The 135976-nt window shown below is 40.7% G+C and overlaps 8 protein-coding genes across 21 annotated transcripts in view; 5 read left to right on the top strand and 3 right to left on the bottom strand.

The window, feature by feature from the left end:
• Nucleotides 1-22116, bottom strand: part of bmp7b (bone morphogenetic protein 7b) — a 23246-nt gene extending 1130 nt beyond the window's left edge. The window contains exons 1-5 of the mRNA XM_040153223.1: nt 21460-22116; nt 6253-6445; nt 4096-4244; nt 1828-2031; nt 610-686 (exon numbers count right to left, since the gene is read on the bottom strand). Coding sequence (XP_040009157.1) covers nt 610-686; nt 1828-2031; nt 4096-4244; nt 6253-6445; nt 21460-21859 — 1023 coding nt within the window. The 5' untranslated portion in view covers nt 21860-22116. The remainder of the gene's footprint in view (nt 1-609; nt 687-1827; nt 2032-4095; nt 4245-6252; nt 6446-21459) is intronic.
• Nucleotides 22117-28815: 6699 nt separating this feature from the next.
• spo11 (SPO11 initiator of meiotic double stranded breaks) lies at nt 28816-35840 on the top strand. Of its 6 annotated transcripts, none has more exons than XM_040153225.1 (13): nt 28816-29180; nt 30268-30378; nt 31185-31273; nt 31674-31740; nt 31836-31944; nt 32300-32386; nt 32931-32967; nt 33157-33266; nt 33406-33505; nt 33900-33937; nt 34317-34393; nt 34805-34916; nt 35524-35840. In XM_040153225.1, the coding sequence occupies exons 1-13, from the start codon at nt 29068-29070 to the stop codon at nt 35641-35643; spliced, it is 1170 nt and encodes a 389-aa protein (XP_040009159.1). In that variant the 5' UTR covers nt 28816-29067; the 3' UTR covers nt 35644-35840. The 6 variants fall into 6 exon arrangements, with proteins under 6 accessions (XP_040009159.1, XP_040009160.1, XP_040009162.1 ...); XM_040153226.1 differs by having other exon boundaries at nt 30265-30378; nt 33163-33266; XM_040153228.1 differs by having other exon boundaries at nt 28816-29214.
• Nucleotides 35841-38145: 2305 nt separating this feature from the next.
• Nucleotides 38146-43517, top strand: LOC120804534 (5-aminolevulinate synthase, nonspecific, mitochondrial-like). Of its 3 annotated transcripts, none has more exons than XM_040154034.1 (11): nt 38146-38302; nt 39623-39828; nt 39980-40156; nt 40334-40465; nt 40566-40785; nt 40896-41080; nt 41199-41378; nt 41750-41914; nt 42010-42278; nt 42666-42828; nt 43259-43517. In XM_040154034.1, the coding sequence occupies exons 2-11, from the start codon at nt 39639-39641 to the stop codon at nt 43417-43419; spliced, it is 1842 nt and encodes a 613-aa protein (XP_040009968.1). In that variant the 5' UTR covers nt 38146-38302; nt 39623-39638; the 3' UTR covers nt 43420-43517. The 3 variants fall into 3 exon arrangements, with proteins under 3 accessions (XP_040009968.1, XP_040009970.1, XP_040009969.1); XM_040154035.1 differs by lacking the exon at nt 38146-38302 and adding an exon at nt 38489-38582; XM_040154036.1 differs by lacking the exons at nt 42666-42828; nt 43259-43517 and adding an exon at nt 42553-42665.
• A 4114-nt stretch (nt 43518-47631) lies between these two features.
• On the top strand, nt 47632-52134 carry LOC120804321 (dual specificity protein phosphatase 7-like). Its single transcript, XM_040153709.1, has 3 exons — nt 47632-48348; nt 49078-49506; nt 50497-52134. Exons 1-3 carry the CDS (start codon nt 47979-47981, stop codon nt 50805-50807), a joined length of 1110 nt encoding a protein of 369 aa, XP_040009643.1. The 5' UTR covers nt 47632-47978; the 3' UTR covers nt 50808-52134.
• A 9726-nt stretch (nt 52135-61860) lies between these two features.
• tnnc1a (troponin C type 1a (slow)) lies at nt 61861-66200 on the bottom strand. Its single transcript, XM_040153868.1, has 6 exons — nt 66090-66200; nt 64668-64698; nt 64274-64420; nt 63462-63576; nt 62792-62928; nt 61861-62580 (listed from the first exon to the last, which is right to left on the bottom strand). The coding sequence occupies exons 1-6, from the start codon at nt 66111-66113 to the stop codon at nt 62549-62551; spliced, it is 486 nt and encodes a 161-aa protein (XP_040009802.1). The 5' UTR covers nt 66114-66200; the 3' UTR covers nt 61861-62548.
• Nucleotides 66201-86472: 20272 nt separating this feature from the next.
• slc6a1a (solute carrier family 6 member 1a) lies at nt 86473-92601 on the top strand. The gene is made up of 14 exons (XM_040152382.1): nt 86473-86704; nt 86956-87087; nt 87302-87402; nt 87605-87714; nt 87870-88002; nt 88710-88844; nt 88943-89046; nt 89689-89813; nt 89991-90103; nt 90779-90910; nt 91162-91264; nt 91587-91687; nt 91851-92018; nt 92152-92601. Exons 1-14 carry the CDS (start codon nt 86473-86475, stop codon nt 92599-92601), a joined length of 2139 nt encoding a protein of 712 aa, XP_040008316.1.
• Nucleotides 92602-111557: 18956 nt separating this feature from the next.
• vgll4a (vestigial-like family member 4a) lies at nt 111558-118857 on the bottom strand. Of its 5 annotated transcripts, none has more exons than XM_040153211.1 (6): nt 118663-118857; nt 118002-118166; nt 116382-116544; nt 115795-116014; nt 113192-113306; nt 111558-112140 (listed from the first exon to the last, which is right to left on the bottom strand). In XM_040153211.1, the coding sequence occupies exons 2-6, from the start codon at nt 118081-118083 to the stop codon at nt 111941-111943; spliced, it is 780 nt and encodes a 259-aa protein (XP_040009145.1). In that variant the 5' UTR covers nt 118084-118166; nt 118663-118857; the 3' UTR covers nt 111558-111940. The 5 variants fall into 5 exon arrangements, with proteins under 5 accessions (XP_040009145.1, XP_040009147.1, XP_040009144.1 ...); XM_040153213.1 differs by having other exon boundaries at nt 118002-118047; XM_040153210.1 differs by having other exon boundaries at nt 118742-118857.
• Nucleotides 118858-121530: 2673 nt separating this feature from the next.
• syn2a (synapsin IIa) lies at nt 121531-130230 on the top strand. 3 transcript variants are annotated; one of them, XM_040153207.1, is made up of 11 exons: nt 121531-121886; nt 127656-127713; nt 127822-127913; nt 128154-128310; nt 128432-128521; nt 128659-128721; nt 128934-129076; nt 129167-129241; nt 129386-129488; nt 129713-129859; nt 130096-130230. In XM_040153207.1, exons 1-11 carry the CDS (start codon nt 121546-121548, stop codon nt 130228-130230), a joined length of 1404 nt encoding a protein of 467 aa, XP_040009141.1. In that variant the 5' UTR covers nt 121531-121545. The 3 variants fall into 3 exon arrangements, with proteins under 3 accessions (XP_040009141.1, XP_040009143.1, XP_040009142.1); XM_040153209.1 differs by having other exon boundaries at nt 121546-121886; nt 130108-130230; XM_040153208.1 differs by having other exon boundaries at nt 121546-121886; nt 129713-129886; nt 130111-130230.
• Nucleotides 130231-135976: the final 5746 nt, after the last annotated feature.

Genomic DNA, 135976 nt, shown 5'->3' with positions numbered 1-135976 from the left:
ACAATGAAGTCAGGGCTTTTTCTATTTGAATACTATTTCCTGCATTTATCTGCAATTATATAAATATTATTTTCATGGGACTTATGGGACTAATGATGTCATGAATTTCACAAGTCCCATTATTTTCTTGATTCATCGATTCATCGTTTGGTCTGTAAAATGTTTAAAAATGCTTAAAATTTAATTGCTCATTCTGCCCATGTATTTTTTTCAGGCCTGTATAGAGTCTGCAGAGCTTCCTCTCAGGCTGCATATGGCCTCATCATTCTATATAATCAGAGGGTTATGGTAGCCTGTCTGTAGCCTGAAAGCCAAAACCGAGGGCAAAAAATATGAAAAGTTGAGCATGTGGTTGCAAATGAAGGTGACCTGATGAATACATTTTAATCATCTAACAAATTTTTTATCTGAATTGTGGCAGCTAAGAGGACAGAGTTTAGAGAGATTTTTAGTGGGTAAATCAAGCTGAAACTGTAAAAGTGCAGTGCAGTGATTCTAGTGCGCCATTCATCAGGATTCCGGGCTAAAACTAGCAACAAGGAGTGTCTGATTTAGGCCTCTGTTCGGCCAAGCAATTTTGGCTACCTGGGAAAGGAATGCTTTCCGTACCTGCCACCCCAAGTCTCTGAAACTGACGTAGAGCTCGTGCTTCTTACACGCCTGTTTCTGATCAGTACTGGTGTTTTCTGAGGAGAAGGACAGACAGAGAAAAAGAGAGAGATTCAATACATGTTCTATTATCCCATTCAGCTGCAAGAGTAACTATTTACTGCAGTCAGGACCCAATTAGGCAGAGATGATAAAGAACAGATCTAAACACACCCAGTGTCCTCATACAAAACATTAACATTTAGACAATAGCTGAAGGAAATCACCTCCAGATACAGCAGCAGTTTGGTTATTGCTTCAAATGAATGGGCCACCCTGCTTAGAGGTTACTCTGCTGGGCTTTGAGTTTCCACTGGCTGAAACAGATGTGCACACAGAGTAGGCCTGCCACATTTTTCATAACGCAAGTCTTTTATTTATTCTCTCTGCTTTCTCCAAACTCATTTCAACATTTCTCTTTATGCCATCCATGTGTTAAAAAAGAATAGTCTGTTTTCTATCTCTCTCTCTCTTCTTCTGGTGACCTCTGGGGGAGCCCATACCTCTGGGGCTCTGTGGTACGTTAGTTCCTGAGAGCAGTTCACATTGGAAATGATCATGAGCGACTGGTTCTCATCATCCAGTTAAAGACCACTGGTATCCAAAGTTCCAAACAGGCCCATTTGGCCCATGTGTTGTGGCCCCAGTTGCCCTACAGCACACCGCAGATGTGCTCTGCCATAAAAGCCTGCACAGCCTTACCTCCATGCAGGGATCTTGGCCCCAACTGCTCTGTAATACTTTTGTAAATAAACAAAGACAGCAGAGGGATATTTGAAGCTAAGGCATTACAGTCTAATGTTTCAGCGCTTCACATAAACACAGCCTTCTCACACCTCCAAAACAAAGGCCCTGAATATGCATTGCATGTTTTGTCGTGCAAGAATCACATCAATTCCAATTTCATATTTTTGTTGGGTTTGGAAGTATTGTACAGTATATTTGTGAATGTGTGTGAATGTTTGGATCTCAGTGAGTACATACTGTATCTTTTGGCCCATGTGCTATGAAAATGTAGGGATCTTTCTCATATGGACCGACAAATATCATTCATCTGTGACCCATTCCACGAATTCCTCACAAAGCCAACAAAATCCAGGTTAAAGCAGGGGTCGACCCGATACAACAATATGAAGGACCGTCGACTCTATGTACAAAACATACAGCTTCAGTGTTTACCTGCAACATTGGCCACTCTGAGTGCCTCCTGGCTCTTTGCCCCTTTAGAGCGGTTGGGGTTACGCTGTTTGGCCCCTGTCGGTGCTGAGCGGATGCTTCGCAGGTGCACCTCAGTGGCTTTGAAGAAGGCCACCATGAAGGGCTGTTTATTCTGAGGCCCACTGCGACCAATCAGCCCTGCCACACGAGGATTGATACTCTCTCCTGTAGGGGGAGGCACAGAGAATAGTGCAAAAGGTGTTATGTAAAAAAAACAACTAGATTTTATTTGTACATGGCAATGTATTGGGTGAAACAAAGTGCTTTTTTGGCGTGCGAGAGTTCTTTTTGAATGTGTTTGATCTCACTGAAACCACTTTTGTCAAGTCTTTAATGCGACATCCAGTTTTACAAATGAGATTTTCCTCTGTGAATTCCTTTCCCTTTTTCTCATCCCTTCTCCACCTCTGAAATGCCAAGAACAAGCGTACACTGAACATCAAAGCCTCTCTACTTGTAGTTGTGTGCGAAATTTGTGTGAGTGTGTTCGTGCACGTATGCGCATGTTTGTCTATCTTGTTCTCACACAGAAGAATGTGTCTCTGATCACCGTTTGGTGGTAAATCAAGGCTTTTGGTCGCCGCTGGCGACGGGACGTCCCATGCGCCTGTCTGTACATGCTCACTAATCACCCTTCATACACGATCCAACACACAAACACACACTCATGAATACAACCTCCATGCACACCCCTCCAACAACATGAAAGCAATACAATGTCTGTTTTTTTCTGCTAACATGTAACATCCTGCCATCCTGTGGGAGATAATATTCTCAAACACGTTCTTGTACTCCGCACTGCTTGTTGATAAAGTTTTCCACTGACTAAAATCCGAGCCTTGTGATGACAAACTCCTGCTGAGATGTTATCCTTATGTTAACGCAGTGCATTTTCTGCATGCCTGCTAATGATGCTGAGGGTGTGACGGATGACTGACGATGAATGATGAGGAGCAGGGTTTGATTTATCTTTACTGTGTGCACACAAAGGATAAATCTTGTGAATCTTTGGCCTTTCAGAGGACAGACACAGTGTAGGCTTATGCATGTTATGTTATAATGCAGACCTTCATGTTTGTTATAAGGCAGACCTTCATGTTTGTTAAACATCCAACAATGTCCAACAACTCCACGTTAAAATGTTCACGCTGTAACTTTCTACAGGCTGAGGAATACACTGATCTGAGTGACACTCACCATTTGTGCTCTCCAAGGCCAACTGTAGCCCCAGGTTCCTGCCAGGGTTCAGGACCCAGTGGTTACTGGTGGCTGTCACGTCAAACACCAACCAGCCCTCCTCTGCTGCCCAGATCACCCGTGAGTCCAGCAGGAACAGATCTGACTCCCTGGAGAGGGATCAAAAAAGACAATAAAAGTTCATACTTAAAGTCAGAGATGAACATAAGTCAACAGGGATTACATTCACAATTACAAGAGATAGGTTGAAACCATGCGACAGAGTGAAAAGCTAAGTGACCGAAGCGCAAAGCAAAGAAATACAGGGGAGAGAGGGAGTCAGAGGAGTGTGACGGAGTGAAACAAAAAGAGAGAGATGGAGCAAGAAATCAAGAGAGGGAGGGAGGTAGGGAGGGAGAGCAGGAGGGCTCCAGATGGTGAGGCCCAGGGGAACACTTCATTTTCTTAATTGACAATAATGGCTTTATAAACGCCTGGTCCTTTCATACACTACACACAGTCCATCACTGGCTGGAATTTTGTGGGCCAGCCAGAAAGCCAATGAAAAGAGAGAGAGAGAGAGAGAGAGAGAGAGAGAGAGAGAAAGAGAGAAAAAACACAGCTGTGAAAGAGGAAAAAACTGTGTGAAAAGTAGCAAGTGAAGTAGTGCATATCCAAGTCAGTCCTATTGTCCGACAGTGAATTCTGGATTTTCTACTCGTTCACCAATGTAGAATAAAATCTCTTGTTCTTCATGTGGCCATTCATGTATCCCGACCTATTTTCTGACTGGGCAGATAGTGTGTCACAGAGCTCTGGTTCATTCGTGTACCCAGGCCCGTCTCTGGCAAAGGAATAAATGACTGTGTTGTTCCCTCTGGACAACAGAAACCTTTAGGAGGGGTCTAAGAGAGAGAGCAGACCTTCATGTTTGTTATAAGGCAGACCTTCATGTTTGTTAAACATCCAACAATGTCCAACAACTCCACGTTAAAATGTTCACGCTGTAACTTTCTACAGGCTGAGGAATACACTGATCTGAGTGACACTCACCATTTGTGCTCTCCAAGGCCAACTGTAGCCCCAGGTTCCTGCCAGGGTTCAGGACCCAGTGGTTACTGGTGGCTGTCACGTCAAACACCAACCAGCCCTCCTCTGCTGCCCAGATCACCCGTGAGTCCAGCAGGAACAGATCTGACTCCCTGGAGAGGGATCAAAAAAGACAATAAAAGTTCATACTTAAAGTCAGAGATGAACATAAGTCAACAGGGATTACATTCACAATTACAAGAGATAGGTTGAAACCATGCGACAGAGTGAAAAGCTAAGTGACCGAAGCGCAAAGCAAAGAAATACAGGGGAGAGAGGGAGTCAGAGGAGTGTGACGGAGTGAAACAAAAAGAGAGAGATGGAGCAAGAAATCAAGAGAGGGAGGGAGGTAGGGAGGGAGAGCAGGAGGGCTCCAGATGGTGAGGCCCAGGGGAACACTTCATTTTCTTAATTGACAATAATGGCTTTATAAACGCCTGGTCCTTTCATACACTACACACAGTCCATCACTGGCTGGAATTTTGTGGGCCAGCCAGAAAGCCAATGAAAAGAGAGAGAGAGAGAGAGAGAGAGAGAGAGAGAGAGAGAGAAAGAGAGAAAAAACACAGCTGTGAAAGAGGAAAAAACTGTGTGAAAAGTAGCAAGTGAAGTAGTGCATATCCAAGTCAGTCCTATTGTCCGACAGTGAATTCTGGATTTTCTACTCGTTCACCATTGTAGAATAAAATCTCTTGTTCTTCATGTGGCCATTCATGTATCCCGACCTATTTTCTGACTGGGCAGATAGTGTGTCACAGAGCTCTGGTTCATTCGTGTACCCAGGCCCGTCTCTGGCAAAGGAATAAATGACTGTGTTGTTCCCTCTGGACAACAGAAACCTTTAGGAGGGGTCTAAGAGAGTAGGACATGGGACATTCCAGAGTTACATACACCTTCCTGATGGCCCAGAGTAACCACATGGAGAAGGTGAGGCAAAATCTTTTTCTGATTAAAGAAGATTCCAGATTAGAACTGTTATTTATGATTTTCACTTTTGATAAATATGTTTGATTTTTAATTAAATAATTGTCCAGTCTAAAAAAAAAAACAGCAAATAAAAAAGGCCTATCACAAATTGCCAGATCCAAAGGTTGAAATATCATGCATTTAACAATAGACATGCCACAGTAGGAAAAGCACAGATGTAAGTAATAAATAAGTGATAAAGTAAAAGTAAGTAAAGTAATCATGGCTGAATTCCATTACACTTTGGTTTCAGGGTCCTGTTACTGTGCATGCTGGGTTACTGTCGCACTGTCATGGCTTAGTGGGACACTTAAATAGAGCGTAGCCAACATTAATCTTGCACTTGTGCTTTTCCTACTATGACAAATCAGCAGTCTGCTGTGAAAAAGGCCTATGATATAAAACCGAGAAATGCAATTTTATGAAAATTGAACCAACTAATGTTTGTAAGGTGTTCTTGATAAATAACAGTTAGTTGCATAGTCAATATCAAGACTGAGAGACTACAGTCACACTAGAAGTTCAGTGATGCTGTACTTAGGCACAAAAATGCTTTCGGCAAAAACGCTAACGTCCGCGTGCTAACGTGCTCAAAATGACAATGCTACTGTATCATGCTGATGTTTAGCAGGTATAATATACATGTTACTTTTGCATGTTAGCGTGCTAAAAGTTGCTAATTACCACTGAACAGAAAATACATGTAGGATTGATGGGAATGTCGTTAGTTTTGCAGGGATTTGGTCATTAAAAAAAAATTACTGGACAAATTAAAATTTTGACATGATGATGGTGCAAGATGAAAAGTTAAGAGATCAGCAAAAGTTATTACAAATAATCCTGAGGGGGGACATGAATGTCTGTATCTAATTCCATGGCACTCCATCGAACAGTTTTCGAGGCATTTAAAAAAAAAACAACAAAAATGTCTACCTCATGGTGGCCCTGGGAAAAAAATGGTGGTTTGACCGACCGAGCGACTGACGTTGGCATCTCTAGAGAAACACCACTACCATGGCCAGAAATGGTTGTTACTTAATTTTATGTTGATTGACCAATTGATCAATCAACTAATCATTTTAGCTAGTCCAGACAGAGTCACTGCTAAGCAATATGAAAAAATTAACATACACATACCCATATACACATACTCACCTATCAGAGTGTTCCTCCAACACCTGGTAGATGCTGATGCGGAAAGTCTCATTATCGTAACGTTCGTGGATGAAGTCTTTATATATACGAAACTCAGCAGCAGTGACGGCCTCACCCTCAGGGATCCGTGATAGGTCGAATCTGAACTCTCTGTGATGCCGGCGCACTGGTAGGAATTCCTTGTCGTGCTCCACTGCAAAAAATTGAACATGAAAATGAAATAAATGTGTATTGTCATACACACTGTATCTCAGTATGCAGAAAACATTGTTTCGGTTTACGTGAGCTATTCTGACTCTGATACAAGTGTTGAGTTGTGACTTCCAGGGAAACAAAACACATGTTTGCACAAGAGGTAGACAACAGACATCTCTTCCTCTCAGATTTTTTACGATTTATTCCTCCCCCACAGTCCATCAACCTCAGTTGTTAGTGAGCAGGTGACATAGCTTGCCAGACTCTGGATCAGTCCCAGATTAAACACGTCTATAGATATGTAGTACACATGTTGGCTAATAATTGAAAAATTCATGAGGACTAGCACTACGAGCAATCCATATGGTGCACACTGGGCCATGATAGAGAGACGCAGGCGGGCTCTGACAGCTTTATGAGCCTCTTTCTTCTCTCTCTCTTCCTCTCATAGCCCCAGAGAGTCATCCAGTCTGCCTTTCATCTGGTTCTCATGAATTGGGTCTCCATATTTGGTGTACCCCATCCAAATGCCCTCCTCTCTCATCCCCACATCCCAGATTTCCAACCCCCACTGTACCCCCAAGACCTGCTCCCCGTGACCCTGCTCCTCTCATGTCCCAGTAGGACATCCCGGGGGTCAGCGCCGTGTCTTTCAACATCTCCTAGCTCCCCTTCCACCACCATCTTTATCAACTACCAGACAGACCCCCCACAACGCACATGCATCCATACATATACAGATACATAAACACACATACAAGTACACTAAATAACTTTTGAGTTTGCAAAAACTATGAAAACAATACATTATCTAGCCAGACCACAGTGAATTTCAAACATTTTTTTGAAAATCTTGTCCCCTTTCTATATAGCTTAGTGCTGATTGCTGAAACAATTAATCAATTCATTCACTAACAGAACCGATTAACAACAATTTTCATAGTTGTTCTTTAAGTCATTAATGAGCAAAAGACAAAGCCATATCTCCTCTGGTTCTCAAATGTAGAGATGCCCTTCCTCCCTTATTACCTCCGCCAGGGAGGTTACGTGGTCAACCGTGTCTGTTTGTTTGTTGGTTCGTCTGTTTATTTGTCATCAGATTACACAAAAACCGCTGGACCAATTTGCTCCGGACTTGGTGGAGGGATGGGGCCCGGGCCACGGAAGAAACCATTACATTTTGGGGCAGCATCGGATCATTTACTGTGAGTTTGAATTTTTTTCCTCTGAAGTCTTGTGTATGTTGTTTGACATTGGCCTTGGCGGAGGTCTGCACACTACAAAACGCATTTTCTAGTTTATATAGAGATTACAAAGTCCTTTACAAAGACATAGTGAGAAAAGGATTTTTCCTTTTAGCTTTGCAAATTATATTATTTAATTTTAATTTGAATATTGTTGGGTTTGGGGCTGACAAAACAAGCAATTTAAATCAATCACACTAGTGGCTCCGGAAGGCCGACAGAACCACACCTAGAGCCATGGCACTTGAATGGCTAAAAATGATTTACAATCAATTAAGCAATAATGAAAAGAATCATTTAGTCTTAATACAGTTTGATATCAATCACATTCCCCTGCAGGGCTGGGTCACTGCTGGGTGAGAGAGGAAAACCTTCTCCAGCCGCCCCTCCGTCTTGCCCTCCTCAGGAGCCATCCGTCGACCATCCATTGTTACTCAACAATTTTTTACCAGAGTCGACTGTTTCCATGCCTCTGAGCTATGACTTTGGCAGGAAAACACCAAGTACCAGGATCTTTGCTAAACTATCATCACACTCACACACATTGCACATCAGCGGACAAATACACACACATGCACAGTCGCATTACAATTTAAATTAATATCTGATGACAACATACTTGTTCTATGCCAGCTGTCAGAATATATAAGTGTGCAATGACGGAAATGTTATGCATGTTTCACTAAACAGCTAGTGTGGTGTTTTTTTTCAGTGCACACCTGACTCTTTGTCTTCCTCATCCCTGTTTCCCCTCTTCTTTCTTATGGAGTTTTCCCTATGGACTCTCTCCCCTACATCCCTGAAGGACTTTATACAAAGGCAGCATTGTGAGATGATTGGCCAGAGCAAGAGTAAAAGAAAGGATCTAATTACTCCTCAATGAGGGAGAGCTCTGCACTCTGTTGGCCATTAGATGGCCTAGCGTTAGGCTCCCATTGTCCTCCATCTGGTATGGGCAGCCACTGGGCTGGTTTGAAAAGCTGTTTGACTCTCTCTGAAAACGGTGGACTTCAAGGTTATGTGGACTCCACTATAGACCTTTATCAATTCAACATCACTTCCTCCAACCAACCCCGCTTATTTATTACTTCTTTTCATCCTATCAGTTCCCCCACTGTCAACACTTGTACTAATCCTGCACTATGGACCACTCCATCAATCAGGGCTTTCATCAAGCCCCCACCCTCCAAGTCACCCTTTATAGCATTATACTGCTGAAAAAGCATAAAGCTCAAGGTAGTCCAGCATGGTTTGTGACTACCCCTGCAGCTCACCTCACACTCTACTACACACTGTATACTAGACCAGTTGTTCCTAACCTTTTTGGCTTGAAACCCATTAAAAAAAAACAATGTCTTCTTTTGACTCGTCCTCACAGTTTACCCCCTTGGTTGTGTGCATAATTTGTGAAGAATTCATATCTTCACAACTTAAGAGTGTTTTCTTTCCTCTCAGACTGCTTAGTCTGAAGGATTCATGGAGGCCTATTTTTCAAAAAAAGCTGAAAAATCATTAGAAAAGCCAGAAAAATAAATAGAATTTGTGTAACAGAAATATGTTTACACTTTCATATTCCTTTAATCAACCTGTGACCATTCTGTGTGATTTAACCTGGGACCCCTTGAGGGGTCCTGATCCACAAGGTTGGGATCAACGGATCTAGCCTTTAAGGCCTGGACAGTAACTCATTATCAGTCTGGTGTAATGCGTAACAGTAGAACACAGTATATTACAAAGTAAGGACTACCATTTTCCTTTTATTATCCTTGCAGGAAACAATTACTTCCTGTTTTTGCTACACTCTCACAGATTTTTCATTTCTCCTTCATACCTCTCTGCTCCAGGGCCTGCTTATTCTTCTACCACACCAGGGACCTCTCCTTCCTCCTGTAGACCTATGCAGGTGCACTCCCTCTAGGGAGAAAGCCAGACCTGTTCTTTAGCCTCCGGAGCAGCTGCCCGCCCCTTCACTGTAAAAGCTCTTTATCTTTGCTTGTGCGAACAGCCGGATGCTTCTGTGAAACTCCCACACTGACTATTTGTATCACATCACTTTCCATTTCCGCTTCTCAATGCATGAAAATCATCTGTACAGTTTGAGAGAAAATCAGCGCAGCCTACAAGAGCGTAGCTTTAGCCTCAGCCATGATTCTGCCATTGTCTCTCTCTTTCTTTCTCTTTCTCTTACAGGCCATTATAGCAGTATGGCAGTCATTAGGTGAGGGGAAGAGGCACAGTTAAAGCCCAGCGGGAGCATTTATGACTTCCTCTGGGAGGAAGTGAGTAGCCATCACCCCACCTGTGTCACACACACATATACACACACCACAAACATGGTGAACACACCCTCTCATGCCATATAAGCCCTTCATTTTGAGTAGCCAGCGTCCGGATTGGTTGCTGCTCCTCATATGGACACACACACACACACACACACACACACACACACACACACACACACACACACACACACACACACACACACACACACACACACACTGCAATGCACACCAACAACTATCACAAAGTATTGCCTGTGTAGTGAAAAGGCTTGTGCGTCACAGCACAGTAACACAATCATTATGGGTTTCTGTAATCCATAATTAGAGATGCAACAACACACACATGCAAAGAGACAAACACACAAGTACACTAACATCACGAACACATGCACATGCACATGCACATGCACAGTGAGCTTCTTTTATCATTTGGTCTGGAGTCTGATTTGCTTTTTATACAAACTGCTGATGATGCACATTTATCCCACATCATTTGACTTGTGCATGTCACACACGTGCACAGCAGCACACATCAGAGATGTTGGGACGATGATGATTTCTCCATCTTCGAAACTACCCTGCACCTGGCAACCAGAGGGTTACTGTATGAACACTGTGTCAGCATTTTTCAAGGTTTATGCTTCCCCATGGGCCATAGAGCTTCCTTATCATGGTTTCCACCACAGAGAATTGTGCCTCCTGGAAGCCAAAAATTCTGATCTTTCTCCAGAAAATAATCGAAACTGATTTGAGCTACTCTACTGCCATGCAGTCATTTTTTCATTTTATTCCATTTGACTTCTTTTAATATAAAATGTTTTTTTTGTAAAAAGCTTGAAATCAATTTCTGTAACTTTTTTTGTCTGTCTTTAAAGTTGAATTCTGGTGATATTTTATTTTTCTAACTGTCAACAAACCCCATGAAAACATCAAATCAACAATGACTTTATCCTACAAAAAGATATTTTCTGTGTAGCCAAAGCCTGATATAGCTTATTCCTCTGTGCCATAGAGTTCTAATGTTGTCCAAAAGCTGGAAAAAAACACATCAGTGAACCACATCATTGCACTGGGTGAGATGTTTCTTAATTATAATGAACATGGGCACTGTAGTTTATTTTGAATCAATCCCACATTCACCTTCTTGCTGGTGTAAATACTCACTAGCGCACCAAATCCACAGCTGAAAAAAAGGCAAAAAATTCTGTTTGATTAAAATTTGTCAAAACTGGGTAAACATTAACGTTAAATGACTTAAATGAAAAAAATATATGAAATGATATATTTGTGAACCATTTTGAAGGAATTACAACAATCACAAAGTAGTGAGAGACAGACTACCACAATATTTGTTTTGGTCTTTTCATGGCATTCGTTGATGGCAAAAACAATACAGAATATCGCCAGCCTTATCATTTAACTCCCTCTTTTCTCTACTTATATGTCCGTCTCTTCCTTTTCTTCTCTTTGCCCTCTCCACTCCCTAATAGCCCTCCCCCTCTGCTGCCAAGCCTGTAGACCTGAGACACTTCTCCGACACCTCAGGCTCCGGAGCAGCAGCGGACAGATCTGACGGCTCGAATTAGCCCAAGTGTCTGTTCAGCACCCTCACACCCCTCAGTCCCGCCTCGCACGCTTCCGCTGCTCGGTGGGGGGGGGTATCTCACCCCTGGCACCGCTCTCACTTCTCTAAACCGATGGCTTAAGCTTCGTCCTCTCCCATACCCCCTTCAGTTCCCTTGAGTTGAGTTAACTATGCCCCCACTATCCGCACCTCACTCGACATCCCTGTAGAGCCCATTAACTCTAACAACCCACCTGATACCCATAACCCAGACACTAGTAAAGTGGTAAGTCAATCAAATCAGGGTCAGATGATTTCATGATGGGATCTGGAGGTCCACGAAGGGGACTGTAGCACTAAATAGCGCCATGCAAATTTGACTTGATACACCGTAATGATCTGTCTTTTTCTGTTGCTCTTACTCCAACAATAATTTAAGTACAGTACTGGGAACAAGTAAGTCATAGTTTCCGTAAGCTAAAAGGAGAGAGGAGAAGAAAAACTGAGTGCAGGGAAGGGGCCGATTGCTCAAGATGTTTATCCCTTTAAGAGTAAAGAGGGTTTGATCTCTTAGGGACGGGATGACTACCCACAGTAGGGTGATTACAACGTTAGGAAACATCTTGCCCACTGGCGACTACTGATGACATCATGCCTGCGTGATGTATTTATACTGCTGTAGGGCCTGACAGCACTGGCTTCCTGGGAAAGGGTCAGTGGCGCTTCATGCTATAACATACTCACAGTTTTTTTTTTCACCACATTGTTGTGTGCGTGTGTGCACAATCACGTACACATGCCTTTGAGCCTGTGTGCAAGCAAAAACAGTAACCACAGGAGGAAGAGTCTTTACATTTAAGACCTGTGGTCAAACCAAGCTTTTCTGAGTTCTCTGGCTTGAAGGCCATCAAGAGATTTAAGATTATACTCAGAGCAGCTTTGTTCACCTCTCTTTCTGAATGCAGCCATCAAACATGCTTGCCCTCTACACCTGTAAACTGTAGTGCTGGGTTCCACCTCGCGCTTCGCTGGGCATCATAGACCACAGATTAATACCGGATATGTAACAGTCTGGAACTTACAGGACTGTATGTGACTGTATAGCCTCTCTTTGGCGCTCTACCTCTGCCCTTTTACAGAGAACCAAGGCAACAGCTGTGTTAAAAGGTCAGTCCATCCAAACTACAAAACCACAGATTTTTACTGTTACCTAACCTTGCTGGTAGTTTTGGTTTAAAGAATTATTTCGTGTTTTGGGAAATACGCTTATTCGCTTTCTGGCAGGGAGTTAGATTAGAAGATCGATGCCATTCTCACATCTGTCCGTTGAAAATGAAACAGCACCCAGCAGCCGGGTAGCTTAGCTTAGCATAAAGACTGAAAACAGGGGGAAGCAGCTAGCTTGGCTCCATCCAAAGGTAACAGAATCCACCTACCAGCACCTTCAAAACTCACTAAATTACATGTTATATCTTGTTCCAACTTTGTCGTTCAACAGCGTCCTCTTCGTTGCTGTGTCCTCACAGAAACATGGATAATGTAATGATCATATAGCATATAGGTAGCACCACAAGTTTCAACAATTTTCAAATTTGTTTCTGAGATATGTTTTATCCATCAATTTGGGTCAGGGTTATGGTGGACGGCTCATAAATACTACAATACCCATGAGCCTCTGGCGCAATTGCTATGGAGGAGAAGTTAGCCAGAGGCGTGAATCAGAGCAGTAGTGAATTCAAAACGCTTCGTTTTTGCATTTGTTAATAAAACCTGCCATTGTAATTGCGGAATTCAAAGTTGACCTCAAAATTAAATGTGAACTGATTTAAGATGCAGATTATAAAATCGGTTTTCTCAACAGCATAATCTTAAACTTCCATCTGCCATCATCTCGGTGACTGGATGTGTCCTGCCGAAATGCACCTTTGGAGTCACATAATATTGTCTACAGGAAAAAAAGAATGGGACGCTTAATCGCATAACCAGGGGCACCCAAAATAGCCCCTCACACCTGGCAACTTAATAGAGGTGAATGGAACCTCACTTGTTTTATATATGCTGTTTTAACTACTGTATATACTAACTCCATATTTATATTCTTATTTCTTTATATTTTTATAATTTGGTGAACCCCTCCTTTACTGTAAGTGAAAGTGGTGAATCTGAAGATCCCAAGCTACACTGAATGAAGGTCCTGCAGGACAAATTGAGTCATCTCGGAAATTGGAACTGAGACATCATCATGTTCCCTTAGAGGTCTGTCAACAGAGACTGTACATTAGTGAAAGGCAACGGTGACAACAAAGAAACCACATCCTAAATCTTCAGTGGTCATTGTTCTGTGGTGTGATATAATGCATTGAGAGACGCGGATGAAGGGTGTGTGGCGGGATCTGTGCCAAGCAGTGAGGGATCTTTCTCTGTGCTAATGCCACTGTGACCATCTGCACTTCCCCTTAGCTGCAGGATAAAACAACTCAGAGACGTGGAACCACAGCCATTCAGTTTCCCCCACTCACTCTTCCCCTCATCCCCTTGTTTTTATGTTCTTTAATTTTGTGGCCACAGGGGCCACACCCTCCTCAACCAGCCAAGCCGCCTCTTATTATAGACCTCAGGAAAATTCACATACAATACGCAAATCGGCACAAAGAGACACACAGATTTTCCAGTGACTACATAAAACTTTTTCCACCTGCTTCTCAGAGTTGCATCTTATGCACACATGATGGGCACATTGGCACCCCGATTTTAACAGCTTGTTGTTTATTTTGTTTAATCACAACCCATTCCTTTTTAAAATAAACAAAATATCTGTGCAGGAAACACAAGGGAAACACAGCTGCGCATTTGCCTAAATAAATAGAAACTTTCCACATGCAATTTCCAAGCTGCACGTACACAGTATTTCATCACGTATAATAAAAACACTTGCGTACAGTTGTTGCTTGGCTTTTACAAGCTTTGATTTGGCTGTTGGAGCCTGGTGAGGAATCTGGTCAGTATTACGAGCTTCCGCTAACGCAATCTTCCGCTAGGAGAACTAACACACATCACAAAGTGCAGCTGGTGACTGGGCAGGGTAGGTGGCTCTAAAATAGTGTTTTACTATTCACAAACACACACATAACTGCTCTAACATGAAGGTTCTACAGGCACATTATGTTCCCACAAGAAAAAAGAATAAAGAGAGAAATGCACAGCAAGCGTTTGTGATCCACCTTTCTGCTCTCTTGCCCTTTCCTTTCCTTTCCTTTCCTTTCCTTTCCTTTCCTTTCCTTTCCTCTCTTTTCCTTCACCTCTCATCTCATTCCTCTTCTCCCCTCTGCCCTGTCAGTGCCCCAGTACCAAGCAAAGAGTACTGTATTTGTTTTTGCAGCAGCGGAGCTGTTGGTCCCAGGATCTCTGGCTGTGCTTTGGCCCACATCTGCTCTCTCAGTTTCACTGCTTGGTACCCGCCGTCATGGAAGTGCAGGGGAGTCTTATGTGCTGCTGGTCACTGATAAGGCAAGGCCAAAGTAACCCAGATGAAAGGGAAGTGGCTAAACGGACGGACACATAATTCATTCTGTTATTCTGCAGTGGTCGCATATTGCCTGAGGGGCCAAAATCAGAGTTTACAACAAAATTGGAGCTACGTTATGAAAGACAGAGAGAAAAAAAGAAAAGTCAGAGCAGGAAAGTGAAATTATTAGATAAACTAAAATGAGCCCAGCATTCCTGGCAATGAAGAAGCTCCGTCCATCATTGAAGCAGAGCTAGAACGCCCGCTGCTTAGTACATCTGGGCCTTTTGACCACTCGCCACATTGTCAAGTCCCACCCGCAGAGTGTTTCATCATCTCTCCCAGAAAATGCCTGAGTCTGGCCAAGAGCACAGAGGCTCTGCCATGTGCATCCAGATGTCATTCTGGACTCCTGGGCTCAACAGGTGAATCTGGGAGATAACAAATGGAAAAAAACATAAATTTCCTAGATCTCGCTGGCTGTGGACTCTGTAAAGTTGCCCGAAGCTTAGGGGAGGAGAGATTCTTTGTCTCCATTTGCGTTATTTATTTACACACTGGACCTCAGCATAATACATCAAATAATAGAAGGCATTAAGAGAAATTACCTGACAGGAAGGCAGGGCTATCTGTACCAACTGTAACATTCCTCTGCTTCTGCTCATTCCCTGTCCAGCAGAAGGCAATAAAACACTCAATAACACTAATTAGCTCCAGAAGCATTCCTTTTGGTGAAAAAAAAAAAAAAAAAAAAAAAAAGTGTATGTGTGCACATTTCTCTCCACACATGTATATATACGTGTACATACAGACTCATGTGCCTTTGGTCCACTGGGAGTTTATACAGAAGCGATTACATAAATCTACAGGAGGGAAAAAGGCATACTGACAGTGTCAAGGACAGGCTGCATGCACAGAGGAAAGACTGGCCTTGAACACATGCTCGTGTTTTAATTCTCTAGCCCTCATGTCAACATTTCGGAAAGCAGCTTGTGGTGTGAGATGGAGAGTCAGAGACAGACAAATCCATTAAATCAACAGCTCAGCAGTGGACAGAAAGTAAAAATGTGCCTGTGTTTGTATGTGTGTTTATAAGAGAGAGAAGGAGTGAGAAATGAAGTAGAGAGACAGGGAAAGCAGTGTTTTGGGTTCAGAGAAAGTGTGTGTATGTATGTGTGTATGTGAGAGAGAGAGGTGGGGAGTGGAAAAACACACAAAAGAACTTGAGAAAGTGTTGAAATGTTTTATGTCTGGGAGCACAGGAGGTTTAAACCTCTGGAGGTGAGGGCCAGAGCAGGAGGTTGGAGACTAAACACCCCACAACACTACTGGGACCATATGATAACTAAGTAATTAAAACTAGGAGGTCAGGGCTGATAATCAATACTGTTAGTTCAGGGAGGGTAAGGAGGGAAATTCGGTATCAGATGGTCCATGATGGTGGAAGTCAAGATGAGGGGACTTGTTGGACTCTGAAAAGATAAAGTTTCACTGCACAGCTGCTTTGGCCTGCAGACAGAGGGAAACATCTGTATTAACCTCAGCACCACAGGCAGCCCACTGTGGAGAGGAATGCAAGGAGCAATAGAAAGAAGGGTGGGGAGAGAGTGAAGAGAAGATAGGAGTATGTTTTTAAAAAGATAGATATTGTAGCTATTCACTTGAAATTACAATCAGCTATAGACCCAGAGCTGCGGGCCTCTAATGTGACTCTAGTGTGATACAACTGCTTCCGAGCATGCAGCCGTGAGTGTGTGAGCTGGTGACACAATGCTGTCTGAAAGCCAAAGCCTCTAATAAATCCAAACTAATTTACCAGTTAGACATTTCTTCCCCTCTCTGCCTCTCCATTACCTTCCTATTAACACATTCCCTAAAGCAGAGAGAGCTGCCAGACAACTGTGTGGCAGCTCCTATGGGAGTAGACAGAGGGCCATGAATGGTGGAGGGCCAGGTGGTGTCCTGTCAGGTCACCAAGGTAACGCAATGGATAATTACCTACTAGTGCACTGACTCACTCAGCACGCCAAGTCTGTATGATACTTATCCCTTCAATGGTCACAGCCTCAACTCACTAGTTAAATACAGGCAGAGCTTTAACATGTCACACAACACTACTATAACTGTTCACCGTGTGCAAGATCATGGCTGGCACTGGGTGAGATAATGACTATCCGAGTGTCACATTTTCATAAAGAAAGCAGTGGAAATTTGTTTGTCTGCCCATTTTCAAATTTGTTTAGTGAAATGCATCACATCTGGTGGTGATTAACATCAGCAGAACACTGGGCAATTAAATGCACTCTGGTAGCACATGTTTTCAATGGCTTGATATTTGTTCACTTTTTGATGCTTTTATTTTTATAGTAGCACCCCTCTGAGTGTCCAGACATAGAGACTGACTTACAACATCACTCACACATGCAGAAAACCATCAGCCAGGGTTTAGTTACTGAAAAAGCTACAGAATGAACAGTGAGCCAGCGCGCACAATACGAGGACTCTGACACTGAGGCAGCTACCATCATGATATTAGTAAGGATATTTGAGTAAATGTATGTAAAATTACTTATGAAATAATCAAATACTATATATGTTCAAAGCAATAAACTGTGTTACTGTTGTGCACTACTTGAGACTAAACTCCTTATACATGTAAAAGTAAAACAAATCCTACTTAAACCTGTTCCTTCATTACCAAAAAAATGCAGTTTACTTTGAGTCATCTCACATTCACCTTGCACTCACTAGAGCGCCAAATGTGTAATAATCCACAACTGAAAATAGTCCCTAACAGATGCAATATTACTCCTGTTTGAGTAACGCATGCTAAAAACTACGGTGCCCAGCTTCTTAAAGACATTACTGCTACCTTTTTCAAAATGACAACAATGTACATACAATGTATTCATAATCTGTTTTTAGAGATTAACACCTTCAGTAGGAACCAATGGGGTCAGGGCTGGGTGCCTGGGTAGGGAAGGCACAAAGTATTGTTGGCCTTGATCTTTTCTTGGGTTTTGGTAAATAAGAATAAAATAAAATAAAAATAGAAGAAAATGAAACACAGAATAAACATAAAAACACAGAATAACAGCAGTCTTATTCCCTGACTCAGACAAATAAAATGTTAAGACCATATCATCACAATATGAATCAGCTGAATACAGATAAACCAGTACATTGATTTATTATTTAGCCCTAAATTATACAAAAACAGTTGGAATGTAGCATTGTCTCTTTTCCTCACACTCACCAAAGGTTACGCTAATCCATGCAGGATCGCATGAGAACAGGGAAAATAAGGAAGCTGTGACTAATGTACCTCATGATAACATTTTACAGTAAAAGACCATAACACCCTCTCCCAAGCGTAGGTGATGATGTTGCCACTGTTTCAGTCATCCAGGATGCAAATAGCAGACGTCCAAGTCACAGCCCTTTCCTGTGGTCTGGGAGGAGTAAATGGGCATTTAAGGTTGGGCATTATGAGTGTTTGTGCGTGTGCCTGGATGGCTGAGTATGACTGGCCTGTGTTGTAGTTTAACATGAACTTAACTGAACTGAACTGTTGCTCAGCACAGGCCAAAGTAGCGGCCGAAAGCCCTGGAAGCTGTGGTTTGTTGAGGAGGAAATGCCTTAATTCACGGTGGCTGAGGACTAATTCTGCCAGAGACCACTGGGATTCGATTAAGCAATTATTACAAAATGGATGTAGTATGTATAGATTACGTTTCTCTTTTTCTTTCTTTCCTTTCTGTATTCTTTTCTGTTACCACCCCGAGAGATAGGGAATGTATGTGTTGCTTTAACTTGCTGGCGTGTTATCATGGCATGTCCAGCACACACCCAGTGCCTGGGTGACCTGTGTTGCGTGTAGCAGTGTAAATTCTGAATGTATGCTGTAAGCCATTTACACAGCTGGACTTTTAAACTAAGGTGACTCAGTGAGAGGACGTCCCTGGCCTGGGGTCTGTCCCAAAGCCCACACCCACCCAAGCTGGCTGCACTGGAGTCTGCAGCACTCACACAAGCTGACAAAAAAGTGTACAAGCTCCCCTGAGTGGCAATTAGGAAGGAAAAGGAAGAGCTATTAACATCTTTTTTGTCATATCAAGGCATTGCCTGAAAATAAGTGGGTGGCTCACTGCACTGAGCTTTGTTCTTTTACACTGCTGTGATAACTAGATGGGCAGTTCAATACTGTAGCTCTATGATGTACCCATAGTGACTTTCAACTTTAAGCAATAGTACAAACCAGTGCATGAAAACAGGCCTCTCAGGAAGCAGTAACCAGTGTACAAAGTCTGACTAATGTACCTTGGCACGGTAGTTATGGAGACATGCAGAGTTTTGAGGGACAGTTTTTAAATAAAAGCCACACTCATTTTGCTCTCGGACAACCTAAATAAGAAAACATACCCACAACGAGCAAATGAGGAGAGGAAGGAATCGTGAGAGGAAATAGTCAATCCTTTTGATAGCCATCACTTACTTCTCTGTGTCCCTTTGCTCTCATGTGAAGGGTAATGAATCAGCATATTATCTGCTGTTTTAAATCAAGCTGCCTGGACGCATATTTTGATGGTATCACATGAGACTCAGGGAGAAAGCTAACAATGAACCCTACTGACAGATGCAATACGTGGCAGATAGCTCACACAATGCAATGAAGAACACCCGCTTTCTATGCAAATGAGTGACATTTATGGGACACTGAAGATGTGCCATGAAGAAGACTCAACCTGGGCAAATGCCATCAGTAATTACATTAGCCACAAGACTCCAGGAAGGCTGTGTGAGAATCATTTCCATGATCCTCTGATATATTAAATAAACCTCTTCTCTCTAGCTGATGTGACCCATCTTTGTTTAGATTTTCTGTCTGCTCTGAGTATCATCCTTGCAAAAGAAATGGACCAAGTCCAAACTATCTCTCGTTCTTCTTTCTCTCTCAAAGGCTCCCTTCTTTCTTGTCAGCCTACTGCAGCCTTGGCCCTTGACTTTGCGAGGCCCTTGACTTTGCAAGTCTCTGCGGTCAAATCCATCTGTGTCACAGCCTCTCAAAAATAGTCACAATGCAGCAGCTCCCACAGTAATTACACGGTGCTGTGGAGGAACCAGTGTCACCTCCCTCTCTCTTGCCAAGATGCTCCAACAATGATCTTTCCAGGATTGAATATAAACTTCCAAGTCCTTGAAAAATTTCGCAAACATTTAACTAATATATGCCTTCATAAACTATATCGTTTTCTTTATGCAAAATGACGTTTAAATATAATGAGCTAAAAATAAGACCCAGCCACTAATTTGGAACATAAGTGGGGCATTTGTTGTGACTGAATAATTTGTTGAGCATTGAATTATAATGGTGTCTTTATATATCCATGAATCTCACACCACCTGCTAAAGTTGTGATTATTTGCACTGAACAACCACTGACTGTTGCTGACAGCAGTAAAATAGTCCAAGACTGTTCGTTTTCGATAAACATGCTGATTAGATAAGCACAGTGGTCCACAGAATGACCTTTAACAACCAACAACTAAAAAATTTAAAAAAAAATTCTATTAGAGCGAAGTGCATCCATCAACATAATGAGTCATTGTGTGACCAAGTGAAACTGGCTGAACTAAGTTCAGATCAGCATTGACTGGCATTATTTTGTGGTCTGAATGTCTGTAGGGATGTCTCCAGATTAGAGTGCAGGGAGGACCCAGTGCACTTTAAACCCATTCAACTGTTGACTTACTCATTCTTTAGATAGCACATGGTTGACATATTAGCTGCTGGCTGGTCCATCATCCCCAGCTCAAGCACCTGAACATTAGCTGGCTGCACAGCTGTTTAACAGAGAGGGACACTGGAATGTGACACTCCTGGGTATTAGCTGGATAACTGCACCCAGTTGTGTAGTAGTTGTATGTAAACATGGTTATTGTGCCGGTCTCCTGTTAGCGCATGCAGGGGTAACATCAGAAAAATACACGTGTTGCTCCTTAAGGTGTAGTAACAAGATAAAATGTGAGTTGCAACCAGTGGAGGCCAATACTTCCAGTAATTAATCCTCCCTGTTAATGAAGCCCCGACAGCGAATTCTAGCATACATATAGGTGTTCACTTGACAAAGGCTTTCGAAACTTCAAAACAAAAATGTGTGAAAACAGACCTCATGTGAGTTTGAAGCTATCAAAATAAGTCATAGCAAATTCCAATCTTTCTGGCCAAAATATTATTGAAAGAACTGAGATTACTGGGCTGACAACTAGTGCACAGTAATAACTTCAGTGGCCTTAATTGTTGCAATCATTGTAACATGTATATTATCCTATTGAGTTTTTGTGACTCTGATCTTAAGCGTTAAATATTTTTGAATAGTTTAAGGTTCCACAAATAGTGAAAGAAGAAGGAGCCTACCTAAATTGACAAAGCTCATGACCATATCTGCATCGTTCAAGAAGTTGTTGTCTTGCAGGCTGGCTATCGGGGGCCCCTGGGTGGTGAAGACGGGCTTGTAGGGGTAGGAGTATCTGTCCTCGTCCCCCTCTGTGGACATGGCGTTGTACAGGTCCAACATAAACATCGGGGCAGCGTTGTGCTTTCCGTGGAGGTGGGGTCGCGGCCGGTGCGGCAGCCCCAGGATCGACAGGATCTCCCGCTGCATCTCTCTGCGCTCCTGGCTCTTCAGCCGACGGTGGATGAAACTTGAGTGGAACTCGTTGTCCAAAGTAAAGTTCGTAAAGGCGGTATCCGCCAGGACGCAGTAGCTCCAAACCAAGAGCAAAGCGGGAGCACGTCTATCCAAAATCGGTGCCATGGTACTTGCCGTGCGTAATTGCGCCCAGTTCTGCTCGCCGAAACTCTTGAAAATGGATATTGAAGTTTTAGCAACAGGCAGCCTGTGTTCAATATCCAAAATCAGTAACGGACCCTCATGTTGAGGGAAATACTCCCAAATGAAACATCAACTTAACTTCAAGTCCTTTTATTGATTGGTTTTTCTGGGCAGATTGTGTTCGCGTGGAACTCTGTCCTCATCCACAACCTGTGGCTCACAGCTACCAACTGTAGTGCAGCCTGCAACTGCGGAGCGGAGGCTGCGAGCAGACGCGTTTCACCGGGAGAGAGACACGAATAAATTTAGAGGAGGCGCTGTGTGCTGGGAGGAGCAGGAGAGAGAGAGAGAGACACACACACAGAGAGAGAGAGAGAGAGAGAGAGAGAGAGAGAGAGTACGTTGTGGTTGTCTAATGGAGAGCTAACTTGGCCTTTGTTACTAGTTGTAGAAAGGCTTGGGGCTACATGTGCAAATACAAAACGGATTAGGACCGGATTTATATTATGATGCTTCAGTTTAGGATGAAGCACATTTCGTCATTCCTTTCCCACAATTCCTACTGCCAGATATGCAGACAGTGACAATAGGCCTTTCAGTGTTAGTGTGCTTATGGAAAATAACAGGCTTCATATCAGAGAGTACGTATTTGCCTCTGTGGGTGAATACTTCAACACTGTGGGAGAGGTTGCAACATGCTGTTGCAATGCTGCCACTATGATAGTTACTCAGTGATCTGCAGGTGCACTGTCTGAATACCTTGGGTCACGTGGTTGTGAGAGTTAAAAGTCAGTTGTCCTTTGAAGTCAAAGAGGCAGTATTACAGCCTCACAACTGCCATTTCATGCCGCATTTTTGAAGATATCCGAGCTTTTCTATCCCCACTGCTTGAGCAGGAAGTTTGTGACAAAGGCAGTGGTGCACGGACAGAGCACAGACTGTGAAGGACGGGTGCAGATGTTTGGCAGCTGCTTCGTCCCTCCATCTGCCCCCCTGGCCCCAGCACCTCTTAAACACCACACTTTAATGAAACGCTCCTGACCCTCTTGAACACTCTGCTCTCACTGACACAGACGGAGGGATTTCAGATGGCCCTTGCACCAGGAATTACTGCTTTATCTAGACAGACTTCCCAAAACCTTTTCGCTACACAGAGAGAGGAGTTTTGAAAGCTCTGTATTGAGATTTCAGGGCTTCAGCTTGCCAGGTGATTTTTATGACAATAAAATTAGACTTCAATGGCACAGCGAGAGAGGCTGCCAGACGGCTTAAGCTATGATTGCAAACAGAGGAATGGAGGAAAGGAGGCAGAGCGTGTCTTGGGGTATTCTACACTTAGCTCACCTTCCTGCCCATTTAATGTGGTTGTTCTTGTCTTCAAAGGCGTTTCACTCCTCATTTTCCAGTGACAGTTCAACATGGCTTAAAGCCTGAAAGCTTACATAGCCCGCCACTACTCATTCTGTATATCTAATCCTCTATTTGCTTTTAAATGGCCTTTCAGTAGTAGCCTGTAACATATAAACATTTCTATCCGGTGCCTCAGATAGAATCAGCTAATGGCCGCAGGTGTTTACATTACAGCAGTTTCCGACAGCGGACTTGAAAGGGTCTTGGTTTAAGTTATAACTATACATCTTCCTCTCTTTCTCTCTCTCTCACTTTCTTTACCCCGTCTCTCATTGTCCTACACTTGATCTCTCGCTCTCTTACCCTTGCTGTAAGGTTGATGAGGTCAAACCCCCTGGTGCTCCTCCAACAACCCCCAGCCCTCGGCTCAGTTTGTGCCCAGAGACGGGCTGACAATCCTGGGCAGGACAATAGGAACAGACCCCCCTTTGTTTTTGCCTCCACGGGCCTGGTGACAGTCACAGAAAACAGTGGGCACAGGCTGAGGCCAGGCTGGGTGAGCTGCTCTGAGGGGCCTTTGACAAGGAGATCTAAAGCAGGATAGCAGAACAAACAATGTTTGAACCTTCCGTCAAAGACACCCACATAGAAAACAAACTGCCAAAAAAAGAGCCACAATTTCTCACAAGTAACTCACACTACACTCAATATTTTGTCTAAGATACTTGCAACTGCTTACATATTTAGACAGCCAGACAACCTCACTGCCAAGTACCTGTACCATTACATTAAAGACAATAAAGTATTAAAATAAAAATAAACTTACTTACAATAATGCCAGCCTGGCCACTGAAGAGAGTGGACACACTTTTGCCAGCAGGGCCAGTATAGCTAAATAAGTAATTCAAGTGCAGAACTGCCCTCACAACCTCTTAAAATATCATATTTATGGTCAACTGCTTCTCTCTGCTCTCAGGCTTTAATCTTACATTTCATTTAGCTCAAACTTAGCATTTGGCCCAGAGCATTTTGAGTGCAAACACATACAGTCTTTCCACAATGACCTAGGACAATCTGCGCAAAAACACACCACTCCAACAGGTTGGAGCATGATACTAAGCTCCAAAGAAGACCACACAGCAGTGCCTTGAAACATCCCTGGAAATTCTTAGACACCCCAACAACACAAGAAACCACTCCACCTTAAAATTGTTCTCTCTTTCTCTTCTTTTTCATCTATGTTAAGTGTTTGTGCTCTTTCTGTCTGCCTGGTTATCTCTATTTAGCAACTCAAAGCATGCGGTCAGAGGTCATATTAATATTTATTTCATGTGTCGCCTCAGAAAGCAGCAGGCAGCAGTCTTTTGAAGGCCTGTGGATGCAGACAGGCAGACGAGGTTCGGTGGAAGGGGGGGTCTGACCGAGAAGACCAACAGACGATATAGTAAAAATTTTTTCAGGGTAAACTGACCCTCGAATGAAGCAGTGTGGGGTCGGGGTGCAAGGACAAGAGAGGGTGGAGGCACATTTTTTCCTCTCCCCCCTCCCTGTCTGCCTGTCCTGTCCGCCCTTGTCTACGCTTTTGGCGTAACCCCACTGTGTGCACGGCACAAACCAGCGGCCTGTTAAAACATCTTAACCAGGTGGAGTTGAGCTATTGCAAATGTTCCCTTTCTGGTGTCTCACACTTCCAGGGGCCTCTCGAACATATGAGACACAGCTGTGAAACAGGCAGAAGAAAGAGAGGGGGTGGGTATATGAAGCAGCTTTGAAATAGTTCACTTTGTATATCCCATTTAGGTTTTGGGTGTGATTGGATTTTTAAAAATCTGCATCCATGTGCTTTCGAATACCCTATCCATTACCATACCAAATCCTTTTAGTTTTATATTTAAAAAAAAAAAGAATTACACATCACTTAGTTTTTAAGAACTAAAACTCAAGAGATTGCTGTTCAAAGAACTAAAGCTAAATTTTGCCAGACAGATTACTTATTGACCTAAAAGACTATTTGTTCATTGCTCAATGCTAATGAAAAAAGGAAGAGATAAAATATTCAATAAGACATGTGAGCTATAACAAATATTTTACCAATTTGGAATACAAGTAGGAACTGGCAATTGCAACACAATTCATATCCTATTCTCCCATACATATTTATCTTATTGGAAATTCTTCACCTTGCAGTACCTACTTTCACCTATATCCAGTATGCCCTGTCACTCCAGTGTCTGTGGCCGGAAATGGCACTCGGGAACACCAGAGTAGCTTGGATCTGATTCATAGCTCTCAGCAGTCCAGCCAGACCCATCAGTTATAGTTGGTGTCACTGACAGTCAGAGATTTCGTTTTAGTTAAGCTTCCCATAATGCCCAGCTTAGTAGGGCTTATCCATTGCAGGATGTTATCACTCAGGCACTCTGTCACCTTTGTCATCGCCACAAAGTCCGGGCTTGACACTGAGCTGGTCTCCTCACCCAGCCACATACTTATCAGCATCCATTACTGAGGTGCGAGGGCCTGATAAAGGTCCATGCGGCTCTAGCCAGAGGTCCCATTTAGATTCTTGTCTGTGCGGCATGAGGCCTTGCCCCTTTGACTCTTGCTCTCATCACTCTGTAATGCTGTGTTGGCCTGTCAATCAGAGAGGACCCTGGGTGATCAGTCAGCTCCTCTTTAGAGGATGCTGGTCTGAGGAGCCTTTAGAGAGGAGGCAGCATTGCCAGACCGGCCCAGGCCAAAAGCTGATGAGAAACAGAGGAGCAGGAGAGCCCGGGGTAGAAAGTCAGGGGGAGAGGGGGTGGGGTGAGGGCAGAGGAACAGGAGGTGGATGTGCTGAACTATGTGGATTGTGAAGGGAGGGCAGCTCTGTTTTCTATTTGTGAGGATTAGGTTGACAGATCTGTATTTAGTTTCTTTGGGCCTCTAGCTGCAGCTAATCCCCCTCACCTGCAGTGGGTGCCCTCCCCCCTCTTTCCTCTGACCCTGCAGCCCCTACTTCCCCCATGTTCCCCCCTACAGCCCAGCACAAACACTCATCCCGAGACAAGCACATGACTCGTTGCACTCTGTCTCCTCAGGTTAGGGCCTCACACTCGACACAAATCTCTCCCGGGCCAAAGGAACAGCAGGGGTCTGGAACAGAGGAAAAAGGACCCCCACAACCTGTGGTCTTCCACATATTAAGATTTTTTTCAGTTTGGGTGAGGGGTTGTCCCTCATCACTTAGAGATAGCAATTACTCAGAAATTAAGAGCCATTACTACGGAAGCAGCTTGTCAAAGCCACTCAGGGGAAAGGGGGACCTTTGGTAAAGCTGCACATTAGGAAATATTCAGGGTCAGGCCAGGGGCACGGACCTCTTCTCTTTAGATCCTTGCTCCCACACACTCTGACCAGGCTTTCACACTGTGAAAGAAAGACTGCAGTGCCTCCACAAACACACACAGCATGCCTGCCAGCAATTCTGAAAGGTGGGGACTCTGGATGACCTAATAGTCATAGAATCTAAGCACATTTCTCTGTTATAACAATAAAGTAACATGACTGGAAGATGATGCAACAACGAAAAAGAAAAAGGTTTTGAACGGTTCTTGGTGAAGTAATATGTGGGATTTCCTCAGGGCATCGTATGGATTTAATATCATTTTAATGCTTGGGGCCTCGAACAGCTGTAATTAGTCAATTACTGTTTGTTTTCGTAAACTGAACTGCTAAAGAAAGAATGAGCAACATTTGCAGCATCTCACAGAGCCCTACAACAGATGTTGCCTAGTATTATCGTTCTGCGCAACCATCATAAAAATTCTATTTAAAAATCATTCACACATGGATGCCAGACACAATATATATTTGGTTTCTCTTGGACTCTAACAATTACTCCCCACCCACCCTACTGAAACCACCACACACAAACAGAAACACACACATACAGTAGACACACCTTTGGACAAGTAGCGGCAAGCTACCATAAAGGGTCCCATTACTGTGTGCCAGAGTGTGCTAATGGGGATTTTTCTGAACCACCAGCGTAGGCCTACTACCCTACACCAATGAGGTGCTAACTGGCCCACACACAGTCCCGGATGTTATTAATGGGCACGGGTTGCAAGTGTGCTCTGACCTTTAGCTCGAAGAAGAAGACTGGTAGCTTCTTGCAGTCATTTCCAGGCTGTTCTGTGCATGTCAGGACATCGTTACTTACTGTAGGTTATGTAGTCTGCTACCTCTGCATTCTCAGTTGTGGCAACCTGATCACATAAATACGGAGAGGAGAAGACTTCACACAAAAAGGCAAAAAGTAAACCACAAGCGGTGGTATCAAGAACTTGTTTTATTATGATGTGGCTTCATATCATGAATGCTGATTGATTGGCTGTACGCAGAATTGGCACATTCTTGATTTATTTTTATTTTATTTGACCTTTATCTACAAAAATACATAAAACATAAAATATCAAAAATATTAATCAGATATTTGTCACAAGTCATCAACATCAGGGCTCAAACAGGGGCAATATGAATCAGACAAAACATCTACAGCCAGATGTGCCCACCCCAAAGTCACTGAAAATTGCTTTAAATGCAACCAATTAGACCATCTCCCTAAGATTTAGGTAATTTTGCAACTGATTCCAAGCAGAGGGAGCAGCATACTTAAACGGCCTTTTTCCCAATTCAGTATGGCCTTTAGGGACAGATAGCAGGACTAAGTCCTGGGAGTGAAGACTGTAACTTCCCATGCTTTTTTGAAGGATGTAGATCCACAGGTAAGAAGGAAGCAGTCCAAGAGAAGCCTTATAAGTAAGAATATGCAAAGGGTTAAGTCTACGGGTGGACGAGGCAGAACATCGAACCTGAGCATACAACGAGCAACCTTAAGAAATTCTGAACCTTAAGACCTTCAGAATTTTATAATAAGACAGTTTCCAGCGTGTATCTAACATCACCATGGTCAATCTTTTTAAGTAAAAGTAAAAAGTCCTGCATTCAAAGTTTACTTACAGCATCAAAACTGAAAGTACTCATTATTCAGAACTCCTGTTTTAGTGTGCTATCACATTTTATTTTAGATTGTATTTTATATACTGTATAGTGTGTGTGTGTGTGTGTGTGTGTATATATATATATATATATACACACACACATATATTTATATATATGTGTGTAGGGAGAGAGAGAGAGAGAGTATATACTGTATGCACGTAGTGCAGAATATATATATATATATATATATATATATATATATATATATATATATACATATACATACAGTATATATATACAGTTACCCTTACCCTTAAGTTGATTAAAAATGTAAAAGGCATTAAAATTGTTACTTGAGTTAATGTAAATATACATTTAAAATGATCTCAGTGTGCATCATTCTATTTATTTACAGTCAGAGATGCACCCATCAATTAGTCTTTCTGATATGTAAGAATTTATAGTTACTGAAGTATGTAACACGTAGTATTAAGTGGCAGAATATGTAAATACTAAAGTAAAAGTACTCAAAATTGTACAAAGCACTGTACTTACTCATAGGAACAAACTGGGGCTAGTCTATAGACTGGCTTTTTCCACCTGAATCCCATTTAGAAATACTGGAGAGGCTACATTTATGCATAATCATAAATGTGAATATTGTGTTAACGTGTAAATATAGTGGAAGTAAACACACTGCTGTTCAGTTTCTACGGTCCCTTCAAGCCCAAAACAACATGGCAAGGTAAATTCTTCCATCCGGACACGCAGCCAATCGGTCAGCCGAGCAACAAAATCCTTAGGCGGGAACGTGGTGTAGGTAAATAACACAGTGGTTAACGATAAATAACGCGATGGGATCCCGAGCAGCAGAACCGTTTTCTGAAATCGATCGACTCCGAGCTCAGCTGCTGAACAATGGCGAAGTCCTGACAGATGGCCGGCGTGTGGAAGAAGAAATCAGCGGGTAAATTCACACTCACCTGCTCCAGCTGCAAGAGGTGATGTTACACTGGGTTGAGGTTAGCTTGTTAGCCGTCCTTATACGGCTCTCCAGCAGCAAAATGGCAATTTAATGCAGTTGGTATTTCCCTTGCCCAACTGCAATGTAGCTAGGTGTAATGATGGATAAGTTTGTCACAGTCTAGTTTAGCCAGTTTTACTATGCACTGTAGCTATGTGCGTTTTTGTTATGTTGTTACCGATTATAGCTAGTTAGCTAGCTAGCTGTACATCCTGCACAAACAAACCTTAATCTAGACCTATGCTAACCTTATGCTGAAAACAAAATCAGATTAGGCTCTTTAGGATACAATATCAATTAGGGTCAGCAAGTAATGAACAAAATACAAACACACTGGGATGGTAAAAGCAAAATAAATTGGAGGAAATCTTAAATCTTTAAATACAACATGTCTTAAATGCATCTTTTTTGTTGGTACATTCAGCTAAAGTAATAGATGAGATTGATTGTTGACATACAGTAGATAATCATCTCAGGAGGTTTGACTTTTAGCTTGCAAATTTTGATGCATAAACATAAAAACTGTTCAAAGTAACAGTTAATCTGGTAAAACAGGGGAGCAATAATTCATGTCATATATAATGACTCTAAAGTGAAGTAAATGAAGGGTAGATATGATCAGCAATTACTTTTTACACTGTACTCCACAGTTGTTTTGTAAACAAGCAAGACTGAAACAATGCACCGGTCATGAGACAAAATACATTTGTCCGTCAAAGATATTTAAAACAGTATGATGGTGTGGGTATGGTGGGTATGGTGGCTATCCCTGTCATATCTCTGGATGTATTAGACCATTGTGGGCAATGTTATAAATCAATGACCAGGACTGCTTTATGGCAATAAATATAGACAAGTACCTTGATTTGTTTGGTGTTTCATTAACTGGATTAGTCAAAAGCAACCCCTGTGTTTTTGGCAGCTACGGTATTTTCACTATCATTTTCGGCATTCACATCGAAAATAACCGTCATGCATTATTCATGTTTTTGATATATTGCCATCATCATTGTATCTTTATTTCCAGCAGGGAAATTTTGACCCGTATTGAGAACATAATCCTAGGAATAGTGACCAGTCTGTCAAAAGATGAGGCTCCTGTCCTGGCACTGCCCAACAGATCCAGCTGGGCCAACGTTAGGTAACTTGATTTAAACACGCCTGTGTGAGCATGAAAAGTTTTCATCCCCACCTTGAACACTGAAGTCATTTTACACACCAACTCTGGGATCTGCGTAAGCTGTCTGACCTTTAAAAGATAAACACAAGCAGTCATGTTGTGTAAAAAAATAAATAAACATTTACCTACATAGGTCTTTTGGTGGGAGGTCAGCCCACACAAGATGATCTAATTGCTGTTTAATTTCCTTAAAGAGGAAATACACACTTGAGCTCTGTCTGAATTTGTGTAAGGGATGTTTTAAGCACACTGCACGGGCAGCCAAAAAAATGAAAACTTGCAACTTTGAAGATGAAATAACTTCCTGAGCTCAAAAGATGACAGCGTGATAAAGAATTGAAAAGCAGTGTTCTACACACACACACACACATACGCACACACAAACACAAATTTGCAAGGGGCTTTAATGTGACTCGGCTGCAGAGACCTTATGCTCTGAACAAAGCAGACTGTCTGGTCTTGTTTGGATCAAACCTTGCCGCAGCTTAAAGCACATTCTGACTTAGCCCTTTCAAATGTGAGAATCCCACAGATTGAGCACCAAAGGTTTCACAGAAGAATCAGGACGGTGAAGTATGGGGGAGGTATTCTCATAGGTAGCCCTCGAGGTGTGGGGAATTTTAGATGGCTCACAGGTGGGAGCTGATTTATAAATGTAGTAAATGTAGCACATACAAGCTGTGCAGATTTCTTGAATGGCCTCTTTTCTTCCCTTCTTTTCCACTTGAACTTCCATTGAAGTTTTCTCTCATTACTTCCCACTTAAGTTTTGACAGTGCCATCGGGCTTCAGATGAGTTCAGGAAGTTCTGTCAGCACCATTAGGAGCGACTGTCCTTCATCTGTCACTAAGTTTGGTGAGAAGATACTCACACCTCAGTTGGTTTATTTTCTCATTTCGCTTCATATATGACTTTGCTGTTCTTGACAACCAACATTCCTTTGAATCAAAAAACCTCTGCAGTTGTACTGTACTTCATGTGGCTTCCATTTATATTCATTGTGAACATATGCATCAACTGCACAAATGGCAATAAAAGTCAGGCTTAGTTTTAGGTGACAAATTGGCAGAGACAGAACATGTTGAAAGAGGTTTTTAAAGATTGGTTTACCACATGGATATCCTAATTAAGAACAGAGTGGTTTGTTTTTTTTCACTCCAGCCCTTTAAAAATGTGATAGAAGACTCAATATAGTGAGTATGATGTTTAATGTTTGTGAGAAAGTTATTTTTTTTATTTGTTTCTCTGTTTAAAGCGCAAATTCTGAAGATTCTCTCAGTCATCTTCAGACTTGTGCAGAGCAACTCATATGCTACGAAAAGGTTGTTGTGAATTCACTACCAATTCACAAGTGACCACTAACGCTAGATTTTTTTTCTTTCATAAGCTCATGATTATTTACATATTGTTTCCACAGAGACATTTATTACAACAATACACAGCTGTTTGGTTCACAGACAACTGTTGACAGTATTGTGGATGATATCTCCTGCATGCTAAAAGTTCCCCGCAGATCACTTCATGTGGTAAGTATGCACGTCCATGTTAATGTGAGAAACAATTTACGTATAATGCGACTGTGGTAGAAAACACGCACATCAGACATTGAAAGCTCGAAGCAAAATTCATTTGGATATGCTTTGTTATTATTAGTTCAGGTTCAACAGATGAAATCTGTTAGTTTAGTGCGGTATTCTAAGCATTTTGCTCTGCTTCATATCCCAGGAAACACCTGTGGAGAAAAAATATGGTTCTTCTGATCAAACAGAAATTGAAAAAAGTTGAACTCAGAGGCAGTGTCAGAAGTATGTGTACATGCTGTATGTATGTGCTAATATGAGAATGCATCAACTTAAGTGTGCGTAATATTTACGTCGCCAGTTTGCCTCGTCCAAGGGATTAATCGCAGGTGATCTGCGTTACATGGAGGAGGATGGTACAAGGATTGACTGCCACTCCAGCTCCGCTGTAAGTCTTGTTAGCAGACACCAGCGGCCCCAATGACTGAAACAGTGTTGATGTTACTATACTGAGAAACATTACATCAACTTTACCTTAAAGATATCCTGATGAGCTTTCATTGTAGAAATAAAACAAAACAGTCCTATTTATATAATGTGATTCACCACAATACATTGCCTTCATCCATAGGGCCCAACAACACACATGAATACATTTCCTATATTTTAAAACATTTTCAAAGCGTTTTTTTTTTAATTTCAAAACTTGTTTAATGCCACATTGTCATGGTTTATTGCACATTACTGGCAACAGCTATAGACTGTGTACAGTCCTCAGAAATGTGTATCTCTGCTGCATGTGCTGGTAGAACATGTGATACAAACAATATGCAAATGTTGCTCTAAAAGGCAGCATGAGGTGTCAAACATCTCTCCTGGGTACCTTACAGTCAACTAAAGCAACAGTAGTAAGCTTGCATTTGATAGGAATGCATTTCAATGACAGACATCTTTTACTGGTTGAACCAATTTTTATGTCTGTTTTGTTTTAGGCTGTTGCAGTTTCGTCAAACATTGGTGGGATTAGAAGTATCCTTTGTAAGGCGTTTGAGAATTGTAGCCATTTCACCTACTATTTGTTTATGGATGTGTCTTCCCTTTTAGACACTCTTGGATCCTTCTGAGAATCTAATTATATTCTATATAGACAGTATCTCTTTCTGTGAGCAGAAACGACCGTATCGTTGCAAGGTCTTTGTTTTCCTTCACCATGTTCCGATATTGTATCATCTGCAAAATTTGTCATGATAGTCGAGAAGGACGCAACTTTCCAGAGACTGCTGGATGATGATTTCTGCACAAAGCTCTGTCCTTGCATCATAATCACAGTGGGTTTCTTTTTTTCCCTACAATTTTGGGGTGATTTTGTAAATGTGACTTGATTCATATTAATTTTAATGTTGTCTCTTGTCAGAGAAGGCAGTGTCGGTGTTCTGTATACATAACAGATGTGTTTGTTTGCATCAGGGTAAAGGCGTGCCAGATGTGAACAGCAGGTTGATGGTGAGGAAGCTTTGGGACACGCTGCACATCCCCATCTTTGCTCTTGTGGATGCTGACCCTCACGGTACACATCATCTGTCTGACTGAAAACCAGCTTTACCCCTCGCACATACCTAACATATTTCCACACAATTTAACAACACTTGAATCTCCTTTCATCTCCGCACACACACATTAGGGTTGCATGTCCCACTAAGCCAGCAGATGTTAGCACCTGTCCGATACGTCATACTGAGTAGTCAGGCTATTATTTCTGTTGGTGTGGTCTTGTCCAGGTGGGATGACTCTATTTCCACCACTCTCCATACCTCTAACCCTTTTCCCAATGAATGGCGAGACACATATGTAATGCTTTGCTTTGTTCCAAGCTCCGTTACACATCTTAGAGGATAATTGCTCTGGTATGTTGGTGATTGCAGCGTGTCGCTCCCTCTCCCTCTTCCTTCTCATTTTCTCAGGCATTGAGATCATGTGCATCTACAAGTACGGATCAGTGGTGAGTCCCGCCAATGCCAGTTATTCCTGTAACGTATATTATCCGATGGGGCCTGTTCGGTCTCTCTCTGTCAGCCATATGCAATTATGCCCCTCTCCAAACATCCATCTCAGAGTATTTAAACTAACATGGTATGGGGTGAAAATGTTGAATCATTGTGTGGCAATGTCTTTGTTGATCGCTGCGATGTTTGTGTAATCATCCTTGTGTTCATTAACTTCATCGTGAACATGTGCTGGGTATAACCAAATTATGCAGGTGTGGTGCTGTTGATCCGTGTGTTTACTTGAGATATACTGTGCGTATAAGCATGACGTGTGTCTGTGTGTGTGACTGGGCGTGTGTGTTTGTGTTTGTGTGTGCATGGGTTTTTCCAAAGGCCATGTCGTTTGAGGCCCGCAGCCTGACCGTCCCCAGCGTTATGTGGCTAGGCCTCCTCCCCTCTGACCTCCAGAGGTTTGGACTCAACATTCGCTACTTCCTACTTCCTCCTCCTGCCTCTATTTGGGATTGTATTCTGGGGACATTTAGATTGTTTGTTTTGGTTTCTGTTGCTGTTGCCCTCACTTTTTTTTTTTCCTTCAAGGAACTGTGTCTGAGAGCATATTGAGTTTTAAGTATATGTCCCCTTGAACAAATTTAGGCCATAAAGGCTTTTTGACATATATGTAATTGTAGTCTGTACAGTTCTTCCTCTTCTGTTTCCCACTAAACATACATATAATAACTCTTCAGTGAAAATCTAGCGAAAATGGGAGGAAATGAACTGTAGGGACGACTGCCATCAACAGAACTGCCTCCTGCCTGCTGTCATTTTCAGGAAATGAATTTGGTCACATGTGGTAAAATCAACATTACATTCTTCAGGTTGCGGGTTCCCGAGGATGCCCTGATCCCCCTCACCAAGAGAGATGAAAGCAAACTCAGTAGCCTCCTTAAAAGGCCGTACTTAACCAGCCAACCAGACTGGCAGAAAGAGGTGAGAGAAAAGAAGGGAAAGAGAGAGAGGAAAGTGCCCATGAGTTGCACAGGAATTTGTGTTTGAGAGCTCGATAAGTCTTTTGAAGGAAAGTAACTGAAACATGTCACTTTGAGTAACATACAGCAGTCATGGGATTGAAAGATTCCGAATTATTGTTTATTCTGTTTCCATCTCAGAGATCTCAAATACTTGACATTTTTTCCTTTGTCATTTGTTTTTTAAATTTTGTCCCATTGAAGCACTAAAAAACATTTGACTTAATTGGATGAACAATGTGACTTTCTAACTATCTCCGTAAAAAGGATAACTTCGCACAACCCAGCCTACCACGGTCACCCTCCGTGGGCCTATTTGATAAAATGTTGGTATAAAGCTCCCTGCTCTTTTCTCAAAAGGAAAAAAAGTGTTCTTCCTCAGAGGTTTAAACAGTTTTAACATTTTGCTCATGTGACACATGGCAGAGGAATGTGTGTGAGAGGACTCTTCGCTCGCTGGTACAGAGGACACAGAGTAGCCACTCTGTTGAGGAGGCTGATGATTTATGCTTGTTTGCAAGGCTTCCTCCTTCATACCCCTTAAAATTGCGTGTCTGCTCTTGTTGTAGATGGAACTGATGCAGCAGACTAGGGTCAAGGCTGAAATACAGTCCTTGGCAGCCATGGCTCCCGATTTCCTCACCAGCATTTACCTGCCCAACAAGCTGCATTATGGAGGCTGGGTATGAGCACAATGCTGCCACCTAGTGAAAGTAAAAATGAACTGCTGAAGCATGTTGCAAAACTAAAGAAAGATCCTCTATGTAAAAATGTCTTATCTAACCTTTTCAGAAAAAAAAATTAAAAATTCATTTGCATTTGTTTAGTTTGTAATGTTTGCATGTTTTTCAATGGGGGTGTGTTTGTCTTCTAACTATATCATTAAAAATCTTGTAATCCCATTGACAAGTCAGAGCATGGTTTTGGCGTTTATGTCTTTGTTGTTCGTAATTTATAGTCCTGAAAAACACAATGTCAGACATTTTCATTACTCTACAATTGTTTCATCATTGTTGTACATGCTTTTCAGCCACTGAACACCACAATGCATGCTTGGCGCAAAGATTACAAGTGAGCAGTTGAGGAGGTTGATTTTAGTGGTTTGGAACTGGTGTATCTGTGAGGCTGTTCATTCATTTATGTAAAACAAATCAAAGGTCATGCTGCTGTCCTTTATATAATCTGTTCTCCAGCAGGTGGAGACAGTGTGCATTAAATGTGGAGAATGGGGCAATGTCATTAGTGAAGAAAGAGGTAAAGAGCCCACACTATCAGATCTGTCTTTTTGATGTTGGTAAATCATCATTACAGACACATTTGGGATAAAAGAAAACAAAACATTGCATAGGTAAAAGGTTTTGTGGTCTTGTGATGAGCAGAGCCGCTTCTAACTATTCCAGGTCTCATTTATTTGCATATATTTACTTGCTTTAGCCAAACTTTAACAGTACAAATATAAGGTTAGGTTAGTGTTAGGTTAGATCACAAAACAATACTTAATGGTACCATAAAAAAAGCTTTATATATATAATGAAATATTAGAACTTAAAGAAACTTTAAATGTTTATAAGATCAAGAAATCAAATTGTTCTGAGTAAATAAAGAGAAAAAAGTGGGTAGAGAACCCTAAAAAAACGAATTATAGGTTTAAAAACTTAATCCATACCAGTTGTTTACTTAAGTAGAAATACCACGTTATCTTTCATTATCTGTCGTAACAAGGATAAAGCCTGCATCAAAATGTACTTAGGGTATTAAAAGTAAAAGTAACCTGGTAATTACAGAGGATTACCCTTGTCAGTGTTATATTATTATGCCATTGAATTATTGATGCATGTAAGAAGTACTTTTATGTTGTGGTTGGTCGAGCTTGAGCAAATGTTAACTGCTTTTTGTACCTTATGGTGATTTAATCTCTAGCAATGTCATGGTCATAATCAAGTCATGGTCAAATCATAATCTCAGAACTAGTTAGTGACAATAACTGTGACATAAATGTAGTGGTGTAAAAAGTTTAATATTCATAGTGGGAATGGAAGTATAAAATAGCAAAAATGGAAATACTCATCTAAAGTAGCTCAAAATTGTACATAACAGTATCTGGGCTTGAGCAAATGTGCTTAATATAGTAGGGAAATTTTCAGTATTTTTGTGCTACTCGGTGGGGGAGGAAGGATTTATATTCTTAAGTGAAAGTAGCAATACCACACTGTAGAATAACTCATTTACAAGTAAAAGTCCTGCATCCAAAATGTAACTTGAATAAAAGTGTGTTAGTGTTATCAACGTATGCTTTGAGTACCAAAAGCAATACAGAAAAATGACCCCTTTGAGTGAAACACTTATATACTGCAGCTAATGCATAGATGTGCAAGTAGCATTTTACTATTGTAGAGGGTTGAGATGTAGCTATTTTAGTAAGACTTTATTTTACAGTTCCCATCGCATAGTAAATAATGAGTAACATGGACAAACTGCTCAATGGGTACACTTCTAGTTAATTAATCACAATGGACTGTTAGTGATACCTAGATAGTCTTCTAGTCATTCAGAAAAGTTTTTAGTGCTTCCTTCCTGGATGTTTCTCTGCAGATCAGTGACTCTTTATAAACCCAACACAACCAATCAAACATACGTTTCTTTTCCAGGAGATTCCTATAAAATTACTAGGAAATAACAGAACCTTTAAAATAAAGCGTCACTCCTAATTTTTACTACTTTGTATGCTGTCGGTCAGTAATCTCTAACAGTGCATTACGCTTAGTAAAAACAATTGGCACTGCTTGGTAAAGTAACGGCTTTCAAATAAATGCAGTGGAGTAAAAAGTACTATATTTTTGTCTGAATTGTTGTGGATTATAAGTGGCATGAAATGGAAAAAAAAGTATAATTTCCTGAAATTTGTACTGAAGTACAGTACTTATTAATTATTCCATTACTTGTGTTACTCATCTCGACATTGTAAATAGCATCTTGAAGGCTAAATGGGGTGGGCAACTTTGGTAACACTAAAGACGTGAGAGTTTAAATCACAGCTAAACTTCGCTGCTCTGTCACTGTGGAAAAACGTGTTCAGAGGCGGTTCATGTGCTGCGTTTTAATAAACGTAGGGTGCTTCCTGTTTGCCTAGACGATCTTTGGCAGTCTTATTACGTAACCGTCGGTGGGGGGCGTGGCTCTGCGCTTGTGCAACATGCTGCCGCTACGTCACCGCAGTGACCGAAAGTGTTGTAATTTCAGCGGCTGGAGTTTTCAACCGGAAAGCGGACGAGTCTACGAAGGGACCGAGGGACGCGAGACCGAGCACCGTTACAATTAAAAAAAAAAGAAAAAGAAAAGATCATCCAGGTGGGTAAAGACAGGCACTGTATGAGAGAGTATAGCATGCGGTCCATTCTCCTCTACAGCTGGTTGGAGATTAGCTACTATACTGTTTTCTCTTTCCTTTTTTTCTGCCATCAATTTTTTTTCCATGGCTTGATGAGCTGATATTGATTCAAACTGATCTTTTTTTTTAAAAAAAAAAAAAAACGAAAAACCTTTTCATTTCCGATGTGAATTTCTTCCTTCATCTTGCAACTTTAAGATGTTGCCGTATCAGTCTCGACTAAAAGCCAGCAGAGAATAAGTGAGTTTAAAAGCAGCTGGATACAGTTGTTTTCGGCTCTATTAAAAATTCTGTCTGTTAATGCCAGTTTTCAAATTAAATCGTGGTTTAATTGATAACATTGTCGATGCTGTGATAATAATTATTGGAATGAGTGAAACACTGTATAGTAAATGAAAGTTGTGTAAAGTTAAGTTCGGCTTCCATCTAGATCTGAGAGCTGCTGTTTTTTTTTCTGTGATCTTATTAGTTAATTCTGGGTCAAGGTCAGTTATTATTCATTCATTGGTAACTTTGACAGTACAGAGGAGAGACCAGAATACATGGCACTAAATTTTGACTTTTTATGATCTTTTTATGATTTCATGACCTGCACCAGAGACCAGGCCCCTGTTTTGTAATATATGGGATGGTGTGGGCTGAGTCTGTTGCAGTCAATGCGTCTTTTTCATCAGTGGCAGCCAGATGGCTCCTTTTCCCCTCCGTCTCAGGCAAGACCATGCAGCCGTAGTAGGAGGACTGGTCCTTGAGAGGCCTTCCCTTTTCCGCTTGTCAACGACAGCTGACCATAGAGCAGAGCGAATGAAAGCAGTCTCTCGGGCTCCGAACATAACATTCTCTCTCACTGGTCATAGATTAGTGTGGAATCAGTCATGTTTCGCAAGGCATTTTTGATCTGTTACACCAAGGTGGACTGGGATGTGTTCAGGTATAAATTTACTGGGTGGCACTAGGTGACATCTGAGAGAAAGGCAGATAAAGGCGACATTTTTATGGGATCAATTTTGGTAGAAGATATTCTTAAATGCTACAAGAACAGCTAAATCTCTTCACATTGAAGTGGTACCTTTTTAATTGGATTATTTATTCAGTTAAGTTTCTTTATCACACTGCCCATGATATCTGTCTTTATTTGTTGTTTAATAATGTTTGTCAAAAGGAGCCGGGAGCAGCTTGTATTCCCATATCTGAACTTTATGGAATATCTGTAGTTGAAGCCTTGAAAATTCACGGGAAAACTATCTTGACACATTTTTAATGCCCTCCCCCTTCCCATTTAGGTCAAGAGTATCTCCTATGGACGCAGTGATCCGTCGGTGCCCTTTCCTTACCGTTGTTCCCAGTGTTTACCTGCAGCTGGCTGGGAAGTCGTCACTGGTGAGCTATGCCCAAAAGTGCCCTGTGATGATGAACCTGGCCTCCAGACCTCTGGCCAGAGCTCTGTCCTCTTCAACTTCTGTGTCCAAAGGCGCATCAACAACCGATGGTCAGTTGTGAGGCGAACATGATAATGCACCCTATTACATATGATTAACTGTTAGCCCAATACAATTAATGGTTCTTTAAATGCACATGATCCTTTTTTTTAAATTTTATAGACTGGTTATAATTTAGAAATTTAATCCTGTGTTCTGTAGGTAAAAAGCATGAGGTCAAGTCGCCTCCAGGACGCACCTTGCCACCTGCTGCCCAGGCTGGAGGCTCTAAATGCCCTTTCCTGGCTGCAGAGATGATGCAGAAAAACAACAGGGTAGTAAGAGAGGCAAGCATGGAGCTACAGGAGGACGTCCGGGAGATGCATTCTTTCTGCACAGGTAAGCAATTGCACAGCCACACCCATAATTGGATAACTGTACAGTAAGTCAGTTATGTAAATTGTGAAAGGTCACTGTTTTAAGCATACACACTCTAATGATATTTAAAGTGCACAGCAAAGGAATGTCATGGATAGAGTTAGAGATTATTAACAGTGTGCCCCTTATTTTGATCAGGGAAAACCGGTGTGGATTTATCGGTTTCGGATCTTATCGAGGCAGACAAAGCCAACACAGGGACACCGCAAAGCCTTTTGATACCAGTATCTTCCACAGTGTCTCACCTGTTAAAGGAACATCTGCCTGAAGGTAAGGAAGCCTTGGATTTATCCCAACGAGCAATAATTCACAAAAGGTATATGAGATTTTTTGAGGCTTATAAAACCCTCCGCTCATTTCCCTCCATCAGTTGGCACCTTCCAGTACGACAAGTTTTTTGAAAAGAAGATTGAAAGCAAGAAGACAGATCATTCGTACAGGGTTTTTAAGACAGTGAACAGGCGGGCCTCCTCGTTCCCAATGGCCGATGACTACTCAGAGTCTTTTCATGCAAAGAGGGACGTGTCTGTGTGGTGCAGCAACGACTACCTTGGCATGAGCCGTCACCCCAGAGTCACCCAGGCCACCATGTAAGTAGGCTCAGAAGTCATCGATCGCTAATAACCCCAGTTAGTGTCGTCAAATACGAAACGAAGCTGGTTTCAACAAAGTAAACTCTTTACCTTTTTCTTCCTTCAAGCGAGACTGTACGAAAGCATGGTACTGGTGCAGGAGGCACACGAAACATTTCAGGGACGAGCAAATTCCACGTGGAACTTGAACAGGAGCTAGCTGACCTGCACAGCAAGGATGCTGCACTGCTGTTCACCTCTTGCTTTGTAGCCAATGACTCCACACTGTTTACTCTGGCAAAAATGCTACCAGGTACATTAGATAGAGGTTGGAAATATTTTAACGCGATGGAATTGAATCTGTCTTAGATTGAAATTTATAGCCGGCATTTTAAGGGTTAACATGTTCTGTCTTTTGTTTACCCCTCTAGGCTGTGAAATCTACTCTGACGCTGGCAACCATGCCTCAATGATTCAGGGTATAAGAAACAGTGGGGTCAAGAAGTTTATTTTCCGTCACAATGACGTCAGCCACTTACAAGAACTGCTTGAGAAGTCTGATCCATCAACTCCAAAGATTGTTGCATTTGAGACAGTGCATTCAATGGACGGTAAGTACACAGCCCTGCCACTGAAGTATCAGCTTATTTAATAGGGTATAGGGTTCTTATTATTTATTTATTCCTAACATATATGTTTTAATACATTGTAGAAGGAAAATGAGGACATCAAGGATTTTATAGCATTCAGTGTTATTGTCTGTTATCTAATTTACTAAAAAGTGTGTAAATGATTGTGTATACACAAAAATTTTAATTAAAAAGGAAGATTTTCCTAAGCTAACAATAAAAATGCATTACAAAGCAAGCATCACAACCCTACATGTAATTATATATAAAGATTTAAAAAAAGATTTGTATTTTAATTTTGATCAGAAGTCATAAAAATGAAGATAATCTAATGAACGCTGTGCTCTCTACAGGGGCTGTATGTCCACTAGAAGAAATGTGTAACGTTGCCCACGAGTTTGGTGCTCTTACCTTTGTGGATGAAGTGCATGCTGTGGGGTTGTATGGGCCCAGAGGAGGAGGGATCGGGGACAGAGACAGAGTCATGCACAAGATGGACATCATCTCTGGTACCCTTGGTAAGTAAAAGTCTCACTCATGATGGGAAACATTTCATAACATTCTTGTCTGTTGCATATGTGCCTCTCTGACTTGTTATAGGCTTGGTTTCCAGGCAAGGCATTCGGCTGCGTGGGCGGTTACATCGCCAGCACCAGCGCTCTGGTGGACACAGTACGCTCCTACGCTGCAGGCTTCATCTTCACCACTTCCCTGCCCCCCATGCTGCTCGCAGGGGCAAAGGAATCCATCAAGATCCTGAAAAGTGAAGAGGGCCAGATGCTCAGGAGGAAACATCAGAGGAGCGTCAAGCTGCTCCGACAGATGCTGATGGACTCGGGCCTTCCGGTTGTCCACTGCCCAAGCCACATTATTCCTGTCCGAGTAAGAAAATAAAAAATTTATCTGTCTGTCAAAATTCCCCGCTGTCCAGGTCGTGGTATTTTATTAGGTACACTTAGCTAAGACTAATACAGTCAAATACAACAGTTCTTCAATAAATCCTCGTGAATGTGTACCTAATAAACTGAGTGTATCTTTGGATCTACAGTAAGCCCGGTTGCCTTTGACTTAGCAGGTCTAGATATAACATGCTCTCCATTACTGATGCTGGTGGAGGGACTGACCACTAACTGGACAGTTTTTCTGTAACCTCCAGGCGACCCCTGCTACCGTGGCTGTCCATTTGGTGCTTGGTGTATTGACCGAAAGATGTCATGTTTACGGACACTTTGAAGCGGGAATCTGACACATGGTCTATCTGTTTGGAAGGTTGCAGATGCAGAGAAGAACACTGAGATCTGTGATATCATGATGTCTCGTTACAACATCTACGTCCAGGCAATCAACTACCCCACTGTGGCTAAAGGAGAGGAGCTCCTGCGCATCGCCCCCACACCGCACCACACTCCGCAGATGATGGAGTACTTTGTTGGTATGTGCACCATAAATGTGCTTATCCCACGTACCCTGCCTTATAAAGTACTTTTTCGCTGGGTGAAGCAATCCTTGGTATATAAAATGCACGGGCAATGTAAAATCTTCATTTGAAGGAATAGGGGACTAAATGTAGTTATAATTAAAATCAACTTCATCATTATTAACAAAGATGATGAAATGCATGAGTTACAGTCTCTTCAGGTTTTTGACCCTGCTTAAGAAAAAATTCTTGGCGGGCTAAAATTGTAACACAGACGTCTGGTAAGTGCAAGGAGAGGTTTTTTTTTCCAAACCCCAGTATACTGTTTATCACTATTATCATATACTGATAAATTTTGACTTGCTTTTAGGCATTTCCAACATCCATAATTTATGGCAATGATGGTTGTATCCTCACCTGTGTGTGTTGGGCTTCATCTCCACAGAACGGCTGGTGAAGACGTGGACAGAGGTGGGTTTAGAGCTGAGGCCGCACTCCTCAGCGGAGTGCAACTTCTGCCAGCAGCCTCTTCACTTCGAGCTGATGAGCGAGAGGGAGAAGTCCTATTTCACAGGCCTCAGTCACATGATATCAGCTGTGGCCTGATATCAAGTCATACACTAAATCTGAGTTCCATTTAAGCTGTTTAATTTATTTATATTAAATATATCACTGCATGTAAAATGTTCTATGTCACCAATAAATGTGTGGTAAAGCGTTCATTTACTCGTCTGTTCTCCTTTTTAAACGTTGACTAGGATTTATAAATGAAATCGTTTCACTCACGTGAAAACGTGGTTTTCACTGAAGCATTAAACCAACACTTCTTGATACACAGAGCAAAAATTAAACATAATTTCCGTCATAAAGGTTATTAATACAGCCATATGTGACACATTCATGTGTCACGTGTGTCATTATTAATGAGTCAACCAACTGGCCAGTCGGCAGTTAGCTAAAAATAATTTCAAAAGGCTAAGCATTTATGACATTTGACCAAGGCTTTTCATACATGACTAGGTTTCAGAGCATCTAAAGGTTAAATTAATGTTTTCTAACTCCCATTGGCTGTTAAACTGTTGTATTTGTAGCAACCATCAGCAGAGAAAAATCATGTATTGTTAAGTTGTGTTTTTATTGTTTTTTTGTGAGTCCTTGCTAAAAAAAAAAAAAAAATTCTCTCTGTAAAAAAAAAAAAAAAAAAAAATTCTCTCACGGAATAGTAAAGCTCTGACCTGAAATGATCTGTACCGAAAGCTATCATAACTGCAGATTTACTTGCATATATCACCTTAAAGAACGTACAGGGGTGAAAGTTTCCTACTTATTTGCTGCATATGTACATATTCTGTGTCGCACAATATGAGGTCTAATCTGAATAACCTATCTGAACATTTAATGCTAGAATAATCTTCAAGTATGAAGTGGCTGAGATAACAGATGGTAGGAAACTTCCCCCACGCTCTCATACCCAGTTATACAGTAATTGCACATTATCGCAGATTACTAATATGGTGCAACGATGACTTTGTGGACTCATACAGTTTTTATCTTGTACATTTATGATGACACCCAGGATATTCGATGCGCATACTTGTATATGCGAACTATTTCATTGCATGCAGTGCTCCTGGTAAAAAAGATTATCTGCCATAACATGTTGTGGAATGTGACACTGCATCTCTGCTTCTCTCTGTAGATATGTCCCGCAAAAGTCAGTTGCAAGGTGAAGGAGCAGCTTGTTGCTTAGGTCGACGGTGCTGTAGGATTCATGTCATGTAATCTTAAAAATTTCGCAAAAAAATAAATAGTGAACTGCAATAAGTAGATTTACCGTTTCAAAAATGTACCATGTTGTTAACTATACACCAATCAGCCACAACATTAAAACCACAACATTAAAACCACTAACCGGTTTTAATGTTTTGGTTGGTTGGTGTATTGTACTGTTTTGATTTCCGTATCGAAAAGCCTTCTGATTTCAGCAAAAAGACAGAGATGTATCAAGTAGTGCTGTCCATGTATAATCAGCTTAAAGGCAGATTTGTTGTCATCTGGTTTTCATTCATGAGATGCATTTGATGGCATTCTTGGTTTCACCACATGGAGGCTTCCACGGTCCCCTATTTGCAGCTGCGAGGCCGTGGCGTCACACACCTCCTCCCTTTGCAGATGAGTCATAGCCGGTGCAGCAGCTCTCGTGATGAACCACTAGATGGTATCAGCAGCGAACAGGATATTGTGTTTCCCAGCGAGATAACACGAGAGATCACTTTGGTTGTAATAAAATGTAGCAAATACACTTCTATCTGCCTCACAGCGTGTGTCAGTGTAGCACACATGCAAAATCAGATGTTATGGAGCATTTTTACGTCAACTGAACTGTCAGATTTATCTGCCATTAATGTGGCAACCTGGTTATGTACCTTTTTCATACAAGATATTGAGAACGCTTTCATTGACTTTATACATCTTCTACCCTGTGGCCTGTGATCACCATGTTTAGATAAAATTAGCTCAATAAAAATCCCTTTCCTCCCACATGCAGAGAAACATCAATGGAGAGGAAGCTTGCCTCCCATCTGTCTCCTCTTTGAATACTTCCCACCGTACATCTGCACATGACAGGAGTGTGTTTGTGTGCCCGCCGGGTACGCGTGAAACCCTCAAAGCAGCACATGACATGCAAAACCTGGGACTCTGTAAACCAAAGACCTTTCTGTCTTTCTTCTGAGAGAATTACCAAGAGCTCACGTTTGGAGCACATTATGTAACGTGTATAGTGTCGGTGGAAGTGGAGCAGTCAGGTGACCACCACTATCATGCAAGTACAGCCAGCTCAGAGTATCATTCTTTGATGTTCTGTATTTTAATGTAATACTCTTGTGGCATTTTCTGTTGATTTAGGTGATTTTGACTTTAAATTTAAATTTTGAGACATACTCATTATACAGAAGGTCTTACACGTAAGCTCCTTGTTGTTCTTAGATTTGATTGACAAACAAGGTAATCCTTTCCCCTAAACCAAGTCTTGCACCATATACAGTAAATTCAGTGAGTCTACAAAAAGCTAGACAGGTGTTGTTGGGACGAAAGACTCCTTTGTCTGTTGTTTGACCCCATAAAAATGTCACACATTATTTTCCTCATCCATCACTGTCTTTTGTAGATGCAGGCTGCTCAGACCCTCATGCAGAATGTCTGAGGGCAGGTCCAACAGCACTACACTTCCTGGAGGAGAGTTCAACTGAAACTGCAATCATGTGGGCATGAGGGGCAACAGGGCGTGTGTGTGTGTGTGTGTGTGTGTGTGTGTGTGTGTGTGTGTGTGTGTGTGTGTGTGTGTGTGTGTTGGTTTTCAAACCCTTGACATCATGTTGTGGTTGGCTGTTTGATGCAGGTACTGAAATGGTGTTGTGCTATAGTGCTATAGATGATATGGTGCTATGGCGTTGTATGTCTGATCTGACTGTGGTTGAGAGCATTCGTATGTGTATGTTAGTGTGTGAGCAGGTTTAGCTATATTCCTCATTCTGTGTTAATCCTGATGCTCTGCACATCTGTGGCTCCCCAACTCACGTGTGCCAACAGATGAGTTGCATGGCTGGATTCCCACTGCACGCATCTCTCTCTCTCTGTCTCTCTCTCTCTCTCTCTTTCTCACTGCCTCTCCCTCTCTTATTCCTCCCCATTCACCATTGTCTTGAATTATTATACACATCAGTAGTGAACCATGGGAATGTTGTGGCTGCATTCTAAGAAAAGACACCAATGCACAGCACCATGCTTGGTAATTTTCCTATTGCAGGCACCATGTTATATAGCTTGGGAAGGAAAAAGGGACTTCCGTGGCACACTTCACCTCAGAAATAAAATGAAAATTGAGGAAGAGAGCAGTTTCAGGGGAGTGTCCAGTCTGATAATGAATATTATCATGATGAAAGATAAAACACACACTTCCGTGATAAAATCTCCCGGTGGTATTCTGCAAAAAAACTGCATCAGCAACTCAGAGTGCAGATTGAAGAAAGGACAGTAGAGTTTCCTCCTCCAGGAAGAAAACTAATGGCTTCAGCCCATTTGTCAGTGTTTGTGTTCTAAATGGAGGGTGTGATTTTATTGTAAATATTGCATTGCATTGGTAATCTTGAGTTAATAGTTGTTGTAATACAACTAGTATTGTTGTACGAAGGTATATACTATATAGGTATATAGTTATGTATGGTAGCCGGTGCCAGCTAGGATTTCTGTTTCAAAAGGGTATCACTAGCACTTAAAAAAAATCCACTTAGGTCAAAGGAATTTTATTGTGAAAAAAATGCATTACTATGTGCAATAATGCAATCTCACCTCATCTGTCACAAGAATTTCCCCCCCCCCCCCGAAAAGTAAGTATCATGCAAGTGACAACAATGCAAATAGTATGCAAGATGACTGTTACTGTTACTAACTCAAGACACACCTTGTACCCGCATAGGAATAATGAAGCGACACATCAGGAAATACATGGCCTCCAACAGACCTAAATTGTAGGAATCACATTTAATTATTGTTAGTGATAACAGTCCCTTAAGAGTCAGTGTAAACCTGCCATTATATCAGAAACACTTGGTAAGAAGAGTGGTGTCAGTGTGACCGACAAAATTGTCATTGACAAAATTATCCCATGGAGACCTACTCATTTACCAAAGTTTTTGATATTTCTGCTATGACTTTAAATCAGAAGGAATAAACTCCACCCTCTTGAGTTGCTCTACTGTCAACTAAAAGAAAAAAAAAAAAAAAAAAAAAGAAAAAAAAAAAAAACCCTCCCATGCATCGGAATGGCCAAACGAGAATATGCATTCAGGACTCTGGTACGATGTGGCATAGTTGAAGTTGATGAAGAGATTATTGGCTCTCAAACATTCACATTTAAACTCGTTATCTCGTCCACTAAAGTGTAAATGGGTCTCCATTAGCCCTGGGGCAGGTCAGACTCGCTGACTGATGGAACCAGAGAAGAGGGGGAAAAAGGGGAAATCTCTTCGCTCAAGCAGAAGCGCCAGGCACTGGCGGGACAACGTCGAACGCGGCTCTCTTTCGGGTGCAATGTAGTTCGTCGTCGTGTGGCGGACCATGTAGTGAGTGTTTGCGCCTGCACGTAGTATGATATTGAGTCCGATATGTCTAATGTGACGCCGAGCAAAAGCGTGGAATGGCTGCAACTCGAGCTAGAGTCCGGAGGCACCTCTCTGCTCCTGCTGGACTGCCGCTCGCATGAGCTCTATGAGTCCTCCCACATAGAGACCGCCATAAACCTGGCCATACCTGGGCTGATGCTCCGGAGGTTCAAAAAGGGCAACATACCGATCCGGACTATCATCCCCAACCACGAGGATAAGGAGAAGTTCATAAGACGGTGCAAGACGGACACGGTCGTTCTCTACGACGAGTGCACCTTGGGCTGGCAGGACGGCGGAGCCCCGACGTCGGTTTTGGGTCTGCTTCTTCAAAAACTGTGGGAAGACGGCTGCAAAGCGTATTACTTGGAAGGTAAAGAGTTTCGCTGTCGAATGAACCCAAGGGAATACGATTTAGCTATGCTTCAAAGTAAGACACAGATAACGCTGGTCAACCGTGGTGTGTCTGCGATGGAGCTTCTAACGTAAGAGACGGTCTAACAGACGCCGCTTCAAACGTTACAATTCCAACGTTAAAATGTTCGTAGTTTGCGGGTATTCAGCCGGTTTGGGCGCAGTGTTAGTAAAGCCTAGCATCTTTACCAACCGAATGAAAAGCTAACAATTTCTTTTTGGAGGAGACGTTGCCAAGTGGAGCAGAAGTTTTAACGGGAAGGGGTTTTTAAACTTCCAAAATGCCGAGGCTTTTCCATTTGAACCGCGAGACTGTTCGCGTTCGTCCCGAAGATTGACGTGTTCTAACGTTACAGACGTCGTCGTTACTTCAGCGCCAACGTTCGCCCCGTGTTGCGGGTTTTGCGGTTTGTTCAGAAAGTTTGTGTGTTGTCAATACTCAATTAAAATTCCAAAATGGCTGCGCCATGTTTTGCTCTAGCAGGAACAGGCGTGCATTTCATGAATGATCTTTTTTTGGGGGGAACTCGGGCTACTTCTTTACAACTCTGTCTCAATCCTCGACAGTCGTTTTTCATTAAAATCATGAAAAAACATTTAAAAAATGATACGAGGTGACCTTTTTATTTAAAAATAATTTAAACGTCTAAACGTGACTTTCTTATGTTGTGTTCTGGCTCTTGTCCAGGTGGATTTGTCAAGTTCCACACAGAGTACCCAGAGCACTGTGAGACCCTCCTTGATAGCTCCTGTCCCAGTTCCTCTCCTCCGCTCTCTGTTCTGGGTTTTGGAAATCTCCGGATCAGCTCAGATTGTTCCGATGGAGAGTCCGATCGAGAACCGAGCAGTGCCACGGAGCCCGAGGAGAGCCCCATCCCCAGCAATCAGCCTGCCTTCCCTGTCCAGATCCTTCCCTACCTTTACCTGGGCTGCGCCAAAGACTCCACTAACCTAGACGTGCTGGGCCAGTACAACATCAAGTACATTCTGAACGTCACACCCAATCTCCCCAACATGTTTGAGCATGATGGCCACTTCAGGTACAAACAGATTCCCATTTCGGACCACTGGAGTCAGAACCTGTCCCAGTTCTTCCCAGAGGCCATATCATTTATAGGTGAGTAGGTCAATAACTGGCTAACAGTCACACTCACACTTTTCAGATAAGAAATTTGGTCGTAGTGCGTTTATGTGTTTAGTTTCTTGTTTAGTTGCTTTCTCAAGGAGTGTCTTGTACAGTAGCCCTATGTGGGCTGGGAACCTTTTGACATTTGAGACTTAAACCAAAGTATTCATTAAGTCACTGTGTCCTAATTACGTTTAATAATAATAATGTAATAATCAATACTTTTGCATAATTTCTTGACAATAATCATTCGCTGAACTGGAGTGTGAATGTGTTTGTGACAGTTTTCATAATATTTTCTTAGCAAATTGTGCATGATGTGAAAAAACCTTTCCTCCCTTACCAGTTGTGTAGGCTTTTATCAGCTGTTGTACAACCGTATCATGGAATTGCTCTTTGAACAGAGCAATAACATATTAATCTTGATTGACTGATTTGTTTTTGTTTTTTAATGGCACCAAAACATTATGTTAATATTTCACTTTTGATTCGCTGTCTCTCAGCACGACTGCACCTGAAACCACATCTTTTGACGTGCTTGTTTGGTGGTAGCAAGGTTGTGTATCATGAATACGTTTCCAAAGAGGTATAGCGGTAGAATGAGGAAGGAAATGCTGTTTCCACTCTTCTTGGGCTGTGTTCAACTGCAGAATCACAAATAAGGTGTAGTGTTGTTAAGTTGACAGTTGTTCGCTGATTTCTGTAACTAACAGGATGTTAGGTACAGTGTTTTCTAGATCAAAATGTAATAACAAGAAGCGAGCCTCTCAGTCAACAGCAGAAACTTGTGCTGCCATCGTTGTGTCAAAGACAGGGTTACTTCTGTCAACTAAGGGCCAGAATCACATTGGTAACCTCAAATATCCCTTAAACATTCTAGTACAGGAAAATATTAATCAATGAAAATATTATTTAGAACAATCTGAAAACTGCAAGGGTATGTTAACTTTCTGCTGACGGTAGTTCTCCTCTCCTCTCCAGATGAGGCTCGATCGAAGCAGTGCGGCATCCTGGTCCACTGCTTGGCCGGCATCAGTCGCTCAGTGACAGTCACTGTTGCCTACCTGATGCAGAGACTCAACCTTTCTCTCAACGACGCTTATGACTTTGTCAAGAGGAAGAAGTCCAACATTTCCCCAAACTTCAACTTCATGGGTCAGCTCCTGGACTTTGAGAGGACGCTGGGGCTGCACAGTCCCTGTGATAACCGTTCTACCAGCGAGGAACAGCTCTTCTTCACCACACCAACCAATCACAACGTCTTCCAGCTGGACACGCTGGAGTCGACATGAAGATCAATTGGACAGCTTTTTCGTTGTTTCCTGTGGTGTCTCTGATGTTTTCTGAGCCTGTCAGATGCCTAACTAGTTGAAACAGGCAGGAAGTCAGTTGCACTATTTCTGCACCAAAAGGAACTACATTGATTTGTGGCAGGAATAACGCTCACATGCAGAGAAAATGCTCGGTTTGATCAAGTCTCAATGCCTTAATATCTAACACAAGGATGAATTTTGCTATCCAACATACATGGCATTAATAAATGGTCATGTACAGCCATAATAGCAGGAGATTTCATAAACTTTCTATTAAATCTAGGACTGTTGTGTGACTGTTACTTGTTATTCACCAGCTGTAAAGTGGATGTTAATGTATTTCTTTGTATTATTCATGATTATTGCCTTGATGGTCTAGAGGAGTCTTTTGCCAATCAGAATGTTTTCTGTGGACCAATCTGAGATGTTTTGATGGTACTCTAGTGGAGGAAAATAAGCTACTACAATGATCCGGCCTTGAATTTTCGTCCAGTTTTCCTTCTGATGACCGTTTGTAGTTCTCTTGCAGCAGAATGGAGTGACCATTGAAAGCAGTTTTTCCCTGTGCTTTTAGTCAGAATACCTTAACTAATATCTGGAAAACACCAGGATGTTAAATAAGTGGCCACTTGTTGTGAAATATCAAAGTCAAGCATACAGTATTACTCTTCAGAAACCCTCCTGTTCATTCCATTGCTTAAAACTGCATTATTTGCATGTGATTATGTTCTACCAAGGGCCTACCATACCTTAGCATGAAATTGAACTAGATGTCTAGGTATAGCGTATAGGAGTGGTTTTTGCCACGTTTGAAAGGAACAAATGTGTAAGTAATCAGTGTATAAAGGAATGGATGTCCACCTTATTTTTTATTCTGACAGTCTTCAGCCTGCAGCTACTCCTTCTGTGGCACAGTAATGTTAAGGGAAACACGATGCGTAATTAGCTGTTCTCTATTGCCAGTCTCGTCTCAGAACAAATGAGTGAGTTTAATGTATGAGAGGGAATGAAAGGAAATTAGTTTGACTAATGTGTTCTTACCTCACAGAGAGACATTTTCAGGGATTTTTATACAAGGCATCTGTAGCTTGTCATGGCCTCTTAAAGTGCATCCAAGGGCTGTTGTGTTTTGTATGTTTGTAAAGATGTACATAAAATGTGGTTGTTATAGGGACATTTTCTCAAAATCATGAAGAATGCAAAAGTGATCCTATTTTGACCCTTATGTATATTATATGTAAAACTAAATGTCCAAGACATTCTGTACAAGTTTATACAACAAATATATTGTATATTTTTACTTGAATATCTTTTGTTTGTAATGCTTCACTGAAAGTTGACAGCCCACTTGCATAAAACAAAACAAAAGTGGATGTGGTTAAGTCAGGACCAAAGAGTGCTCTGAGAAGTCAGAGAGTTGTGGGTAGTTTCTCCATGCTGTCCAGTCCCAAGGCCTTAGGTGTGGTCAGATGTCTGTTTTCTGTCCACTCTGATGCTTGGCTTCCTGTCTCCCACAGGCTTTTTGACACAGCGACGAGTGACAGGGCCAGATCTGTCAATACCACAGTGCGGCCACACCCACTATCAGTCATTCAGACAGTGCTTAAAGGAAGAGGAAGATGACACAGCATGTACTCTAGCACAGATACATTTCTGACAGCTGTGCACTGCAACTTGGGGAGTGATAAAATTTAATAACAGTATAGCGCAATAACCATTTGAAGTGTATTAGTTAATCATCTTTTTTGTTGTTTATTATGACTTCAACATTTATCAGCAAAAGTGCAATATCCTGCAAAGCTATAAATGTATTGTGTTGTTCTAAAAAGAGGAAATGAAATATTGACAAATCCTTGCTCATGATTTACAGAGCGAAATTCACATAATTCATCTACTGGACTTTTACAATTCTCGCGAGAAGCCTTAAGATGTAAGTATCTACACTAAAACTAATATTAATTTAAAGCTAATGTCTAAGTCTCCAGAAACCAAACAGTGAATCTTAAAAAGCAATGAAGAGTATGTTATACAATTCCATGCAAAACTAGTTCCAGGTGGCCACAAGGTGAATCAGAATAGGTAGGTATGTTTGTTATAGCTTGTGGCAGAAATCAGTTATGCTTGCTTTGCTTTCTCAACCAGTGATGAGACTACCAATTAGACTACACATTTCCAAATTTGTTTAAGTTGCTGGAAGAAATATGTGTTCTCTCTCTATGTGCTTTCTGAGCCTCGTGTTTCATTCCATCTCCCTGGATGCTCGATTGGTTCGGTATTGTTTCTACTTTGTCTGTGAGATTTATTTATATGTTCTCCGCCAGATGACAGAATGATGATGCAGTGAATTCCCTTCCCTGAAGAAATTATCTCATGAACTGAAGCCAAGCTTTCCAAGTCAGGAAGAAAATAGGTGGGGAAAATGTTCTGTAGTGGATCTGTGCTGCTGTTCATGGTCCAATATCTGTCACCCGGTGGGATTTACTGACTCCAATACTGCACTAAAACCGTTTTACTTCCACCTTCTGGGCTGAGACGACTGAGAATACTGTGGCGGGCAAGAGCTAAAATCTTCAACTTTCACAGCAGCACATGAAGAGACATGCCCAGAAACACCTCGCAGTTGTGGTAATAAAAGCTGTTGAGTGATGGGCTATCCAGCATGACTGAACCTGGCTAGCCACATACCTACAGGGTAAACCTATGATTAGGTCTGAAAAGACACCCACGATCAGGCAGAGGTAATGGGTGGCAACGGGAGTACAGTGCCTGGGGATGAGGGAAGTGAAGACCATTAACCAGATAGGTCTTATCTGTAACTGGCACTGTACATCTACAGGATATAAAGAGTACTGTACAAGAGTAATAATTAATGAATATACATTTACGCAGCTTCAAATGTCAATTTTTATTGTTGTTGCATAGCAGAGTCTTCAAACACTCATCTTCAGATATATAACGTGACTGTTCATGTGTGGGATTCCCTTGCAGCTGCGCCTCAGTACTTTTTGGCACCAGCTATTCTATGCTGAGTGTCTCACCTGAGAGTTAAGCACAGTCTTTTGGATTCTCTAATTATAAATCATTTTGTGTGCTGCTGCCAACTTGAAAGGCAAAGTGTGGGGTCTTGACAGCTCCCATTTTCCCGTTACTAAGTTACTCCAGAAATTCAGTCGGAAACTCTTGCCTGCTCATGTAAATAGAAATTACAGTTTATTGTGAACTGTGACGGAGAACTTTTAAAGTAAAACCTTTGATGAGAAAAAAATTGAACTTCCATATATAGAAAGAAGGATACGTACATGTGTGTGTGTGATCCAGAAGGGTTTTTTTTTTTTTTGCTGAAACAGTATGCTTTGTGTGATAGATAAATGGAGTATTTCTGTCCTGTTATGATCACTCATGAAGGGAAGCAGAGGTTTAATGCTGTGCTTACTCAGCAGTAGTTGCTGGGGAAGCAGATGTGCATGGGACTGACAGGATTTTAGCTTGGGGTGGGGGCATGTGTCTGTTTGCATGTATGCCTATTGTGTGTCTGTGTGTGTGTGTGTGTGTGTGTGTGTGTGTGTGTGTGTGTGTGTGTGTGTGTGTGTGTGTTGTAAAGACCGAGCAGACGCCAGTCAGAGCTGGTTCACACCTGCTGTGGTTATAAGAACATACTTAGCATACTGCATGACTGACAATTATTTCACAGCTGCTTCTGCTTCTGCTTCTGATGCACTATAACTGGAAGAGTTCATTTATTCAGCGCACCCTTGCTGAATATAGGGACTCAATCATTATTAGACGAGGACAAATTCACCACATTGTCTCAGTAGAATGAATTGGTGTTTTGTATTTCCATAATATAATAGTTCTAGTGGATCTGACATTTCTGAAAGGGTCACTGTTATCCTATTACAGATAAATGTTTGACCACCCTGCTGTCAAGTCAATCTCATCTAAATAACTGCCATCTTTAGCGCGGGGATTTTTACTCTCAGTGGACTCACTCTGCTTGTGCACAGCAGATGTTCAGTGCCGAGGAGAATAATCCTAATCTCGGCGTTTGGCCGAATGCTGTCGGTGACATCATGCCACTGAGGAGGGGGTGACATCATGGATGCTGTGCCACGCTCTGAGCCATGCCGTCTCTATTGTCGAGAAAGGCCACTCCTTTTCATATTTTCAGCATTCAGACGGAGCTGGACGACAGGAACACATTCTGTGCCTGTTTCCAGCAATGATGATGAACAGGAAAATTTTAAATTCTTCTAAGCCAGTATCTGTTAATGGTCGCATTGAAAAAGGGGAAAACCCTTTGGACATGGCTTCATGGAGCTATGTTCAACTGTATTGGGATGGTATGTATTATCATGCCAGTGATTTCATCTACTCTTGTTGGGGATTGCCATTTGAGTCTCAGAATCCTTGAATCACACTGAAAGCATTTGCAATTCTTCCTACTTCCCCATATTTCTGATGGAATGAGCTTAGATCAAAAGTTAGACCACCTTACATAGACCTAGAGAAGAAGGACACATTTACAACCTGAACAAGGTGGTTTGTGCGGTTTGTCACCATATTGTAAAATTTAACAACATAGCCACAACTGCTTATAACAAAATACTTCAAAACATATGCTTTAGTAATCTTATTTGCTACACGGTCAGCAGTGAAGAGTCAGATGTTACTACATCCATTAATACATGCCAGACTTTCGGGAATCTCACAGGAAGTATCTTATCTCTCCAGGAACCTACTACTGATATAGTATCTTTTCAAAACAGCCCTCACGACCTTTCTAACTAACTCTTGCGAAACATAAATCTTTTCTGAGACATGTATGTTCTCTGAGGAGGAAGAAACGTGTGAGTTTTGGCAAAGAGTATACTGGGTCATGTGTATAGCAGAGCCACATGGAATACTAGTGGCAGAGCGAGGCAGCCATCTGTTAATACCAGAAGTCTCTCATTTTCTGGCCAATTTCACCATCCGATGATGTACAGTAGCCCGCGCTCACCAAGCAGCAGAACAAAGTGATATTTGTTTGCAGCTTAATCTGTGGCGAAGTGAATGAAAGGGAACATTACTCGTGTCCTGCTAGACCCAACAGAAAGTAAAGGTCATCTGTCTATCATGTGTTCTTGCTTGGGAACCCTAGAGGAGGCCATGCTGGGAACTGTCTTGCTGTCTGGTATGCCATTCACACAAGGCCATGTGTTGCTTACATTACAGAACTGCTGAGTGAGCCAAAGAGCATGCCTGAGCCTCGGGATGTGCTTCTACAACATCAGTGACCAAAATAATGATGTCATAGCACAGAGGAAAGGAATCTCCAAGTGTCTAAGACCTAAACAACTCAATTAACACTCAATAGGCCTGTAAGAAAAATGTCTAAAACTAAAGATTTATCTTATTTCTTCAGCTAAAAGTACGGACTTATACTGTAGTGGAACATAACTAAATACATTCACTAAAGTACTGTACTTAATGCAGCTATAATCAATATTTTCATAATAACAAATGATCAAATGACTGTATGTAATGTGAAAATGGTCACTCGGACTGATGAACCCACAGAGAATTGTGACCAAAAAATAAATTATTGCAGGTTTAACTGCAATTTTGAGGAGAGTTTACCCTTCCATTTTGTGCTACCTCTATTTCACTACATTTCAAAGGCAAATACATTTTTGACAGTACTTTTACTATTATTTATTTATTACATTTTGAATGCAGAAATAACTTTTTTTGTAATGGAGCATCTTTAGCACGAGGGTACATAGTAGTGTTACTAATGTTTTTAAGTAAATGATCTGAATTGCCTATTTCTTCCACCATTTTATTCACAGTAGTATACAAAGTGGTAAAAATAGATAAACCCTCCAGTGGTACATTAAAACAAAACAATTGCTGTTATTCATTTGAATCAATGAATAGTTATTGTGGAATTTGTGAATTCTGTCGCTTGTAGTCTTGCTGTTCTATGGGCCATTATGGCCGGGCAGTGCAGAAACAGTACTTCAGTGTTCTCAGCACCAGAAGTGGGATGGAGCATCATGATACAATATTCTGTCTGTTCAAATTTGCTCATTGTGTATTTATGGCAACAAAAACAACCTACCAACCTCTCCAAAATCATCTAAATTTCTGTATTTATTCAGAATATGATCATTCCTAATGAATCCATTGTTCTCTTTTGTTTTGGGTGAGGTAGAAGCATAAAATCATCCCTTTAAGAAGTAGAGTATTTATAGAACAAAACATCAAACATAAAAAAACATTATCACAAAAAGAGTAAAAGCTGACAATTTTTCTAGAGATTTTGGGAGCATATATTCATGCCATTGTGAATGGTGAATGAGTAATTTCTAGAGATTTGGCTGTAATATTTGGCACTGGACAACTTCCAAGATCATGTGATGTAGAGAAGCAAGAAAAACAGGAATCCTCTAAACCCAAAAGCCTGCAGGCTTCAAACAAGATCTGCATGTGTGGGCGGCAAAAAGATGGTATGAGCAGTTAATGCCTTCCAAACCCTGAACGGGGTATTCCTCGCTCTTCCAGGGATTTCATGCATCTATAAATCACACTGAGCTAGGAAAAGGTCATGAAAACATCACACTGTTGACGTAGCTTAGTAACACAGTTTTGGGACAATTTCATCGTGGATCATGACTCCTGTGAATCTAAAGGTTATAATGTGTGTGTGTGTGTGTGTGTGTGTGTGTGTGTGTGTGTGTGTGTGTGTGCGTGCGTGCGTGCGTGTGTTTGTGTACTTGCATACCTATTCAACAGTGGACCTCCCAGTCGTTACACACTCACCAACAGTGGACTGGTGAGCCAACAGGGGACGTTATCATGCAATAATTCTGTCTTAAACTCTATTTATTAGCAGTGGAATTTCAGACAAACAGCACAGGGCCAATGCAGGCACAGTCATAGTAAAATTATTCTTTGTGTATATATACAAAATATACCTGTTAATACACACACTTTTCCTCCATGTTCCAGCAAAATGTTAGCCTCTCCTGGTTTTCCATCACATGATTTGCCATCACATAACCCCTAATTCTACTATTGTTATTCCAGTGCCTTTCCACTTGGCCACAATGACCTGCCAAAGGTGGTCCGAACTTTTCCTTTGGACAGCACTCAAAGGAAAGAGTCAAGGCTGTAAGAAAAGAGTGAAACAGCCCATAACTAAATAGCTCAGCTCGTTAGAGGACTGCTTGGAAGTTCTGAGGTTCAGTTTTGAAGAGACTCAGTAAATTTTGAGGTCCAGCGCCCAAAATGAAGACTCAAAAGCTCTGAGCAACACAGCTCATATGAGTCTGACCAAATGACTCAGGGTGTTTGAGGACTGTTTTGAAATTTTGAGGTTGTGGATCCATGTATTTTCCTTAATTTTGATGTCCAACTTCCAAAAGATGGACACAAAAGGTCTAACAAACACTGCTCAAATGGTCCTGACCAACCGGCTCAAGGAGTCAAAGGTCTATTGAGATGTTTTGAGGTCAAGGGCTCAATCATTGTGATGCTCACTAAATTTTGAAGTCCAGTGTCCAATGTAAAGAGTCAAATGCTCCAAGAAATGAAGGAAAAGTGTGTCTGGTTAAATAACTCAAGAGTATTAGAGGACCACCAACTTTTTTTTTTTTTAATTTTGAAGCCCAACGCCTAAAGTAAACACTCAATGGCTCCAAAAAATATTTGTCCAGTATCTTTTTACAACTAGCTCACGGTGTTAGAGAAGTGCTTGGAAGTTTTGAGGTTGTGGGTTCGATCCTTCTTACGCTCAATTTTGAAGTCCAACACTCAAAGACTCAAAAACTTTAAGAAATACATCTCAGATGTGTCTGACCAAATGGCTCAGGGTGCTATAACATTGTTCTAAAGTTTTTAGGTTGTAGATTCAATCCTTGGTGAATTTTGAAGTTCGACACCCATATGAAAGACTTAAGGACTCTAAGAACTGGAGCTCAAGTCTCTCTGATAAAATAATTCAGGGTGTTAGAGGACTGCTTAGAAGACCTGAGGATGGGGGTTTGATCCTTATGAAGCTCAGTGAATTTTGAAGTCAAACACCCAAAAGTAAAAACTGAAAAGCGTTCAGAAGGAGGCTCCCAGTGCAAATAGCATGGTATGTTTGTTTGAGGCTGTAAGGCACCACTGGTGCGGCGTCTGCTTCAAATCCTGCCTGTTTGCAGTACCTGGATGAGCAGTGGGTTATGGGATGGAAAAACCACAAGCAGCTGAGGTGAAACGTGAATTTACGACAAAGATTTTAAAAATGTTTGTAGATTTTCGCAACTATAATAAAATACTAGTACTACTACCGTCACTACTATAGTAGCCTACTACATTAATACCTACAACATTTGTCAAAGCAAGATGTTTAAATGTCAAAAACAACATAGTTAAATGATCCATTTTTGAAAGACAGTAGGAAAGTCTTTGTATGTATTGATGTCCCAGTCTGTGTTCACCACAGACATTTCCACTGCAGGCTGTGGACATCCCCTCACTTATAGTTAGACATCAGCCAGGGCTGCAAGTACCCTCTCGACAATTTATAAAATGAAATTACAAAAGCAGTTTTGCATTCATATTATGAAATAAGGCATTAAATTAAAAAATGATATATTTTATTCATTTTATCAATATGACTAAAAATAGTTGTCCACATTTGGTCGTTGAAGTCCGACAGTACACTGGTGGTAAGGTAGGAATGTATTGTCTCTGTGTGTGTGTGTGTGTGTGTGTGTGTGCGCACTATATACAGCACTATTTCCGCCTGATTCACTTATAGCCAATGAAATACCCCGTTTTACCCTGCAAACACCCACACACACACACACATAAACACACACAGATACATTCACACACATACACACACTCATGCACATGAACGCACAGACACTGGTAGAATAAAACTGAATGAAGTCAGTTACATAATACTGATGGCTTACTATTACCTATGCAAATCCCAACTATCTCAATCACTTTCAAAGGTCAGTGTTACAGGGATATGACTGTTCCGCACGACTTCTTCTTATGTTGGCTTATGTTGTACGTGAACTCCACATCACCAAAGGTGGTTCATAACCGCAATGTGTGTTAATAACAGCAGGCATGAGTCATCAGGCCTATGTTACGTAACTGCGTCACTTCTCCACCCAACGTGCTGCTAGTATGCCACACCCCAGATTCATTCACACACTGCTCTGCTGCTGCCCAGCCTCCCATTGATGGCAGGGAGAGCACTACTCCTCCTGTTCCACGCCGCACATGGTAGTTCAGAGTGTATGAAGAATTTGTCTAATCTGTTCGATAAAAAAACCCACACATCATATTTTAACGTGACATCTTTTCATTTCAGATTATCACTCGGTCTTGATGCAGTATTTTTGGTCAGTACAGCTGGACTGGAGATAGCTGTAGATAGTGCAGCTGATGTAGAGTGATATATATGTTGGACAGTTGAGATTGGTCTGGCAGAGCAGCTGTGCTTCACTGCTGATTGGGGTTTAAAATCCCATAAGTAACACAGACCATGGAGGCTGAATGGAGCTAACAGGACCCTCGGGGAAATGGGGAGAGACGGAGGGAGGTGGGGAGGCCTTTGGACGTTGTCATCAGTCAGGCCACTGACGTCACCTGCTCAAATAAAATACAGTCAATCCCATTTCCCATAAGGAAACTATAGGAAAGATCAGTTTCATGATTTAAAAATGATGGGTGATTTCTGAAAAATGTTATATATTCATTTTAGAAGCAGATGTAAATTAACTCTCATCCCATCATCTAGTCTGTAAATCAGAATGGGATTTGATTTTTTTTCTATGGTCATTGTCAAACAATGATTTAACCACTTGGAACATAAACATACTGTAAATCATCAACCCCTTTACATCCTGATTGGATCTATGTGTTTTAATAGACTGGCAAGTCAGGTGTCATCCGTCTTTGGAGAGAGTGTAGCTGTGCCATGAAATCTCCTCATCCTCTGGTTCCTGTAACTGACCAAAACAGAAAGATAAGATTGTGTTTTCCTACTGACATCAAGTGGCGACAGTGCTAAATTGCATAACTCCTCTGCTACTAAAACTGCAGCCTGTTCAGCCAGGAATGATATTTTACACAACTAACTGAAAAAATTGGGGTGTTATGGATATGTTTTTGTACTGTTTTGCTAAGGAATTCCTCTGAATGTGTCACTAGAATCTAAAATCACTAACAGAAGAAAAAAAAAGCATGTGTTTATTCTAAAATTAAATTAAGAAGAAATAAATATTTCCACTCTCATCATCCAAAAATGTCATTGTACTAACGTGTATGTCACAATTAAACCTGTATTAACAATAGAACTGTTTTTTCCCTTGTAGTTGAACTGCATTCTTTATATGGTCAAAGGCATCTGATTGTCAACTGGTGTCGGTCAATCCAGATCCCCTAACATGGGCACTAACACGATTAGACATAAATAGCTCCTGTCCCAATAGACTTTGTAACTAGATACTTATATGGCAACTATGTGAATAGTTTACATGCCGCAGACAAGAACCACCATAGAAAACAAATCACACAGAAAAATCAAAATTTAGGTTTGCCGGCTCAGTTTAACACAAATGTATTACTGCTTTTATATATAACAACAGTAATATTCCAGGCCTCCTTTGCTTGTTTATTTGTTGTGTGAACAGCCAGGCCGGGCAGAGAGGCAAGCATGTGATCAGCCTGTAAACATTTTGGAGACCAGCAAGGCAAACCTGGAATGAGATAGTAAAATAAGTGTTTGCTTCTCAGTAACAGATGCTGATTTAATCTCACAGTTATGAAGCACGAAACTTTCCGATACACTGGTGTGACTCTGTTTTGCGCAGTGTTTCCAAAAATAATGATAGAAAACCTAGTAAAAAAAAAACATATGCGCTGACCCAAGGACAGAATAACATGTCAGCAGGATACATCAGGCAACTCTTTTCTTGAAGTGAATATGAGAACATTGAAATTACAATATTCCATCAAAATGAAAAACTGACAAACATGATTGCTTTGACAAATGCATCTTGTTTATTACATGAGCGCACATTGCAAGCAGACTTTTCACGTAGAAATATGCAGACACTGTAGACATTTCAGGGACATGAGGGGGGAATAATAAGTCCTGAGGGCATCTTAAACATACAGAATTGTATACAATGTGCACATCATAAAATGTACAGTATACAAACTGGATCCAGTACATTGTTCAAAAAGTAGGATTAGTCTACCAGAGCCTGGTGTAAAACAATGTTGACTCATGGATATGTTCTGCTTTGTGCACAAATACATTTTCTGCACAGCTAAACAATATAACCCTATCAGTTAGAAGATTCGTAAACTGGCTGTGGCACTTCAGAGATAAGATTTAGCCGGAAGCAAACACAAAGTTGATATTTCAAGCGGCCAAACTGGTATACTGTGTTTCCTCCCTAGAAAATATAAGTAATTTAGATACATTTACACAAATTCAGTTTACATGGGCACCGAAAGTGGTTCAAATCTGTATTTACAACAATGCAAGAAAAATCTGTAGAAAAATACAGAAACTCAGATACAGTATTTGACTAAATCTTGCAAAGTCGTTCTAAGGAGCTCTCAATAGCATCCAAAGGCAGCTTCCAGTTTTCCACAGACGACCATAGAGTCACAGAGAAATGCAAAAAATAACACTCTGGATCTTCTCTTGTTCAGGATTACTCCACTCCTTTCATGAACTCCAAGAACTCTGTAAAATTAAGGAAGACACGGTTAGCAAATAGCGGCTGAGCCCAAAACAATCTGCGATGAAACTGCAAGATGCCTTTATCAAGCAAAGGTCACATTTGGTGTGCATTTTTGAGGAGTGAACGATGAATGATAGATTACAGAAAAGGAGTGTTAGAGTATTTGCTGTACACAACCATTTCAACATGTCTCTTTTATCAGTTGAAACTCACCATCATAGTCAATTTTGCCATCATTATTCTTGTCCCCGTCTTTCATCAGCTCCTCGATGTCATCCTCAGTAATTGCCTCTCCTGTAGATTCCAGCATCATTTTCAGCTCCTCCAGGTCAATGTAACCATCTGCGTTCCTGCACAATCAAAGGAGTAAAATATACTATTTGCACATACCAGACCTGAATTAAGCTTCACGGATGGCAGTGGGGGAGGTTGTGTGTTTGTGTGTGAAAAGTGACTGATCATATCCTGAATTTAAGTGTTTGGGAACCATCAGTGTGAGAAAAAAAAAGTATGGCAAGTTTATTCTTTGATGCTCAGATGAGGTGTCTGGCTTACATGGAGTGGGTGTTTGAAATATTTTGTGCTGTCAGAAAGGATTATGGAGCAAACTACATGCAGTACTCTGCAGAGCTGCTTGGCATTTTGTCAGTGCACATAATTGCACGTGGGGAACATACTTTGCTAGAACGACTCTATGAGGAGCAATTTGACTGTGGGGATTTTCAGATACTAGCATTCTCCTGTTGTAGATATTTTGTCAGACCGTCATTGAGTTTACAGTTTCTTTTTTGATATAAGATTGTGTCAGTGAACTGCTTTCAGGGCATTCATTCTTATTATTCAATGGGAAAAACCAGGAACAGCGTTTAAACATGAAACTCACTTGTCGAACATGCGGAAAAGCTCTGCCAGTTCTTCCTCTGATTTCCCTTTGCTGTCGTCCTTCATGCACCTCACCATCATGACCAGGAACTCGTCAAAGTCCACCGTGCCACTCCCTGCAAACATACAAGGTACTTCTTTACATCTCTTCACTCAACACTGGAAAGGATTTTAAATTATTTAACCCCCAGAACCCCACCGCTCTCCCTAAAGGCCCAATCTGTCACCATAATGTATCAATATGAACTGAATTCTAGGCACAGTACTGGAGACTGCAATGACTGGAAAAGTCTTTTAATACAAAGCCACAAGGCAGCACCTAAATCTAAATCATCTCTGATCATTATTTTAATAACAAATATACCTGTAATTTATATGTCCAAAAAATACAGACTGAGCCTTTAAATGTCTCCTTATATGGCTTAATTTAGTTGGTCGGAAAAAAATCCCCATTATTTAATGACATGACATATATACTGAAGCGTTATCAAACAAATCCAAGATGCTAGTTTCTTCATCATCGTGTTTTTTCATCATTATCATGTTTCATCATTACATCACATGGAAAATTCAAGGTGACTTGTGCATCATCAGATATGCATTTCCCTTTAATTCAGTTTGACACATCATGTTATATCTACGAAACTTAACTATCATTTGACATTAAGTTCAGAGGGTTTGAACTACACTTGTCTACACAGGATGATTGTGCAATGATGGACCTGAAAGCTGGCCTGTGGGGACGAAGAGGTCGACAACAATCAACCAATCATTTCATTTCTTGTACTGTAGCGCAGTATTGTTTTGATTTACCATCTTCATCCACCTCGTCAATCATCTCCTGCAGCTCCTCTGGTGTGGGGTTCTGGCCCAGCATCCTCATCACCTTTCCTAGCTCCTTGGTGCTGATGCAGCCATCCTCTGCATCTTGTACGAAGATGTCAAAGGCGGCCTTGAACTCTGCAACACCATAGCAGCAGACCGGAAAACAATCCTGTATTACAGCACATGGTATGGACCTGCGCAGGGGTTGACCCTCACTTTTCCTCGCAACATCATGCATGATGTACAGTCGAATATAATTAATTGACATTTAAACAAAGCATATTTTCTAAGTTGATGGCCTGTCTTAAAGGCATACTTAAAGTAAAGAGTCACATGCGTGCACGCTAAGAGATGGTTGATATGAACTGAACAATGTGCGCACCATTTTTCTGTTCATCTGTCAGCTGCTCAACCTGTAAAAGACAAAAAGTTTACAGAGTTAACACTGTTGCATGCATTACATCAGTAGGAAATGTGCATTTTCTGTACATTCTGAATAAATGTCTGGTCACATTTGTTTATTTTCATCTGAGACACTATGGATTAAGTTACATTTACTGAAGCCCAAAAAGTCAATGTACAAAGTATCTACTGAATTAGTGTTGTTGTTTTGGAATTGGGTTAAGATATCCCAGATTATAAAGTGTGAAACCAGCCTCTGGACTAGATTATCTCTTATCTGTTTTGATAACTTTTCAGTCAACAAAGGGAACATTTTTGGTCCCACAGACTGGGCCATCCCTGACAAAACACAGAACCTATACATCACATGTGAGAGCCTGTAAGGGGGGTGGGGGGTTAAAAATAAACAGACAGGAGGATCAGGAACCACAGATAAAGGACACAATACACATCACTTTAAATTAGCATAGCTGTGGATCTGGCCCAACAATGGAACAGTAATCCTGGAAAAGCTACCACGAATGAGAGAGGGAGACAGGTGCTTATGTAAGAGTTATTGTCTGTCATTTACTATAAATTAAACACACACACATGCAGACACACTCATACACACATACTCCTCTGGTGATGATATATGAAAAAATCTCTCTTAGCAAACACATGTAATGTGCATTCCTGTGGGTTTTTACTGTCTCAGCTGCACTGCTCACTTGGGATATGAGCGGACAGAACAGCCAGCTGACCATCCGGGCGGAGGTGGACAGACAGCCACACAGCTCCCTGGCTCATAGATAATGCTGGAATTCAGCCGTAGGGGGTTGATCTAAACCTGAAGCCCTTCTCTGGCACCAAAGAACCACGGACGCATAACCGTCTCAGCAACTGGCCAAAATTAGCCATGAGAAGTGGGACTGTTCCATTTGAAGACATGAATGAAGCAGCAGAGTGCGGATCAGGGATCTGTCCTGTCAGTGACCTCATGAGTGGCTCCTATCAGCTCCGATAGGGCTGAAGTAGGAGAAAATCTAGAGACAAATATGGTGTCAAGGCTTTTTTATCTTCAGCTGGTGCTAGAGGCGATGTGTTGTGCAAGTCGCATCAACAGGGATTTGTCAACCATTCAAGTAATGTCAGATGTCAGATGAACCAGCTAATGGGGGACTTTTTTATACAATAAATAAATACACAGGTGCCAGAATATTCCATATAACAACCACTTGAATAGGACGGAATACAAATATAGTCTTGCATTGTAAATCGCTAATTATATGTCACTAATAATAAATGTTAGAGATTATGGTTTTTGATCCAAAATATCACTCTCATACCAGATTTAGTTCACACACAGATTTTCGGTGAACATATGCGCACTTTCAATTTTATGAGTTCTGAGAGGACATACCGCTGCCTTGTAGATGTCGTTCATGTTGGAGGCTCGTCTGCTGCCTGTCCTGATGGCGTCCTGGCACAGAGGAAGGAGGTACTGTCCAGATCAAGGCAGGACACTGGCCTCAACCTGGGAGGGTTTTATAGCCAGAGCCTGGTGCTGTCTGGCCCCTCCCTGGGACCAGCTTCCCCTCTGTTTGTGCCCCAACGTGTGTCCACGAATGTGTGTCTTTGTATGTGTGTCATTTGGCCAATCTGTCACAATCACCGGGCTCAGATAAAAATGCAGCAGCTCTTAGGGGGCATACTTTCGGACTGGAATGAAGTGAGGGGGGGCATGGATGGTGAAGCCTAATCTCCAGGGAGGGGGCTGTAGGGACACTCAACATTCCTCTAGACCTGGTCCAGAGACGCAGAGGGCTCGGGAGGTTGTGCGTGTGAGTGTGTGTCTGTAGGGCAGGGGTGGTAGAGGAGGTAACAGGGTGGAGGCCAAGATGTGAGAGACGCAGACTGCACCCAGCAGACCCTGAGGGGAGGAGAGAAAGAGAGAAGGTGTGAGGAATGTTCAGGAAGTCAAAGACCTGATTACATGGACAGATATCTGCATGGATGTACCGATTGTGCAATATAAACTTTTCATGGCAGACGTTTTGATTTATCATAGTAGGAAAAGCACAGGTGTAAGCAATAACATTGATTGATGCCGCTTTCCATTTAAAGCTTCTAGTAAGCCATGCCAGTGCAAAACACCAGGGCCCTGGGCCTAGAACACCTAACTGGAATGTAGCCAATCTTAATGTTATTAGTTCCACCTCTGCTTTACTGCTAAAACGTGTCTAGATGCCTGCTGTGAAAATGGACTATTAGGTAAGGCAAATCACTTTTTCTGCAGCTGACAACCAGAGGCGTTTTCATCTGTAGAGAAGGAGATGAAAAAGAAGCGAAATTGAAGGATCCATTCACCCACATTAACAAAAAAAAAAATTATATTCTCTTACTTACTTCCAAAGGTTTTGAGGTTTCTGCCTCTACTCTAATAAAATGGAAGTGAATGGGATTTTGTTTCCTTGTTTTGTTCGTATAGCACTGAATATGAAATTCTAAAAAATTCATTAGAAACATCTGACATCTCCCCGGATGATCCACAGAAATCGCTAAAAACATTTTCCACTGGAACTAATTTCTATTGAGGAAAATGTCCTGGTGAGTAATGAGCACTGACAACAGTGTCTCCGGAAAAAAGATGTTGACGTTGAATTTTATAAATCTAAAATATTCAGTGATGTGAGTACGAGAAACAAAATTCCTTTTACCTCCGTCATAATTGGTGTGAAGGTAGGAACCTCAGAGACAGCTGTCTCTAAACCGAGGCAAGTAAAACAATTAAAACCCACTAGAGTTAAGTGAAAAAATTAGTCTTTGTAACTTAGTTGAATCAATCCTTTAAACGGAAAATATTATTTTATCTAAATATTTAACCATATAAAGTATACTTGCATTTATTTATATCACATGCACAATGATTCTGAAGTCACACACATTAAATTTAGCCTATGAGGAAAACAACTCAGGCAATTCCCACTCAACATGATTCATGAAGATTCCAACGCTTAGCCTTCAGGTGAGACACATATTAAGTCAGCAGAGGGTGCTGTTCACTACATATCAACTAAATTAAATTGTTGCACAAGGCTGCCTCCGGATATCCAATTTATCAACAGTGGGGTAGGTTAGAAATCTGGGTCAAACAAAAACCAAACACTTGCAGACACATTTAAATTGAATTGTACACACAGCGCAAGACATTGCAGCATTTTTTTTCCCATGTTCTTTTGAAACAAGGCCATCTCAATCACTTGACTGTGTGATTCACGCACACGTTCGCACAAAAAGCTCACACACACATACACAAACACACATGAACACACACACACACACACACACACACACAGAGCATGCTGGTGCAGGCATTCTAAGTGACGAGTGATCATGCTGGTTTATAATGGGATGCTAATGGGGAATGGCACAGCTTACAAGCATCATACAGCCACTGAGAGAGAGAGAGAACGGGGGGGGGCTCACATTCAGCAACATACATGTCCTACTCTTACACAGATAAAGACACAGATCTCCCGACAAAGACCTCACATCTGTGCTCATCAGTCGCACGCACGGGTTTGTACCTCCATGGAAATGGACTGTCGGCAAGGTGGGGAGGGGTTGGGGATTGAGGCAAATTGATTTTATGCCGGTTGCCCTTGTGTGTTTTCTCAGTCATTCGTCAAAATTTCATAATCAAAACACACAGCACTGCATTGTGCCTTGCTGCTGGAATTCAGGACAGAAATGAATCGTCATCGGTGGCCCTGACTCCGTCAGCTGAAGCCCAAAGCATACTGATGAGTCTACATGGTCAGCCAGACAGATTCATTTGGGGAGCTGAGTGCAGTCTGCTGGGTGCCAAGAGTGGTGAGCAGCTCTGCAGGGGGCACTAGATTCTAATGTAAAGCTTTCTTGAGCATGCACACACACGCACACACACACACGCACACACACACACGCTGTTGAACCAAAGACTGGCACACACATGAAAGAAAGCATATGGAGTGCTGTTTGATTGGAACTCTCCACCAATTTCCTCTTACATAGGAAGGCTGACGAAAGAGCCAGCCATCTCCTCCACACAGCGCAATCAGACAGCGCATCTAAAAACCACAATTCACCGCGCACCGCTTTTTGAGGGGTTGCCATAGAAACTCTGCTGGGTAGTAGCGGACAGAAAATGAGAGGAGATGAGCGGGGCTATTTCCCCCTCCACCTCCCTCTCTGCCTCCCTGCCACCACATTTTGTCCTCAGAGTGACTGTCTTATTTTCTATTCTTTGCCTCTTCTACGTGTACATCTACACATTAAAAAATCAATACACATGTGGGGAGGTCACACTTAGGGTTAACAATTGTTATTTGTGCACCAGAGCCATTCATGCAAATGAACTAAATCCACAAGTCCAAATGATTGATGATTTCACACCTCGGTCTGAATACTGAGATACATTCGGCATTGTATCTCAGTATTCAGACCGAGGTGTGAAATCAGTTCTTTTGTAATTGTATCTAACCAGGTTATGTGAACTGTTTTGAAGTTGCACAAGCATTCACATTCACTATTTAACATAGTGATAATTATCTGACTGACTTGCTATTTGAAAGGCTTCATTTCAATCATCAACCAAAATCTTTTCCTGCACAAAACATTATAGACTCTACGTGTGCAATATGTCAAAATGCCCGAGGCGTAACATCCCATGCTGGCTGTAATGAAATAGCTGGACTACCTCTGTGAAGATCTCCTACTCTACAAAGCATACATCGTGTCAATTTAAATGCTCGTGTGATAAAATGATTGAGTTGAGGTGCAGCTGAGCTTGAAGCATAGGTCCTACGCTCTCTCCTCCTCCTCCTCCACTCTGTGTCCTCACCTCCTTGATTGCTGAGGGGAGGGGAGGAGGGGAGCTGAGCCTGTCAGCCCCTGTATTTCTCTCTATTCTTTACTCCCTTCGTCTCTCTATAAATTTCTCTGTCTCCCTCTGCCTTCTTTCATTGATGACCAACCTGTCAGCAGCTCCTGTTGTGGTAGGCTGTGAATGCTCTGCATGTGATTGATTGATACACATTGCTTCTTTCACTGTGAAAGCATCTCAGCCTGTGCAGTAAGTGCTTTGGAAGCCCATTTTCTCATTAGTGAAAATGTCTAACCCAAATTGAGGGATTTGTCTTTGGAGATGAGGGAGAGGGTAGTTTTCCCTTTGCTTCACTGCGTTCAGTGGTTCATTTCGGAAACTCGTCGCACTGAGGCACTTGGCGTTACCCAGTGTTCCTTACATCAAAGCTCTAATGAGCCAGTGGCCACAGCAGCTCCAGCGCCGATAAAGCCACGCACTAACTTTCTGCCAGGGGGCAGCGTTTTCCAGTCCACTGGACCACCAAGTCGCCTACCACCCTTTTTACCCAAACTACTAATCCCCCCACCCCCACCACCAACCTCTGTTATATTGTGTGAGACACCCAGAAAAGATTTCATCTCAGATATATGACAAATGAAGTTCCCTTCAAGCGAGAGAGAAAATGTGTTTATCTTATGTGGCAGCAAAAGGAGCAGTCAAGATTTTATCTTTGCATCTCTGTAAAGCTCTTCCTATATTGGCTTAGTAAGGGATACTAAACAGTCGCTGTTACAACTGTTGATAAAGACGTAGGCTGTTACAGTGGATATAAAATATACAAAATATAAACTAATATAATTCGTATTATAAAGTTAAGAAGGTTAATAACTCATGCAAGCAACTGAAGTAGAGTTAATCCTAATGTTCTGTTTGGGATCCTGGAGAAACAGAGTCCTCTTTAACAGCTCGAAAAACAAACTTAACATTGTTTTATCACCTGGACACTTCCAAACTATGTAGGATAAAATACTGTACATCTTTGTCTGTGATTGACTTTTTGGCAAATGAAATATATATATATCTATATATATATAGATATATATCTATATATATATAGATATTTTCTATATATCTATATATATATAGATATATATCTATATATATATATAGGGCTCTCAGAGTTTCTGACAATGTTTCAAACAATTCTAAGCAAAACAAACAGCAGTTTAACTTCAGCATTATTGCATTTAAAAGTCAGCTCTATTGAGAGTATATTGCGAGAAAGCGGGTCCACATTTTAAGTACCACATTTCTGTACTGAGATTCTGGAGAAGGGTGACGAAAAATCTTGTAACCCATCTAATCTAGTAATAAAATGTAGTACATCAAGTAGCAACATTAATATAAGGAATGATCTTTTACCATTAAATACATTAAATATTAAACATGAGCGTCCTCATTAACATGTGAAAATAATTATTAAATTGTATGAAAATCAGTGTTGAATGGCACATCCACAGGTATGAAGGCCACTTGGGAGAATGCATCGCAGTAGATCCCCTATGAAGTAACTGGTTATTTCCTTTGTCAAAACATAGACTTTGGAAATCCACGAAAGTGCACACTTGATTCCATAAATAAAAATGCAGGTAACTTTAAAAAGTGTACTTTTTTTTTTTTTTTAAGTGAAATGTGTCAACAACCTTTGGAAGGATTGCTATGAAATTACTGTGTAGTACAGATATCAATGTTTTCCAGAGGATGAATCCGAATGACTTTGGGGACCGCCTGACTTTTCCTCTAGCGCTAGCAAAGTTTTCTCATATCCAGGAAAATATCTCTACATCTCCTTGATGGATTAGCACTAATTTTTGCACTGACATTCATGCCTACCACACTATGTACAGTATCTCAATGACTTTGGTGAGTCCGTGCTTCTCCTCTTGCCCCACCAGCAGGTTGACATTTGTGGTTTTGGGTGAAATGTCTTCACAATTATTGCATAGATTGCCGAAAAATTTCTCACAGACATTTGTGTTGTGAAATTTTGGTGATCCCCTGCCTCTTCATCCAGCATCATCCTCAGGTCTACCAATGACTTTAGGTCCATTAAAATCTAATAACATTCCCATCAGCCTCAACTGTATTTTATGTTAGTGCTAATTAACCAACGTCAGCATGGTAACATACAAAAGTAATATGTTGGACATTGTAAACATACCTGTTAAACATCAGGATGTTAACATTGTCATTGTGAGCATGTTAGACTACTGACATTAGCATTTAGCTCAAAGCATTGCTGTGACTAAGTACAGCCTTGCAGAGCAGCAAACACGGAGACTTGTTCTCATTAGCTAGGTACAGCATGAGGCCCTGCTAATGTATTTCTGCCCTAGTATTTGCTATTGGCCAGTACTGATCTTGGCTCTGTGAGCTGTGTCCAAGAGACAATGTTGGCTCCCACACTGTTGGAGCCTAGAACGTACTGTCAGCATTAAAGCTGCGGCAGGTAAGATTCTGTGTCACAATACACCAATATAATCAGCCTACTTCATGAAACAGAGGAAAGCGTCCCATTCCCGTCAAATTATCAATTTAATTTTGGTTTTGAATATTTTGTCAGTTTTGCTAGAAAGGGAAATCAAAATCATGCTACCCTATTTATTGGTTTTAAACTCCTTAATACAGCCATTTGGGGCTACCAATGAGCAAAACTGCTACTGACTTGTTCAGTTCCCTCTCGGTAGCAAGTCAGACTGTGAGATCTGCTACGAGAGATGTACATCTCTGTTTTCCCCAAGAATATCTGGCTTGAGACAATGTTAAGGCAAACAATAGTAATGGAATCTGGCAGAACCTTGATGCGTGCCTAATTTTATCATATTGTGCATTTCTTGTTTCAGTGGAATCTCATAAATCAAACAGCTACAGATAAAAAAAACCTTCTGATTTCAACTTTGGACGACTCCAGCTTTGCCCTCTGTGAGATGTGGGTCCAGCAGTACAGTTTTATTTGTTATACAATTCATGAAACTGTCTGGGGATGAATGCCCTCCAGAGACTCATTCATAAGATAAATTGGCCTGAAATTCATTGGTCCTGCAGACAGTCTGTGTCTCCCCTTGTATGTCTCACGCTCTCTCTCTCCTGCTTTTATATGCAAACACGCTCACACAAACTGTCACAAACACACACTAACATACATGCACATACCCTAATGCCCTCATGTTCTTCTGTGTTATTCAGGGTTGCAGGACGTTTGGGCTAAAAGAGGGGGGAAAAAAACACCTTTGCATCTGTCTGCGTAGCTGAAGTCCCGCCTAGGGCCTACTAGACTTCAGTGAAGTGTGCTGTGATTTGACAAGGCCAGTGACGAGAGGCACTGTAAATATCCGGCTGTCATGTGACTCACTTCATGGCCTCAAGGAACCAACGAAAGGTCAGTGTTTCCTGATGCCATTGCCAACAACTAAATTAAGTGGCTTCATCCCTTGCTCATGCATCTGTTCCATTTTAGGGGATGGATACATTGGAGGTGTTGTATCACTGCTCATACACTGCAATGATCATTCACATTTCAATCAGAACACACAACACGCATCCACACAACACATACACACAATGGGTTCGTCACACAAGCTCATCTGCCATCTCCAGATGTCTAAATACGTACACCAACACACTCGCGCACAGTCACACGCACATGATCAGGAATGTGAGAAACACTCTCAACCTATGGGTTTGTCCTCATGCATGTCATGTCTTACAGTGACAGCAGTGTATTAACAGGTCTCCACAGCTTCTCCCATAAAGCGAGCTGTGATCCATGTTCTTTATCCCGATGCAGTGCAAAAGGTTAAATAGTATCATTTAGCTCAGTCACTAGTTACATACAAGAAAGAAAATCTTACTTGTAATTAAAATGGCAGCTTTTGATGTAACTGCAGCTCTAATGTGAATGTGTCTCTGTCCTAAAATGTCTTTGGGGACTTGCATTTATCCTGCATACTTAGATTTTTTCACATCTTAGTGCTAATGCATCCATACTTATATGCAAAGGCACCAAAGCTTTTCTGCTCTAATTGAGACCACAAAAAAATGTCATGCAATAAGGAGAAAAAAAAAAATAACTAACAATCCTGTTACACAAAATAACTTGCTATTTACATGTAAAGAAGCACAAAACCTAAAGGTTCTTCAAAAAAATCAATGAAGAACAGTCAAATACAAGGTAATCTGTACAACAGAAAAGTGAAGCTAGGGATGGGAACTATGGCTACAGGGTGTGTTAAAGCAAAACAAAAAAGATGCTGACAAATATCCAAAAAAATCCTGGAACTCTGTAATGCCCCCAGTGGTAAAGTCCCTAATGGAATATCTGCCCATGCGCTATTACACTCATCACACTGATTAATTGGCCAACTTTAAATCCATTTTCCAGTCCACCACTAGTGTGTGCCCATGGAAAATCCAGTGCTCTCTAAATAAAATGCGGTTTACTTTGTACAGTTTACTGTGCCATGGGGAGACATGGGAAACCATGGAGGAAATAAGTTAGAACTAGCAGCCAAAGCACAAAAGCAAGACTGGCAGGTCATGGGTTTTCCTCTGTGGAGGCTGAGGGCTGATAAATCTGACAAGTTTGGGATTTGTGTTCTACAGCTTATAGCACTATTATGTCAAACTGACAAAGAAGAGCAGCCAACACCATTGGTGAGAAACAGACACTGCACTGTTATGGGCCAGAGGTACAATAACACATCTTATAACCAAAAGAACACACAACGAGTGGGTTAGCCTTTTTGTCGAGTGCCAGTTAATTTTGCAGGCAATTGACAGGTTGCCAACACAGTATAGTTTCTAAACTAGGGAACTGTTTCAAACTAGAGAGTCAGGGGTCCCATGATTCGGCCCCAGAGTTGGTATCATCTGTTTAACACGACTTGCAGTGTAAGAGCTTTCTCTTGAGGATATTTTTTTATTTTCGAATTGTATTTACTTTCTAGGTTTTTCTACATGAAGATCTAGTTGAAACCACTTATTCCCTGCAAAAGACCAACCAAGGCCCTCACTGTCTCACTGCAAAATTTAAAAAATTATAATAATTCTCCCACAAGCGTTGACTATTTCTTCAAGTTTTACTGGTTCGTCTAGGTAAGATTTTACTGCATAAGCTTCGAAATGAAAATAAGGCAAAAACGTAATGTCAACAACGCACTGTACCCCACTTTGGAAGAAATATGCTACATTTAAATATTGCCCTTGTAATGAATCAATGTGATTTTCCATTTTACTTATAATGTAATTCTAGCAGCCTCGTGGGCATGGATTAATTACTGAACAGTCCTACCAGGCACAGGGACCCAAGGGGTCAGGAGGCCCCTGAGGCAAAGCCTCATGTATAAAGTGGATGTCATTAACATTTCTTTTGGGAAGTCAAAAAGCTCATTGGAAAGTAGGAACGTTGGATTATATATATGTCAGATATATATATATATATATATATATATATATATATATATATATATATATATATATATATATAACCTGCATCAAAGGTTTCTTTTGATGGTTTTTTTCTATATTTTGTAATGTGCCCTGTTGTATTTTGAATGATTTTTGTGGGGATTATTGCGCTTGTGGATCTGCTGTGGCAGGGAGCTTTGGAAATTGTTTAGACAGCCTCTTTGTATCTCCACAGAATGTGAACAAAATACTGAGGCTCAGGTGCAGTTTTGAACTACACTGGCGGTCTGGCTCTAGGGATGGCTGGGTCAGTCGGTTGGTCCACCACTTTTTGCCATTGAAAATTGAAATTTTTAACAGACATTCGTGATCCCCAGAGGATGAGTTTGGTGATTTCCTAACTTTTCCTCTAACACCACCTGCAGTTGGCCTTTTTTGCTTTTTACTAGTATATCTTTGCAGCTGTTGAATGGATTGCCATGAAATTTGCTGCAGACATTCATGGTGCCAAGACGGGAAATCCTATTGAGCTTGGTGATCCCCTGACTTTTCATGTAGTACCACCAGCAGGTCAAAGTTTAATGATATTCCCATAATCCTTAGCTACTATTAGTGTTTAGTGTTAATTAGCATATGTTAGCATGCACGCTAAGCTATAGAACTGTCACAATCATTATACCTGCTTAACATCAGCATGTTAGCATCATCGTTGTCGTCCAACCTAAACGACCATATAGATCATTTGTCCCATCTTTGGTTAGGTTTGGGAACAAAAATGACTTAGTTAGGTTTTGGAAAAATTGCAGCTTGTGTTAAAATAAGGACTTCCTTTAGGAAGTTAAAGGAAGGTAACGGGACGTTCGTCATCATGGTTACTGTAGTGAACATGTAGTTAAGGTTGTGGAACGGTCATGGATAAAATAAACAACAAAGGTTGCCCGTGTGAACCTGATAGTCAACCCCAAATTCTTCCTAACACGGACTTGGTTGCTATATATACTACGTCACTTGACTTCTCCCTTGTTCCAATCATTATTAGCACAGCCACTAGAGGTCACCTAACAATAAAACGTAACATAAAAAGCTGCTTACACAGATGACCTATGGGGTCGGTTGTTTTTTTACAGGACGACAGTCTCCATTGTGAGCAGGTTTGCATCCTGACATTAGCATTTAGCTCAAGGCACCACTGTGCCTAAGAACAGTCTCACAGTGACACTCATGCAAGTCCATTCTACTGGTTGTTATTTTTCATTCAGTATTTGTGATTCTTTCAAAGAGTTGTGAATCTTTGATTCTGCAAATTCATGTTATACTCTCCAGTCAAAGTTTAGTGTACGCAACTCTGTATCAAGTGTCATTGAATAATGAAACAATCTTTAATATAATTTAAGGACAGTAGCTACACTAGCCTCATGGCAGATGGCACAGAGAAAGTGGCAAAGGTAGGTTACAATACTCCGATACTGAACACTGCAAAATCTAACACCAATGTTAATTTTAATAGCTCATGTGATCATATATAGTCTAAACCTTAAGGGTTGTCTAAAACAGGTACCTTTAGAATTTCCTAAAAAAGAAAATTTCTTAAACCTAACAGCTTATGGCTTTACACTGGGGACGTGATTTGGCGTTGGTTTCTAAACGTGTGTGGGGCCTCATCCTTCCTAGCATTTTTCAAAGCTGAATAAATTAAATAAAAATGCACATTACACTGTGTGTCTCTGTCGGGTAAAGCTTGTCCTTGCCGCTTCAAAAAGATGAATTTGCCCAAAACCTGTGTTCTTGAAAAATGTTTTAGTTGGCCAAACACATCAGTCCCGATGCTCTTTTCTTCACTGAGACAGGATCAACACAATATCTGTCTCAACAACAAACGAGTTGGTCCTAGCACACCCTCATAAATGTTAAAATAGTGTTGATTGTTGCAGTGCTAGATGTGAATTTGTAAGAACAAATTACTTATCAATTATTTATTAAGGACATAATTTATTTATTTCATAGTTCACTATTTGCTGTGTTACACAAATGACAATTAATTCTGGGGAAGTGATAAATAAACAAACAAAATATTACTTTACAAATATATACTTTTTTCTTTTTATGGCAATAAATCTGTTTCTCATCCAACCCCTCATATACTCATCTGATTCATTTCTCCTCTCCTGACGAAATAACTGGGTTTATTGTCACTTAAAACAAGTGAGACTATAAGCACTGGAAATATGTCCAGTAGTATACGATAGATAAAATTTTGATTTACCCAATAGGTTTATATAGATATCATAAATATAGGCCTGAGTCTTGATAATCACTTTAGGTCAGTTATTCAGCATGTCCCAAACTCATTGGAGATCCTGCGCGCCAATGTGAAGTTTCCCTGCTTATCTCGGATTCATTCATTCGTTTGTGTCAGTTTATTCCCTTTGAGTTTTTGGAGTGCTGGTCAGACAAAATAAGTAGTTTGAAGACTCCACCTGTATTAACTTGTAATAGACATTTTTATTGTTTGTTATAATAGAATTGGTGATTAATTGACCAAAAAATGAGGAAATAAATAAATGATCATGCAGCAGTAAGTGGGTATCGGGAATAACTGGAGCAATTTAAGTGCAGAGGAACATCTAATTAAACACCATTAAATGTAGAGCAGTTTCATCAGGGTCAGCTTTGGGACAAAAACTCACCCAGGCAGGTAATTCCTGTCCTGGGCATGCTTTTGGCATTTTTATGAAAATATATGAGATGACAGCAACAAGCAAAAAAAAGTGCGAAAAAAAGTCTGCTTTCCTGGTTTAATTCAGAAGGTTTAAACTGGGACTATCTCAAGATGCGTGTAGCGCATTCACATTTATTTCCACTTGCCAATGCTTAGGTCGTGTTTACCTGTGGACTCTGCTCTCCAGCTGATTCCTGCTTATCTCAGGCTATCGGTGTAAGCACTGGCCAGACGGAAGGCGCGGGTGATTATAACCATCTTTCTCCAGTAATTAGCATTTACCGAAGCTCTTCTCCAAGATGTTGAGGGGGTTGAAGAAGTAGTTTGGGATGGATTAAAGCTGACTTCAATGGCAAATGCAAATGTGCTTCTCCAAGCTTTATGTAAAAGCTCTGAATTGGGAGCTTAGCTGGGGAATTTTGTCCACATGCTCCAACCCATTCTTGTCAGTGCTGGAAGGATTGCGTGGTCTCACTGATGGGTTGGACGACCAGCTCCCTCAGCTTTGAAGCTTATAAACCTTTTAAAACCATGACAAATATTCTCCTGCAATTTTGCCACAGGAAAGGCAAAGAAATGAAATAGGTAGCAGGCGCAGGAATATGAAAATTTGCTCCATCCACCTCAAACTCCCAAACACACAGCCAAGTTTTTCTTTTAAAGGCTCAAGTCCTAACTCGTGCATAGGTCTGAGCCATCTTCCAGATTTCAAAACACATTAACGTAATGGTTCTGCATCAATATGGCAGCCAATAATATCCTATAATGTCACGGCATGGAGACGTGGCGTGTAGTGGAACAATGATCAGCCAGCATCTTTTTTGCACGACCTCCATGTTAGTGGCGGACATGGCTGCATGGCACAAGTTAGGCAGCAAGGGTGAGACATCCAGTCAGTTTCCATAGTGATGTGGTTGAATGGAGGGGATTAGCAGGGGCAGTGTGGTGAGAAAGGTTTGCAGGCTTCTGCAAAAGCTTGCATTTAAAGAGCTCCATGTCATGGCTCCATCCCATTGGGTGATGCCGATGATGGACCCTTCGTCTCTCTCCACACACACGTTTTATGCGTACGGAAACTGCTGTCTCCTTTTGTGTGGCAGTTTCTCAGGTGTAAACTATTTGATGAGCCAGTTGTGCACAGTAACTTAGGAGTCTAGTGCAAACCCCAACACCAGATCCAAAACAAAAACCATCAGAATGAATACTTTTAAATTATATTCAATTAAAAGCGATTCAATTATAACTCAGAGCTGAGCCAGATATTCAGGACTTTTATGCCATAAAAGTGTTAACGTTTCTCATGATAACCGGCATTTCTGTAGTCCAAATTTCAATCCCCACCACCACTTGCCGACTGTTTGTCAGTGCACACTTCAAAGCTCCAGATTATACTTTACGGATTGTTATGCCTTTAAATCTGCAGAAAATGAAGTTAGAAGTGAAATTTTGGCAAGTTTGTAGCAAGTAATTTTAAGAGTGTAATTCTCATCGCTTATGTTAACCATTATGTCAAGCTAAAAAAAATCACAAATCTGATTATTGTGGATTTGTCATTCATTTGTAATCAAATTGCTTTCATCCTATTGTTTGTATTTTTTCATTTATTAGTCTGCAAAACAATTCAATTCTTCAGAATAATTCTATTTGTCATCCGAGAATGAACTTCTGATACACCGAGAATTACTTTAATTGATTTTTATTCACATTCACTGGGTTGGAGATTCAAAAATTATTCAGTTTATCTCAAATATCTATGTAAGAAGCTCAAGTAGGAAGATGTCAAAAACAATTCAAACTGTAAACCAAATAGCTTTTAATACACTTTTTTTATGCTGTTCATTTTTCAAATTTGAAAGAAGCTAATAATGTTTGCCTTTAGAAATACCAAACACAGTAAACATCCACAAGGACAAGCTTTAAATCTAAATTAGTCTGATTTCATCTCTATAAGCACTTAAGCAGTTTTTAAACATGATATGTATATATATATTTAATTTATCAAACAGTTGCTAAATTAATCCACTTTTCTGCATCGTTCGACTCATGGTTATTCGCTTATTTGGAATCACAACTAAACATACAGTATCATACTGACGCCAGGATGTGTATTGTTACTTGTCTTAGCCAAGTGATTTGGGTAGAGAAAGAGTCAGTCAGCCAGCTGTTCTCATTAGACTGATCTCCTTCCTGTCTTTTTTTTTATTTAAATGACAGACATGATAAGGTTCAGCTCACTGTACACAACATATATCTCTTAAAGAGTCTCTAGTGCAATTTCTACATATTGATTTTCTTACTATCTTAAAGTGATCAAACAGTTATATTAAATACATCACAAACATGCATTATGTGTGTATCATGTAGGTGAACTTACCTGCAATTCATGAAAATCTTTGTGCAGTTTTCCATATAACTATGTTTTTTATACATTATGTGAGGTATCCTATCTACTCCAATGCCTCTGTACAGATTACATATATTTTATATATTCATATACAATTTTCCAATTCTTTTTATTTGAAGGATTAACCATTTTTACATTGTTGTGATCAGGAAATGTAAAATGAAATTTCAATAGTTGCCCAGTATCAGTAATATTTGAACTTTTTGTCTGTATTCAGTGTAAAAAGGTGTGTATGCTACTTTTCTATCTATTGTGTTTGCACACATGCAAACATTATAAATCTAGACTATTAGTGTTAGACAATGCTCTGTTGCAACACACATTTCTGTAGTATTTATTGGAACATCCCTTGTAATTGTTTTTAATTGATGGCTCATTCTGAGAATCACTCATAACAGGTTATATCTGTAAATTAGTTTGACAGCTGCTGAACCGCTGTCTCCAAGCTGCCACACAATCTTTTTTATATTGATAATATCGTTTATGGCTGTCATTTACGATGTTATTGCTAGAATTCAAGCTGATGCGTAGTTCTAGGATAATTCATTTCAAAGGCCCTTTTAATCTTTGACATGCATTTGTATGTCGGCCAATATTTCTGCGCAGCCTAGATGTGCTTTTTAACCCTCAGAAGCCTAATCTGCACCATTAATGGACTTTTTGTAGAAGTTAATTAACCATTTTCAGTGATAGCAGCACAGGAATCCCAGTAGAGAGCCATATGAGGAGGGAGAGACGGAGGCCGATTATGCTGTTGCCTAGCAACACATGTACAAAATTTGAAGCGATTTAGTGCCCCCATACTGGTTATCGTGGAGGTCATATGTTTACTAAATCCACACCGTGTGCTGGCTGTCACACGGGGCTGTCAACAGATCAACACAAGTACCTGTCCCCGTCCTGCTCGGTGCACGTTGACATGCTGATGCCAGACATGTTAAACCTGCAACTAGGCTGAATGTCTCTTAAATCATGGCTGTCTAATTCCATGAATCTGTAGAAATGGCGTTTCTTTTGAACGAGTGGCAAATGCTACATCCAAATACCACCAGAGGAAAAAGCTAGCCTTTAGCAGATGTGGAATTTGACTTCTTTACATTTAGTTCAGCCCTTCAGGAGGGTAAAATCAGAACAAAACAAAAAAAAGAAAAACCCCACGAAGGAGAGAAACAGAGCATGCTCCACAAATTTGGTAGATGATTCACTCACCATTCCTGAAATATCATTGGCCAGCCCACCTCACCGATTCCCACATCCCAAAATACTTCACTATGCATGTAAAAAAAAAAAAATCTGGCAAAAGCTTTTTGTTATTTTAAAAAAGATTTTCCTCTAAGCTTGTTTTTCCTGTTTGTAAATTGTGTGTGTGCATATGTGTGTGTGTGTGTGTGTGTGTGTGTGTGTGTGTGTGTGTGTGTGTGTGTGTGTGTAAGAGAGAGAGAGAGAGAGAGAGAAAGAATGAAAGAAAAAAGGATGAAAACAAAGAGACAGAGAGAGAGAGACATAGGGAGGGAGAAGGAGAGAGGCGAGACAGAGCTGCTGAGGCACTCACTTCACCGCGATTTAGGTCATGCTAAACAAACGCTATAGAAGCACAGACAAATAAAAGCATCTCGCCTTTAAGTGATTCCAGTATCTTTAGAGGCTGTACACTCTGGAGATCCCAGTGTAGTGACTTAACATAAAAGGTGGTGTGGCGTACACACACGGTGAATGTCTGAGGTGTCTCTGTGCGGCACGTCCAGGTGTGAGATAAATTTCATCAGTCATTACTGGGAGGGCGGGCTAAATTATATTTACGCTTTATATGGAAAAAGTGAGTGAGTGATTATCAGGTTACGTATTGCTTCCCCAGTGAAATACACACATGCCAATCCCTCTGTCAGCAAGACACAAGTGGTACACTGCAGCGGTATTGTGCTCCACACTCTCTCAGTGCTTAGAAGTCAAGAAAAATGTACAGCAGCCATCACGGTTATAGGTTGAGGGAAAACAAAGAGCGGACAGGAACAGAACAGAAGCCTCTGACAGTATAATTCTTTGTGAGGTTACCTAATAAGACATCTTTATATTTTAAATACCCTGCTGAAGACAGCTGTCAAAACAAGGGTTTTATAAATATTTAGGGCTGCCTTTTTTGTATTTAAATTATATTTTGCAGCTATTTTTATGTAGCACATTATATTATTTACGGTTAGCATTAATGTTCCAAGTGTACCAAGTGAATTTTATGATGTTTATTTATTAGTTATTGTATGTACAAATGCTGACATTGTGTTAAGATGCACTATAGGTTAAATCCCCATTCTCACTGTAGATTGAGAGCAATCACCAGCCTGACTTGCATGTTTACAATAAAAATGAAATGGGATATGTAAAAAAAATTTCAGCAGAAGGAGAAAAACAAGGCTGTGACGATATGAATAAAATATGTGAATTGCTTACGATTAGCATACTAATGACTAATCATCATGCTAATCAGTTCATTTTGTGTCCTCAAATTGCAGACTGGTGTTGAGAAATATGAGTCCACGGAAATGCATCTGAAGACTGAGAAAACGCTCAGAGAATTGCACAGCCGTTACCAAGCAGTTAAAACAATAGTTTCAAGGTAGATCATTAAAAAGTATAAACAAAATGGTCCTCAGGAGGATATTGCAACACTGCTTGAGTCACGCAAAGAGGGGATATTCTTTTTAAATTGACATTAAATTTTGTAATATTCTAAAATGCTTTTTAATTAGGTTTTTAAAATATAAGATCAAGTGATAATTCAAAACTGTAGTAATTTATTTATTATTTTGCCTTTGATTTTATATTTTGGTCTTTTTAATATGAGTATTTTCATTTTTATCAAAAGAAGCAAAGGATGAGGCAAGCGACTCCATCTTTATGTCACTGTTATTGTTAAATTAAATTTCTCAGCAGATTTTGGAAATAATGCATTGTTTGAAGAAATATTTGCTTTTAAATGCATTAGTCACAGCCGTTTCCATATGAGTCTATAAAATAATAAGAAACCTTAGAGAATCTGTCAGTCTTTAGTGAATTGCACCTTGGCTGCATCCTTCCGCAAACACCTCCCCGACATTAAGATGATTTCACAGCCAATGGGCCAGTAAGGAGGGGTGACCCAAGCCTCAGTCAAAGCCACATATTGTCAAAGCCATTGGAAGAAAGAACAAGTATTCCCAGCCTGGTGGAGTTCGTACAGCACTCGAAAGGGAGCCAAATACAAGCTTCCGGCTGAAGTCGAGAGACTTGGGGCTTCTGGTGAGAAGGGCAGTGAGCTGAATCAAACCAGAGCTGCGGGGTTAGGAGGTCAGCTGTCTGAGCGTACATATCACCAGCCTATTGGACGTGCCTGTGTGCTCCATCAGCAGGTGTATAAATATGTGTCATGTTTCACACTCCGTGTCCGCGGGGACGGCAACCCAGATGGGATTTTAAATGCTGCATTTCATGTGGTATCATTTAGTAGGTTAGTTCACCCCTCATTGGTTTGCCATCTGGTGCCCTCTGAGCCTGTGATGGGAACATTCACACCGGAGTCTAAATGCTGCTGATCTCCCTGCCCGAGCATTTCCAGCAGTTCACACCAGAGTCAGCATGAACCCCCCCCACACACACACACACGCAGTAAACTACATGACAGCAGCCAACACACGTGGCAGGTTGAACCCGAAACTACAAGCATGGAGACAAACTGCAACACCCTCACTGATGAAGTGAAGTTAGTGAAAGGACAGACAAGAACACGCCAAAACGTGACATCACCGTTCACGCAAGAAAAAAAGCAGCTGAGCTGAGGAACAACGTTGCGCTAAAATATTCAAGTACATCAAACAAGTGCGCCTATCTACACCGGCTGTGGATCACTTACCGTGGCACTTAAAATAGACGAACTGCTCCTTAAGGAAATGTTTTGTTCTTGTCTGTCACTTTCCGGCTGGTTTCTTTAGAAAAAGAAGAAAATAAAAATCCACGCATGCATCCGCTTCACTGATCTGCTGCCCATATGGACACTTTTCCCAGTCCTGCGTGTTTTTGCCCCCCCCCAGTCTTTAAACAGTTTTTTCTTATCTTTCTCTCACCGTTTTTTTTTTTTTTTTCTAACTTGTGAACACACTTAGAGTCCACGAGTTTATTCTTCTCATCTCATCTCCTCATTTGTGGAAGACGTCGGGCTTTGGACGAGTTAGACAACCAGCCAATGTTCCCTCCCTTTATTGACGGGCTCCCTTTATCACAATTTGCCAGATTTGCAGGCAGCCGCCGACTGGCCTCACCTTCCAAATGTACGCGTTCGGATAATGCTGCTCATATCACCCGACATATGTTTCCATTTTGTACCGCGACAATGCATTTTATGACTAGTGGGGAGGAGGGGATGTTTTTTTTTTTTTTTTTGAGGGGTGGGGGGAAAGCAGCAGAGACAATCACAATTCCAAGCAGGTAAATCCTAAAAGTGTTTGGGGGAAACAACCTGAAAAGAGTTTTTTTTTTTAGTTTTTTTTTTTTAAAAAGAACTCGTTCAATATTTATCACATTGAAATGGGAGTTGTTTTACAAAACTTGCTTGCTTAGCTATGGGAGATCATGGCAAAAAAAAACAAAAAAACAAACAAAAAAAACCATTGGTATTTATTAGAATGGGGGGAGTGGGTGGGGGCGGTGAGTGGGGGGTGGGTTGGTAAAACAATTTGAAATGTTAAAAAACAAACACGCTGCAAGTGCGATTTCAGTGCAGCCTATAGATGAGGATGAGGAGGAGAGGGAGGAGGGGGGACGACTTTGAGATGACATTGAGGCTGTGTAGATGGGAGTTGAGTCTCTGGTTGTTGATGTTAGACAGTCGCACAAGGCGAAGCGGCTGCTGCCCGTGTTGATTCAGCCTCCTCCTCCTCCTCCTCCTCCTCTTCCTCCTCCTGGTCTTCAGCACTGCTCCCCGCTGGACAGCTCCCGCTTGGACACCTCTAACGCTGCATGATCCCTCTAAGTCTTTTAATGGAAGTAAAACCTGTTTATGTTCCAAGACATACTGGGAGTTTACAACTTCGTCCGCAGGAGGAATCTACGGATACCTCGTTTCGAGATTTGTGGCAGGCAGCGTATCCTCGGCGGAACGGATCACAGATTCATTGTGAGTAAACCGGGTGCTGAATTCTTGCGTCTGTCCGTGCGTGTGTGCGTGTTTGAACCCTCATACAAACGAGTCTGGTTAATGTGTGATTCTGTTTTTGTTTTTTTCCTTTTCTTTTCTTTTTCTTTTTTTTTTGTCTTTGCAGCGGCAGTGAGTGTGATTAAATTGTGAATGAGACTGTGAATGTGTTGCTGGGGAGTGCGTGATGAGCTCCGCACTTACACGCTATAGCCAATTAAATGCAGAATTGATTGCTATTTGCTAGTCTACTGGACGGTGCCAATGTGGAGAGTCATTCCCGGGCGTTTAGGACCGCGTTTGGTTCTCAGTTGGTCGGATAGAATGGGGTGGCTATTTGTGCAGTCTGATGCGTAAAGCTTTTACGCATTGGACATCCCTTTGTCTCCACGACGCGTTTTGTGTTCCAGTTTGTTTGAGACCCCTCTATATCCCTGATGGTTTCAGCTCTGTGTGTGGATGTCTGTCGGGATAATCTGCAGGTGGTAACTGGTGGACTCCACTTCATTATGCTTAATTCTCATAGGCTATTTGCTATTACCACGGTGCGTCTTGCGCTTGAAGAGCACGTTTTGGATCCTGTAATTTATCTTAAAGTTTTCTTTTTTCATTAATGTTAATGATGTTAATTTACCATTTCTTTTTTTTTTTTCTCCTTTTTTTGTATATTTAACTACAGGCTTTGTTTAGGCTATCATGCGTGTGCTATTCTGGTTTAGAGTACTGTTAATTTACGCGCAACCTGTTTTAGTTATGGGAACAAGTCCAGCATGACTCTGCCATCGATGGTTTTTGGTGTTTGTTGAGGCTGATGTGAATGAAAATTTTGTCGGGGAGCCAAATGTTCACGAGATGTTTTAGTCTGCATTTTTAAAAGCACTCTTCAAAGTGTGAATGGAATCGAATTATTTGTTTGAATAGAATTCCTATTGTATTATTGCCCCTGGCCGGGAGAATACGGACGTAGAGCCAAATGTGTCCATATTTGCTTCCCAAGTAACTACATTTTCAGCGCCTCCTGAGAAACCGACCAATTGCTCTATTCACGATTCCAGGTTAAGGGCGACTGACGAGCCGTGTGAGCGCAGGCTTCATCTCCAGTCATTCGGTCCAAAGGTTAGGTCTAAAAACCGCGAAGCTGCTGTCTACGTGGACTGGTGCTGAAGCCTCCCGTCCGACTGCCCGGACCTCTGCCAAATCCAGAGACATGGCGACGAACGGCACCAAAACGGACGGCCAAGTCACAGAACTGAACGAGGTGGCCACTAATAGTGACAAGCCCAAGTCGCTGGACGTGAAACCAGAAAAGCAGAAAAAGGAGTTGCCTCAGAGAGAAACATGGGCGGGAAAATTTGATTTCCTCCTGTCGTGTGTGGGTTATGCAATTGGACTGGGAAACGTATGGAGATTTCCCTATCTCTGTGGAAAGAACGGCGGAGGTAAACATTATTTTCACGGCTAATTTAAGAAAACTGCACGGCCCATTCCCCTCCACGATGCACGTAGTCGAGCTTGCCTAACTGACCGTGTCGATGACAAAAAAAAGAATGAATTTCACCTACATTTGCGACCGTTATTAACTGACCTTGTGCCGTGGTGTTTTAAGTAATGCGTCAGTGCAGTTTCAGCCTTAGATTGATCTTTTTTTTTTTTTTTTATTGCATAACTTGATCTACTTTTGTCCATCCAGGAGCCTTCTTGATTCCCTATTTTTTGACCCTCATATTTGCTGGGGTCCCCTTGTTTCTACTGGAATGCTCCCTTGGTCAATACACCTCAATTGGAGGGCTTGGTGTGTGGAAACTGGCTCCTATGTTTAAAGGTATACCGCACTTAAATATTTCTGGACACTTGTTTCTTAATCCCAGGCTTATTTAGAAAAAAAAATGTGTATATATATATATATATATATATCTTCATGGTATTTGATGATTTCATAAAAATAAATATGACTTTCAGGATTTATGGAAGCCACATAACACACATTTTCCAATTTCCAGTTTTTTTACAGTGCCTAATTCATTTCTGTATGATAGGTGTGGGCCTTGCAGCAGCTGTCCTGTCCTTCTGGCTTAACATTTACTACATTGTAATCATTTCTTGGGCCATATACTACCTGTACAACTCCTTCACCACTGTAAGTATTATACAGTGTATTCAAGTGACTCATAAAAAACTGAGACTAGCACAGGTTCGACGTGGCTATATCATTACAAATCGTAGCCGTGATTCCTGTAAGAAATTTCTATACCCTAAATGTGACAAGTCAAGGAGTAAAAAAAAAAAAAGAAGAAAGAAAAATTAAAAAAAAAAAAAACGTTGCAATTTTTGTTTTTCAGGAACTTCCATGGAGCTCATGTAACAATCCATGGAACACAGAGAAATGTTATACAAACTACTCCATTGCAGATACCACCAATCTCACCAGTGCAGTGGTGGAGTTTTGGGAGTAAGATATTAACCGCTTTCTCTTGCTTTAACAACAGCAGAGCTTTACAGTATCCTGCATGCATCCCAGAGATATATAAAAGACAGCCTCCTCTGCTGCATGCTTATTTCCCCCATGTGTATAATAGACTTATTGTTGCTCGCTCTGACTTGTAGGCACAACGTGCATGAAATGACCGATGGCTTGGAAAAACCAGGCCAGATTCGAGTGCCACTGGCAATAACACTGGCCATCGCCTGGGTCCTTGTGTACTTCTGTATCTGGAAAGGGGTTAGCTGGACAGGGAAGGTAAGACACCAGATTTGGCTTTCCAAGACCTCTTATGCTATACTGGTCCCCAATAAGGAGCAGTATGTGACAGCTATGCAATATTAATTTGTCTAATATCGCCTCATCAATCATTTAGATTGCAGTCAGCATTGTACTGATTGATTTTAAAATAAGAGACGAGACATCAAACATGTTCAGTAATCCTACTCTGCCTCATGGTGGCTCCTCTAATTCCAATTCTCCTGACACAGCGTCTATACTGAGTGTGGATTCGTGATAGGAGGAGCAACAAACCGCCATACACTACAATCTGGTTTGGTCCTCTCCCTTCACTTGGAGCGGTTTCCCTCCCTTGTGGTGCCACATTTCGAAAGTCTAGCGCATCACGTGACCATGGCAAATAAAATTTGCCTTGGTCACAAAATACCCCATCCCCCCGCACATTTTGCCCACAAATTGCTTGCACAGTGTCATAAATGCACAGAAACAGAGGGAGCTGATTCAAAGTGAAGCTGCAGTGATTTCTTTTCTGAATATTTGGTCTCTTTATCTGTTTCTTCTTCTGGAAGAGACCAAAGGAAAAAAAATATATAAAGACTCTTTATAACCCTCATGGGAATATCTGACTAGTGGGTGAATTCCAAATTTACAAATTTTGTACACATCATATAAATCCTTAAGATGCAATAGTGTTACCCTGCTGATAACTGTCTTACATTTTATAGGTCGTTTACTTCTCAGCTACATATCCCTACTTCATGCTGTTTATTCTCTTCATCCGTGGGGTGACGCTACCTGGAGCTAGAGAGGGAATTCTGTTCTATATCACCCCTGACTTTGAAAAACTCAAAGAATCTGAGGTAATGATAGATTATTATATGAATCATGCCTCTGTACTGCATGCCTGAGTGAGCAGAGCTTGGTCCCATGCAGCTAAATGCTTGTTTTCTTTTGCCAGGTATGGCTAGATGCAGCTACCCAGATCTTTTTTTCCTACGGACTGGGATTGGGGTCCCTTATAGCGCTGGGCAGTTATAACCCATTCAATAATAATGTTTACAGGTAAGATTGGGGATGATTCATCAACAGGAGATAATCTATGAGACAGACATAGAGTTTGCTGCTCAATTTAACATATCAGTGCAAATCGTAGTAGTGTAAGATGGCAGTAAGTAAATTGCTGCTATTTTACTATATTATACACCCGTATTAAAGACCTTATTCAATGGTACTCTGTCAGAGCCCTTAAAGGGGCTTATTAATGTGAGTTGCTGGCGTGGATATAATAACAATCTAAGGAGAAGGCTCGCAATGTGCGTGCTGGGGGGAAAAAAACAACTATGATTGCAAAACCTGAGTGTTTTCTGCAGCAGCCCCATGGTTCTGGGTCACATAAACAATCAGTTACATAAAAATAGTTGCGTTCGTTTTTTTGTGCTTATCTCAAATGGCTCTATCTCTCTACATCTGCTTAGGTCTGTCATAAACAATGAAAATTGCGCTTTTGCTAAACATATGTATGATCAAAAGGAATAAATAGCAGTGTTGCATTCTCACATCTACTCTTTCGGATCTCAGTCTCTCCTGTGTGGACTGTTTTCAGGGAAGCTCAATACAGGAAAAAACAAACAAACAAACAAAAACAAAAAAACCAGTCAACTTAAATCTTTGACAACAGGCATATTTTATATTTCCTCTCCCCAGAGACTCTGTCATTGTGTGCTGCATCAACTCATGTACCAGCATGTTTGCTGGCTTTGTAATCTTCTCTATTGTTGGCTTCATGGCACATGTGACAAAGAGAGACATTGCCGACGTAGCAGCTTCAGGTAACTACAGACTGTGTTTATGCTTTCTCCTGTAATTGTTCTCTCTCTGCACAAAAAAAAAAGGCGCACTGTCATTGACACTTACTGCTAAACAGCTTTTGTCATCACCACTACGTGAGAATCCGAGTGCCATGAGAATAACCCTGATGAAATATGATTTTCCTATTTACTATCCAGGTCCTGGCTTAGCTTTTCTGGCCTACCCGGAGGCTGTAACCCAGTTGCCTGTGTCTCCTCTCTGGGCCATTCTGTTCTTCTCCATGCTGCTCATGCTGGGGATAGACAGCCAGGTAAGGGGCTTGGAGAGGATCGGCTCTTGGGCTGACCTAAATATTGAAATGCAGGTACATATCATGCAGCTCACCCCTGCTCTCTGCATGATAAGCATGCAATTTGCTTCTTGTGGACAGATATAGCTGAGCTTTGACATCAGCTGTCAAGTCTTTTTAATGCAACTTTATCACCTCCATGTGCCCGCAGGTTTCACTGTCTATGTTTCTTTACTTCGTGTATGATATTTCGGTCCGAATAAGGCCACAGCGACTAGAAAAAAAAATACATGTGGCCATACACTTGGTTATGACCACCAGCGCTATTATAACCCTATTTATAGGTTTATAGCGCTTTTGCATATCAGAGCTATTACCAAAATGGCCTCCAAGAAGTAGGTGCTTGGTCATTCAGAAGATTACATTACTGTTTTTGTCCCATGGTTTGAGGCAATTCTGCAATTCTGTCATTTGTTACCATCAGTCAGCCTAACCGCTAAAATGAGGCTTCTCTGGTAAAGAATAGATTTAGCAAAAATATTCACAGACCTCTACAGGCTAGAATAAAACAATAGATAAATATACTGTATGTACTAAAAACATACTTATGTAAAAAAAATATAAAAGCAGCAAGGTGCAAATGGTGCACATATCCACATTTATGCTTAATGCTGTTTCTCTGATTCTGTCCTTCAGTTCTGCACTGTTGAAGGCTTCATCACTGCTCTGGTGGATGAGTTTCCCAGAGCTCTTAGGGGCAGACGAGAGATCTTCATCGCAGTTGTCTGTCTGGTATCCTATCTGATCGGACTTTCAAACATCACACAGGTACAGCAGGGCAACTCTCTCACTTTACTACTGACTATAAATGGCACATCAATAAATGAACATGTAAGAGAATTGGAAGATGAGAGATGTGATGGAAAGATACTAGCAAAATGCAATGCATCTAGTAGTGGGCAAGAGCCAATTTAAATCTTGACTTGTTCTCTTTTTGGCAAAAATTACATTACGAGGGTATGATGTGCTGTATCTGCACAGTCTTTTTTTATAACACTTGTGAATTTTTCGTTAACCAGGGTGGAATCTATGTGTTCAAACTGTTTGACTACTACTCTGCCAGTGGAATGTGTCTGCTGTTCCTGGTCTTCTTTGAATGCATCTCCATATCCTGGTGCTACGGTGTGTATCACCACTGTTTCATTGAATACAGCAACAATAGGAACAAAATTATCATCAAAAATTGATATTTTTCCTTATAAGCTAACAAACTAAATTGGTGAAATATCATCAATGTGAACAGTTGGGGTATATATGAAGATTAGAAAGCGTCACACCTATCCAGAAATATTTGCGCTTCGGCTTCAAAATGCTGTTCAGCCTCAAGATTATGAGCATTCATGTGTTCCACATCAGCATCCTCATCATCATGCATGGCAGACCAGCAGCAAATTGAAATAAATTGGATATGAATATTTTGATCACAGATTCATTTGTCTCGCAGGTGTGAACAAGTTCTACGATAACATCCAGGAGATGATTGGCTACAAGCCCTGTATATGGTGGAAGATGTGCTGGGTTGTGTTCACTCCTCTCATTGTCGCTGTGAGTACCCTGAACTAATACAAGAGTACATCTAAAGTCATGACATGAAAAATGAAACAATAAATAAAGTCAATATTGTCTGCCTGCAGTTGTGTCAGGCTGAGACAATGCTGCCTGTAGTCAGTAGTGTCAGGATGCATAAAGTGTCTCATGTCTCCCACAGGGGGTGTTCTTGTTCAGCGCCGTACAAATGGTTCCTCTTACAATGGGAGACTATGTGTTCCCAGGCTGGGGTCAGGGAGTGGGCTGGCTCATGGCGCTGTCATCCATGGTTCTCATACCCGGGTACATGATCTATATGTATCTCGGACTCAAGGGCACTTACAAAGAGGTAAGACGTTAATTGTCTGTTAGCTTTGTTAACTGTGCATGACAGGTTTTGGTAGCTTGTGTTGCCAGATTTAAAATCTATTCTGAGGTACTCTTCTCTGATGTAATTCATTTGTGTTGTGTTTCTCTCCCAGCGACTCCGGTTAATGCTTCGGCCTCCTGCAGTTGTCAGGCGATGTCAGGAGAATGGACCTGAGCAGCAGGCAGAAACAAACACCGCTAACCTATCCAGCCCCGCCAATGCAGCCAATCCCGCCAATCCCGCCAGCCCTGCCAACCCGGTTCCCGCCAACCCCGCCAGCCCCATCAATCCAGCTCCCATCAACTCAACCAGCCCCGTGAGCCCCGTTAACCCGGCTCCTCCGCCAGATAATCCAGCCACTGCCGCTAGCCCATTGAACCCGGCATCTAGTCCCACCACCACCACCACCACCACTACGGCCAGTCCAGCTAACCCCACCAACACCACAACTGTTAGTCCAACCAGCCCACCACCCAACCCAGCTAGCCCAACGGAGCCTGTTAACCCCCCAAACCCAACAAGCCCGACCTCTAACCTGACCAATGCCGAGGCCAATGTGTAGACAACAAAGAAACCCTCATGGAGCATGTAGACAAAAGAGAACATTACAAAGGACTTCCAAGATTTTAATTGATTCACCTACCTCCAGGGGCAATATGTGATCAAAACAGATTTTGAAATCATGTTTAATTTTTCTGCATTTGTAAAACCAAGCCAATGATGTCTTATTGTTGGTTTGCATTCTGAAAACAATATCAAAGACTGTTAGTGTTCACAAATTCAACCATAAATCTGAATTAAAAAATGTAAACATACTGTGTAATACTGTGAGAAAAGAAAAAAAACATAGAGATATAGATTAGAGATTTGTTGAATATCTTCATGAATCAAGTAAATACTGTGTGAATATAGTAGATGAAGTAGTGAACAAAATTGACATTGAAGAATGCAAGGGATGGCATCACTTTTATTGTGGATGTTTACTAAACCTCACACAGTTGTCTCTTTTCCAAATGTTGCACTCTGTGAGGTAAACTACAGGCCACAAGGCAAATGGGGAGCTCTGTGTAAGCACAATGCCAATAAGAAGTTCATGTTTAGGAGCTCTGGAGTAATCCAGTATTTGTTGCAAAAGATTAAGTGTATGAGAGAGAGACTGTTATTTTTTTCCTTCCTTTTTTTTCAGTAAAAAAAGAGAAAACTTTTATGTGATTAAAACATTTTTAGAATTATTTTTAGGATGTTTTATACTATATGTGTTGTGATGGAGGACCAAAATCAATAGGCAGACAAAAGCAAAAACTATGCCATTTAGTGTTTGGTTGGCAAAGCACAGGGTACAAATAAGTACAAAAAAAAAAAAAAAAAAAAAAAAAAAAAAGCACAGGGTTAGAAAAGTGATTTACAAACATCGACTATCCCTTAATGCTGACAGTCAATCCTGTTTACGTCTTGCATGCTTTCCTCAGGAACATCAGTGAAAAATTTCTGAAATGTCTCCTGACAAAGAAAAAGAAAAAGAAAAAAAGAAGAACAGAGAAGGCCTTAAGCCAATACACCAATTTCAACTAAGCCATAGTCTGTTTACATGACTGGGCAGAACGACAAAATACTTTGTATTCGAGCACAAAAACCTGGACCAACTCTGTGTTTAAGTACAGTCGTTATTTTTTCTTTATGTGTAATGATCAGTTATAAGCTGATCAATATGTATTCAGCAATACATATGTAGATGTATAAGTGCAGGCCAGTAAGCAAGTGGTCTGTTTCTCTTTTTGTTTATGTTGTCTTTGCTTTACTAGTGAAAAGCACAAAGCTTTAATTTCCCCAGACTTTTGCCATGGCGTGTTAGGACAATGTTAGTTTGCTTCTATGGCAGCTACTGTGAAAGGCATCTGGTTGAACAGAACATGTTTACTTTGAAAAGCAAAACAACTGAGCGAAAATGTGAAATGGCTACAGTTCATGTCCTGTGAATTTTGTATAAAGTTACTCTACCACAGTTTTCTCTGGAACTTTGTTGTAAAACTGTACTGTGTAAAACATGTAACTGTGAATGTCTGTAATACATTGGAAGTTATTGTCTAAATGTTGAAAAAATGGAGTTGCTGTTTTCTGCAATAATATTTTGATCACAGAAGCTAAAGCACATATCTTACAGAAATATACGAAATGATGATGACAATGACGATACTGACGATTATATTAAAAATAGAAACTATGTCTAGTAAAAACAATATTGTTTTGTATATTTTTAACTGTCTCACTGCCTAATGTAAAACATAATATAAACATGATATGTATCTAAATGGTGTCACATGATAAAGCACGATTGTTATGTTATACAAACAGAAAAAGACTGAAAAAATAAAGAATTATAGAAAATATAAATACAATACATGCCTGGCATATGTCCCTTATAGCATGTGTGTTTAAAGTAACAGCCCTGTTACACTGTTATCAGGAAATTAGGTCAACCCCAACTATCCAATCAAAAGATGTATGCTGCGCTGAATCCTTCTGCAGTAATTGGCTATTGTTTCCTCTCTTCTAAATAAACCCTGTTGTTGTCCTTAGAGTGTTTCTAGTCAGTAGATATGACAAAACTGTAAGCAAAGTAAAAAAAAATAGTGTTTAGTGTTTTGGTTGTTTGGTTAGAATGAGGTCAGGTGGGACGTGAAAAATTAAACAAAATCTTTCCTCAGTAGTTTTTGGACAAAGATGACATCAAGCTTAACTCTACCATGGGAGCAAAAAAGGAACTAAACAGTACAGCACAAGAAAATGTAACATCAAGAAGGAGAATGGGAGAAAAGCATTTGAAGCCCTTCCTTGTGGTTTATTGAGTGTCAGAAACACGAGAGGATAGAGAGGCCTCAGCAAGCAAGGAAAACATCACCACAAAACAGCTCTTGCCCCGGGGCCTGGCGTACCCACCCGCCCCATCTCCCCAACCTCTTATGGCTCTGTGTGTATTTCTGTGTTTGTGTGTGTGTGTGTGTGTGTTCCTGCCTCTTCTCCCCCACCTCCTGTAGTTGGTGCTTCCATTAGCTTCCAGTGTGATAAAAGAGACGGCACCAGCTGACACCACCACAATGATTCGCCATGGATAAAAGAATGAGATGTCCCCTCTACTAGCTCGTGGCAAACAGTGTGTTGGCGTGTGTGTGTGAGAGAGAGAGAGAGAGAGAGGGGGCGGGTATGGATGGAGGTTATGTGTTTGAGTGGACTGGGGTTTGAATAACGCCCCTAATGGCAGCTCATATAAACTAGCCCCTGATGGATGAGTTAGTAGTGTCCTTTATTCCCAGTTGTGTAATTTAGCATCATTACCTATGAAAACCAGTCACCACCGACACAACCCAAACTAATGTGTTACATCGGCAAGAGCCATAGATCACCATTTTCAGCAGGGGAGGACAGGAGAAGGAAGCTCTTGATTAGTTGGGAGCAATCTAGCAGAACACAATTAGTCTTAGGTTAGGGCCAGCTATTTTCAGCTGGCCCTGTTTTTTTTCGTTACCAATATTTTTACATACGTTGAAAAAAAAAACAACAACATTTTCCTGGGCCTTAGGGTAATGCAAAATGAACGGCGTTTTTTTTATTTATTATTTTTGGAATATTATTAGCTACCTTTCTGAACTTCCTTCTTTTTCCATCCTCTTCCTCCAACAACCAACACTTTATCATAGTGACACAGGTTGTTTTCTTTCAATGAAAATGCTACCGCCATAGTATTTTGTTAAAAAAAAAAAAAAAAATCCTAATAATCAGGGATGCGATAGCAGAAAGTGGCGGCCAGTCGTAGTACAGGTCTGTCTGTAGAGTCAACTGTCAATGTTTGGTCAATCCATCAGTCTTCTTCCTGTAGCTGAACCTCTTGTGTCACAGACAGGTCACAGGTTTCAATGTAACGCCCATTCCTATGATGACCTTAATGGCAGCAGTTACGATGCCGGCCTAGTTGTTGCCGAGGCCAAAAAAGCCTGGATTTTGACCCAAGGAGTCTTACTGCTCTGTATCTGGTTTTCGTTTTGTCAGCCCAAAAAAATAAAGGGAATATTAAGGGAATACACACTAAGGTGTGAGGAGTGTCATTTTCATTTCCTGTCTCATTGTGTGGATGACATGAAGCTCTGTAACTGCAATTAAGGGCTATGTAAATAAACCTGATCGTAGAATGACACTGTGCATTAAATGTGCGTATACAAAAGCCCTGAACAAGCTGACTGATTAATTGATATAGATAGATTTAATTAATGTGATACCATTTCCTCTCATCCAGAGTCTCAGCTCCATTTTGTGGCCAGATCTGAGCAAGGGGGTATTGTTTGGTGTTCAGCATTTCTTGGCACTCTCTGTCTGAAGCCTATTTTTAAAGTTAAAAAGTGCTTGCAGTGTGGCCGCAAGAGAGGACACTGAAGAAGCAAACTGGTGATCCATGATGCTTTTGTGAAAGGATGACAGAACGCTACAGCTTATAAACTCACACAGGCTGCAATGATTAATCCTCATAGCCCACTTAGAGCAAGAAAAACTAATTCCGCTGTGAAGATGAAAAGGCTGATAATTATGTTTACACTTTCTCTGTTTTTAACCCCAGTGCCAAAGGATTTTCTTAATCATAATGCCCTATTGGGTTTTTGTTGTTGTGGGTCACCGAACCTGCATATTTTTGATGTGGATTTTGTGTGATCATTTGTGACATTTTTCCTCTGATGCATTTGGTCTGCCCCAGACTTCCGTCTGAGGTACACTCAGCCAAGAATTCAAAGCAAATACATTAATGAATAACTAATCTTTGCAGATGCATGAATCTACATATCAATGTAATCAGAGGATGTTGTGTGCTTGGCTATTTCCAGCAGAGGGGCTGAGAGGATGTCAAGCATGCAAAACCTCTCTGCATATATGCTAATCGGGCTCCATCTTCCAATCTGAATATAAACCTTGCTGAAATTAACTTGTTCACCAGTTCACTTTTAAGGGGCCAAAGGGTCTTTTTGCACATGCACACAAACTGCATGTGCAAACGGCTGCTTAGATATCAGGCATACATTCACGCTGTGCGGCTGGGTGAGATCTGAGATCAATGGGTGCGCACCGGGACGTGTGAAATCGTGGGTTCCCAATGATTTTGCCGTTTGATAATGTGTTCTCGTGACACAGCAAATACTGCGGTTATTTCAGAGTGCGAGGCTTGCGGGCAAGCAGAGCATACGATTTCTGTACAGATGCAAACATCAGATTCTGAAGCCTATGCCAAAGAGGTTACCCAGTCACAAATCACAAGGGCTTATCACATGTGCTGCAAAAATATCTATGGGTGTGAATGAACAAATCCCTTTCTTCTGGAAATTATACGGACCCTTCATAAAGGGCTTTAATTTATATTAGACTGCCCCTCCCCCATCCTACCTCTTTTGGCAGCTCATACACCTACAGTGTCATATGAAGAAACCAGTATCTATCTGTCTCAGCTGGAGTCTAATGAAAATATTTACTGTTTTAATTTCCCTTCTGTACAAACAGTGGTATAGGTTTCTTGTGATAATCCAAACAGGGGGTAGGATGTTCAATCAAGGAATATTGCAAAAAAGCAACTAACTGTGATTAAAATGCATCTGCGTGCGTGAGAGTCAATTTAGAGTCACAATAAAGAGGACAATTTTAGCTAATCAGGAGACTGTCCCCCGCTACCTTCAGTTTGCTCTTGCGCTTCCTGTCTTTTGTCACAACTTATAACAATCTCCCCAATGTGCCAGAGGCTTATGGGGGAGTCACTGTAGATAACTGCCTGGGTCGAACACTGAATGCAAATCAGGCCGAGGAACAGGCGAAGTGAAACACTGAAAAAAGAATCAGGGTGTAGAAAATATCTGGTAAAGAAACAGCAATCTTTTTCTTATTCGATAAATTTGTCATATACTCTAGATTCCTACTGCGTCTGTGTGTGTATGTACAGAGGCATATGTTCAAGTATTCTGGAAATGTTTGAGAATCTGAACAAATGCATTCTAATATTAAACACATTTTTTTCGGAGGGTGGCTAATTTACAGGACTGAATAGCTCATGCCAAACTCCTGACAAGGGGAGAAATTCCACATTGTGAGCAAGACATGTTGGTTTGCCTGGATGTCACGCACAGTGGGTGCTCTGGATGATCTTGTACCCTGATGTGAAGCCAGTGGGAGGAAGGGCTAGCTCTCCAGTGAAGCTCCTCTAATGGCTTCCTCCCAGAGTCCCTGCCCAAATGGTTTCAGGCCCTGTGCTCTACCCTGGACCTCTTTATGCTGGAGTTTGGGCTGTGGGACTTTGATAATAGCTGACAAATGAAAATCTCTGCTGATATCAAATGGAGTTATTTGTTTCCCCGCTCTTACACAGAAATGACAAGAGAAGAAACGTACTCTGTGTTCCACTGAATTTCATTATTCTGCAGCTAATCTCCTGGAACTTTACCCACACCGACTAACAATGCTGCACCTTCAAGCACCTCTGTGTGTGTGTGTGTGTGTGTATGTACAGAGGCATATGTTCAAGTATTCTGGAAATGTTTGAGAATCTGAACAAATGCATTCTAATATTAAACACATTTTTTTCGGAGGGTGGCTAATTTACAGGACTGAATAGCTCATGCCAAACTCCTGACAAGGGGAGAAATTCCACATTGTGAGCAAGACATGTTGGTTTGCCTGGATGTCACGCACAGTGGGTGCTCTGGATGATCTTGTACCCTGATGTGAAGCCAGTGGGAGGAAGGGCTAGCTCTCCAGTGAAGCTCCTCTAATGGCTTCCTCCCAGAGTCCCTGCCCAAATGGTTTCAGGCCCTGTGCTCTACCCTGGACCTCTTTATGCTGGAGTTTGGGCTGTGGGACTTTGATAATAGCTGACAAATGAAAATCTCTGCTGATATCAAATGGAGTTATTTGTTTCCCCGCTCTTACACAGAAATGACAAGAGAAGAAACGTACTCTGTGTTCCACTGAATTTCATTATTCTGCAGCTAATCTCCTGGAACTTTACCCACACCGACTAACAATGCTGCACCTTCAAGCACCTCTGCGTCTGTGTGTGTATGTACAGAGGCATATGTTCAAGTATTCTGGAAATGTTTGAGAATCTGAACAAATGCATTCTAATATTAAACACATTTTTTCGGAGGGTGGCTAATTTACAGGACTGAATAGCTCATGCCAAACTCCTGACAAGGGGAGAAATTCCACATTGTGAGCAAGACATGTTGGTTTGCCTGGATGTCACGCACAGTGGGTGCTCTGGATGATCTTGTACCCTGATGTGAAGCCAGTGGGAGGAAGGGCTAGCTCTCCAGTGAAGCTCCTCTAATGGCTTCCTCCCAGAGTCCCTGCCCAAATGGTTTCAGGCCCTGTGCTCTACCCTGGACCTCTTTATGCTGGAGTTTGGGCTGTGGGACTTTGATAATAGCTGACAAATGAAAATCTCTGCTGATATCAAATGGAGTTATTTGTTTCCCCGCTCTTACACAGAAATGACAAGAGAAGAAACGTACTCTGTGTTCCACTGAATTTCATTATTCTGCAGCTAATCTCCTGGAACTTTACCCACACCGACTAACAATGCTGCACCTTCAAGCACCTCTGTGTGTGTGTGTGTGTGTGTGTGTGTGTGTGTGTGTGTCTGCACGTCCGTACAATATGTGCAAATTATATGTATTTGCACACGCGTGTAGTATGTTTGTGCACACAATTGTGTTTGCACAAACGGATGCATGCACACGTGTATGCATGCTCGTGTTAATGTGTGCATGTTTGCGGGGATTTACTGTACGTGAATGTGTACAAATACTCCTGCTAAGTGTAAAGACAGGACCAGGCAGCTGCTCCAGGCACAGCTTTAGTAAAGATCTGCATTCCAAATAAATTCTGTCAGATTACGCCAGCACATACTTAACACTTCACTCCTCTGGGTATTGGCTGAGCCCCCGCAGTTTATTACAGCTAGAAACTGTAAGTGAGGTGGAAGGTGAGGAGCAGGTGAATAAGGAAGTTCGTGATCCTCAACTGTTGTCATTTTATTTAAAATAAACATATGTCAATTAATGGACTGCATGACTGATTTTTTTATTCTGACATATGAGAGGTAATTTGTCTATACTGTAGGTGAGAATCATAGTTTTATTGTTGACGTGTTTGATTATGCAAATGGTGGTTGATTTGATTATGTTTGGCACATAGTTATATGCAAATGTGACCAAGTGACCTCCACACGTGCATTGCATGTATTATCCCCACTGTGGCATGACATTTTCACTCATGTAGTTCTGCCCTTGACTGCACATTATGACTGAGCGGAATAAGACACAGATATTAGCCAAACCCCATGCATAAATACTGGCGTCCCTCAAATATGAACTGAAAACTGAGACAAACACATAAGACACGTACAGTGCGGTGCTCTGGAAGACATTTTGAAGGCCTGTTGAGATGCAGTTTACTCTTTCTGACACGCAGAAAACACACGGGCAACTTTTATAGAAGCACTGTCATATGCAAACAAGTTCATTCATTCCCTGTCTGCCTCACTCTCTTCCTTAAACAACGTACACACACACAGGCACACACGATGATTAAGAGATCTGAGGGCCTTCAGGGCAGGCTTGGACTTGGGGCTGCAGTGATTCATAGCTATGATGTGGTGCATGCTTTCTATTCTGATCTGTCAGAGAGGTTTGGGAACTGTGCTCACTGATGAGTGAGCCGGACCTGGCAGGGCCACAGCAGCCGGCCCGGTCTGTCTTTCCTCCTCCTCAAGGCACCTCAGCTCTGCTCCCTCCCTCCCCTGAGCAATACAGTGACAGGTAAGACACCCCCAGAGGGGCCTGGACACTGCAGGACTGAGACACACAGCAGGGGTCAGTGAGGTCAGGACAGAGCCAAACAGTGAGTGCAGTCACAAGTGTTACCTCACTTAGACACACATGAAGGACAGAGCCAACTTCTGTTCAGCAGCACATAAGACGTGCGTTGACATTCGTAGACGGAAAACTTCAAAAGTGGTAAACTAAGTGTGTTCCAATATTTTATATTAAGTGGTTCAGGATCAAGCTAACATCAAATCTCCCGATTCAGTCTTATTTTATCTATGTATTTTATTTGATATATAGAATCTCCTCTCCTATTTCTTAAGTCCTTAAAGAAGGTGCAACCTCTGCATCATATATTTCAGAAATTTAAAATCAACAGAAATAAAGTATTTAGAAATATAAATTACAGTTAGGAATGTCCCAATTCAAATTCTCTTCTCTACTTAAACTTCCTCCAACATGATAACATATTGAAGGAATTTGCACTTGAACCATAGTAGTAGATTCAGCAGTCTCATTTAAAAGCACATTCTCTGTACCAATGAACATTTATGTATCAAATGCATCTAACTTCAAGCCAAAATTCCATTTAACAATTTGGATCAACGTTCAATTTCAGCCAGTTGATTCAGCCACCTTTTTTTTGTTTTTTGTTTTTGTTTTATTGCTTCCTGATCTCCCAATTTGATACAATCTTCATTGAGTGTACAGGACTGCAAGATTGAGATACATTTATTATGCTCTACCATTAACCCTCATACTTTTATATTTCATATCACTTGGCCCTAACAGTGCAAATGGTTTTTGGCAAGGAAGATGGTCCATTTCTCTGCATTGCTTTCCCCAGTCATGACTGATGTTGCTCAAGAGATGCACAAGTCTCTTAAATACCTGGATGCACATTTAGAACAGTTTCTGTGGTGCCACCATCAGCGCATAGTCCAAAGCCACACAAAGCTGGTAACTTTTGGACTTTTTTTTTTTTTTTTTTTTTAACAAATCAGCACAATGCCTGTGAAGTCTTGGGTCAAGATGAATCCAACAAACACAGTGCGGTCAAATTGAGCCAATTAAACTTGGCCACCGTTTCGACCAAACAAACAAATTAAAAAATGTACAAATGCGATCTGGTCTTTATCAAATGTGACAGGATGCATCTTTACTCAGTAAACACACGTGCCCTCAACGTACCTTTATGCAAGTTTCTAAAAATAACTGTACTGCTATTTTCAAGTCAAGGATGAAGACATGTTTTTGGCTGAATACTACAGAAAAAAAGTCCACAGTGCAAGACAGACCAGCATACATGATGTGTGGTGGTTTTGAGTTTTGCCTCTTGTACAAACCTGATGGTCACGATAAAGAAAAGGAAATGACAGCTGGTTAAAAACATAAAAAGTGTGGACATTATTCACATTTGTGTCAATTCCATCTATCCAATTTATCCTACCACACACATGGAACACTCAAAGCACTTGGAGGCTTGGAGCACACAGTCAATACATTTTTTTTTTTTTTTTTTTTTTTTTAGCTGCAGCAACTAATGTTTCGAGACAAAAGATGTCATAGTAAAAACTGAAACATTTATTGAATATTGAACACTTTTTCTGTATGTTTGAGCATGCATTGCTGCACCAGCCCCACTTCCTCTCTCCTCTCAGGGCACCAGCTAATAAATGTAAGTCAGCAGATGCTTGGAGATCGCCCTACTCTCTCCACACAGCATTTGTCCTTTGATATGTGGATAGGACTTAATATCACAGGGTCACATGACGGCTTAAGTGAAAAACGGGATTGATGATTGAATAGGCAGATCAGTTTTTAGAGTAGTGAGTCTAAAACCTTTGATATTTCTGCACCTCAGTCAGTTACTAGATTACTGTACATGATTTAATGCACACATTTCTTTTGGTTGTGTCAAAGTTGACAGTGAAGACACACAGAGAAAGTTTCATCACAGCAGTGCTTTCTTCAGTTATTTCAAATTCTCATTGTGCCTGTGTGCAGTGTGCCACCTGAGGTGCATGTTTGCTTGGCCTTCAGGGATGCTACTTGTGTTTCATGTAAACTGACCAAAAAAGTGTCCTCAGTGTCCTCAGTCAGCATCCTATGATATATATTAAAATATATTGAAATAACTTGCAAGTTGATCAGTGGTTGCCTTTTTTATTTTTATTTCTTCATCATATTGCTATAAATATTGGGTGGAATCAAGGATGAAATTCAAGTCGAAATTCTATAAATAAGACCCCAGATGTGAGCTTTGGAACTATCAAGTAGATCTGATAATATGAGTGGAGGCGAAGCGTTGTGCTGGACTGAAGTTCCTGTGGTCTGTCAAACACATCCTCTGGCAGGGCCTAATGTGGCGTGTGACACGTCACACCCTATCACTCTGCCTTACAGATGACCAGCCGCTTACGTATGCCGCGTGCAACACTGGATCCCAAACCAGACACTGTCAGGTGTGATAACAGTTTGAGCGCCAAACCCACTCTGAAGCCTTGCCCTCTCCCATTCCTCCACATTTCATTTGTCGGTGCAGCCACGCAGCTCACGGTCTGCTATGCACCACTGAAAGCATGTGCTGTGTCCTAAAGATGCTTTTATTACTGGTTCACCTGCACATTCCCACCCAGGCTGGGCGCCAGAGATAACCCCTCCACTCTGCTCCTCCGGACCAGCGAACTACTCTCCATCACTGGGGGGTTTAACTCAGATAAGGGCTGCTGCTGATCAAGGCTCTTTGGAGGGAATCAAATACTTCTACATCAGCTGAGGTTCACTGTGGGGATACTTAGAGGGCCAGAGACAATGGTGCCCGCTATACATATAACCCATATGCACCAAATGTAACCTATGTCATATGGATTATTGTACACCACTGTACAACTGCTAAAAAGGGTTTCCCTCCTGCAGAGCATTCATTCTCTTAAAATTGCACATGAAAGGCTCAGAGCCTTCCTGCAGAACTTTATTTTGTCATTTGTGCCCTTTGGTCCCAAAATGTGCTGCCAACATTTTGCATTGGAGGTAAATGTTCCCCCAGCACACACTCATTATTTCAATCCTCACAAGGCTGTGGACAGGCCACTCTGACAGCATTTGATGCTCTCTTGCTCGTTCTCTCTGTGTGTCACCACTTCTTCCACTTGATGGAGACCTTTTTTTTGGGGGGGTTGTTTCTCCATCTTGGGCTTTTTAAAAAAAAATTATTTAATTTTGTCAAGGCGTCCCAGCTTTGTGTGAGCATGTGTGGTCGAACATTTAGTCACATTAGGTTATTTTGTAATAGTGACAGTTATTCTGCTTGTTCACACAGCGGAAAACCTTTCAACAATTATTTAATCTTAACTGCATCGGCTTTTTTTTTTTTTAGCTTTTTTTTCCAAATGTTAAAAAGGCAAGCCATTGTATCTAAAATGTCAAAGTTACAATAAATTAAATATTTTTGTAGTTTTTCTGTGAAAGCACTCAATTTTCTTTTATTAAAATCAATCTCCGTACATTACTTTCTTGATTTTTTTTTTTTTTTGACTGGGTTAAAGTTGACTTCCCTGCATGTGTGTGTAACAGAGTAAGTACATGAATGAGAGCGCATCAAAAAAGTGAGGTGTAAGCTCTATGCCTGAAGCATCTTTATCATTCCTTTTAAAAAAAAAAAAAAAACACTGAACCTCTGATCATTCCCCATTTGCTCTGTTTGGTTTTCACCATGAAGGGGAATGCCAAAGCAGATAATAATGCAGTCTACTGTACAGTCTCTGGGTACTGAAGTCTGATAAAGCAATGTGATGGTGGAAGAGAAGAAAAATCAGCAAGGAGCAATTTTTCTGTGCTGGATTGTTCTCTTTGATCTGGAGTGCGGTGAAAGGAGGGCATTATGTAACGTCTTCAGCACACACATGGCCGACTGTGTGACTGCCAAACACAGGGGGGGGGGGGTGTTAGTGGTGGTGGTGGGGCAGGTGGGGGGCTTGCTGTGGCAAAGTGGGGGAGGCAGACAGACAAGAGGAAAGAGATAGGGCATGGAAGACATAGTAAATGGACATGAGAGGAAAAACATTGCTGCTCGTATTGGTGTTGGGTCACTTTCCTTATTAAGGCTGTTCAGTCAAGCAGCTGTAATGCAGGCCCTAACAAGCCACATAATGAGACATGAGAATGCCCCTTAGTGATGGTTCAAACATTAATCTGCTGCTCAGTGCCCAAAAGCCACTGTCTCAATAAACATCCGTTTCCGCCTGTTGTTTAGAGAGGAAATTTGAATAATTATATGGGGTCATAATTTTGTAGGAAAAATACAGTCTCTATCTAACAAGAAATGTTACCCTATTATTTGTAATTGGAAGCAATTCATTATCTTGAAGGGACAACAAAACGACAGTCATGCTGTTGTGCAGCAGATGGCCCTTTAAATCAATCATTTACAAATCAATCAATAATATATAAAAGTATGAAATTTAAGCCAACTGTATCAGTGGGAAATCACTGGCTGTGTCAAGCACCATACGGCCATAAAGCAGGCCAAATGTGCGCAACAAAACAGGTCAAAGATGGAGCTGAGACAGCATGCTGCATAGAGGGATGCAAAGGAGAAATGTATTAATAGGATCCTGCCAAATCGGTGTAGCATGCATGCCACACAAGAGGGCCTTATCAAGAAGGAGCTGTCTTAGCTGATGGAAGGAGGAGGTAAGGAGAAGGCAAAGAGCGATTGGTAGAGTGTGTTGATGGTGGTGTACGGCTGAGAACTGATGTTGAGACGGCCTGACAGGGTCTGTTTCTGTTCATGCAAGACTGTTATCCAGAGTGACCGTGTTGTCTTCCCTTCCCTCCACAAAGGTTATGCCATTGCCAGCAGTCCACATGACACAATGAATGCGCCACTATTGCGTGAGCCAAAGATGCTCATCAGGTCAGTCTTAAAGTATCTACAACCTTGCGCTCAATCCATGCTACATTCAAGAGTCATTTATGGGTTAATCAGCGGTGGATCTTCGTATTTCCCCTCTTGTTTGTGACCCATAGTAAGGCTGCGGCTGCATTTTAGAAATGACGTGCTTGGTAATCGGGTGTGTTGGGCTGTCAGCTCAGGGTGCATGATCTTGCCAGCATGACTCAAGTCTGCCCGTGAGCTGCTTCCTGTGCCTGTGCATCTACTCCAGTTGCTTGTATGATCTATTTTAGATTCTTTTTGCCCAGGGATGTGTGTGCATCCTCACAGCAGAGAGCCACAGCAATAAGAAAAAAAAAAAAGGAGGGGGAATAGATAATGTTCAAATAATCTACAGGCAATCATGCAAATTACCTAGACATTGTGCACTCGGGGATGCTGTAGCTATGAGTGTAGCCTCACATTGTATTCAGGCACAACAAATTTGGAATTATGCAAACGCAAGAATGAGATCTCTATCAGCCATTTGTGCAGGCTAACATGTAGGTAATAAGTGAGCCAACATGTGTGACATTGCAAGGGCCACTTTTCCCATTTAGCAGTTATTAAAATAATTCATTTATCCAATTGGATTAATTATAACTCCACGGTGTGCCCAGAGTGCACTGTGTTAAACCGTTTTCATTTGTTCATTCCTTTTACGTAACCAAGAGAGGAAAATGGAGAGGACAGTATTCGACATATGTGTGTTTTGACCATGTCAGAAAGCAGCAGAGTCCATCCTGTTACAGCAATAACAGGAGGCAGCGACTGAGAGACCAGTCCTCCATCGCAAGCACAGATGTCATGCTCCTTGTGGCCTTCACACACTGAAGGGGCCAAGCTGAATTTGGCGTGACCCTGATGTGTCATCTTGATTTAGACACTAATTTCATGTTGGCCACCAATGTGGCCTGATATCTGTGTACTCGCATGTGCGTCTGTGTGTGGATCTGCGATTGGTTTTGCAGAAGCAGGCAAATGTGGATCTCCTCTCCATAATCCCACAAGAGCAGGCTTCCTTGGAAGGCATGGAGCAGCAGAAGCAGGGGCATTGTGGTTGGTGGATGGTTGGGTCTAATCTCATGGAGGCAGTGGTCTGTTGGAGGGGCTTTTGAGCAGATTTGAGCCTGAGGGGTGAGAGTAACAACAACCAAAAAAGAAAAAAAAAAAAGATCTTTCTTTTCTAGTTTAAGGATTTACATTATGAATGGTGCTCAACAAATTCAAATTGGCCAAACTGAAGTGGAAGTATACTCATTTACATTTTCATTCAGCCTTTAAGGATTCTATTTATATCTTAAGATTCAACTATGGATATGCTAATCCAACATAATGTTTCCAATACATAAATACATCTACAATGAAATTTCAAAGAAGATCCTTGAAAAGAGGATTCTGGGATCTGGGGCCATGTTGGATAAGGTCAACAATGGATTCTGCTCTCCGCCTGAAAGCAATGTCTTGTTACCTATAGATCCATTTTACATGTAAAGTACATTTTCACATTACTAACAGACACATTGAAGAAATGTTGCATCCATATCAATCTTCCCAGGATAAGGACGCTAATGTCTTTCTTTGATCTCGAGGGACTGGAGAATTTGGGAGTGTCTGTAGAGTGGTTTAATACTGCCATCTGCTGGTTGGGAAAGAGAACCTAATCTCTGATCCAACCACAGGCCTGGTCTCATAAGAATTATCAGTCTTATCATCCCATTTCCATTCTAACATAATAATGTGTGGGCTAAAATGCTTTCTAAGTCAATGCTGAAGTCTGCATCAAACAACCCTCACCCCTGAGTCATCAATCATATTTTCCAATTTTCCACTTTGATAGAAATGGATTTTCCAGCAGGAATTATTTAGTCTTTTGTTACCATGACACCAAACAGTGTCTATGGCCAGCTGAGTCCAAAGGGGTTTCAACTGTAACGTCTGAGGGAAGATGTCAGCTGCTTGTCGAGAACATGGTGACTTAGCTGTAGAATTTATTAAAAAGAACACACACACACACACACACACACACACACACACACACACACACACACACACACACACACACACACACACGTATGTTTGTACTTCTATCTTTGAGAGTACACTCATCATAATGTATTCCCCAGCCTCTTACCCTAATCTTAACCCTCACAACTAAATGCCTAACCCTTATCCTAAACTAAACTTAATTCTAACCATAACCCTAAAACAAAGTCTTGACCCTCAAACAGACCTTTGAAAGTGTGTCTGACAAATAAGGAACAGCCACGTCATCGCTCACACTCACACACACTCACTCACTCACTCACTCACACACACACTCACACTCTCTCACACACACACACACACACACACACACACACACACACACACACACACACACACACACACACACACACACACACACACAGAGAGCAATTAAGTAGAAAAAGAAAGACATTAATACAACTCTTTTGGCTTTTTTTTTTTCACTGGAAACCTAAATGTGTGAATCACAAGCTCAAAATAAGCACAAGTGGGACAAAGACCTAAGGACAGAAGTACTAATAGAGGAGAGAGTGACTCACACTATACCAGTACGATAATGTTCCTGTAGTTTACACTAAAACGTAACAGCTCCTACAGTGTGAAGTTTTCTGTAACTGAGTTTCATCTGCTGTCTTGATTTGTAAGTCCCTACTATGATGGAGGTTTTAGGCTCCAAAAAGCCCTAGAAAGGCCAACAGAAGGTTCTAGACTAAAGCAAAGCAAGATCCACCCTCTTACTACAAACCTTTATCAGCAATCTTTCAATCCCACAGGTGTGTATTAGACACTCAAAGACTAGACTGTGGTTGGAGTATCACTTTAACATCAGTATGCTGGAGACAACTAAGAAACACTTGAAAAACTGGCAGAGAAATTTGTTCTTGGGAGACAGTACTTATTTTATTCTACCTTCAAGAGACGAAAAAGTACTGACCCCAGTCAAGACCAAAAACAAAAACACCTTAACTGAATGGTAACAACAAAACTGGTGACAAGACACTGAAAACACTGCAGAACAAGTATGCTCCAGTGATAAACACAAACATCAGCCAATGTTCCACATAAAGATGATTTAGGATAGTATTCAGCATAATTATACTTGACATGTAGGCCTACCATAAAAGGCCATTTGCCCGGTCCTTGTCCCTCTAAGCCAACGTGGTCTGGCTAATGCGTTGATAAATCACTTCATTTTGTAGCAATGGCAGTGAGTGTCGGATGAAAACAGAGAATGTGCAATGATTTCTTATTGCTTGGTTCAAAAAGGAGTGCTCTAATCAGTGTAGCCACCTCATTATTGACTCAAACACTCAGCAACACTGAAGTTGCATTAATAAAGAAATCCTCAGTGTTTTACAGTTTACCAATAAAACAGTACTATTACATGATCTGTGAGATAAAGAAGAGCCTGCTCTGCACAATTCAGAAAAGACAGTCTTTCTCAAAGCTGTTGAGTTTCCAGAGGGCCTTTCTACACATTTTACCACTGGATGCATGTTGGGTGCACACAAATGTTTTTGCATTAATCTGAATGAACCCTGTGGAGCAATACACTGCAGACTGCTGTTTACCTATACAGCAATATCATTTTGGGATTTTTTTGGGTCACTGCCCACAAGGAAAGCTGAAATACTGTCATCCCGCTGCCTAGCATTCATACCCCATTCTAACCTATACCAACTACCATGTAGCTGGGCTTCAGCTAAAATGCAGGCCACAAGGCTTAGTCTTTAACTGGCGAAGATGGTTTTGTTAAATTATGCAGTCCGATTGTCTGTAGCTTGTTACTGCGTTACAATAAACCAATACCATATTAAGTATCTAGCTTACTGTTATGACTGTAGTATGTCACATTTTATCTGGTAAAAAGGATGACAAGAAATATACAAAGGATGGCGTTTGTATGTTTATTTGGAAGAAATTAAAGTACAAACAGTGGCATTTTCTTCCAGAGAAATAAGGATAAAAGTGAACATATGTTTTCCATGTGGATTACACCTGGAGCAGGTCCTTTCTGCTAACAGTCTTTGAGATACAGGTAGTCTAAACATAGCAATTAAATAACAATAGACTAATACCCCAAACATATTACTAAAAAAAAAAAAAAAAAAATCTACTTGTGTCAAACAAGCAGATCCCATGATAATCCCTAAATTCCACTATGGTACACACAGACACAAATTCTTTAAACTGTTAGTGTAGAAGTCTTTCTGACACTGCACCAAAAAAGTCTTTGATCAAAAGACTGTCGTGTTCCTGCACCTTTTTATCATCAGATAACTGTGGGAAAATAATCAACTTTTAGAAAGATAAAACGCATGGTTAGAAGATAATGAACATCCATGCTACACGAGTACACTACTCTGAATAGAAAACAAAATATCTATGATCATTCCGCGCGGCGCAATGATGGTCTTGCATGAGTAAAACAAAATATAAAGACAGGATAGTGTATGTAACAATTTTTAAAAATGTAGAATATTAATACAAATGTATATGTTTTCACAGACAGTTAATTGACATAGAAAAAATTCTGAATTTCAAATACCATATCTTAATCAGTGTTGACAAATAGGTTATGCTACTATGAATAGAGAATTTCAGAAGGGTGAGAAATTAATTAAAAAAAAAAACAAAACTCAACTGCATTAAAAAAAAAACAAAAAAAAAAAACCTTGTGGCTCACTTAAACCCTTTCTCCATGATAAGGAAGATTTTTGCAGCTCACACCATGACATCATTTAAATCAAAAAAGACCAACATACTTGTAACAGTGTTTGCTAAACACAACTGAAGTGACTGATACGTGTCAGGCAGTCATGGTGGAATGTTGATGACTAGTGGTGAATTAAGGACACCCATATTGCATCTGCATTAAAATCTTAGTTTTAAGAGAAATTGATTTTGCCATTGAAGCAACGGAGACATCCTCTTTTGTTCTCAACAAATCAAAGTAAGAATTCCTTTGTTACTACATTTTGCCAAAAGTCAACATGAAAGTATGACCATGTTGAGAATAAATAAAGCCACTAACAGACTGTGCTGCAGAAGGTCAGATTTAGCTGTCTTCAGTCATGTATAAAGCATCCCGCTCCACAGAATAACAAAGCAGTGTAGCCTATTAAACTGCATTCAGACAACCTTGCCAGAGGCTGTGATTTGTAGATGGATGCTGAGATATAAAACTACATATAGTAATGAAAACCAGATACAAAAAATATATTGAGTACAACTGTACCAGCAGTGAGTATTTCTAAAATGTTACAGATAAAAAATAAATTCTGAGTAAATATATAGTATAGAATAAGGATTGTAATAGAAACCAGCTATTTGAAACATGCGTTCTAGTTAAAGATATGTACTATGATTGATATTAGTTTACTAAGTAATCAGCCACAGTGAGCATATAGACAGGAAACTAAAATTATTTAGTTAACAGTGGATAAGTCCAGTTTAGGATCATAAAAAAGACTGATTAGTCTGGTGTCTTCAGAAAGTAGGGGGACCAGTGCCTTAATTGCATTATCACAATTTCAAAACTAGACGTATTCTCAAACACATTAGCTCCAAATGAAACAGGTAACCTGCTACCTAAATGGTCAGAAACGTAATCGTGCAAATGAGACCTGGTTTTCCTTTTCAAGTAATATAGATTCAAAAGCAGTGTGATTTTAGAATGAAAACAATGAAGACCAGATCTATGGCTTATATGTTAATGGAAAAGGCTGGGAATTTCTTTGGCAATCAAGGCAAGTGAAAGGCAGGTAAAACAGAACATGAGTTAATAACCGACCATTTTGTGAATCTCATTATCGCTGCAAAATAAAATCTATGATTGTACAATTTCCACAACCAACATTGTCAATCCAACTATGCAATAATCATTTTCTCTGCTTCACTTGAGAGACGTTCCCAATTTTAGAGTACAAATCTGAGCTGAGTGTTCTAATATAAGGTCAACCTCAATGTCCATTAGTGAACAGCCTGGGAGAGAACCATTGTCTTAAATTGTTCTTGGCTAAGGGAAGTTGATGCCCGGCAAGAAGCAAACACTAAAAAGGTGATTGTAATGTTTACTCCCCTTTGCTTCATGGATCTGCATCTGGGGTCTGATGACCCCCACCCTTGGCCTTGATTTGGAGCCAGGCATCTCCCAGAGCCTTCGCAAAGTGGTCATCCACTGAACCTGTGATGGACACTGAGTTGGACACAGGCTCCGCTTCTTTGTAGTTTTTTCCAAGGCTGCGACGGAAGTGCTCCTCAATCACGGGGTCGCATACTGTGTTAGCTAAAATAAAATTGTGTGTGGAGGAAGGAGAGCAAAGACCTGTTTATTACCAAGAATGTAATATAGAATATGAATGGAATCAATAAAAAGAAAAGCAGTTTTCAAATTGGTGCCAAAAACAAAAAACATCCAGTGAGCGGCAGTTCTGCAAACGTTAACACTTCGTTGATATGGGAGGTCAGAGGAGAAAGGCCAGACTGGTTGGAGCTGACAAAAAGGGTACAGTAACTCAGATAACCACTCTTTAGAACAGTGGTGAGCAGAAAAGCGTCTCAGAATGCACAACACATCGAACCTTGAGGAGGATGAACTACAACAGGTAAAGACCGCGTCGGGTGTCACTCCTGTCAGCTAAGAACAGAGGTATGAGGCTGCAGTGGGCACAGGCCCCACAAGAAGGATTTTCTCTAGACACTTTGGGCCCCTTAATACCAATCAATCATTTTTGAATGCCACAGTCTATCTGAGCATTGTTGCTGACCATGTGCATCCCTTAACATCTACAATTCACAATTCAAATCCATCTTCTAATGGATAATTCCAGCATGATAATGCACCATGTCATAGGGCAAACGTCGTCTCAAACTTGTTATATGAACGTGACAGTGAGTTCAGTGTACTTCAGTGGCTTCTTAAGTCCAGTGGAACACCTTTGGGATTTGGGTGGAACAGGAGATTGGCAACATGAATGTGAGGCAGAAAAATCTGCAGAAATTATGTAATGCAATCATCTAAACATGGACCAGAATCTCAAAGGAATCTTTCCAACATCTTGTGGAATCCATGTCACGAAGAGCTGATGCTTTTTTGAGAGCAAAGGGAGGCCCTAACCAGTATTATTATGGTGTTCCTAATAAAGTGCTCTGTGAGCGTAACAAAGAATTGTTATCAATGAGCATTAAATTTAAAGTTTGTCATGCACACAAGTGTCATAGTGAATGCAGTACATTTCTTTCCATTTGTTTTTTTTACATTAACCTGACAATATTATAGAAAGAGGAAATATATATTGTTTTTGGCTGCATTGTGTGTGTTGTAATGACAGGCTTACCATTGGTCTTCCTCTGATCAACAGGTGGGCTGGGAGAGCAGCCATTCATGTGGCAGTGAGAGAGGTTACAATTGCGGTTGCTTGTTGGGGCACAGGTAATAACTGAGGGACGATTCTATAGGTTGGAAAAAAACAAAAAACATATAATTAACTAACACAGATGAACAGTGCTATGCGAGGGTTTGAACAACCATACAATCTAAAGATTTCCTCCATAGAGAACTGATATATAAAATACACCGAAAAGACTTAAAATTACATCTACTGCTTCTCCCTAAATAAAAATTCTACAATCTGTGAGCTTTCTCCTGAAGACAGCCATATACATTAATCTGTATAGTGAAAGACAAACATCCAAGGAAAGTAACCCTAACAGAAATACTATTTTGAATGGAGAAAACCTTTAAATGTCTGAACAATTGATTGTGCTACATAATGACACTTTTACTACAATACTCGATGGAGTATTTTCTTTTACACTAAAAAATTTTCTAAATGTGTTTATTTTTTGGAAGTAAACAACACTTAAATGAAATTAGTGTGTGTGAAGATACATACAGTTAGGTGCATAAGTATTTGGACATTGACACAATTTTGTCTCGCTACCCTCTACCACAATGGATTTCAAACAAACACATTGAGACGTAATTTAAGTGCTGACTTTCAGTTTAAATTAAGAGATTAAAAACAGAAATATTGCATTAACCATAGAAATTACAGCCTTTTTTTATATATAGTCCCTAATTTTCAGACGCTTAAAATTAATTGAGCAATTGATTGACAATCAATTTCATGGCCAGGTGTGGCCTGTTCCCTCCTTATTTCATGACAAATTAAACATAAAAGTTCTGGAGGTGATTCCAGGTGAATTTGCATTTAGTAGCTGTTTGTGGGAACTCTCAATATGCAGTCCAAAGAGGTATCAACACAAATGAAGGAGGTCACCATTAGGCTGAAAAAACAAAACGGACCAATCAGACAGATGGCAGAAACATTAGGAAAGAGAAAAAGAAAAAAAAAAGGAATGCACTTGGTCAGCAACACCAAAAGGCCTGGAATACCACTGAAGACAACTAAAGTGGATGATCGCAGAATTCTTTCCTTGGTGAAGAAAAACCCTTCACAACATCCAGCCAAGTCAAGAAAACTCTCGAGGAGGCAGGCGTATCACTGTCAAAGTCTACAATCAAGAGACGCCTTCATGACTGTAAATACAGAGGGTTTACCACAAGGTGTGAAACCACTCGTAACACTCAAGAACAGAAAGGCCAGATCGGACTTTGCCAGAAAACATCTAAAAAAAGCCTGCCCAGTTCTGGAACAAGATTCTTTGGACAGATGAAACCAAGATTAACTTGTACCAGAATGATGGGAAGAGAAGAGTATGTAGAAGGAAAGGAACGGCTCATGATCCAAAGCATACCCAATCATCTATCAAACATGGTGGAGGTGGTATTACAGTATGGGCATGTATGGCTGCCAATGGAACTGGGTCACTGGTGTTTATTGATGACATGAAGTAGCTGCTGATAGTAGTAGAAGGATGAATTCTGAAGTATATAGTGCTATACTCTCTGATCAGATTCAGCCAAATGGTGCAAAGCTGCTAGGACAGTGCTTCACAGTACAAATGGATAATGACCCAAAACATATTGCGAAATCAACCCAAGAGCTTCCAAAGGCAAAGAAATGGAATATTCTTCAATGGCCAACTCAGTCACCCGACCTCAACCCCACAGAGCATCCTTTTCAGTCCCTGAAGATAAAACTGAGGGGAGAAAGACCCAAAAACAAGCAGCAACTGAAAGCAGCTGCTGTAAAGGACTTTCAAAACATCTCAAGGGAGGACATTCAGCATTTGGTGATGTCCATGGGTTCCAGACTTCAGGAATTCATTGATTGCAAAGGATTTCAATCCAAGTATTAAAAATAATTCTTATATTTAGAATTATGTTGGTTTGTCCAAGTACTTTTGAGCCTCTGAAAATGAGGGACTATATATAAAAATGGCTGTAATTCCTAAACAGTTAATGCGATATTTTTGTTAAACCCCTTGAATTAAAGCTGAAAGTTTACATTTAAATCAGACGTTGATGGCTTTGTTTCAAATCCATTGTGGTGGTGTACAGAGACAAAATTATGAAGATTGAGTGTCCAAATACTTATGCACCTAACTCTATATACCCCTGTCTCATCTGAGGATAATTTTGCCATTAAATCTGAGCTGGCTATCATGTGTCGCAAATTTTTCTCAAATATATTTGGTCTCATTGAATCACCATCTTGACCTTACCACTAAGCTGTAATTAAAAAACAAATAAACAAACAAACAAAATTGTGAAACAAAACAGTACCTAATAGACCGTGCAGTCACAAATTTTGGACAGCAAGCAGACATTCACAAAGGGGTCCTCTCAGATTTTCGCAGATATGCCATGCGGATGCAGCAAGCATGAATCAGGCTTTAATTTATCCAAGTGATTAAACACAAAAATAATGTCTTCATTAATTTTATTACCAACACCCTATTTAAGGTCTAGTGCTTGGATTTTGTCACTAAGATCATCAGATGTACCCTCCATATGTGTTACAAGTTGACAAACCTGCTGCCGCTCTACAGTCCCACCCATGACAGCCCTCTCTCTGCCCCCGACTCCAATGTCGTAGCTGCTTTTGGTCAGAGGCAGAGGCTGGTCTACATCATAGCCAGAAATGGAGGCATACAGTTGGGTCCCATGGAGACCGTTAGAGGAGGAAGTAATGTGCTCCACAGGACTGTGACTCCAGTGCTCATTACGGTTGTCTCCAGCAGAGGGACGGGCCCTAAATAAATAAATAAATAAATAAATAAATAAATAAAACATTTTAAAAAGCTCAAATTAAAGATATACCACCAACAGCTTCAACTGTTCATAGACAATGCATATATCAGGGGTATCATCTCATGTCTATAAAAAAAATTCCAGCACATAGCAGGGACTGGGGTTTAGTCCTGTCTTTCTTTATGTGCAGCATTTACGTCCTTGTAAGCATCTCTCTGAATTACTTTAAGAAAAAAAAAAATTAAAACATGCTCACACAGTAGTTCTCTTCAATAACAGAACACATAATATCCCATACAATATTCCTATAATTACCAAGGTTGGCACAGAATAATAATTAATGCTTTAAACTTTTAAAAGGCACCTACAGCTGCGTGGCAAACAATCTGCTCATTTTGGTCATGTGGTCATCATCACAGTTGATTCGGTCGTCCATTTGTTCTTCACCATACTTTCGTTTGCTTGGACAGTGTGGAGGAGGCCCAGTTAAGTTGGACATAGCAGTGGGCAGGGAAGGTGTCCTGGACTCATCTATGGGAAAGGAATCAGCGGTGCAAATAATCTAATTAAATATAGATTAAATCTAATTACAAATATATAACTCCAAATTGAACAGAAACTACCATGGCATAATACATCTGTATTTAGTTGCATCATGACCTTTTAACAGGTGTTTTTTTTGAGACCTCAACTCCTACTGGTAGGTTTGTAAACAGTTTCTCTAAGATGTCTGAAAAATATAACTTGGCCAGTTGTACCGTTTCAGTAAACCAATGTGTTGGTCTATACAAAGCAAAGTATAAAACTGTTCAGTTAAATACATTTTACTAAGCGCCCATTTATATTTGTATAGCACCTTTCATACAGGTTAGTACAGTTCAAAGAGCTTTACTGGTGACTGACGTGCTGCTAATAAGACAGTTAAAAAAGTATTTGAGGTTAATGGACACAAGCAAAATAATGATAAAAATATAATAAATACAACCAGTATACATGTGGTCTCACTAAGGAAAATTTGGGGCTGTGGTGGTTAAATTTCTAAAATATATTCTATTCTACTAGTTCTAAATAATTTTTTTTTGCTGCAATCTTGTGCGAGATGTGCCAGGTGATGAGAAGTCATGCCATCTTAAAAGTTAGAGAGAAAACTGTGATCCACTTTACCCTTCTGACATCCTCAATATGGAACGATGATAGCTTTTTTTTGTGTTCAGAGATGGAATTCATTTCTGAAGGCAACTTTGATCTGAAAGGTCAATTGAGCAATGGACAGGGGACTTCTGGAGTAAAATAACTTCATTACGTGGAAATCATGGTTACAGAAGCAACTAAATACACCGATCCCGTCAAGACATTTCCCTAGCAATACCATATTCACTTTATTCTAAATATTTCTTTGGATATATGGCTCTCCCATAGGCACAAAGAGTGAAAACAGTATTAAGTTTGAACCCACTACATCAAATGAGGCAACATTTTTAGTGTTTGCTGTTATTGTTCTGGACTTTATACAAAGCTTTTTAGTGGGTTCTTGTAAGGTCAGGGTAGGGTCTGTGTCCAGCTTCCAAACATACTAAACAAAGGAGTTTAGAATTGTGTTTTGAAGAAAGAACGGCTAATATGTCATGTATTGTGACCACAAGGCTATTCTTCACTCAAAAGGTGAAACAAACAAACAAACAAACAAACAAACAAACACACACACACACACACACCTACACATACACACACACCCGAATGTCCACGTTATCCCCAGTCAACAGTTTAAGTTAATCAACTTTTCCTAACTATCTTGCATCAAAATGTACGCAAAAAAATGTGTTGGCTTGACTCTAGCCGTAGGGTAGTAAATAAAATTTAACTTCAGTCGCAAACCAAAGAAACTTGGTTTGTCGGCAATAAAGGAAATTGCAACTTATTATTTCAACAGAGAAGATAAATACACATTGTAAAGACATATTTCAACAAGTACACAATGGCAAACTAACCTTCGTAGTGCAGTCTCCCGATGTTATTGTTCATCTTGTCCAGGAACTGAGAGTTCAACAGGTCCATTCTAATGAATAGCATTTACACGAACAGGCTAATTGCTAACATCGATGTTAGCAAGATATACCAGCGAAGAGAACAAACAAGCTTCTATCCGGAAGAAGCTGAAATTGGGAAAATCAGATAGCAAACGAAAATTTGAATATACCTAACTTTGGAACAGTTTCATGGAAATGGATAGCGTTCTCTTGACTTGAACGGATAGCTGGTTAACGACGCCTGATGCTGACGTTAACGATTCAAAGGCTAGCAGCTGCGCTAGCTAAACAAATGCGATCAACTAACCACTAGACTAGCTTTAACCAGCTAGATTTTACTTCCACGAGTCAGATAAGAAAATTATATTCGCTGAGGTTGAAATAATAAATATTATTAGTATAAACAGTTATACACGCATTGTTACAGTAGTTATCTTAACTAAATGTTCTGTTATTTGCAGAAGCTAGCATACTAGCTACGTGGCTAACTTTAGCTACTTTGTCTTTTGCACAAGCTAACGTTAGCCATTACCAGCTTTTCATCAACTTTGGATTAAGTTAACGTTATCTTAAAATTTAGCGAATAAACGTTGAACTAACCTACACTTCAGTGGCAACTTACAGTTAGGTTACGTTCAGTGACTTTATGTCCAACAACAAAGCTCCACAGTAGCGTAACGTTAACATTCAATGTTACTCACTTCATCGACAAAAGTTAGCTTAACAGCCACAACAACACCATGGCTAGCCCAGCTTTACTGCCTTCACGCACTTTCCCACCGCACCAGTCCTCAAACAAAAGAGTGGAGAGCGGCCCTAGTGGAGAAGAGGCGAATAGGAGCGAAGTTACCGTGTTCAGGGATGGTATATATTAGATTACACCACCCTATAAATCACACAGATGTTTAATTTGTCTGTTGACCTTCTGTGATGATGTTCAGTGTGTTTTCGCATTGTCTACGCTGCAACTTTGTCGCCCTCATAGCCAGGCAGGTCGAACATAAAGGAATTCACTTATATTTATGTACATTACCCGGACATACAATAATTTGCAACCATTTTAACAGCATGGTGTCGAGGTAAAGAGCACAACGCAAGTAACTGATCAACCTCCTGACTGCAACACAGAGACCATTGGGGGCATGCTGTACTGTTGGATCTTCTCAGCCACAGACATCTTGTCTGAAAAGGCTGGACTAAAGATTTAAGCAAAGTGGAGTTTAGTTTTGTTGTTCACTATACCATACTACCAGCCGGTGTCACCCTAGCATCTATGCATAAGATTCAGTGTATGCTACAGCTTCTATTAAGCCAATTTAGAAATCAAAATGAAGACAATTCTTATTGTGTCTCCGGACCAATATACGAGAAGAAAATTAGACTCCCCGGTGTAGTTTCTATGGATTTTCAGTCAGGATTGCTTGCACCCCACCCTTAATCACAAATTCACCTGTACGAAAGATGACACCGTCTGTCATTAGAGCTTCAATTCAATTACAGGAAAAAATTCCACACCCTTCTAACAGGAAAAAATACAATAGTTATGCAACAGATGTTGTATATAGAAAGACAGATTGACAGTAAAATTACAATGTCGAGTAACAGAATAAAAATACTAAACAAAGTGCAAACATAAAAGCTACAGTTAGAGCTAGAGTTGTCACTGTCATGAATTCAACGAAAGTCTGCAATTCCTCTGAAGCTATACTATGGCAAATGTTATTATTTCTTAGGAGCATTTAATCATTTATTTTCAAATTTCCTCTTCTGTTCCATTTGCTAGAAATAGAGAAGCTAGCCACATCTCCAAAACTGTGATGTTATACAAAGACACATACAGAAAACTTGCTGGAAAGCTTGAAAAATATCCGTGCAACTTTAGGTTTAGAAATAATAGCAGGAGGATAACGCAAAGTTAATTTGGACATTTAAATAACACATTCGCTTAGTCCCTAGTTGTTCCATACTTAAAAAGATAAAACAAATTTGGGGATGCATTTTGTAGACATTTCAACATCCTGTGTCTTAACCGTAATTACGGACCAAATACCACATTTACTTTTTCTAAGAATGTTAGCATAGGTTTCAGCTGTTTTGTGCAACTAGCCTGATGTTATATTTGCAATATTTTACTTGATTACCTTTTATCATTTTCATCGTATTAAGTGCAGCACTGTGGCCTTTCTTTGCCCCTCACTGCAGTTTAAATCTCCTGATTGCTAAGGGAGTGTCCTCAAAGATCAGTGATTAATGATGACACCGGTCAACTAGTAATTTTTTGCTTTATGGTTGTTTGGGAGATAAATTTTCATGCTGAGAAATAAGTAATACTATATATACATCTCTAAATTATTTTCACTTAAGGTCCCATATTTGTGTTAATGAGATTCAAAATGTGTAACCCTTTGACTAGACTTTTGGTAACCTCTGAGAATTGCAAGTTATTGATTTATTGATGTGTTTCCTGGAATATCAATCTGTTACCTGTGTTGGAGACATGGCGAACCATGGTGATGGTTTCCTCACACAGCTTTAGTTCCTTCTATTAACCTTGTATATAAACCAATTAAACATGTTAGAGCAGCCAATTCATGTATTTTATAGGGAGAAACAGCAGTGCCAGTTGTTTCCTTTGTCATAGAAATGTTTTCTTCAAAAATGAGTAATTAAGTTATTAATATGTGCTTTGCAAAGATATATGGTTTTCAGCATAATTTATGTATTTTATCCAATATTGTAAACTGTGTTTTTGTGTTATGATTTACATTTTATGTGTCCACAAGTGCTGTCAAATAAAGTTTAATATAATAGTGAGGTAAAGCATGTCTTGTAGGAAATTTGAATTAGCTTAATCAGTATTAATGTAGGGATTGATAAATCAATTAAGAGAGAGGGTTTACTTTATGCTTTTGTGTCTCAAGGGACTGCTGCTGACGCTTTTCCTCTCATTCAACATTGCCCACTAAACAGCCATTTTAGATTCCATGGTTGCATTTTACACACACATAAATGCTATGCACAGACACAGGGCAGAGAAAACATAAGGGACAGAGGGAGCTGGAGTAAGGTAATTATGATGTAGTACTCAGATTACCCTCTTGCACCTACACTGGAAATCCCTCTATTTTCCATCCTGTGGATCAGAAAAGAATGATGCCTGTAAGGCAGAAGGAAATGGGGGAGGGGTAGTGAAGGCAGGCATGCCAGTGAGAGAGAGTGGCGAGGAGAGAGGACGAGAAGAGGAGGGAGAGACACAGCAAGAGCATCATTTGCAGTGGTTGAGGAAAGCAAAGCATAACGGGATTGGCTGAGTTGGAGTGTAGCGTCACTGCCAGTGAGGGGGAGCTCTGAGGATGCTCCACCGAGCTGGGAGGGAATACATTCACTGGGAGTTTGCATTGAGAGCTCAGCCATTACCAGCTGTACACTAAGAAAAGGGAGTCCGCTGCAGAATAATCTTCCACACCCAGTGCTTCTTGACTCTCCTCCTCTCTTAGCTCCAGCCATGAATTATTTGCGTCGGCGCCTCTCCGACAGCACGTTTATCTCCAACCTGCCCAATGGCTACATGACAGACCTCCAGAGGCCTGACCCTGCTCAGCCTCCTCCGCCTGCCTCCACCACCCCTGCCAAGTCTCCTACAGCGGGGCCTACACCTCCAGCCACTTCCCCTGCTCCAGAAAGGAAATCCCAGCCGGCTCAGTCCACCGGAGCAGGTTTCTTTAGTTCTATCACCAACGTTGTTAAGCAGACAGCTGCCTCAGCAGGGCTAGTGGAGCAGACCCAAGTCACGACACCTAAGAAGTTTAAGATTCTCCTGGTCATCGACGAACCACAACAGGAGTGGTAAGACGATATCTTGCTTTACTCAGTCATAAATTTGATTATGAATCATTTATACGCTATGTGTTGCTTGTTTGCTCCATCCTTAATGCTGATTTTGTCCTCATGAATGCTTTGATTGTAATAATTAGGTAAGGGTTAAAGCACCGCTGGAACAAAATCTGTATGAAGCACCATGCAGATGTCAATGGGCACTGCTTCTGTGATTAGATGGAATGGAGGCAGCCAATATTTAAGGAAATACAGTCCATTGATTCTCAGCAGTAATGACTTTACACCAAGATGGAGGATTTTTATTGCCTTCTATTCTCTCTCTGTTGTAGTAAATGTTTTTTTCTGTAGTCTTGTATTTTGTTATACTAAATGAAACAATAGGAACAAAGGTTTATAACATCTGCCTGTATAAAAAATTGGTGAATAAACTAAAATAATTGATAGTATTATCCTGTAATGTGGCATTTTACCATTCTTGAAAACAGATGTTCCGCAAGCTGTGCAGAATTGGGAAATGCATGTTATTTTTCTAGAAGTATTCTAAATACTGCAGTGCTTTCCCTCAGTCAGTGGGGTTTCCCCCTGCCCACTGATAGCAGATCACATGACATGCCCTGCATATACATAGGGAATGATTAATGTAACTTACTGCAGCCCTTAGTGCACAGGTTTCCATTAGTCACTCATACATAAGGGGTGTGCAGTAGATGGGCAAGTAAAGAAGGCTTACGACATGGCATCACACTGACAGTCAGTGTTCTGGGGGATCTTACTCGGAGGCGACTTGAAACAAGCATATTTGTCAGTCTAGTGTGGTAAAGAATTAAATTGTTCTAAATGCGTATGCTCATGGATGTAGAGGAAACCTCTTTTGCGTACAGACTGATATCTTGTCGAATAGTAAAGAATATGTCAATTCTACCTCCTCATGATCAACATTTTTTCACACAGCTGACATATTTTCGAAAGTAATATGTGTGCTAGAACTGTTCAGCTGGATAGTACAGTGGATACCTCACACATTTGCACAATTCATCTGCGTGACTTCTGTTGCCCCCTTTTTTTATATTATTTATGGACCTTACTAGTTGCCAGTTGACACGGAAAGCGGAGAGCTGAAGCTCAACCCTGTGATGCCTTACTAATGTAAAGCGCAGAGGGACTACTTCCTCACTGGCTGACTTTGTGGACTCTGGGCCTACCTGAGGCATGGAAATAAAATCAGAATTAAATCTGCATCCCCCTTTTTAAACATTAGACAAGATCACAATATTTTGTAGGTAGATCTGATTTTATTTTTTCATTTCTGAAAATTAACTACAGTAATTTATTAGGTATTTTTTTACAGAGCAAGGAAACTGATTATCCTCTGACATAGTTGTGCAATGCCCATATTGCAAAAGGCCTTCACATTTTGCATCTATCTATGCAGGCTGTCATGTTGTTTACATGAGTGTCATGTCAGAGTTAACATGTTGTCTGTATTGTGAATTGTGTAGACACCACAACAAGATGGTCACTGTGACAGGATTTTATTTTTACACTGATTAAGATACATTTAGTGCTGAATTTAATTGATTCTTCTGAGGAAATTGGCCTCAAAAAACACCAAATCACACAAATATCAGGATATATATAAGGATATTGCCTTGCCTTATTCAGGTGGCCTGGCAGTGTCCTCATACCGTGTGTATGTGTGCAGGACTGCCCATTTATTAAATAGAAACTTTGATCAATGTTAATAAGATTAGACCCTCATCAGCAGGATGGATGCCAGCCTTATAAGTTCAGTTGTTATGAGCGGAAACGAAGTCGCTTACAGTCTGATGTGCCAATACACTGACGCTGCTCTTCTGTTCTGGCAGAGGAACACAATATGATACATTAAACTAAAACCGTGTCATTTATCAAAGGTCAATCTAACTGAGAATGATGAGTAGGTTGGACTGGGGCTAAGAGAATGTTTCAAACTCCATCATTCTATCTGTCAGTATCTAACAAGACCTGATATGATGTGTATTTGATAAAATGTCAAGTGATTTCCTGCTCTGACATTATTTGTGTATACTTAGTACACATCCACTTGAGAGATCAGCTAAAATACCTAATTCAAAAGGCCTCCTCTGCATGAGTGCTGCGTCTATTTTTTCATTGCTGCTCAATATGACTGAGAGGGGAGCTGTACATGTTTGCCCACTCAGTTTGTTTTCTTTTGGTTGCTTTTATAAGACCTTTCAACCAGTGGTTGTAAGTTAGCACAGCAGTACAAATCAGTCTTGCTTTACTCAATATAGTGTAGTTCTGCTTGTCTCCTGTAGCTTGTAGGTGTTAGTGCTACCGTAACATTTCAACGATTAAATAGAACATAAGGAAACAAATATCAGAATGACTTGGAGGTGAACGCTTCAAAAAAGCACTCACGTTTGAAATACTATACTACATGCTCTGTATTCAGCTCTCACGATGGCAGGATGAAGACCATAAAGAATATAGTTGCTGGCAGAACATCAAATTTTATTTATTTTAATGCAGGTTTTGTTGAGTACCTACAATTTTCTGTAATGTTGGTACATCTTGAGTCTTGAGACTTTTTTCTGACTGCTGCTGAAAATGAAAACACAGAGTGATGAGACCCGGAGGCTCCAGGACACAGAATGAAATCAGCAAAGAGTCCTCCAGACTAATTGTATCAGGCAGAATGCCATCAGCTTCTATTTATCAAATCAGGCAAATCTCAGATGATCTATATATATATGTGTGTGTGTGTGTGTGTGTGTGTGTGTGTGTGTGTGTGTGTGTGTGTGTGTGTGTGTGTGTGCGTGTGTGTGTGTGTGCGTGTGTGTATGTATATACACATATATATAACTATATATACACCAATCCACCGCAACATTAAAACCCGTAACTGGTTTTAAAGTGAAGTATGTTACTCTGTATATTTTAACAAAGAAATTACAATGAATTGTAGGTGCAGTAGAGAAAAATGTTGCCCAATTACATTGATTCTGTAAAAATTGTGACAAATTTTTAAATGGGCACCTGCATGAGGATTTTTTTAGTGTATGAGATGTTTTAAATGTTTAACTTATTACACATCATGTTTGTATCATACAGGCAGTTACTGAGAGCTTAGCAAATTGTAAAAATATAAAAGTTCAAGGGCCTCCATATGTAAGATTTCCAGCAATTTTTGAATTACCCATATAGAGAAAGTAGAAGACATTAGTATGGACGAGTATTTGAATAGGGACTCTGTTGTGTAACATGTTGTGTTAAGCCTAATAACACTGTGAGATAAAACATGCGCTGATAGAACCATGGTGATTGCCAGGGTCACAGCAAATATAGAGACAGATGGATTCTGTCATTCAGCCAGTGTTTTTACTTGTTAGATGAGGCTTCCGGTCATACATAGAGGTTTGTTTTGTTCCAGGGAATGCTTTGCTATAAATTGCTCTTATGACAGGAGGAGCAGATGGTACACTGTCTTACTTATCAGACTAATGGCTGAGCTGTGCTTCTTCTGTATTCTCTCTATAATGGAGCTCAGTTTAGGTAGAGAGGCTAAGATTTTTTTTGTTCAGTCATTCAGTGTTCAAAACTTTTTTTTAAAGCCATAGGGAACTGTTTTAACTATTATAAGGAAAAGACTGTTTTGTACTGTGAGCCTAACCTTATTTAAACATTACCCACATGTGAGCATGAATGTTAAGCAGGCTTAGTGATGAGACATTAAAATTCAGCATGGGCTCCCGCTTAGCAAGCTCTCGAGTGAATCATCTGAATGAAAAATTCCTTCACTGCAATATGTAAGTTGGCAATACTTTGGCATAGCAACCTTCAACCATGAATGAAGTTGCTTAATTTTCTGTTGTCTAGATTGTCTTACTTACTCTTGAAATCACAAAAGAGAAACTTATTTTTGTCTTATTTGGTTTCTCATCTTATCTTTAACTCATGTCAGGGGTATCCATATTGATTCTTAAAATGAATGATCCGGGTAAACATTTACTGTCATGCTCATCTCTCTCTCTCTCGGTGAGCCACCACAAGCGCAGTGCCTAGTGACAAACTCCAGTTTTGAGTTCAGTATGTTAGTGAAGGGCAAAAGCAGAAGTATCTCTAAGACATAACAGTAATGTCCTTGGTTTTTAGATGAAAGCCACCATGAGGAGAACAATTAAACTGAACCAGAGGACATGGTTGCTTTGAGGACACTGCTGAATACTAATACATATTAACGTACAGCGTTTACAGATCATGTTAAAAATGGTATAGGATCATGTCCCCTTTGAATGTGTGGCGGCTATGCTCAGTATGCAGAGCTAGACTGTGCTCTGCAGAGTGAGAAAGCACAGGTCAATCAAATACTGCTATACACCCTCCACAGAGCTATTCCCCACACTGTCAAAGATTAAAATCTGAATTGCAAAATGAAATCTGACGCTTGTCTTTTTCATGCCTGTCTGTTTCACGGGGTTGTGTTTTGGAAACACTATTCTCATACAGTGTGTACTAGCAAAGAGCACTGATCACAGTACAGAGTAGAATTTTCATTTTCCCAGATATTGGAGCAGTGATTCATATTTTTACGCTTGTTTTCCTCCACAGCCAAATAGATCCCCTTGCTCTAATTAAATTGAGAATTAATTATTCAGCTTTACCTCCTCATTAAATAGGCATGCAGTACAGGGTCCACGACAGCAAGGTAATACAAACTAAGAGGAAGAGGACGTGAGAACTCCAAAACATGTCAGCTAAATATTATCAACACAGCCATACTGAAACATGGAGGTTCTACCATCTCTATTCGGATGAAGGTTTCATAATGCTTAGCACCACACTAGTTCACCACTGTTCCACTGCAGTAGATGGCCCTTAGCTGAAGAGTGAATTTGAAGCTTTGGAACTGGAAACCTGAATGAAACCTCCTCTGTGGCAACTTGAGGAAATAGAAGGGAAGGGTTCTTCATTGGGCCCCCATTAATATTGATTTACTGTAGATAACCTAGAGGTTTTCTTCTGTCAAAGCTTATGTTGTCATGCCCAGCCCCTCAGTGTAGGAAAAAAGGCAAAGAAATAGAATACACTGTTAACACCAGCAATCCCTGTGTGGCTTCTGCAGTTGTCATTGCTGTGCAGTGTCGGTATATAGACAGTGATCCGTCTTAATCTGAAGTCCCATGGGAAAAGATTTCCTCTTCAGCGGTGGTCCAGGAGAAAAAGCGTTCTTATTCAAGAGGGAAAAGCCAGATACTCTGTTTTAAAAAGCGCCGGATCACAAGTGATGCAAGGTGCAGCCATTTTCTTAAAATTGTGAATTCAGCGTGTTGAATAGGTATTTTACCTCACTCCATCATCCTTTATTAACCCCACGGGGCTGTACTGCAAATGGACCAGGCAGTAGGAAATACTTAATTGCATAATTAAGCAGAAGGCTTGCCTTTAAAAATTATACAGCCTTTAAAATTGTTGTAATGTTTTATCAGATTTGCCTAATTGAAAGGAAGAAGTTTAAGAAAGGCTGTGTATCAACAATTGGAAGAGCACGAAAGGAAAGAATTTGTCTGCTGTGTGCTGTTTAAGCACTGAACAAAGTGGCATAAACTCAACAATAATTCATATTCCAGGTTGTATTAAAGTGATTATTAGATATGCTGAATGATCTTGAATAGGTAATCAATTTGAAATGTCTGTGTAAGGAATTTCTGGAATTTAATCAGTATTCTGATATTACATTAAAAGATAATAAATTCTCTGTGTTTCTGTTATAACCAGGGCAAAATTATTCAGAGGAAAGAAAGTATATGGGGATTATGACATCAAAGTGGAGCAGGTATGTTTCACCAAGCCGGTGATATCCATCTTAAGTACTTGTGTAAAACAGAATAGAGGCATTTAAGTACTCTGTCCTCATATTTCTCTCTAACCATCAACTCCTCAGGCTGAATTCAATGAGATCAATGTTGTGGCTCATGCCAATGGGACCTGCAATGTTAACATGCAAGTTTTGAGGAATGGCACCAAGGTTGTCAGGTGAGAAACACACACCCTCACACAAGACGATAGAAAAGAAAGGGAAAGATTTATCCTTCAAAGTCACAAATTAGTATTGCTGTACCAGTTAATACTCACTGTTTTAATCAGTACAACTGCTATTTAATCCACCTACATTGCTGACTGCTGATTCATTTCCTTTAATCTCAGGATTTGCCCCAGGTTTTCATTTTTGTGGTCAGATCTTTGTCACATCTCTGCTATAATTTTATTTTCTAGGTCATTCAAGCCAGACTTTGTCCTCATTCGTCAACATGCCTTCAGTATGACCCAGAACGAAGATTTTCGCAACCTGATCATTGGTTTGCAATATGGAGGTGTCCAAAGCATCAACTCCCTTGAGTCAATCTACAACCTGTGTGACAAGCCCTGGGCGGTAGGCACTCAGCGTTAGGGGGAGCTTTACTGTATCTTATCTATTAAGTGACAGTAATTTACTCTGTGAAGTATTTAGAAATGACTGTATATCAGATTTATTTATCTTTTTGTGTGTCCAGTTTGCCCAACTTATAAACACCTACAGGAAACTGGGTGCTGAGAAGTTCCCCCTTATTGAGCAGACCTTTTACCCAAACTACAAGGAGATGGTGAGAACCCCATCACCACCCACCTTTTACTGCATCCAAGAACAATATTTTTGAACTGTTGAACTTTTTGCAATTGTAATGTGAAAGCATAGAGCAGAATATAAGGCAATAACTCAAATGATACTTTCTTACTTTAGGTAAGCATCCCATCATTCCCTGTTGTTGTGAAGATTGGACATGCCCACTCTGGTATTGGAAAGGTATAGAGATGTTTCCTGTTGCAATATGAAATAATGCATCACTTTCTAGCTTTAGTCATAATGAGTATATATACTAGTAATTTATGCAGTTTGAATATCATCAGAATTTGTCTGCGTCATGTTGGATACAAGAGTTAATTAGGTGCCAGATGACTTTTTAAATCCTGGATATTTTGGCCTGTTTTGTCTCACACGTCTGTTTTTGTTTACAGGTTAAGGTGGACAATCACAATAAGTTCCAGGACATAGCCAGTGTCGTTGCTCTCACCCAGACGTACACCACCACAGAACCTCTCATAGACTCCAAGTACGACATCCGAATCCAGAAGATTGGCTCTGACTACAAAGCCTACATGTACGTATGATTGTATGTATATATGAGCTTTGGAAGTGAATGAGAAACAATCCTGAACTGGTTTTAATTTTTGTGCTTTACACACTTCAGGAGAACATCAATTTCTGGTAACTGGAAGACCAATACGGGCTCAGCTATGCTTGAACAAGTGGCCATGACTGAAAGGTAAGTGTTAAATCAGAATCCTACACTGCAATACAGTGTAGTCCGCTAACCTGTTGTGTTTTATATAGTAACATGTTCTATTGAAGTGGAAATAAGTGATGATGAGACCATGGTTTTGAGTCATGTGTCGATTGTTATATTTAGGTACAAGCTGTGGGTGGACACCTGCTCAGAGATTTTTGGGGGTCTGGATATTTGTGCAGTCAAAGCCATCCATGGAAAAGATGGCAGAGATTATATCACAGAGGTAAGAGTCTACGATTACCAGGTTTGAAAGCTGCAGCTGAGGAGTGAAAGTGCATAACTTCAAATGATAATTCAGGAACATGCTGAGTTGTGTCAATACATTAAAGTACAAATGTTGCCTGTTCCTTCATTTCAAGCATTGCAGTATGCCAGCCAAAATTCAAATAAGGACAAGCTTTACATAAAGTACTACTCTCTGCTGAAACCATCCTCCATGTTGAGCAGGTGGCCGGCTCTTCCATGCCCCTGGTAGGGGAGCACCAGGCTGAGGACAGGCAGCTCATTGCTGACATGGTGCTGGCAAGAATGAACGGGTTAGCAGAGAAAGAAGCTAATGCTCCCCAGAGACCCACCACTATACAGCCATCCCAGGTAACACAGAGGAACAGGACACACACTGTCTCAGAGCTTAGAAACAAGAGGCTTCATCTTGTGTTCATTTATTATCATTGTAAAGATAATGCTAATGTGCTATCGATGTATTTTATAGGACAGTGTCATTTGTTTCTATTGCAAGATTACAATAATGTAGCTATTTTTCAGATCTAACTACAAGAAAACCATCATGGTTGTTGCTGGATGAGTAAATTATAACTTTGTCTTTTCAGGGAGCTGGCCAGAAGGGAGAGCTTGCTGGTGAACCCACTAAGAACGGTGCTGGGCGCCCACCTCAGGGTTGTCTGCAGTACATTCTCGACTGTAATGGCGTTGCAGTGGGTCCAAAACCAGTCCAGGCCAACTGAGTCACCCAGGAGAACAGGGGAAAGTCTCAGAGTTTAGAGAAGAATGACGTACCTTAGCTCAACGCAAGCGCAGACGTGTGTGTGGATGCTGATAGCTAGAATCAGATCTTGGTAACGTGAGCTCAGTACAACTGAGCGCTGGCCTGGACTGTGTTTTTAACTCTATGCAGTGTCAAAATGTACTGTCTACTTGTTGACCTGTTGATTCGTGTGCTTGTATAGGTCACCCATGTTTCAGTAGCTGTGGTTTTTGTTTGGGGCTGTCGTTGATGATATAAAAAGCAGATTGTGCCTACACCAAGTTCAGTGCTGCTCTGTGCTACCTGTTTGACCCAGCTAAGAATCTTTTATTTGCCCCCTTACCCTTTCTGTTTTCTATTTTTGGTGTGTACCTTTAGATATTGTTCAAACTGTGGACTATCGTGCAGTTTGAAGTTTGTGTATATCTCAATATGTATTCAGTACGTGGGTGTGTATGGCTGTAGTGGTGATTACTTTCATATTTATACTAATAGATATTTATTTTTGTTTTGCATGTTTGATACAAAGGCAGGTGCAAGTCAGTTATAAATGTCTGATCAAGTGGGATGTTCATGTAACATCGCTGTTTTACCCTGTGATTCATGCATTTTGAATGTATTATAAGAAAGGCATATTATATAGGTTCTACAGGATACATGTATTAATTTTCAAACATGCATAAACACAGTGAGGACGACCGTGTGCGATCCTGCATACACATACAACAGAGCCATGCAGTATATTGCCTTTCATAAAGCTAATTTTTTTCATCCATAATGTCACAATGCCACAAGAAAAGAGATTATTCAAGTGGATTTTAGAATACTGATAGATGGACACATACTGAATATTAAAATTAGTTGAATTATTAAAGATTTTATTATATAGGATGTTGTGCAGGTGTCTTTACACACAACTTCAATATATTTGTATAATTTTGAACCAAAGAATAAATTATTTACTTTCAATAACAGTCTTTGCACTCCAGTCACCCATATTGTAAATATAGGCGAGGGGGGGTGTTAATTCTGTAGTATGTCACATGCAGTATGTAATTTCATCAGAGAAAAGCACTCTAAGACAGATCAAATAGCCTGTTGCAAATCACACGCCACTGAACTGATGCTGTAATCAAATTGTTGCCGTCTTTTGCGTTCAATTGTGTGGAAGCAGATATTACGATTGATAGTGAAAAAGTATGTAATGTATGATCTGCCATGAGATGCCAGATAGAAAAAGCCCCCCCTCCATGGCCCTCACACTGGATATCGGCTATCATGGTGGTGTTGCCATGACAACATCGCAAGTGCTCTGAGGCTTAGTGTGGACCGTTTTTACTGCCATTCAAGATCTGGCATGTTTATCCTTATCACACTCTTCCAGTGAGTTGATGGAAAGTGCAATATATGTCTTTGATTTTTGGTCAATAATGTATTTATTTGGGAAATCAGATCTTCCATCGAATTGATTCAAAAAGCTATATTCATCCACTCCTTGAATTGTTTTAAAACATTTTTACACAAATTTCACAATCACTTGGTTGTTGTCCAGTGGCTTTGGTGGAGGCCACTTCATATATCTAATATCCTAAATGGTGAAAAAGCTACATAGCAACCAAACCAAATGTAAAAAGAAAGCTGCACCATTTTACTATAGTATAAAATACGTTCAGCAAGCTCTGTGTGCAATTCTTTTCCAAGTTGTAGAAAGTGCCATTGTATCTGTGAGCGTATCCTTGTCAAAGCCATGCCTGAGGCTTTATGGATGTATTGTTCTGTTTACTAGGAAATATGCCATGACGTTGATTTCCAAGGGAAGAACGCGCAGGGGTACCCCAAGTCTTAATATCTGCATGGTTATGCCTTGGTTTAGTGATCGTGATTGAATATTTGGACGTCTATATTTGGCCATTGTGTTGAGGTGAAACTTATATCTGCACATCTGCAGGACTGTAAGTATTAAGGGCAATGGTAACTTGCTAAATATATGTACTTTTAAAACCGGTGTTGGACTGTTTAAATCAAGATCACAATACAATATATTGTGGAAAAAATTCCGTTCTGGATATTTCCCCCCTGTCACTGGCAATAAAGCTTTCTTTGCAATATATGTTTGGTCTTTGTCCTGATACTGTTTATGTTATGCTGTAGTACTGTTTCTTAAGGAAACACTTATGTTCGACAATGTCACAGACTTTATCAATCACAATCAAGTGGTGAGGCCACACCACTCCAAATGCTCAGCTGTTGGGAATACACACTGCACTGCACAGATTGCATTACTTCCAGTGAATGAAAAGATAAATTTATTGTGATAATGTATCCCCTCGGCTTCCTTTGTGCATTTACTTTATGGCGTCTGTCTTCCTTATATGTTAACAATGTGTGATAGTGTCAGATAAATTAACGAATAAACCACTTATCTGTGAGATGTGAGAACATGCTAGACTACATGTGAACATGCTAACATCAAATTTAAACCTTTATGCATCATTCTGTCTCTATAGCTAAAACGCCTGAATATCATAGATATCTCTTGTGCTGAAATTAGGGGGCCCAGTGGATCCCCAAGGATTACTTTCAAAAAGGCCTGCTCCAAAGTTGATCCTCAAAACTCCTTCAAAGGACGTACACAAAAAAGTTCAGCCCTGCAGCACAGCAATCTCAGGCTGTGAACAAAGATACTCTAACATCGGGAGGACTGCAGGTCCAGTGTAACTCGAATGCTCCTGTCCACCTTGAGTGCCAGCATCGGTCTCAGGCCCAGCAGGAAACAGCAACCCAGCCTCTCCAAGAAAACACACCTCCACACCCACAGACAACTGTGGATCATGAGCAACAGCAGTCTCTGCTGGAAGATCAGGCCTCTGAGGAAAAAACACAGGGAAATACTGAATACTGAAGTAAGAAAGAATAGCTTCACTCGTCAATGCTCAAATAAGGACCCCAGCTATTTGAATTATTCAAGCAGAGAATATTCAACTCACTTGGGAATCAAATGCTCTCAGTGGCCACTTTATTAGATACCCCTGTGCAATCTAACGCTCATTCCATACAACAGCTCTGCCATAAATTCTGCCTTCATGAAGTTTATAATTTTCAGTTTTTGGTGACACTGTCGGAAATGTGTAAATACAATTTTATGTTTATTGCTGGGGTCATAAATAAAAGTGGTGCTGTGCTGGGCTGCATTATATTAAGAGATATTTCTAATTTTTTGTCATTGCCATTTACTAAATGAGGGGTTAGAAAATATCATGCGGTCCATTACAATACCACGACTGACTATGGCATCATTGCTGCAACACTGAATCAACACCTCTATGACAGTGTCGGAAAAAAATGATTGTAGGCATCATAAAAGCAGAATTTATGGGAGAGCGGTTGTACTGGTTTGCATTAGATTGCACCCAAGTTACCTGATAAACTGGTCACTGAGTTTATATCCTGACTCACTCCGCTCATACAAACTCGTCATTCTCTTGTCTTCCAGCGAATCCCAATCCCCAATCAGTGCCTTTGGTCTGAGAGACACATCCTTTTTCCTCTCTGACAGTGAAGACGAGGAAAATGCTGAGACTATACGCAACAAAGTCCTTTGCAAGTCTGTTCTCTGAATAAACAAGCTTCACTTAACTATTACTTCATACTGCTAATGATAAGAGACAAGCTGCAAGATGAATGTCTTTGCGAATGAGATGTATAACCACTCCAAGTATAATAAGTAGTATTATTTGACTAGTATTTTTGACTTCTGATTGTATTACTTCACTAGAAGTGTATTTTTTTAGTTGTTTACCCTCTGATATCCATGTTAAACTATTCATGGCATTGCAAATAATGATCAATGACACAGTCATGAGCATGCAGGCCCTACTTTTCTTCAGAATATGTAATAATGCATTGCTGTGTTTGCTAAAAAGCAGTTATTAGTAAATATTGTTTACCAAATTGTGGTTTATTGTGGTTATTTTTTTTACCTATTTCTAATAACTTATTTTACAATTACTTTAGACCCACATGGTGATGAATTCCTGGATCTAGATCAACCAAAAAGCCGCAGATTCCTCGATGGGTTGTCAAGGTGAACAGTTCGTCCTGGGATTTAAAGTCCAAGTTATGACATGAGAGGAAGCAGTAAACGATATCTTGGCTCATAAAGTGCAGGAAATAAAATTTGATTAACTTTTCATTGAAATACACTGACTGAATAACTGGCACACTTTTTATATTACATTTCATAGTTCCTGACAGTCATCAAGACAAGCCAACGTTATATGGCGCATTCATTACTAACCAAAGTGTATTAATTATTCACATTTGATGTTTGCTATTCTCTCGTTTCTGCCACATTGAAGAGTATCTCAGACAAATTAGGAAAGGTGCCTAGAGACTCCATTATTTCCTTATTTGATTCAGTTTTATAACTTTATATTTTCTGACTCTGAAGTTATACTGTGTCAGCCAACTGGTGACAGGAATACAATGTCCCACCAGATTTTCATTTTGTCACCTCAGAGACTTTCTGTAGTAACCAAAAAGCAAACACGAATCATACTTTCACATATATGACACTGCGGGCATCTGCACAGTTCCTGTTATATCTAACTCATCTGAAAGAAAACTACAAATGTTGGCACGACCGGACAGATTTTCTCTTGTATGCCTTTATCAATTACGTGGCAAAATTTATGCAGCATTTCTGTTCTTTTCTTTTTGCTTATGAATGATGGTGGTACTTTATCACTCCTTTTCTGCAAAGAAAATAAAATCGCAGTTGGCTGTTCCTTCCCCCTCAGTGAAAAATCCAAAATCTATAAATGTGCAAATATTGTTAATTTCAAAAGATGAACTACAGGGAAAAAAAGATTGGTCCAACCTCACTGAATAGTCCATTTTCAGCGTAGGTGCACTGGAGGCTTTGTAAACTGCCAACAGCTGTCAGACCTGTCACACTGTCAGCATACAGGTGGCCCATGAGTAACTGACATGGCTGCAGAGGCTCTTCTGTGTCATAACAGGAGCGCAGGTTTGCTGAGAAGTCGGATATACTGGAGCTACTTGACTGCATATCAGACTTTTGTTATATCTCACATTTGTTATTAGTCTGAGAAAAGGTCATGATTCATTAAGCAGATTCATACTGTTTGCTTTAACACAGAGCAGCAAACATCTCCCACAGATAAAATATGCTCAACATAATGTATTGTTAGGCTCCCAGATGGTACTGATGTTTTTCCTTCATAACAAGCACTCCGACCTGGCCTGGTGGTTGTAAGAGCCAGTGAAGAACTCCGAGGCATGACACGGTTGGGCCCTGAAGCTCCAGCTGAGGAGCTCCCATCTAGACTCCTCCCAGCTTTCTGCCAAGCTGCTGCACAACATGAGCATCATGTGCCCTGTGGGGGCACGCGCCACTGACCATCTGCTAAAGAACACAGCGGAGGAGATGTACTTCCACCTCGCGATGAAGGAGAACGTGAAGAGGACGTGTGGTAAACACGGGGATCTTTGAATACCATGTAATACACCTGATACATAACATAACATAAACACGGTTTGTTTTAATACCCACAGCCTCTGCTGGTTTAAAGGGCACAGAATGAAATAAATAGCAGATTAATCCATCAATAAATAAATTAGAGATTATTCTGATGATTATTTTTTCAATAATCTTTCAGTGAATGAAATGTCAAAAAATAGTGAAAAAATGAGCCCATCATAAC

Source organism: Xiphias gladius, chromosome 18 (assembly GCF_016859285.1).
Source record: "Xiphias gladius isolate SHS-SW01 ecotype Sanya breed wild chromosome 18, ASM1685928v1, whole genome shotgun sequence".
NCBI lineage: Eukaryota > Metazoa > Chordata > Actinopteri > Istiophoriformes > Xiphiidae > Xiphias > Xiphias gladius.
This window is presented reverse-complemented; position numbering and strand designations above follow the sequence as displayed.

Excerpts from the sequence above, each read along its gene's own strand:
- spo11 (XM_040153224.1), top strand. The coding sequence starts at position 29,068 with ATGGGATCCCGAGCAGCAGAACCGTTTTCTGAAATCGATCGACTCCGA. Across the intron at positions 30,379-31,184 it reads TCCAGCTGGGCCAACGTTAG|TTTTGACAGTGCCATCGGGC; the intron begins GTAACTTGATTT and ends TTCCCACTTAAG. Across the intron at positions 34,394-34,804 it reads CTCCCCTCTGACCTCCAGAG|GTTGCGGGTTCCCGAGGATG; the intron begins GTTTGGACTCAA and ends TACATTCTTCAG.
- LOC120804534 (XM_040154034.1), top strand. The coding sequence starts at position 39,639 with ATGGACGCAGTGATCCGTCGGTGCCCTTTCCTTACCGTTGTTCCCAGT. Across the intron at positions 40,786-40,895 it reads AGAGTCACCCAGGCCACCAT|CGAGACTGTACGAAAGCATG; the intron begins GTAAGTAGGCTC and ends TCTTCCTTCAAG. Across the intron at positions 41,379-41,749 it reads GACAGTGCATTCAATGGACG|GGGCTGTATGTCCACTAGAA; the intron begins GTAAGTACACAG and ends TGCTCTCTACAG.
- LOC120804321 (XM_040153709.1), top strand. The coding sequence starts at position 47,979 with ATGTCTAATGTGACGCCGAGCAAAAGCGTGGAATGGCTGCAACTCGAG. Across the intron at positions 48,349-49,077 it reads CAAAGCGTATTACTTGGAAG|GTGGATTTGTCAAGTTCCAC; the intron begins GTAAAGAGTTTC and ends GCTCTTGTCCAG. Across the intron at positions 49,507-50,496 it reads AGAGGCCATATCATTTATAG|ATGAGGCTCGATCGAAGCAG; the intron begins GTGAGTAGGTCA and ends TCTCCTCTCCAG.
- tnnc1a (XM_040153868.1), bottom strand. The coding sequence starts at position 66,113 with ATGAACGACATCTACAAGGCAGCG. Across the intron at positions 64,699-66,089 it reads ACGACATCTACAAGGCAGCG|GTTGAGCAGCTGACAGATGA; the intron begins GTATGTCCTCTC and ends TGTCTTTTACAG. Across the intron at positions 62,929-63,461 it reads CTTTTCCGCATGTTCGACAA|GAACGCAGATGGTTACATTG; the intron begins GTGAGTTTCATG and ends TTGATTGTGCAG.
- slc6a1a (XM_040152382.1), top strand. The coding sequence starts at position 86,473 with ATGGCGACGAACGGCACCAAAACGGACGGCCAAGTCACAGAACTGAAC. Across the intron at positions 89,814-89,990 it reads TGCCGACGTAGCAGCTTCAG|GTCCTGGCTTAGCTTTTCTG; the intron begins GTAACTACAGAC and ends TTTACTATCCAG. Across the intron at positions 92,019-92,151 it reads TCAAGGGCACTTACAAAGAG|CGACTCCGGTTAATGCTTCG; the intron begins GTAAGACGTTAA and ends TTTCTCTCCCAG.
- vgll4a (XM_040153211.1), bottom strand. The coding sequence starts at position 118,083 with ATGCTATTCATTAGAATGGACCTGTTGAACTCTCAGTTCCTGGACAAG. Across the intron at positions 113,307-115,794 it reads GGACTGTAGAGCGGCAGCAG|AATCGTCCCTCAGTTATTAC; the intron begins GTTTGTCAACTT and ends TCCAACCTATAG. Across the intron at positions 112,141-113,191 it reads TGATCAGAGGAAGACCAATG|CTAACACAGTATGCGACCCC; the intron begins GTAAGCCTGTCA and ends ATTTTATTTTAG.
- syn2a (XM_040153208.1), top strand. The coding sequence starts at position 121,546 with ATGAATTATTTGCGTCGGCGCCTCTCCGACAGCACGTTTATCTCCAAC. Across the intron at positions 127,714-127,821 it reads ATGACATCAAAGTGGAGCAG|GCTGAATTCAATGAGATCAA; the intron begins GTATGTTTCACC and ends TCAACTCCTCAG. Across the intron at positions 128,522-128,658 it reads ACCCAAACTACAAGGAGATG|GTAAGCATCCCATCATTCCC; the intron begins GTGAGAACCCCA and ends TTCTTACTTTAG.